We start from the raw sequence: 144,179 nt of genomic DNA, 5'->3' as shown, positions 1-144,179 counted from the left end.
TTTTCTCAAGCATCAAGTTAAAGAAGTCGCACGATAGCGAGTCACCTTGTCTGAAACCTCGTTTGGTATCGAACGGCTCGGAGAGGTCCTTCCCGATCCTGACGGAGCTTTTGGTGTTGCTCAACGTCAACTTACACAGCCGTATTAGTTTTGCGGGGATACCAAATTCAATCATCGCGGCATAAAGGCAGCTCCTTTTCGTGCTGTCGAAAGCAGCTTTAAAGTCGACAAATAGATGGTGTGTGTCGATCCTTTTTTCACGGGTCTTCTCCAAGATTTGGCGCATGGTGAATATCTGGTCAGTTGTTGATTTTCCAGGTCTAAAGCCACACTGATAAGGTCCAATCAGTTTGTTGACGGTGGGCTTTAGACTTTCACACAGTACGCTCGATAGAACCTTATAAGCGATGTTAAGGAGGCTTATCCCACGATAGTTGGCGCAGATTGTGGGGTCTCCCTTTTTGTGGATTGGGCAGAGTACACTGAGATTCTAATCGTCGGGCATGCTTTCTTCCGACCATATTTCGCAAAGAAGCTGATGCATGCACCTTATCAGCTCTTCGCCGCCGTATTTGAATAGCTCGGCCGGCAATCCATCGGCCCCCGCCGCCTTGTTGTTCTTCAAGCGGGTAATTGCTATTCTAATTTCTTCACGGTCGGGCAATGGAACATCTGTTCCATCGTCGTCGATTGGGGAATCGGGTTCGCCATCTCCTGGTGTTGAACTTTCACTGCCATTCAGCAGGCTGGAGAAGTGTACCCTCCACAAACACAGTATACTCTGGTCATTAACCACTAGATCACCGCTGGGGGTCCTACAGGAGTGTGCTCCGGTCTTGAAACCTTCAGTTAGTCGCCGGATCTTTTCGTAAAATTTTCGAGCATTACCCCTGTCGGCCAGCTTGTCAAGCTCTTCATACTCACGCATTTCTGCCTCTTTCTTTCTTTTTCTGCAAATGCGTCTCGCTTCCCTCTTCAGCTCTCGGTATCTTTCCCATCCCGCTCGTGTTGCGGTCGATCGCAACATTGCGAGGTAGGCAGTATGTTTTCTCTCCACTGCGAGACGACAATCCTCATCATACCAGCTGTTTTTTTGGCTTTTCCGAAAGCCAATGGTTTCGGTTGCAGCTGTACGTAAGGAGTTTGATATGCCGTCCCACAGCTCCCTTATACCGAGATGCTGATAAGTGCTCTCAGAGAGCAGGAGTGCAAGTCGAGTAGAAAATCGTTCGGCTGTCGGTTGTGATTGCAGCTTCTCGATGTCGAACCTTCCTTGTGTTTGTTGACGTGTGCGCTTTTCTACACAGAGGCGGGTGCGTATCTTAGCTGCTACAAGATAGTGGTCGAGTCGATGTTGGGACCACGAAGCGTACGCACATCAAAAACACTGGAGACATGTCGTCCATCTATCACAACATGATCGATCTGGTTGCGAGTGATTCGATCCGGGGACAGCCAAGTAGCTTGATGGATTTTCTTATGCTGGAATCTAGTACTACAGATGACCATATTTCGGGCCCCAGCGAAGTCGATCAGCCTCAGACCGTTTGGTGATGTTTCGTCATGGAGGCCGACTGTTGTGCCAAAGACACCTTCTTTATCCACCCCAGTAATCATCGTTGCTAAAATTTTAATGCAGGTAACCATATGTCCCCAAAAACCGATTGGGGCGAAACTTTGACCTCCAAATTTCTCAACCAGTGGAAGACATTCATAACAACCCACATATAAGCACTATCAGGATCTCGCGATGGGTATCTTACACACCGAACTGTCAAGTACAGTTCCATGGATTCTGCGATGCCTCAGAAAAGGCGTACGGCGCAGCGATCTATTTGCGCATGCAGGTGAACGATTACGTGATTAAAACCGGCTTGCTTTTAGCAAACACGGCAAAAACGGTCGAATATCTGCAACCCAAACTAGATATTGTATATCATGGAATATATTTATGGACTGACTCCACCATCGTTCCCGCATGGCTACGCAAGCCGCCATGTTCTTGGTCGACATTCGTTGCGAATCGAATATCAAAAATTTGCGGTCATACACAAATTGAGAACTGGAAGCATGTCAACTCAGAAGATAATCCCGCTGACCTGGCTAGCAGAAGAATCTCTCCTAAGTGGTTAAAACTTCAACCATCCAAGTGGCCAAAACAAAATTCTGCAGAAGACGTTGAGACTACCCTGGAGGTTAAAAGCATTCGTGTCTATCATGCATCAGTTATTGAGACCGAAGACGTTTTGGAACGTTTTTCCGAATTTTCAAGAGCACTCCGTGTAATTTCTCGAATCTTTAGTTTCTACAACAGAATTCATCCAAATTGCAAGACCCCTTCACCGTCTTCAACGCTCACTTCTGATGAAGTTAAATTTGTCAAACACAGACTTATTCAGTTAACTCAGAAGGCACATTTTGCTTCTGAGTACTCAGATTTAACTAAAAATGTACCTATTAATAAAAAATCTTCCATTCTATCACTAAATCCCTTTGTTGATAATAACGGAGTTATAAGAGTAGGAGGACGTTTAACCAACGCTCCCTCCCTCAGCTTCGATGAGCAGCACCCAATTATACTACCTTACAGCGATCAATTTTCAAAATTATTGGTAAAATTTATTCATATTACTTCCCTTCACGGAGGTAATCAACTAGTCCTGCGGCTTCTACGTATGCAATTTTGAATCCTAAAGCCAAAGAATCTAATTCGCACAGTGATACATAATTGTAAGAACAAATCTCACAAGGCCTTTTGAGTCCACCGGAGTAGATTTCACTGGTTTATTCGACATCAAAAACTATACAGGCCGAGCTTATCAGGCAAAGGGATATGTATGCGTTTTTGTTTGCTTTTCAACAAGGGCTATCCATGTTGAAGCCACTAGTAATTTATCTACAGTCGCATTCATCAGTGCTCTCACAAGATTCGTATCACGTCGAAGTTGTCCAAATCACATTTATTCGGACAATGGCACTAATTTCGTTGGAGCATCGAAGGAAATTCAGAAACATTTCAAAGCCTTCTTGAAGACATGCCCTGACGCGATAGCCAACTCCATCAATTTACCCCACCTAAACTGGCATTTCATTCCTGCAGGTGCTCCTCATATGGGGGCTTGTGGGAGGCTGGAGTGAAAAGTTTTAAAATTCACTTCAAAAAATTGTCAGGCTCTATGAAGTACACATTCAAGGAACTTTCTACGCTGTTAGCTCGAATAGAAGCCTGTCTAAACTCTCGGCCTATAAGTTCTATGACGGATGACATCAACGACCTGACTCCATTAACATCAGGTCATTTCCTGGTCGGTGCACCCATACTTGCAACGGTAGTACCAGAAATCACTGAGAACCCGCTATCATTAGTAAACCGATGTCAAAAACTAAAGGCCCTAAGTCAGCACTTTTGTCAGAGATTGAAGACCGAATGCTTAAAGGAATTTCAGAAACGAAAGAAATGTAAATATCTCCAACAGAACGTCCAAGTAAACGACCTAGTGGTAGTTCGTGATGAAAATTTACCTCCAAATGAATGGAGATCACCAAAATATATCCAGGGTTGGACCAACGAGTTCGAGTTGTGGACATCAAAACTCAACGCGGCTTAGTCTGTAGGCCTATCACAAAAGTTGTCATTTTACCCAATCAATGTTAATTTATTCTATACATTCACACCTTAATAATTTTCTTTTTCATTCAAGAAATTATTCAAAATGACGACCATCAATTGCCCGTTATGCATAGACAGTCACCTTCTTCGCTGGTGTCCAAAATTTCGTCAGATGTCCCCAGAAATTAGGCTGAGGACGACCTTAATTCACCGCTATTGCAGCAACTGCCTTGCCTCGAACCACTCAAAGGATGAGTGCGAAAGCGTAATTCGCTGTAAACATTGCGGCAGCCCTCACCATAAAATGCTCCATGGCATTAGTTCAGATGCCGAAGAACTAGACGAGGATGTTGTAGAATTAACATGGGCACAACAAGTCGAGCAAGAGGCAGCGGAAATGGAAGAGAATCAGTTCACCATCGCTACGACGGATTCGCAATGCGTCCCGCCGGCCACCCCGTTCGAAGAGAAGGTGTGGACGAGGTGCTCGACGTCAAGCACGCAACACTACCTTGGCAGCAAAAAATAGCGCTTTCACCGACCGCCTTAATCAAGATACGCATTGCAACCAGGTTCATCACAGTGCATCCACTATCATTCTCACCTCCACTATTTCACGACTGCGACTCCGCACTCAAGCCCGCGAAGACAGCCGAGTGTGCGATCTTATGTTTCGGGACAACCATGGTGGACAGTAAAAAATCTCCGTAACTGGACTAATACAACGTCATCAAGGTCGCCAGTAAGGTCTCTGGAAGACCACACACTTCAACACTTCCAGAACGTAATACCCACAGACAACGACTTCTACAAGTCAGCGCCAGTCGAGGTAATTTTGGGAGAGGACATCTACTCCCGGCTCATACTGCCAGGGTTACAACCAGCGACAGTGGGACAACTCGTCACCCAAACTATATAATATCGACCCTATAAAATGCACTGGCTACCTACGCCTCTGACATTTACCATTTACCCAGGATCGAGTTAGACTCGAATCGTCTCACCGACCTCGGAATGTGGTAATATCTATGCAGTTTGGTGGCATGGCAATGACCGTCTAAGACTCCATTTGTCTCAGCGGCATTTTCCGGACCGAACCAGACTCGATTCGCGTCGTCGTCCACCCCATCTGCAAGAATTCACCGCTTACCAGAGGAAGTGTAAGAGCCAGTCGCATGTTAGTTTTAAGTAATAATTAATTGTAAACTGCATTTGCAGTAATACTGCAAAGCGCGCGGAATGTTGATGATAATAAAATTATAATTATTATAAAGAATATTTGTTTTTTTTTTTTGGATAACTTTGTGTGGAATCATTTGCGCCCTCTATTTCCCCACGCCCAACCGCAACCACAAAACGAAGCACTGTATAATACCATTGAAAGTTGTATAAATACCATTATATAAATACCATTGAAAGTTGGAAAACATAATATTAGGTTAGAAGCACCGAGGTCCTCATGTTCGATTAATGGGGCCTTGAAAACCAATGGTCCGATTTCGGCGATTTTTAGAATGGGGCTGCCACACTTTAAAGGTAGTATTTGTGCAAAGCTCTGCATCGATATCTTCACTGGTGCTTACTTTATATATTGTAAAGTAAACGATTCAGATCGTCTTAAAATTCTGGTATATAGGAAGTAGGCGTGGTTGTAAAGCGATTTGGCATATTTTCACAACATATCATTGGGATGTAAAGAAACTGTTACATACCAAGTTTTATTGAAATCGGTCGAGTAGTTCCTGAGATATATTTTTTGACCCATAAGTGGGCGATGCCACGCCCATTTTCCATTTTGTAAAAAAATCTGAGTGCAGCTTCCGTCTGCCATTTTTGATGTGAAATTTAGTGTTTCTGGCGTTTTTCTTTACTGAGTTAACTCACTTTTAGTAATTTTCAACATAACCTTTGTATGGGAGGTGGGCGTGGTTATTATCCGATTTCAACTAATTTCATGGTGTGTGGTGGGGTACGTAAGAGAATTGACTGCAGAAAGTTTGGTTTATATAGCATTATTGGTTTGCGAGATATATACAAATAACCGATTTAGGGGCGGGGTCACGCTCACTTTCCCAAAAAAAATTACATCCAAATATGCCCCTTCCTAGTGCGATTCTGTGTTCCAAATTTTACTTTTATAACTTTATTTATGGCTTAGTTATGATACTTTTTGTGTTTTCGGTTTTCGCCATTTTGTGGCAGTGGTCCGATTTTGCCCATTTTCGAACGCAACCCTCTCACGGTCCCAAGGAACGTGTGTTCCAAATTTCGTCAAGATTTTGACTCGTCTCGTCACCCTGATCATTTTGATATATATAACCCTATATCTAACTCGTTTAGTTTTATGACTTACAAATAACCGTTATGTGAACGAAACTATAACTGTGTTGATTAGAAGAATAGTTTTTTCAACAATATTATTTGGTGGAATTAACCGGGGAAATTTAAAAGGAAAATGTTTTTTGATGAAATATATTTTAAACCAACTAAGCGGGAAAATCAATTAACCGAGTCCAATTATCCGAGAAAATTTACATGTGCATTCATATGCTATATTTTTTGCCGGATAACATTAAACGGGGAAACCCATTAACCATAGGGTCAATTAAACGAAAAGTACTGTATATTGGAAGAAAATTTTATTAAATTTTTAAATTAAATTAGCATTGAATGCTTCTAATGTATTATTATTTATTATGCGATGAACTATTTGAATATTTTTTATGAGAATTTAATGATGTTTTGTTGTATATACATATATATTAAGGATGGGATCATGTGTAGAAGTTCACGTAAATGAGGAAAGTTTTTGATTACCATTCACTTGGGAGTGGCCAGTAACGATGCTTCCCCACATGGTTCAAGCACCTCACGACTTCCAGTTTTAGACAAAGTATCCTCTGGGTAGCCAACAAACAGCCTTTTGGAGGCGAGCTAAAGTGAGAAGGCGAACCCGCGTCCGCGGTTGTGCGTAGGGTTTGGGACCCACCACATAAAAACCAATTACCAACGAACAGGAAGCAACAGCCTCGGATGAGATCGCTTATAAGGCTCTATCGAGCGTGCTGTGTGAAAGACTAAAGCCCACCGTCAACAAACAGATTGGACCTTATCGGTGTGGCTTTAGACCTGGAAAATCTACGTCAGAAACAGAATCGACACACTCGACATTTTCGTCGATTTTAAAGCTGCAGCACGAAAATATGTTGCCTTTAGGCCGCTATGCCAGAATTTGGTATCCCCGCAAAACTAATACGGCTGTGTAAGCTCACGTTAAGCAACAAAAAATGCTCCGTCAGGATCGAGACCGTTTGTTACCAAAAGAGGTTTCAGACAAGGTGACTGCTGAGCTGCAGAGTTAATAGAGAAGTTACAATCTCCTATAAGATTTAGCTGTTGGCTTACGCCAACTAACAATGTCAGCCTCGAAATCCAGCGCAGAATTACTCTTGCCAACAGGTGCTACTTTGGACTGGGTAGGCAATTGAAAAGTAAAGTCCTCTCTCGACGAACCAAAATCAAATTCTACAATTCGCTTATCATTCCCATCCTGCTTTATGGTGCAGAAGCGTGGACGATGTCAACATCCGATGAGACGACACTAGGAGTTTTCGAGAGTAAATTTTTGTGCAAGTTTTATGGTCCTCAGAACATTGGAAACGGCGAATACCGTAGACGATGGAACGATGAGCTGTACTAGTTATACGACGACGTTGACATAGTTCAGGGAATAGAAAGGCAGCGACTACGCTGGCTAGGTCATGTTGTCCGCTTGGACGAAAACACTACAGCTTTGAAAGTGTTCGATACAGTACCCATATATATTAAATTAAATCAATTATTAAAGTAACCTTTAAAATATTCAGTTGAAATATTTTTGTTAATTCAGTATGTGGCTTTCGTATATTGCAGCAATGTACCTTAACGTAACACACAACGTCGTCTTGGGTCCAATCTAAAGAATAATTACAAATTAAATACAGTGGAACTTCTCTAACTCGAATCACCATAATCCACAAAAAACCCTGGACTTAGATTTTCGTTAAAACATAAAATTTTTCAAAAAACTGTAAAATGAGGGTTTATACCCAGTTTTATTCATTTACTTCGCATAAAGCTTTGTGTACATACGTTAAAACATGTATTCTGTAATTTTGTTTGTTGCAGTTTGCAATTGTTTGGCTCCTAACGTCTGTATGCCTTTGTTATATGACTTTGCAACCTTTAAATGTAAAATCATATTTATTACGATATATAGGAAATATTTTAAAATTCTGCCTCGATAGTAAAATTTTAAATTTTTATTATGCCCTGATCGAAAAGTTCGGTTTATGGAAGTAAATTTGTATGAAATTTAACTTCTATTGCCAATTAAAGAGTTCGAGTTATGGAGAACTTTGAGTTAGGGAAGTTAGAGTTATGGAAGGAAATTTGTATGAAATTTGATTTCTAAACGCTATTGGCAATTTAAAAGTTCGAGTAATGGAATTCCACTGTATAGTGATCCCCGCTTAAGTGACCATATTTTGCGGCATCGTTGGTTTTTCTCTAAATTTACATATAAAATTCCCCGTTTAAGAGCATCCGCTGAAGTGCCTTTCCCGCTTAAATGTCCGTAATATTTAAGCCACAATACAAAATTGTATGCAATTTTCCTCTTTTAAGTGCCTTTTCATATTTTTGATATTTAATACACTGAGAATTGTCAAAAGGAAAACATATACATAAGGGGTATTCGGGATCTGTTGTATTTGCCATTGTATTTTTGTATTCGTGGTTTCTGTGGTTTTTATAGTAAATGTAGTAAAAATCCAACAACAAAATATACGTACCATTCAAATACACCAGTGTGAGAAAATACAATAGTGCGACCCTATTGTAATTGAGGTTTTTGCTTTGTACATTTCTCACAGCTGATCACAATTAAAAAGATGGCTGAACTGATGGACGCTGTAAGTTATTATTGCTAAGATTTTTTTTAAATATTTTAATAAAAAGTCTATTTTACAGAAGTTAAAAAAAGATAAAATAAGGCGGCGGGAAAAACCTAATAAGAAATGGACAGCAGAAGAAGTGGGTCAAGTTCTTAACTATTTGCTGGAGCATCCGTCGTTTGAAGTAATTTGCAGCTATTCCGATTTTGTTTGTTTATATTTATTGGTATGGACGCTTTTATATCTTTTTATACTACAGATGTCTTCCGCACAAATTTTTTACAAAAAAATAACTATTAGAAACAGGTATCTCAGCAGATTGGAATTTAGTACGGTGGAAAGTACGCATCATGCGCACCGCATACAACAAAGCAGAACAGTGGAGAAATGGGACAGGCGCCGGCCTATTAGAGGAACAAGGTATCGAAAGCATTGAACGAAAGTATAATGAATTTCGAAATTTATATTTTATTAGTAATTTATTTTATGCTTTTAGAAAAACTGAGCAAGATGTATCCCCATTATAAGCGATTGCAGAGCATATCTTTTAAGAGCAAATCGGCCGACTCAACATAGTACGTGTTTCAGTCCGAAGATGGTACAAATCATCATGGCAGTTGAATACGCTGAAAAGATGAGGAAATCAGCACCGAAAACAGCAATTACCAAATTATCTGCACTACAATCGGAAAGAAATGAGGAGAAACACAGGGACTACATGGAAAGGGAGAAAAAACGGATAAGTATAGAAAAGGAAAAGTTTGTTTTGAAAAAAAAAATAAAAAAAAGAATAGCATGGAAACTTTCATTGAAACTGCTAGTACCGCTCTCTGGCCGTTTCACCATTCGCCGGTACCTGTCTTGCAGGGTGGATAAATCCGGCAAAGTTATCGATTGCGATTGTCGATTCTAGGTTATTCAAGCATCCATGTTCGTCACAATATTTTGTAAACGAATCTAAAAAATAAAAAAGAAGGATGTTATCCCTTTTTTGCAAAAGGAGTTATATGCGAAAAAATTTATGTTTCTCCTATTTTTGATAATCCCCAGTGTTTGCTCGACTAGGGTTACTTTTTTAAAGGCCGAAGGCCACCAATGAAATAAGTAGTTCTGCTCGAAAGAACTTGTAATTTCCCAAATCATTGATAATCCCCGGTGTTGGCTCGACCAGGGTTAATTTTTTGAAGCGCGGCCGAAGGCCGCCAATACAAAAAGTAGTTTTGCGCGAATGAACTTTGAACATCCTGAGATATTCTTGAGTGTATAATCACTCTTTCTTTATTCGTTTTCAAAATACAGTGGAACTTTCATAACTCGAACTTCTATAACTCGAAGATCTCCATAACTTGAACTTTTGAGTTGGTAATAGCGTTTACAAACCAAATTTCATACAAATTTCCTTCCACAACTCGAACTCTTGAAGGCACTCTTGAAAGGCATTTTACATACAAATTTCCTTCTATAAATCGAACTTTTCGACCAAGGCATAATACAAAATTTAAAATTTTACTATCGAGGCCGAATTTTAAATGAGTACCCCTATATCGTACGGAGGCGAACGAAAAATATAATGTTACACTTATGGATTGCATAAATCATCTAACAAAGGCATGGGATACAAACGTCAAGAGTCAAACAATAGCAAAATGCAACCTACAAAATTTCAAAATAGATGTTGCAACGTGTGAACATAAAACTTTATGCGAAGTAATTAAATAAAACTGTATTTAAATCTATATTTTCCAGTTTTTTGAAAAATTATTTGTGTTAATGAAAATTCCATAACTCGAATTCTCTCCAACTCGAAGTTTTGTGGATTATTGTGATTCGAGTTAGAGAAGTTCCACTGTATGCATAGCTGTCATCGATTGGTCTGCTCGCTCTCATTGGGCGCTGCTCGGCTGTCTAAAATTTTACATGTGAAAGCAACAACAAAGTTACCTAGTTGAATTCGAGCAGGAGAGTATGCGAATACCTCAATAAAAATTCTATCTCCGCTTGCTGAGTGCTACCAAGTTTTGTTTTACACATTTTAGAATCATTTTACTATTGTGAACAGCTCAAAGGACAAATTATTGTCGAAATAATAAAAATTGTTATACACAAATTTGAAATTGAAAATGGCAGGCGAAGATAAATCGTAAGTATTTTTGTATAGAATTTATTGGATAAAAAATTTTAATAAAAATTAAATTTGTTGCAGAAAACGTAAGACATGGACGGTGGTAAAAGAGTTCAGTGCTACCAAGTATAGGCAAGTCGATTTCAGTGCTGCCAGTTCGTATGAAAATTTAGAAAGTTTGTTCGATTGGCTTGTCTATAGCAGTTAGCCACGAATATATATAATTATTGCCGCCGCAAACTTATAGTTTCTGAGATATTTGCAATTAAAGATTTAAAATGAACAATTTTCAACTCGTTATTTCTCACTGCATATTAATTTTTTCACATATATTTTGCACTTTAAATATATTTACGCTTCACTAATTTGTTTGGCAAGAGTGATTCTGCGTTGGATTTCCAGGCTGAAATTGTTATTGCTGTTAATGCTGGTTCCCAGGTAGACGAAATTATCTACAACTTCAAAGTTATGACTGTTAACAGTGACGTGAGAGCCAAGAAGCGAATGCGCTGACTGTTTGTTTGACGACAGGAGATATTTCGTCTTGTCCTCGTTCACCACCAGACCCATACGCTTCACTTCCTTATCCAGTCTGGAAAAAGCAGAACTAACGGCGCGTGTGTTGTTTCCAATGATATCGATATCATCGGCGTACGCCAGTAGCTGTACACTCTTATAGAAGATCGTATTATTTTCTCCAGCATCAGGTTAAAAAAATCACACGAGAGTGAGTCACCTTGTCTGAAACCTCGTCTGGTATCGAACGGCTCGGAGAGGTCCTTCCCGATCCTGACGGAGCTTTTGGTGTTGCTTAACGTCGCCAAGCACGATTTTGACATCGTATCGGGGGCAGCGCTCATAGGTACGTTCTAGGCGCTCATAGAATGTATCTTTGATCACTTCGTCCTTCCCTTCCGTCGGCGCGTGGGCGCAAATCAGCGATATGTTGAAGAACCTCGCTTTGATGCGGATTGTGGCTAGACGTTCATCCACCGGAGTGAATGCCAGGACTCGATGACGGAGTCTCTCTCCCACCACGAATCCCACACCGAATTTGCGCTCCTTTGTATGACTGCTGTAATGGATGTCACAAGGACCCACCTTCTTCCGTCCTTGTCCCGTCCATCGCATTTCTTGGATTGCGGTGATGTCAGCCTTTACTCTTACGAGGACATCAACCAGCTGGGCAGAGGCACCTTCCCAATTAAGGTGCATGACCTTAATTCATAGTCCTTTAAACGTTTGCAGTGGTCGTCATCAAAATTGGGGTCTCTCATCCGAGGCTGTTGCTTCCTTTACATTGGGGGGTGTTTTTATGTGGTGGGTCCCACACCCTACGCACAACCGCATAAGCGGGTTTCGCCTTCTCACTTTAGCTCACCTCCAAACGAATGGATGTACTTAGTCTGAGACCGGAAGTCGTGAGCTGCTTTAGCCACATGTAAAAGAATTGTTCCTGGCCACTCCCAAGTGAATGACAGTAAGAAACTTTCCTCACTTACGTGAACTTCTACATATGACTCCTTCCATTGCATTAACAGCAATAACAATGTCAGCCTGGAAATCCAACGCAGAATCACTCTTGCCAACAGGTGCTACTATGGACTAAGTAGGCAACTGAAAAGTAAAGTCCTCTCTCGACGAACAAAAACCAAACTCTACAAGTCTCTCATCATTCCCGTCCTACTTTACGGTGCAGAAGCCTGGACGATGTCAACATCCGATGAGACGGCATTAGGAGTTTTCGAGAGAAAGGTTTTGCGGAAGATTTATGGTCCCTTAAACATTGGCAACAGCGAATACCGTAGACGATGGAACGATAAGCTGTATGTGTCATTCGACGACATAGACATAGTCCAGCGAATAAAAAGCCTGCGGCTACGCTGGCTAGGTCATGTTGTTCGAATGGTTGAAAGTGCTCCAGCTCTGAAAGCATTCGATGCACTACCCGCTGATGGAAACCGAGGAAGAGGGAGACCTCCACTCCGATGGAAGGACCAGGTGGAGAGGGACCTGGCTTCGCTTGGTACAACCAATTGGCGCCAAACTGCCAGAAGGAGGGATACGTGGCGCGCTGTTGTGGACTCGGCTATAACCGCGTAAGCGGTGTCTACGCCAGTCAAGAAGAAGAAGAATTTGTTTTTATATATTTATTTTTAACAAATTATATCAAAATTTGCTGTAAAAAACATTTAACTTTTTGCACAATTCTGTTTATTTGTACAATAACAAAAGGGTTGCAAGATGACAGAACATAAGTGTTGCCACATGCAATCGAATAAAAATAATCAAAATGAATAAAATCCCCAAAATGAAGGAAACAAATACCTTATGAATAGTTGTTAAGTAAACACCCCCCAACATCGGGGATTGTCAAAGAGGTGGAAATTGTTGTGACTAGTTCTTCTGCGTAGAACTACGTTCTGCAGAGATGGTCTTCGGCCGCGCTTTAAAAAAAATAACCCTGGTCGAGCCAACACCGGGGATTATCAAAGAGGTGGAATAACAAGTTCTTCACGTAGAACTTATACCTGCAGAGGCGGATTTCGGCCGCGCTTCACAAAAATAACCCTGGTCGAGCCAACACCGGGGATTACCAAAGAGGTGGTTAAAGTTCTTCCGCATAGAACTACTTTCTGCAGAGGCGGCCTTTGGACGCGCTTCAAAAAAATATCCCTGGTCGAGCCAACATCGGGGATTATCGAAGTGGTGGAATAACAAGTTCTTCCGCGTAGACCTACTTTGCTTATTGCATTTGGGATATAATCTTTCTTTTTCATTCTTGTGATTCTTATAATTCGTTTACAAAATATGTGATATGGTAACACTTATTTTGTGTCAGAATGCAACCCTTTTTTATTGTACAAATAAAGAGAATTGTGCAAAATCTTAAATGTTTATTTACAGCAAATTTTGATATAATTTGTTAAAAATAAATATGTAAAAACAAATTAGTGAAGCGTAAATATATTTAAAGTGCAAAATATATGTGAAAAATTCCATATACAGTGAGAAATAACGTGTTGAAAAATGTTAATTTTAAATCTTTAATTGGAAATATCTCAGAAACTATAATGCGGCGGCAATAATTATATATATTCGTAATCTGGAGAACACCCTCTATCCGCCCATACCCATTATGGGACAGTATACTAAAGTTACAGCAAATTTCTTAATAATTGATGTAAAGCAATGTAGTGAAGTGTAAGTGTATAATATCAATTTTTCAATTTTTAAATTATAAGTGCAAATACCTCGAAAGCTATAATTTTGCTGAAGCTACTATCTGACTATACCAATTTTATCTCCGAAAACTTGGAATGGTATACTAAAATTTCTCCCTATCTGCATCATGTATATTTACAGAAAAAATAAATTTAGTTTAAAACTATTTATTTCGGGGAGATTTTAGTTACTGGGGCCCCAAAATTTGAGGCCATTTTTATGTTAATTAGACCAGCGCGGCCGAAGGACACTATTCCAGAAAGCTGTAGAAAGAACTTAAAGTAATTGATTGATTAATTCAAATAAAAATGGCCTCAAATCTTGGCGCCCAGTAACTAAAATCGTGCCTTTATTTCTTGTTGTGACTTTCTTTGAGAATATTACGTTTAAATATAGCTCTGTTTAGCAATACGCTAATACGTATTAATTGTATTTAAAATTGTACATTTGAAGTGAATGGTTAACACTGTTTTTAAAATATGTTTGAGTATGTAAACCATTGTATAGAGAAGTAGAGAAACTATCAGCTGATAAAACGTAAACAATCCACAGCTGAGAGACGTTCATGGAGAACTGTCAAGTAGTCCTCGGGGGTAGGTTTCTTTGGGCGTCCAAGATGGCCGACTTTTTACCGGAAAATGGTTGCATTGTAGAATTTTTGCGAAATTTAATGAAAAGTTGTAAAAAAAATACAGATTACTTGAAAGCATTCAATATTTTATCGATATAAAAAGGGTTCCTCTTTACACTGAATATTACAGTAGTCGTTTTTACTTCCAAGTTTAAGAATAATGAAAGCATTTATTTGGGCTTCATTTTATCGAATGTGGTGGCATAATTATTCACCACAGAAATATGGTAGCAAGAATTGAGCAACCATGTAAGTTATTTGACAGTTTCTCTAGTTGTTGTTTTTGCTTTTCATAATTAAAGCTTTATTGGAATAGGGTAGCAAAAGAATAAAACGAACAAGTTATAAAAAGGCAGTACATCCGTATTAATTATGGAAAAGGGCACAATGAACAGAATTTAATTTAATATAGGTAATATATAATGTATTGTACTCATTTGTAAATATAGTGTAAATTTTTTTGATTTATATGATTTAGCGTTAGCTGTTTAAAAGGGACAAATATTTACACAATTTGAAAAAAAACCTTAACTTCGTATATAGGTCTAATGTATTGTCTAATACCTGAGACAGACATGTAGTGTACATTGTAGTATGCTTCAGAAACCATGTTTGAAAGCAAATGGTGTTCCGTACTACAATAGAGTTCTAGAAACCATTGAAATTTTGTGGTGTTGTGAAATGTATGAACAATAATATTTTAAGATTGCTTGAAATTATAACTAAGTCAGGATAAATTTTCCTGCCTGTTATTCATAATTACAATTTGCTTGAATTTATTTGTATCAGCTGATGAATGTAAACTTAGTACAATATACTACATGTGTGTTACTATGCTGGTTCATGGTTTCTAGAGCTTTTATTGTAGTACATGTAATAGTATGAAAACCATATGTCTGTCTTAGGTATAAATATAGACAAATACATAAAATTGATAATGTAACAAATTTATATCATTATTATAAGAAGTGTTATTTTAATAACTGCATGATCTCTCTCATGTTTATTCATTGATGAAAGCGCATAAAATCGATTTGTATTTACAATAAAAATATACACATGCATATTTACTTATGTATAAATTGTATTTTCCATTCCCAATTTTGTCTATAAATACTTTAAAATAATTAAATTAAAATACTATTTAAATTACTGCCAACTTTTCGTACCATACCGCATTACAAATAATTATGTTGGGTATTCATCCCTATCAGAATTAATATAATTTATTTTGGTATTACTAAATAACAACATAATACTACCAAAAATTCGAATGGTAATAAACAATAATACACAAATTTTTGATTATGTGAAACCCTATTTGGGGAATATGAATTAGCTCAACATAGGCGGCCATCTTGGCTTAAATGTCAAAAGTAGTTTCTGGAGGTGGGTTTTTGGAGTTTCTCTACTTCTCTATACAATGATGTAAACCCTGCGGTAGGAATCATAGAATTCATTTTAAGAAGAGTGCTGCGAAAGATAAGATTGTGTTGATATTATGGGCCCGCTTTTTAAAAAACAACCTAAAGGCTTCGCCACGAAAGCAATTCACGCAGGACAAAATCCTTCACAATGGAATAGTAGAAGTGTTGTTCCCCCTATTAGTTTGAGCACCACATTTAAACAACGCGGTCCTGGAGAACACGAGGTTAGTATAATTGAAATGGAAGATTATATATTTTCAATATAGTGCTTTACATTGGTGAACTATTATTGATTTAGAGTAGGAACCGAGTCCCTCTTAAAATGGAAGATTCTAATTTGGGAAATTAGTGTTGTAGTATATAAAAATATATATGAATGTACTTGATGGCTTTCGATATAAGATTGAACACTTATACAAATTTTTAGATCTTCAAGCATAATGTATATCAATAGTTCTTATCCTAAAAAACATATGTATATTTAATTCCTACACTTCCTGCAAATATAATGGCAATATCATTTCCTATAAAGCATTTTTTACTCAAATAAGATAGTATTTTTTTAGCGATAAGTGATAGTAATCATAAATAATATCATTGACATGAAAGGGGCACAAAAAGAAACTAGTTACATATTAAATTGTAGAATTACAGTTCGTGATTATAAAATTGCTATTGTTTTAACATTTTAAATACTATAACTAAAGAACTAAATTCCTTTGCCAACAAAGAGTTGAATTTACAACTTTTTAGGTACAAGATAACATGCTAATTTTTCTTATCTTGTGAGTAGAAACTAAATAATTAAATTTGCACAAATCAATTACCCATAAGAGTATCTGGTAATTCACCAGTTAACTTCAATCTCTACATCTGAAACGCTGAAATTATCATTCCTTATCTAGGTTTATTTGATCATAATTTCTTGCGTATGAAGTACATTATTAGCATATAGACATTGTAAATGGTTTGTTCGATTACGTTTTACAATCACATCATATATAATTTTAATTGATTTTATCGTGAATGTTGATTTATTTATGAAAAGAATTTGCAGAGATAATAAGAACAACCAAATTGACATTAGAAACCCATGAATAAAATTTGTACAAAATTATTTTATTAAAACTTTCTCAAAGCAACAAAAAATCGCTGTAAAAATGTAAACGTGCATGTGATAAGCAAGTTTTAAATTTTTTTATTCCAACTTTATGGAAATGTTTGTCGATAAAAATGTTTAAATAAAATACTTCTACAAATTTATTAATGGATTTATATGTGCACTTTGGTTTTTCTTATTATATCGAATACCTATGTATGTGTACCTAAATATGATTTCTTCTGTAAACGCAAACAAATTACAAAATTTGGCTGTTTTGAAAAAAAAAAAATGCAAAAAATGTAGATTATGTTCATATTTAGGATTTTTAGTAAGCATATCCTGTAATTAACAATTTTTATATATTTTTTTATTAATAATTTTCCGAACGTCGGAGGCAAATAATTTCTATTTATGAGCCTTAGAAAATCGGAGAGTAGACGCTTTTTACTTATGAACCAATCTCCTGTACTAAATTGTGTGTTATTTCTATACAATTACCAGTCGTGGTTCGCAGGGGATCATACAAATATTTTATTCTTAATTGCTTTTATAACAGGGAAAATTAAAAAATAGGAATAATACATACATATGTATATGTATGTGTGTATACATAATTATTTATTCTTATATGTACATACAAATATTTAAGATAAGAATGTGCTCTTTGACACACATATTACGTGCGATAATTTAAGTTCATTAAATTTTTTTTTTAATTTGATTTATGTTCGAGTAAATACTATTTACACAAAAAGATGTATGCAAAATGATACTGATAATTTCGCTGTTTTTATAACATTTGATTTCGATAAGAATAATTGAACGTGAGCTTTTGCTGTTTTGCAATTTTATAATTCTATGTTTATTTATATTTAATTATTTTTGTATTAAGAATGAATGAATGTATTTCAATTATAAATATGGGCATTTCCGTCAGAAGGTCCACCACAGACGAAATAGTAAATATTATTCTAATTACAAAGTTTTTGCATATTTTCACAGAAAAATATTTAGATTTGTTCATATTAAATAGATTTTAAATTTATTCATAACCAATTACGAGATATACTGTACTATGTAAAACCTTTATAAAGGTATAAAGAGCAGAATAAAATGCATGGGAAAGCATGCGATTGCAAATAACTGTAAGTTTTTGTTCTCTTATTATCTTATATTTCAATGTCGCGTGCGACATGAAAAAATAACACTTGTTCCCACTGCATCGGAAATATAAGCAGAAAGTTCGCGAAGTTTTGAGTTAATTTTTATACAATTAAAATAAAAAACTTTTTAAAAATCAGAAGATTGGTGATTTTGGTAACTACTTAAAATTGGTCACGTGCGACATCGTAGGTGTGGAATTTAAAAATTGAAAACTAATTTTTGTCTTATAACATTGACTTAAGTATGTAAATAGATAGTTTTACATTATTTATATACATAGGAACAAAAACCGCACTTTAAATTCCCCTGAACTACCTTTGTCGAAAATTATAGGCTTACAAATCAAATAATAGTGCTCATTTTAACAAGGTTGTCAGGAGAAAATCGTTTGCTGTTATAAGTGATAAGCTAACGCATAAAATATTATTTTCTTGATAAATCTCTTAACTAAAATTAAGCAATCCTTTAGTTGCTTTTCTAGAATATCTATTTTTTCTGATAGTAACTGCTTTCAGATTAAAAAAAAAATGTTTGTTATTAAGCCGGGTTGACTTAACAAAAAAAAAATTAAAATGCTCTTCATTATAATGAATTTTTTTTTGCAAGGAGCCGACAATGCAGTTGTATCAGTTATCAAAAGGAAAATCTGGTACATAACAAATTCCAAAAATTTGTTAATACCCGATACATTTTATCAATGTGCACAAAATAGTACAACTAGGTTAATATAAATTTTATGTTATCAGATTGAAAATCATTCCTTATGGCCAAGAAGTAAAAGCTGCTTAATATTCATAATACTATTTTTATTAAATACTATAGAAAAACTTTCTTGTGTTTCTCGTTTAATGTTATTTAAAAATTAATATATTAACTACTTTTTTACCCGTTTTTATTGGACTTGTTGTTAAATAATTCTGAATTATAACAACAAAATCAACATAAATATTATGATGGGAAAAATTTTCCGGTGCGCATGTGGTTAATATTTAATTAAAAACAAGTAAGGAAGGGCTAAGTCCGGGTGTAACCGAACATTTTATACTATCGCAATTTATTTATTTAACTTTGCGCCCATTTTGCATTTTATAAAAAAATCTGAGTGCAGCTTCCATCTGCCATTTCTTATGTGAAATTTAGTGTTTCTGGCGTTTTTCGTTATTGAGTTAACCCACTTTTAGTAGTTTTCAACGTAACCTTTGTATGGGAGATGGGCGTGGTTACAATCCGATTTCCTCCATTTTTGAACTGTATAAGGTAGTACATTCTAGAAAGTTTCCTTTATATACCTTTAGTAGTTTGCGAGATATGTACAAAAAAACTTAGTGGGGGGCGGGGCTACGCCCACTTCCCCAAAAAAATGACATCCACATATGTCTCTTCATAGTGCGATCCTTCATACCAAATTTTACTTCCACAGCGTTGTTTATAGCTTAGTTATGGCACTTTAAGTGTTTTCGGTTTTCGCCATTTTGTGGGCGTGGCAGTGGTCCGATTACCATTTTCGAACTTAACCTTCTTATGGTGCCAAGAAATACGTCTTCCAAGTTTCATCAAGATATCTCAATTTTTACTCAAGTTACAGCTTGCACGGACGGACGGACAGACAGACATGACCTTTTCTCGTCACCCTGATAATTTTGATATATATAACCCTATATCTAACTCGTTTAGTTTTAGGACTTACAAACAACCGTTATGTGGACAAAACTATTAATTTTTTTTTTATTTAGAGAGTTTCCAAGTAAAGTGTAAGCGAAATAAGAAGTTGTAAACTCGAATAATGTGTAATAAAGAGTTAAGTTGTTCGAATTACAAATAAAGATAATCGTGTAGGCCTTAAATTGTGACTAATTTATTGGTCGAATTCGGAGTTTTAAAACACATGACGGACAATAAAAAATAATACATTTTTATATTAAAAATAATAAAAAATAATACATTTTTATATTAAAAATAATAAATCGATTTATATATGCACATATGCCCATATATTCACGTTTAAATAAAATTGTAATTAGTCTAAACACTAACAATGCTAACGGAAATACCACCAGTAGAACGACGCTGTCTTCTGCTTGTTTTTTGGGTTGAGAAACGCTTTTCCAGCAGATCACTAGCTAGCAATAGAGAAATATTTACTTATTTTACGCTGACGGCCTCTTCTGCTTGTTTTTTGTGTTAAGAAACTCTTTTCCAGCAGAGGAACAAGTATTTCGAAAAATGAGAGCATTAATTTTTTGTCCTTGATTATCGTTTCTAATTAAAAGACAAACTACACATTAAATACATAATATATGTATTTTCATACATTTTTTTTGTTTCTGATTACTTAAATTCAGTTCCTTCCTTTTGTTTTCAGGGATACGAGTATTCTCGAAGCGGCAATCCCACCCGAAACGTGTTGGAAAACTGTTTGGCGGCTTTAGATGGTGCCAAATATGGTTTAACGTTCTCCTCTGGGCTGGGCACAGCAATGGCAGTCTTCTCTATGTTGTCTGCTGGGGATCATATTGTCATTGGAGATGATGTCTATGGAGGGACAGCGCGTTTAGTAAGGTAAAAATTACCAAAGTATTTAACAGACTTACCTTTAAAATTATTTATGATTTAAATGTTTTATTAATTTAACAGTTCCCATTAAGTGTAATATTGCTAGGCTTCGAACCGCCAAGTGTTAGAGAGCGAGACGAACAAAGTATACCAGTTCTAAAACATACTTAGCACTCCCGCTGTAAACATAAGCTAAGCATTTAAAATATTTTGTAAACCGTTTTGTTAGCATACATTAATGAGGTTAGATTAGCGCGCTGAAAGATATCGAGCAAGGAAATGGCAATTCGAAGACAGCTTTTAAAGTAATGATATTATTAAACAGAAGAAATGTTTTGATATGCGTACATTTTCAATAAATATCTGTAGAAACTCGGGATATAATAAACATTTATGAAACGTTTGAAGGCCAAACATCTAGCAATATGTAATAATAAAATGTCGATATTTCTGGCCTTGATCCAAACAATGGAAATTGCTTGGTTACCCCGTAGAAACTTTGAAATTAAATAGTGGTAAACTGCATCAGCATAAGTATTGTAGAACATGAAATGGAATGCCTTCGTTCGAAAGCGATCTCTGTAGTAGGAGATTCCACAAGGAATAGGATTGTATGAGAAATTTAATATTGTACGGGAATATCAAAATCACATTTAAGTGCCAGCATTTAATACTGATTTATTGGTACTACTTATATTTGTTGTTTGAAAGATTTAAAGTAAACAAACGGAAATTTCTCCTCATATAAATCTGTCACAATAAATTTTAAATAAATTTTTTTTATTTCGATCATTTTTCTGTGGGACATACCACAATCTTTAATTATATTATATGTATTTATAATATTATATTATATGGTAGCATCATGTCAGCAAGTCCTACTTTATTCCAGGATTGCTGAAACGAATATAACACAAAGGAGAACTGTCAATATATAAGCAACAGTTAGGCTCAAGTCAGCCTGCTGTTATAAAACATAGCGCGTAAGCTTTGAAAAACCTTTCTCTATCTGGCAGCGACCGCGTCCGCATCACATTGCACATCAAATAAATCATTAGTCTAAATATCTAATGATTTAAAGTTAGGACAATTATCACATTTTTTGTTCGTGACATTGTGTTAAGAATTCGGGAAATGCATTATCATATTAAAAAAAAAATATATATAGATTTTAAATTATTTAACTCCTTTTCTTGTTCTCCCTTTTCGATTGAAATTATACATTTGTTCATTTATTCATATATCATTTAAATACTATAGACTAGTATATTTTTAATCCATATGTCTCTAGTGAAGTATAAATCTTTAAACAGTAAAATATGTAATAAAAAATTTAATTTATCTTTATTCGTTGTATAAAAGACTGTAATGTATATTTTAATTGACTTCATGCTTTCTATAGTATTGTATTATTAATATTCGTTGTATAAAAGACTGTAATGTATATTTTAATTGACTACATGCTTTCTATAGTATTGGGATGCTAATATAATTAGAAGTATATGTCAGTAGAATTATATCTATTGGATTACGATTTCGTAATTTATTTTTAATTATGTGTATTATATTTTTAGGCAAGTGATCTCAAGACTGGGTATTCAATTTAGTTTTGTAGATCCAACTGATCTACTGGCTTTTGATGCAGCAATTGTGTCGAATACAAAGGTGACCATAATTTTATATTTTAATATTACTATACAACTAACAAATTAAATTACAAATTTAACACAATATTTCAGACAAATTGCATTATTCCTCCATTTTAAACCCAATTAAAGAAATTAAATTCGGAAATTTTTTAATCAAGCATGTATCCGTTCCAATTCCCTATACATTAGTGATGAGCGATATTGCTATTTTTGAATCACTGTGAAGTCAGTGATTGCTATTTTTAAATCACTGTGATTTTATATTGCTATTACGATCTCAACAAAAAAAACGAATTTATTAGAGTTTATACTCCACATTTTTTTTTTTAATTTTTTTACATTTACATTTTTATTAATTTTAACAATATCCAAAATTTACCTGCTTTAGTAATCACAATTAATTAATTAATAAATTTTACGTACATTTAACTGCTTTTGTAATCACCGTACCCAAAATTATCAAAATCACAACTAAAATTTCTACTGTGATCACTGAACAGTGATTGCTACTTTCGAACTGATAATGTTACTAAATAGTGATTGCTACTTTCGAACTGATATTGTTACTAAATAGTGATTGCTACTTTCGAACTGATATTGTTACTAAACAGTGATTGCTACTTTCGAACTGATATTGTTACTAAATAGTGATTGCTCCTTTCGAACTGATATTGTTACTGAACAGTGATTGTAACTTTTCGAACTGCTATTGCTACACTGATCGAATTAGAATCACTGAACTGCTATTGTTATAGTGATCGAATTAGAATTACTGAACTCGTATATGTACTGTGATCGAACAAAAACACAGAACTTCTCTATAGCTGCTGTGATCGAACTCAAATTACTGAACTGCAATTGCGATTGTAAATCACTGATATTTACAAAAGCCCTTCATTAGCTCTACATTTAGTATTAAGGTTGATTTTGGAACGGTTTTCATTTTCAAGATAATTGCAAAAAACCAAGGCATTCGCACGGGACAAAAAATGGAAGTCGTTTTTGGGAACAACGATTCAAACGGCGATTTCAGCGAATTGTGAGGCAATATTCAAATGTTTTTGATTGTAAAATGTTGCGCATTGATGGCCTTTAAAGATGATATGAATTTCATCCAAAAATAATTTATGGTTTTTTTTAATTAATTATTAACCACATTCGCACGGGACATTTTTTTCCATCATAATATTTATGTTGATTTTGTTTTATAATACGGAATTATTTAACAACAAGTCCAATAAAATGGCTTAAAAAAGTAGTAAATGTATTTATTTATTTTAACTAATATCCAACGAGAAACACAACAAAAATTCTATAGTATGAAATGAAAATGGTATTATGAATGTGAAATACATTTTTTTTTTTCAGAAAATGCTGTCTTCGGGTATAAAATTTTTTGGATTTCGTTATCTGCCAGACTTTCCTTTTGATAACTGCTCCCACTTCATCGACGGCTCCTTGCAAAAAAATTCTATTCTAATGAAGAGTATTTTTATTATTTTATAAAATCAACAAGGCTTGATAATATAAATTTGTTTTTAAACGGAGTGCAGTTCTCTTAAAAAAAAAATAAATATTTTAGAAAAGCAACTAAAGGATTTCTTAATTTTTGTTAAGAGATTTATCAAGAAAATAATATGTCATGCGTTAACTTGTCACTTTTAAAAGCAAATGATTTTCCCTTACAACCTTGTTAAAATGAGCACTCTTATTTTGATTTGGAAGCCTATAATTTTCGCCAAAATCTATTTGAATAGCTATTTCAGTGGAATTTAAAGTGCGGTTTTTGCTCATATGTAAATAATTAATGTAAATGTATCTATTTACATACTTAAGTAAATTTTATAAGACAAAAAATAAATTTCAATTTTCAAATTCCACACCTACGATGTCGCACGGGACCAATTTTAAGTAGTTACCAAAACCACAAATCTTCTGATTTTTGAACAAGGTTTTTTTTATTTTAATTGTATACAAGTTTACTGTTTATACCCAAAATTTGGCGGGCTTGCTGCTTTTATTTGCGATGCAGTGGGAACAAGTGTTGTTTTTTGATGTCGCACGGGACATTAAAATATAGGATAATAAGAGAGCAAAAACTTACAGTTATTTGCAATCGCATGCTTTCTTCTTTCATTTTATTTTGCTCTTTGTACCCTTATAAAGGTTTTACACAAATCAAAAAATTATACATGATATGTTTCTTTAACAATTTTGACGAAAAAACAAATGCAGTAGAAAAATCGAAATGAGAAAAGTAGCTCCTATTTGACTTGGCTTTGGTATATGTCGTAATTGGTTATGAATTAATTTAAAATTAATTTAATATCAGTAAATTTAGATATTTTCCTATGAAAATATGCGAAAACTTTGTAATTCTAATAATGTTTAATATTTTGTCTGTGGTAGACCTTCTGGCGGAAATGCCCATATTAAGTTTAAGTCATGACTATATGAAGTCTTAAAACCAGATAACCTGATGACATATAAGTGGATTGCCATAGTTAATGAATCTCTTTCAAACTATTTCAAATTTGTATATATTTTTTAGTTTTATAATATATATATGAAAAATGAAAACATACATGTATTAATAATATACGTGTTAATAATTTTTTTCAGCTTGTGTGGATTGAAACACCCACAAATCCATTGATCAAAGTTGCGGATATTGAAGCAATTAGCAAATTTTGTCAAAATAAGAATGTTATCTTTGCTGTTGATAACACATTTTTGACGTCATATTTCCAAAGACCATTAGAACTGGGTGCTGATTTGGTGTGTTACTCTTTAACTAAATATATGAACGGTCATTCTGATGTCGTGATGGGTTGCATAACAACTAATTCGGAAGATTTATACCAAAAATTAAAATTCCTACAAAATGGTAAGTGTTAATTTTTACTAAAGGTATATGTTTAGTACAATTATATTATTTGTTTTATAGCGACCGGTATTGTACCCTCTCCGTTTGATTGTTACCAAGTAAATCGCGGTTTGAAAACTCTTCCTCTACGCATGGAACAGCATCAAAAGAGTTCAATTGCTGTCGCTAAATTTTTGGAAGAGCATCCTTTTGTGGTAAAGGTTTTGCATCCAGCCTTACCGTCTCATCCACAACACCAGCTTGCTCTAAAGCAAACATATGGATACAGTGGAGTGTTTTCATTTTTCCTTAAAGGCAACTTGGAACATTCAAAAGCCTTCCTTCAGAATTTAAACGTGTTTGCCTTGGCCGAAAGCTTGGGTGGATATGAAAGTTTGGCAGAGCTTCCGTAAGATATTCCTTTATAAATTCTTAAATAAATTAATTATTATAGCGAATTTTATAAACTAATAATTTATTTTTTTTTTAGATCAATCATGACTCACGCTTCAGTTCCGGCAGAAGAACGTAAGAAACTGGGTATAAACGATTCCCTTATACGTCTTTCAATTGGATTGGAAGATACGGACGATTTAATTGCAGATTTGGAGAATGCATTCAAAATAGCTATGAGTCTTTAATGTTGTGTACTAATTTGTATAAGACAAATATATGATTTTGATTATGTTTATAGTTTTCTATCTGTAAAAATTCTAGTACAAATAGAGAAAATCGCTGATTCAATTTGAGCGCATGTGATAACTCAAAATATTTGTTTTTACCATTTATCTAAAAATTATATAATTGGATTTTATAAAATAGGAATGAAAAATATGCAATTACAAATTTAAAGATGAGTGAAAAAAGTAAGTATCATGGGAATACAGTTGAACTTCCCTAACTTGAATCACCATAATCCACAAATAAAATTTCGAGTTATAGAAGTATTCATTAAGATATACAATTTTTTTAAAAGCTTAAAAGTATAGATTTATGCACAGTTATATTTATTTACTTCGCATAAAGTTTTATGTACATACGTTAAAACATGTATTTTGTAATTTTGTTTGTTACAGTTTGCTATTGTTTGCTTTTTGACGTCTGTATCCCATGCCTTTGTTACATGATTTATGCAATCCATAAACGTAATATCAAATTTTTCCATACGATTTAGAGACATTTTTAAATTCTGCCTCGATAGAAAATTTTTATATTATGCCCTGGTCAAAAAGTTCGATTTATGGAAGGAAATGTGGATGAAATTTGACTTCTATTTCCAATTCAAGAGTTCGAGTTATGGAAGTTCAACTGTATATAGAAATAATTACGTGCAATAACAAATGCAAATTTTTTCTGCAACTACTTCATCTTCACTGAGTGTATTGCGCTACAAGCGTAGTATTTTTTGGTGCCAAAAATGTGTACATGTAATGGTTTAGACCATTCTTCATCCCCATATAAAATATGAATTCGCATTTAGAAATTCTTGAGTTCGCATCATTTTTCACTTTTATTATCACTGTTTACAAATTACTGTTTGGTACAACAAGTTCTGGGTATAATCTTTGTGAGTTCAACAAGATTTTTAAACCACTACTTTGTCGTAATCTTTTTTCTATAGAGAAAATATAGAATCTAACGTAATTAAATTCATTTTATAAATATATTTTTTCGGAATCAAGAAGTCGAGTTATTTTTTTTTTTTGATGGATTGAATCAGAATCAGAATTAAAACCGACAAAAAATTGGTTTGAAGTTCGAATCAGAGATTCTATTGGTTTTAGGTGTCATGGAAACCAATTTTATCGGTTTAACTATCAGAAACAAACCAAGAGCTTCAGGGCTGAGAGATTTGAGACATTTTGTTCAAATTTATTTTGATTTGCCGTTAAAACGCTTTGAAAAAATATAATTATTATTAAAAAATAAAGTGGCATTGAAAGGCAATTTCATACAAATTTCCTTGAAGTTTTTTTTGTGGATTATGGTGATTCGAGTTAGAGAAGTTCAACTGTATATATACACTTAAATATGTACATTTTTACATAAAAATAATTACTATTTTTGACTTCCTTTGAGCATAAAGCGAATTACTATGAATCCTTAAAACTTTCATTTTTTCGCGCTACTTTCTTAGCCAAATAAAATAAAAGCTGAAATAATTTCTCATTTTAATTATATTTTTTGGGTTTAATGAATATTTTGAACTAATTATATGATTACAATTCCAAAAACATGTCTTGCTAATTTTTCCACATTAATAAATAACAGAACAGCTGATTCGAATATTGGTTTGCTTATATTCGAAAAAACGAAAATCCAATCAGATTCTGTGACACCAATGATCAAATCAGAATTGGTTTGCCATTCTGACATTCAGCAAATCTGTCTTGGATTCCACAACACCCCTAAATAATAACCATTTAAAACTCCAACTGAAATTGCGTGGAATTGCCTATCTTCCTCAGCATTAACATCATAAATAGTGATTTATATTGTTGATGTCGATTTTAAAGAATGAGCCTAACTGAGAACAATACATATAGCATAAGTAAATCCGATACTAAAAACTGATATCGTATATATTTGTATATTACAGTTTTGGAAATGCTTTAAATTTATTTCCACCACCTTTAACTTGTAAATTTCGAGAACAAATAACGTCCATGTCAACATAATTCGTTCTTAATTAGTTTTTATAATTCGAACATATTTTACTTCGTCAATGCCTTGGTAATACGCATTTGATGTATTATCTTAAATCTAATTATTATTTCCTTATTTTTCTGTCATAAATATAATATTCCAATTGTTGTACTTTCCTAGAGCCCTCAGTGAAATTGGACTACGAATTTCGAAGTCAGAATTGACAGTTTCACGAGAATTACAAACACTGTGGTACGTAGAATTCTAATTACTACATTTGTTTTAATAGGTACACAGTGACAACGTCGAAAACATTTTTCGATTAATCTTACAACCATCCAAATGAATACGTCGAAAGTCTTAATACAACAGAACAAGTTCTCGGTTTATACAATGGCTTTTTTTTCAACTTTTATTCACAAAACTTTAAAAACGTCAACACTAAGTAATTCATAAACACATAAATTATTCGTCTTTTTCCCCCAGATTTTTTAAAGACTTTTCGAATTCTACAGGCTCCAAAGCTCTATTTGCGACATCGTAAGCGGGTGGTCCAATCAGAGTAACTACCTCATCATAAGACAATGTTTCTTTCTCAAGCAGAGCTTCAGCCATCTAAAAATAAGTGAGGAGTAAAATAAAGAGGAAATGGGAATATATTTTGTTTATACTTTTTCTAGCTTATCCATGTTCATTTTCAATAGTTCCTCCGTTTTCTGGTATGCGGTGCTTACTAGAGTTTGAGCTTCCTTGTCGATAATCCTGTGTAGGTTTTCCGAAAATGGGTGATTGAAACTTCCACTTTCCTCTGCATCTGTTATATATATCGGTCCTATATTCGCATTCATTCCAAATTTCTTTATCTACACAGATAAAAAGTTCAGTTGTAAAATATCATTTGCTGCGGACTTGTGAATTTTAAATATTATTTTTTTTAACCTGAGCATATGCGATTTTCGTAACTTTCTCCAAATCATTTTGTGCTCCAGTTGTTATTTTGTTGAATATTATATTTTCAGCTGCCCTGCCGCCAAGTGCTACGCACATTTTATCAAAAAGCTCCTCCTTGCTATATAGTTTTTGTTCGCTAGGTGTATATTGTGCAAATCCCAATGCAAGACTTGTTCTGGGCACAATTGTCACTTTTAATAATATATCAGAATTGGGGAGAAGCCAACCAACGAGAGCATGCCCAGATTCGTGATAAGCAACAACTTTTCTTTCCACTGGTGAAAGAGCATGTGAGCGTTTTTCAGTTCCACCTGAATTTAAAAACGAATGATCAATCCATAGTTTACATCATATGTGCATATACTATATATAATAATGTTAGAATTTACTAGCAGGATCAAGCTTAGAGGGCGTCTGAGTTAAGGGTTCGAGATTTCCCACAAAATAACGCAATGAAAGAAAACAACCATTAAAACTTTTACATAATGTTAGAATCGATTATATATCATAATAGGGTTCAATAGGATTTTATCCTGCGTATAGCAAACTCGTCCCATTTTTCACAAACAATTTTCATTACAATATAAACAATGGTTTTAATTTATTATACTATATATTTAATATATTATAACTTACCTACAAGCCGCTCAACGGCATACTCCAAATTTTCTGCGGACACTTTAGTTTGACAATTTCGGGCTGCATGTAATGCAGCTTCGTTGCATACATTAGCTATATCAGCGCCTGAAAAGCCAGGTGTCAATCTAGCAAGTTTTCTTGAGAACTGTGCGGGCTCAGAATCCAGTTTAATATCAGATAAATGTTTTTCAAAAATTTCTTTACGTTCTTGTAGTGTGGGTAAGTCAATAAGTATATGGCGATCAAACCTACCAGGTCGAAGTAATGCCTAAAATACTTGCAATAAGTGCTTGTTTTAATAATTGTAAAGAGTAATTGTAGTTACCTTGTCTAATATGTCAGCACGATTGGTACTTGCAAGCATAAGAACTCCTTCTTTGGATGCCATACCATCCATTTCCACGAGTAGTTGATTTAGTGTTTGTTCTAATTCACCGGAACTGCCTTGGCCCATACTTTCCGTTCCAGATCGCTGACGCCCGATTGCATCGATTTCATCGATATATATTATGCATGGAGCTCGTTTTTTGCCTTCTTGAAAAAGATCACGTACCCTTGCTGCTCCAAGTCCGCCAATCATTTCAATAAATTCCGATCCGTTCATACTTAGGAAAGGCACTTGAGCTTCAGTAGCGACGGCTTTCGCCAACAATGTTTTTCCACAACCAGGAGGTCCCAGTAGCAATGCCCCCTTTGGCACTTTTGCTCCTAATCGTTGATACTTTTCTGGTGCTTTCAAGTAATCGACAAATTCTTTCACTTCTTGCTTGGCCTCCTGCAGGCCTGCTACATCTCTAAAAAGTACACCTCTTCCTCCTTCAAAAGGATCGACCAATGTGAATTTCGCCCTACCCATTTGAGACTGTTTACATAATATTAATTGTATGTTATTTATTTTTGTTTTAAAAAACTCACAAAGGAATCCATGCTTATAGGACTTCTGACTCCCTTCATTCTCGACGCGAGTGACATAAGCAATGCGAAGAACAAAATTAACACCATTATTCGTCCCGTTATATCACTATGTCTATCATAAGTAACAGCAACACCTACAATTGAATATTTAAACAATTATTATAAATGTACTAGGCGTATTAAATACTCTACGAATATGTGTATGCTTATAAACTTCAATTAATTGAGACTATGTTTTAACAACTGTGGTCAAAATGAGACAACCAAATTTATCATTTATTTGGATGATCTTGGCGTGCCTAGCTAATTGGAGAAAACTTTAAATTCCGATTATTTAGCGAGGTGAATTCGAAGTCTGCCGCGAGCAGACATACGAACACTTAGTGCAGTGAAAGGATCTGCAAACACAAAACAGGTTGTTCTAAACATTGATGGTGGTAAAGGAGGTTGATTCACGTTGGTGGGAATGTTGAAAATATCATAAATTATACATATTTTCAAATAAAATTTTAACCCCATTGGTCCCTTCTTATAGAAACGATACGATTGTTAACCTACCTGATATATACGTAGTATGTTTAAGTTGTTTCACAATACGTGAGTCAAGATATTATTGTTTTCATTTGTATACGTATGAGTAGGTGAGACAATTTGAAATTTTGAATTTTAATTAAAAATATAAATTTTCCCGAATTAATACTTACAATCTTCTGTACTATAACTAAATTAAAACGTACTTGCCTTCAGCAATACCAAGCCTTGATTCGATTTCTCGCAATTTTTCTTCAAATTTAGATGCATCAGCTATCGCCATGTGAAATATTGTAGATGTAACCTTTTTTCCTTTAATTATAGCACCATCATGTAAAATAATCGTCACCATCTCCATGTCCGGCCTTATAATGAGTTCTTTCACTTCGCCAGTAGATAACATGTGATGTACGAATTCATTCCAAGAAACATATCTCGTCGAACCCTCAAAAAGCAATAGGCAGAATAAGTTATTTATCCAGATAAAAACTTAAAATTTTATATAATATTTTCCTTTTGATAGAGGTTATAACTAAACTAAAACCAATTAATAACTTCAAAAATAATGGTTTTTCAAAGTTAATGGAAATAAATGTGTAAATTATTTTTCAAAAACTAAAAAATTCTGTTATTAGGAAGAAAGTGTGGTTGCAAACCAATTTCGCCCATTTTTCATTCATAACATCGAGGTATTTTTTTTGGTATTTTTCAACATAATGAGTTTTGGGCGTATTATTCGATTTCTCCCATCCATCCGTAGTGTTGAATGAGCTACTAAAGTGAAATGTATGCAGTATGTTTGGTTGATATAATTTTAGTAGTTTGCGAGATATGTGGAAAAGGTGTCAAGTGCCAAACAATACTTGTTACAAGTTTCATCAACCACAGACATTGATATAACAGACAGACATACAGATTCCAACTCGCTTCGTCTACCTGATTATATGTAACCCTATATCTAACTCATTTAGGTACGTATTAGTTAGCCGTTATGGAAACAAAACTATCATGCAGCATGTTGAAACTTTCAACTTCACACAATTTTATGTTACTAGCTTTTTGTGTGTCAATTTGAAACGGCCCACTAAGGATTATTTTACATAAACAATATTTGATATTCTTACTATACCTCAGGACGCTCTGCTCTAGGTGTTATAATTAACGACAAGAAGACCACTAGCATGTAAATAGCAAACATCCAAAGTAACGCTTTCGAGAGTATTGATTTCATTTTATCTTCGTTTTCGTTTTCATTTTTTTCGTTATTTTCATTTTTATTAGCATCATTCCGGTCATTACCATTTGTTTTATCGGTGTTTTCCTTGTCATTTGGAGGTTTATTGGAAGTAAACAAATTACTACAAGTGTGCAATCTTCGCACCATCAACGGGGATACATCACAAGACCTAGCAAGTAAATTCACTGCAGCTTTGTATTCAATGGCGAAATGGTTTATCTAAAAGTATATAAATGTACACATGACATTTATTACATGTTGTTTATAATAATATTGTCTAACCTTATTTTTTGGCAAGGACTGATTGGCGAGTCTAATGATATTACTATTGTAAAAATCAGTCGTACATTTCTTCACAAGTAAGTCTTTCACATTATATAACTGTTTTGCACATATTAAACTTAATTGACCTTGTATTTTAAACATCTCTTTTCTAATGAATGTTTTATTAACGTTAGTATTTAATCAATTGTGTTTTCTAATCTTTACGAAAAATAAAGAATTGTAAATGTAAATATTCAAACTTTTAGAGGTAGTAAATAGTATTGTTCATTGTTGATAGCTCGATAACTTTTAAGCAGTCGCCGGTAACGATTGTATTAACTACAAAATATCGAAAAATCAGTGTACCAACTAAAATAAACTTTATTTTTAATCCCAGCAGAAAATAATATGGTTATTTTTATAGGTAAAGTTGTTTTCTAATATTTTTAATCTGGTTCACGGTTGGGGGTTTGTAACTAAATTACTGGGGCGCCAAGATTTGAGGCAATTTTTAGGGTCGGCTTTAGTATACCGTCCCACGATTTCGGGGTTAAAATGGATATGGGCGGATAGAGGAGGATCTCCAGATCACGAATATATATAATTATTGCCGCCGCAAACTTATAGTTTCTGAGTTATTTGCAATTTAAGATTTAAAATTAATAATTTTTAACTCGTTATTTCTCCCTGTATATTGAATTTTCCACATATATTTTGCACTTTAAATATATTTACACTTCACACATTTGTTTATAAATATTTATTTTTAACTAATTATATTAAAATATGCTGTAAATGAGCATTTTACTTTTTGCACAATTTTGTTTATTTTACAATAAAAAAGGGTTGCATTCTGACACAAAATAGGTGTTACCATATCACATATTTTGTAAACGAATTATAAGAATCACAATAATGAAAAAGAAAGATTATACCCCAAATACAATAAACATAATGCATGTAATGTGTAATGTAAATTATTTTATTATTTCCCATATTTTGATAATATCCGGTGTTGGTTCGACCAGGGTTATTTTTTTGAAGCGCGGCCGAAGGCCGCCTCTGCAGAAAGTAGTTCTACGCGGAAGAACTTGTTATTCCACCTCTTTGATAACTCCCGGTGTTGGCTTGACCAGGGTTATTTTTTTGAAGCGCGGCCGAAGGCCGCCTCTGCAGAAAGTAGTTCTACGCGGAAGAACTTGTTATTCCACCTCTTTGATAACTCCCGGTATTGGCTCGACCAGGGTTATTTTTTTGAAGTGCGGCCGAAGGCCGCCTCTGCAGAAAGTAGTTCTACGCGGAAGAACTTGTTATTCCACCTCTTTGATAACTCCCGGTGTTGGCTCGACCAGGGTTATTTTTTTGAAGCGCGGCCGAAGGCCGCCTCTGCAGAAAGTAGTTCTACGCAGAAGAACTTGTTATTCCACCTTTTTGATAATCCCCGGTGTTGGCTCGACCAGGGTTATTTTTTTGAAGCACTTATAAATTTTGAAACCTTGGTATTTTTTTGTAGTTAGAATGTTTACTTAAAACCTTGGTATTTTTTTGTAGTTAGAATGTTTACTTAATAACTATTTATTGGGTATTTGTTTTCTTCATTTTGGGAATTTTATTCATTTTGATTATTTTTAATCGATGCATGTGGCAACACTTATGTTCTGTCATCTTGCAACCGTTTTGTTATTTTACAAATAAACAGAATTCTGCATAAAATTAAATGTTTATTTACAGCAAATTTTGATATAATTTGTTAAAAATAAGTATGTAGAAACAAATTAATGAAGTGTAAATATATTTAAAGTGCAAAATATATGTGAACAATTTAATATACAGTGAGAAATAACGTGTTGAAAATTGTTAATTTTAAATCTTAAATTGCAAATAACTCAGAAACTATAAGTTTGCGGCGGCAATAATTATATATATTCGTGATCTGGAGATCCCCCTCTATCCGCCCATATCTATTTTAACCCCGAAATCGTGGGACGGTATACTAAAGTTTTCCCAATTTTTATGTTAAATAACCCAAAATAAACATATTTTAATAAATAAAAAAATTGATATCCCGCACCGCTACGAGATATTCGCACATGAATGTCGGATAATAGCGGTTACTTTTTTGAAGCGAAGCCGGAGGCCCCCAATGCAGAAAGTGGTGACACATAATTTTAACGCTCGATATCTCGTAAACGGTGCGAGATTTATAATAATTTTTATTTCTTAAAGAGTGTTTCTTTTGGAAGGGTTTTATTTTCCGATTACTATGGCGCCACGATCTGAGGGCACCGTTGGAAAGAGGACGTTCTCCCGATTAAAAAATATATAGAATTATAGGTACCGCAGACGCCTTTTAGATTTATGTGTTTACAATTATGCGGAAAACGAGCGCTGCCACATTGTAGATACCATATATAAATTCATCCATAAATTCCTCTTTTTGCGAAAATTCCTCTTTTTTTGCCAAAATTCCTCTTCTTTTATTTAACAAAATAAATGTTAAAAATCATATCGAGGACAGTCTCTTATTTTGCTAACACTTGTATTGGCTTGACCAGAAAAGAGTTCTACGCGAAAAAACTTCGAACACACCTGGTTTTGGCTCCACCAGGGTAATTTTTTTTAAGCGCGGCCGAAGGCCGCCAGTACAGAAAGAGGTTCTACCCGAAAAAAAACTTTGGACATCCCGGTTTTGGCTCGACCAGGGTTATTTTTTTACGCGAAAAAAAACTTTGGACATCCCGGTTTTGGCTCGACCAGGGTTATTTTTTTAAAGCGCGGCCGAAGGCCGCCGGTACAGAAAGGTGTTCTATGCAAAAAAACTTTGGACACCCTGGTTTTGGCTCGACCAGGGTTATTTTTTAAAGCGCGGCCGAAGTCCGCCAGTGCAGAAAGGAGTTCTACACGAAAAAAACTTCGGACATCCATGGAAAGATTTTGTATATACATACTTGATGCAGAAGAAAGTTCTACGACAAAAAACTATGATATGCAAATAAATAAAACACAGTCATTAAAAAATCTATCATCTATGGTTTCTAACATGTGGCAACGCTCGGTTTCCACATAATTGTAAACACAGAAACCTTTTCAACTATTAGTGTGATAAGTGATTTTTAAACTAAGTAATTTCTCCTCTTCTTTCCCCCGATATCCCACTCGGAGGTTGTCAAACCCCGACCGCCAAAGTAATCGGAATCGTGCCTTATTTTGGGCTAATTAATATAAAAATGTCCTCAATTCTTGACGCCCCAGTAACTAAAATCATGCCCATTGTTGATAGCTCGATAACTTTGAATTGATATGTTTATATTTCGAACGCAATTATTTTTAATGCGAACGCTACTCTGCAAAAACAAACGCAAAACCAACGATAGACAAACTATTGTGAAAAATCTGGAGAAAATATAGTTTGAATTTTCTTTCAGTAAACAATTTCAGTAAAGGCTATATTCGCGCAATGTGGGGTCCAAAATCGTCGCCTTGTACGTATGTACATTCAAAAAACGCATAGCACGAAATCAGTACATACGTCCTTTAAACGAAGTTGAAATGATGGTTTATGATTCAACGTCGAAACCATATCCCTATTAGTGATGCCGTTTGAAAGACAAAGGTTAAGAAGTTTCATTCTAGATTCTACGAAAGATGTTTTTTCGAAGGACCCGTATTCTGAAATAATGTTTATGAAAAACTGACATCTAATGTTGATACTGTTCACACTAGCTTCAGCTAGTTATAAAATAGTTATGGCTAAATGCTTGGAAATTGCTGTTCTGAACTGTCAGCAATTTTCTGGCGAACTAAAAGATGGCATGACACGAAACTCTATCATATTTCGCTGAACCGAATTCCCTGAACTATCATTTTAAGTTGGTAGCAATGCGAAATCTGGAAACTTTTGACAGTTCATATCAATTCATAGCAATTTCCGTTGCATCAGGGTGTATAAGATCAGTAATTGATCCAATATATTTTCAATAATTCATTTCACAAATTTAAAGTCGGTCATAATTTGTACTAAAATTGCGAACTGTGGCTGACAAACCCTCCCTTTTTAAAACATTTTTTGTATTGTAAATGCTTTTGAACTGAAGTTAATAAACCTTAAAAATTGCATCGTGCTGATATTCTTGCGACCTGATGATTTCTTGCGACTAGTGTTTACCAATAAAGTGCTGAACACATAGACGACGATAAGCGACGAGCGACATCTGTCAAATATTAATATACACGTGTTCTTATGGGCACAGCTTTTCAGACAACAGCACGACTTCGCGCCAAAGGAGTTGAAGTCTTCGCTGTCCAAAATTAGAAATGTTTTTAATTTTGCAGACGGCAATAGCCGTTGTAGAGCTGTCACTAATATGTGAAATGTAAAATTATTCAAAGTATGACGTTATTTTGCAACAATACAATACCAACTTTTTTTAGTTAAATGGCAAAATTCATTAACCCAAGTTTTTAAATGTATAAGAGAGAGATGCACGTACTACAATGATCCGTTAAAAAATCGACGCCATGGCCGCCATTCATTTAAAAAGAAAATTTGAAGTGAGTGGAATTAAAGTATAAAAGTCCCTTGAAATACCCACGTCAAGCATTGCAAATGTGTGAGTAAAGTTCACCCGTGTTTTGCTCGCAAACGTTCAACACGTCAAGCATCATTTTATATTTGCTCTGAATGAGTTCGGTTGTCATGTAAACATCGGATGATGAAAAAATCGCTTTTATTGGCATCTGAAACATAATCCCTAAAATAAATTCCTATTGCTTACTCTTCTCATCCCGATTACTATATACTTAATTTTTATTGTATCATAATGCTAGCATTGCTGCGTTCAATGTACTACAATATGCAATTTATTTCGCCCGCGCACCCGTCCATGTTAAAAGTCAGAACGCAAATGAGTTTTTTTTTGTCAAGCATGAGTGAAATATCACAATTTTTGGAATTTCATCAAGCAGAACCGACAACAAATCTGTGTAGCGTACGCGTAGCCGACAAAAGCCGTCGAGACCAATACAATTAAAGCTGGTTCTTGGAAAGCAAAGCGATCTGCGACACACATCTGGTGCGTACATACAAACACAAACTTGCAAAACAAAAAAGAGAAGCAGAACAAAGATTATGCCACTTTCGGCAGATAGGTGAGTTGATAATATCAAACCTTACATATGTATATGTATGTATTTGATTGGCGTTCAACCGTTTAGCCGGTTATAGCCGAATCGATGAGAGCGCGCCATTATCTCTCTTTCCTTCGCAGTTCGATACATATGTATATACTAAACATAAAATCTTTTGTTAGAAAATTCTTTCATATAAAGCTTACTTTTATCTTTTTACAACTCTTTTCAGATATTGGCAAGCCTCGGAAGAAAAACTTAAGCTTAAACAGTACTTTTAATAGTAACACAAACGATAGTACAAAAATAGCGCCTCCAGGCAGAGGACTCATAGAAATATATTATATTGCTTTAATATACACCAACATTGCAATAATTACAACATAATGAATGCTTATGGTGATAACAATATACATAATTCGGAACAACAAAGCGGTGTAAAGTATTACTCCCATATATAAAGGTAGTTGGTATGGGTGCGGGTAATCCTACCAGCAGTTCTTCAAGACATACAACGGCAATCGCTCATCAATCGTACAATACAAATTCCAACTAGAATTCGCCTACTGATTGAATTAGCACTCGTTACGTTACGATCTATATACGATTTTTGTTACTCTCTGACACAAAGGACACGAGTGCTTATTCAATCATGCCGCGAATTCTAGTTCGAATTTGTATTGTACGATTTCAAAACTAAAACAAAATAATAATTTTGTATTCATATTATTTAAAAGATCATTATACTTAATACTTCCCATGCTTATAATAATGGTGGATAATAATAATGTAACATTTGTAGCAATCAATCACTACTCAGCAACCACACCGGCAGCAGCAGCAACAAGCAGCACATTCGCAATAGCACTAAATTTATTAATCCAAATGTGAAATATTGTTAAATTAGCATCTATATACAAATGAATGTACGAATATTTGTAACTATCGTGATAGTAGTAATACTTAAAACTTTTGAGAAATTGTAAATTATAAAAATTTAATAATTAATACTGACTTTATATGTATAATATGTAAATTTTGTCAATGTATAAATGATAGCCGCAAAAACGTTTGAAAAAATTAAAGTTTACGTTGTACTGATATACTAATATTTAAAAATAAATTTATAATAATTATTAATAATGTAAAATCCCTTACTAATTTATACATGTAAATATGTCATATTGTTAAATAAACAAAAATAAAAAAATATGAACTTATTTATAGAGCCAGCAAGCTAATCACACCGACGCGTTGTTAAAGAGAAGAAGTGGTAATATTTGCTAGAACAAGAGTGATCACAAAAATAATACGGGCTTTTTTGTACTGGTAATTACCGTTCCATAAGATAAGTAACTGCAATTTGCTATAAATATAAAATAATATCAGTCACAAATTATTAATACGCACTTACATCCACTCACTTCAATTTTGTTTTTTTTTTTTCGTATGAATGCTGGCCATGGCGGAGATTTTGATTCATCATTGTTCATTGTAGTACGTACATCTCTCTCTTATACATACAAAAATTAGGGTTAATGAATGTTGCCACTCTAACTACCGAGATTGCCATTTAACTACAAAAAGTTACTATTGCGTATGCGTTGGTAAAAGCTGAAAAGCTTTGCATGTGTAGTGGTGTATGAGTTAGCTCCGTTTTGTAGGGTGCCTTCCCTAAATAAAAGCGTCAGCGGCAAATGACTGTCAAAAAATTCTCATGTCCATACAATTTGTATGGCGCATACCGAAATAACGCGACGGCGACGCTGAGCGGTTGAAAACTTCTATTTTAACAGAGCGTTTCGAAGTAAAGTTGGCTGCTAAAACAAAGTTTCTCTGTACAATAAAATTTTACAACAACAATTCAAGTAAACATTTTGATATTTGACGTAAAGTTGCCGCTTTTATTTACCCGGACGTTACACGGGAAACAAATTGTTACGGGAAACGGGAAAACAGCGTTAGGGATGGCGCATCGACGTTAACGTTAAGCGGTAAAAAACGTTCCGCCAACGCTTTTATTTAGGAAAGGCAGTTACTCTATCCGTTTTGTAGGGATGCGGGCGAGCAAAAGTACGAATACTGTAACGGATTTCCAAAATCTCGACAATTCTCTTATCAGAACTGTGTCTTGCTGCCAGTCCGACAGCCCTTATATAATCGATTGTTAGCGATACATCGCCACTCGAACATTCTGGCAACTATCGATGTCTTGATACATCTGGCAAGTTATCGATTTCGATAGTCAATTCTAGTTTGTTCTGGTGCCATTTTCGTTACAATACAAATTGATTTTATAAAGTTTTAGCTACTTTTACAACCTGTGGCAACGATAATGATTCCCGCCTTTTTGTGACATTTACAACATTGTGAATTTATATATATAAACCTATGTATATATTTGACACATAGTAGTGAAAAGGATGGTGTCATTGGGAAACAAAATATGTATATTTTTATGGCGGTGAACACAGTAATAAGAGTTTGGTAATGATTTCACAAGATTTAATTGTGTATCCTTTGATTTTGCTTGCATTTTAAATAATATTATTGGAGGAGTGTTGGATCAGAAGAAAATAATACTAAGTGTGTAAATAGCTCTAAAGATGTCGGTTAATAAGGCTGCTAACTTGCGTTCTCAATATGAGGACTTGTGTAGAGAACTCAATATGGATAGGGAGACTGAGGATATGTCGTGGAAAATGTTCGAGGAAGTGTTGCAGCGTTCAACATTGGAGGTACAAAATAAACGATGGAAATTGTTAGACTACAATTATTATTTCACATATTTATTATTTTATAAATAGGGTGAACCTTTACACTGGTTTTGTTGTGCACTGTATGCTGCCTGCAGATTATCTTACACCCCTACAGTGGGTGAATCTAATGCAATAGTTATGGGTAATTGCATCTCCCTTAACAAAATGCTTCGATGTTGTGATATAAGGTAAAATACTTAAGTATAAATTTCAATAAGTTTTCATTAATTATTGATTTGTTTAGTAGTATATCGCAATTCATATTGAAAATAAAAGTTTGGCATGAAATGGCAAATTTACCATGCAGTTTTCTACGCCAAATTGAAAGATTGGAACGAACTCCGGGAATAACATTTCATCTTTACTGTAGATACAATGATATTTTCGAAAAGTTATTCATTTCATCGCGTAACGATAAAAAGAATACAAAATACAGGTATGTAGCAACAAAAAAAAATTACGTGTATGTAACCATTTGAAATATAATAATGAAATTTACTATTAATTTAGAAGAAATATGGCGTATTTTTTGAGTTGTTTAGACAATCAAGTATTTTTTTTATCTACATTTGTTTTACAAAATTTAAAAGTAAAAAAGTTTAATTAAAACTTTATATTAAAAAAAATTTATAATTTTTCCAATAACAATTCAGTTTACATGAGTTTTTTTGGTTTTCTCTCTGCCAGAGCTATAAAAAAATTTTACAATTTTTATTATACATATGTACATAAAAAATATTTATAGTTCTTCCATTTGTTTATAATAATATTGTTAACATTTGTGCTAAGTGTTAGTCAAATCATCTTTTAAATTACGTATTTTATATTTATTTTAAGGTCTGTTGCAAGATGTTCATCCACCAAGTTGTATGACTTATGTTGGTGTCTATATTTATGTGCCAAGAATGAAGACCCCAGTTATAATATGGATATTGTAACATCCTTTCATTTGTTGCTGTGTTGCATAGATCTAATATATTTAAATGTGCTAGGAGAAAATCGTGTAGATCTCGTTAACAGGAATTTTGTGGGCATTCCGGAGAAATGGGGTACATCGTTATATGATCCCCAACAGCTTCACAACCATTGTATTATCGGAGCGCTATGCACTTTAGCTGGAGCTTTGTCCAATGATGCTAAAGACATGAAAGAAAATCACTGTAAAAGGATTTTTACCAAATTTTTCAAAACAAAGGTAAACTATTTTGTTACATCCATATAAAATTTATTTATTACACTATAACACACGACGTGAGTATTGAACTAAACTAATTTTTTTCTGGGAGATTGAGTCATAAGTAAAAAATAGATTCTCCATTTTTTCTCCGAATTTGAAATATTTGCCTTCGAGGCATTGAGAGCTCTTACTAAACGAATTTGTAATTGCAGACAATACATGGAAACGAGGAAACATTTTTAGGAATTATTTCCAATGAAAACTTCGAACGGAATGTAAAATCTTTAAATAGTGCTTATGAGCAGTATGTACTCAGCGTTGGGGAATTCGATGAAAGAATCTTGCTTAACAATCCTAATTGTAGGAAGTTAAGCAGTTCAGGTCAGTTACACACACATTTTCTTATATAAGACAAAACTAATTGAACTATTTTACAGATGCAGGAGTGGAAGGTCATACCGTAAGTCAACCGATATTTGTATTAGTGACGTATTTGACTGTATTATATTTTATTTAACAAGGCGACAAATCCACAGACGCCTTACACTCGTAAACATAGTTTGCCGAACAAAGAAGATGTACCAGAACCAGTAGCCAGTGCAACTAACAATGTAAAAAAGCTTAAAGATATAGCGAAAATTTCCGGACCAACAGAATTTATAAGGTATATATATTATTTAATTACTAAAAATAACTCCGCTTCCCTTATTTGAGTTGTAAAAAAAATTACTTATGAACTACTTGCGACAAATTTAATTGGTTGAATTTAATACAATACATAGATTAAAAATATACATACATATATTTTTCACTCACTCCTAAACAGGCAGCAAAAACTTGCTTATATCGGATTCTTTCTTATACTCAAATTGTTCTTATACAATAAACTCTATTACAAATTTACAAAAATAAAATTTAATATTATATCTGTAATATTCATAATAATATCCTTTCTTTGCAGTCAAGCTGGTGTGGAAACTTTAAATAAAATTTCTGAAAAATTGACTCAAATGCAAAATGAATTCAATTCAGCATTGAATAATGCGGACGTCGGTAATCGATTTAAGACGGCAGAATCGTTATTTTTTTATTTATTGGACAAAATTTTGCGAGTAGAAACCAGAACAAAACCTAATATAAATATCAAAATATTATTGAGCACTGAAACTTTTATAACAACGCTCATCGTCTGCTGTGTGGAAATTGTACTTGATGCATATCAATCGCAAAAGAAATTTCCATGGGTCTTAACGTGCTTCAATATATCTGCTTACCATTTTCATAAGATTATAGAAATAGTTGTAAGGAGCCATGATGAACTGTTGTCGCGGCCGTTGATTAAACATTTAAATTGCATTGAAGAGACTTGCCTTGAATCATTAGCTTGGAAGTGTGAATCGCCCTTGTGGGACATCATTAGAACTTCTGCGTTGCCCACATGGTCTGATGTAGATGTTGATAATTTAGCAAAACGAAATCAACCTCAAAGTAAGATATCAAAACGTATGTGTTATTGGCTTATAATAATGTGTATTAAGTTTAATTTATATTATTCTATTAATCGGAATCCTAAACAAATGCTAATTGTGTAACGATACTAGTGCAAGTGCTATAGGTAACCGTGTACCACAATATATCACTGAGTAGTCAGTCGCCATTTTTACTATTATCCCTTATAATAAATATATATATATATATATATTAGTTTTCCGAAATAACGAATATTCGTTTTAACGAAAACCGCTTATAACGAACAAGCAAATTTGTTACATTGACATTTACGTTAAATAACGAACATCGGGGATTTGTAAGTAATTGGTTTAACAAACAACATGAAGAAGACATATGAAGAAAGAGAAAAAAAATTAAATAACATCGAACCAGAATTAAAAATAAAACTTGAAAAAATTCAAAAGAAATGTGCAGATGGAAAAAATGTTGAATTTTATAAAAAAACTTAAAAATATTGATCAGTGCCAAATAGAAGTATAAGTGTCAGAATTGGTCCATTTTGGAAGAATTTATTGGATTTGGTTTGTTATGGCTTTTCATTTTTTAACAAATAATTAATAAAACAATTTATTAAACTACAATTTAAGGATATTTAACTCATTTTTATTGAAAAACATGCCGTGAGTACTCGAATTAACGAAAAATTCGATGTAACGAACAGGACTGACAATTAATGTGTTCGTTATTTCGGAAAACTACTGTTTATATATAGTACATATATAGTTTTTTTTTATTGAATATAGCAACGAATTAATAGTAATCTAAGTTAATTTTTTTCTTTCAATTTCAGTACAGCAGTCCCCCAATTGTTCAGCTTATGAAACATTTAGTTCTGTAATTGTCAATGAGTCCACACGAAGAGATCTCTTTAATAGTGCACGAGGTGAAATTTACAATTTTAATTTTATTTTCCAGTAATTAAAGTATTACATTTCAGAAAGCTCTAATGCAAGAGAAACACTTGTAAAAAAACCGTTGGAAGGAGCTAAGCCCACAGCGTCATTGACAATATTTTGTAGAAAAGTAAGTTATTGCTAATGGCTATTTTTCATAATTCGATGCATATATTTTTTATTATATTTCAAAATTACAGTTCTATAAACTGGCATGGATTAGATTGAAGGAGTTGTGTCGTGAACTAAAGTTGGCTGAGGAACCACATTTAAATAAATTATGGACCCTTTTTGAATATTCAATAACCCAAAGGACAGAGTTGATGCAAGATCGTCATTTAGATCAAATGCTAATGTGTGGCATTTATTTATATATAAGGGTTCGTATATGCAAATAGTATGTACCATATGTTTTGGTGAAAATTATGCTTTTTTTTATTTTTAGGTGCAGGATATAAAATGTAAGTCTTTTACGGACATAATGAAGTTTTATAGAAAACAACCTCAAGCGCAAAGTCGCACCTATAGGGAGGTTCTAATTGAAACGGCTGACGAAAAGAGTAAGTTAAACTAATTTATATATTTTTATAATTTATCATATTTGGGTGGTCGCTTAAGAAGTATTGAATACTATTTGTTTTTTGCATCTTACAATCAACATATTTATATATGAAGAACGCTATTAGTCTTTGAGTCTTGGAAAAGACCTATGTGCATTGTGCTGCAATCATCAAATATGTGGAAGAATTCAATGACATTTTTAAATAATTTAAAATAATATTAAGCTACCTTCTAATTTTGTACATAGAAAATAATTTAATACATTTTCATGAAATGAAGCAAATATATGAATGTCTTATCCCTTATATCTTTTTTTTAATATCTTATAAAAATGTACAAATTTTGCAGGGTATGCAAGATTTTGTTAAATTTTCAATAATTCATATTATTATTATTTCAACAAAATTTCCCTGCATTAATGTGATGAATATCTTTTATTTTCAGATGGATCGCATGCAAAATATCGGGACATAATATATTTTTATAATAATATATATGTTAAGAATTTAACTCCGTATGCACTTAATTTTAGTGGGAGACAACAAGCGGTATGTTATTAATTTCGTTATATAGACTGTATTAAAATATTAAACATTTCAGCAGCAGAATGTGCCCTTGTCTCCCCATCCGACGGAGAAGCAGTCATATCCGCGAAAATTATCAAATAATCTAATAACAGTATCGAGAATGGAAAAATCCGAGCATTCACATTCGCCTTTTCTAACATATGAATTTTCGAAAAGTCCTGGGAAAGTACGTTGCAGTTACGTTTTAAAATAATTTCAATACTTCTATTGACCATTTCTTATTTTTCCCATTAGAACCTTGAGGAACTGAATTATTTTATACGTAAAGGAAAAAGAAATTTACCTTTTACTGAATTCGATGGCAGTGATGGACATATCATTGAAAGTAAAATTGCGAAGAAAACGCCAGTATTTTTACAAAAATGCAGAGGAGTTTTGCAGGATAGACAAGAAGATATAAAGTGAAATTATTTTTAATTAATAGTACATAACTAATTTAAATTAACTGTTTTAAAACTTCTGATCTTGCAGCTATTTTATGAAATGGCTGTCATTAAAAGTTGCAAATGAAGAATTTAGCTGTAACTCTAATTATAAATAAGCGACAACATAGGTACATATAATATATGTATGTATATACATACATTAATAAATCAAATTCATATTAACATAATTGGGAAAAAACAATTGGTAAGCTGGTTTTCTGATAATAAAATGGCGGAATTAAGATCTTGCAAACTATCCCGAGTCGAAGTTTTGTAAAGGAGAAACATGATATAAATTCCATTTAGAAGTTCCTGCCAATAATTCACTTGCCAAATTCTAATCGAGAAACACATTTATTTATTAATATTGATACTAGCTGCTGAGTTGTCTATATTCTGAAAGAGAGACCGAAAAAAATGGTAAACCACAAAACGGAATTACATACCTGATTCCGTTTTTGATTAGATAATCCTGCTCTTGAAAAGAAAAAAATATATACAAATATGTATTAAACTAGCAGACCCGGCCACACGTTTTTGTGGCTAAGGTATACATTAAATTAAGTTGGTCCAATCTTGGCTTCGGCGACGATATTGATTACTGGAGGTTGATTTATGTTACTCACACTACTTTTAATTGCAAAGTGAATGGTGATAGTACAGGCAATTTTATATAGTTTGGGATAATTGACTACGTCATCCTGGTTTGTAGCTGTGTCAACTCTCTTGGACCGAAATTCTAAATTGTCGCATTAAGATCATCGATATCTTTTTTTACCACCAATATATGAAGGTCATTCAATCAGTCATTTATGGTTATCATATTGAGGTTTCATGTCAGGAAAACTTCTCTTTCGAGTCAATGAAGTGACGGAAATATGTTGGAAATGCTATGCCATCGAGGTGTCAACTGCGACCCTACCATTTCTAACTGATTCTACAATCGCAATTTGATATTGTTGCAAAAACACTCATATGTTAGTTGTTAATTGGCGATTCTTTATGTGTCGCCACAAATTAAATGATTTTAGGCATGCGATTAGCCCGTCAGTAACAGTTGATCCAGGAATAATTGGAAGAGTCTGGCGTAAATCACCCGCTAACAGAATCCTGGCTCCACCAAAAACGTTCATCGACAATCAAGATCTTTTAAAGTCCTGTGCAATACCTCCAGCGACTTCTTGAATATTTGGAAAATCTTCGTTATAGCGCTATTTTTCGGTTTTAACTGGTGTTTCGTTCATTTGCAATTTAGGAGTAATTTCAAGGCCGAATGTGTCGTTTGTTTGCCTACTAACAGGTGCCAAGTTGCCCCTATTCCCGTTAACCTTGTATGGTATGGGATAAAATTTTTTAAAAAATCATTTTTTTTTATTTGTTAAATCGAATGTAACGGGTGATTTTTTTGAGGTTAGGATTTTCATGCATTAGTATTTGACAGATCACGTGGGATTTCAGACATGGTGTCAAAGAGAAAGATGCTCAGTATGCTTTGACATTTCATCATGAATAGACTTACTAACGAGCAACGCTTGCAAATCATTGAATTTTATTACCAAAATCAGTGTTCGGTTCGAAATGTGTTTATCGACAAATTTTGTTCAGCGATGAGGCTCATTTCTGGTTGAATGGCTACGTAAATAAGCAAAATTGCCGCATTTGGGGTGAAGAGCAACCAGAAGCCGTTCAAGAACTGCCCATGCATCCCGAAAAATGCACTGTTTGGTGTGGTTTGTACGCTGGTGGAATCATTGGACCGTATTTTTTCAAAGATGCTGTTGGACGCAACGTTACGGTGAATGGCGATCGCTATCGTTCGATGCTAACAAACTTTTTGTTGCCAAAAATGGAAGAACTGAACTTGGTTGACATGTGGTTTCAACAAGATGGCGCTACATGCCACACAGCTCGCGATTCTATGGCCATTTTGAGGGAAAACTTCGGAGAACAATTCATCTCAAGAAATGGACCCGTAAGTTGGCCACCAAGATCATGCGATTTAACGCCTTTAGACTATTTTTTGTGGGGCTACGTCAAGTCTAAAGTCTACAGAAATAAGCCAGCAACTATTCCAGCTTTGGAAGACAACATTTCCGAAGAAATTCGGGCTATTCCGGCCGAAATGCTCGAAAAAGTTGCCCAAAATTGGACTTTCCGAATGGACCACCTAAGACGCAGCCGCGGTCAACATTTAAATGAAATTATCTTCAAAAAGTAAATGTCATGAACCAATCTAACGTTTCAAATAAAGAACCGATGAGATTTTGCAAATTTTATGCGTTTTTTTTTTTTTTAAAAGTTATCAAGCTCTTAAAAAATCACCCTTTACAACTATTGAAGAATGTTGTCTCAAAATTTCAGCTCATTCGGAGAAAGATGGAAGTCACCACCGGCCCAAGTGCTCACGAATATGTGAAAAGATTTGACGAATCCCAAAACTTTGAACGCGTTTTTCTCGAAACGCCTTTTCTGAAGTCGGTGTCCACGATAACTCAAAAAGTTATGCACCGATCGTATTGAAATTTTGCACACTTGTGCAACATAGAATTGACTTCCAGCCAACGGTCTCATTTTATTTATTTTTTGCTTCTATTCTATTTTACAGCCACAAAATGGCGCATTTTTAGGGCTAAAAACGTACTTTTTACCTTCACCGACCGTTGAAAAAATGAAAAATTTTTTTTTTTAAAAGGGCACCGTTGGCTGGGAGATATACTTCTAAAGAACTAATTTTTTTTTATCCCATGTGTTTCAGATGATTCTACGATCTTATATTCGGGACACCGCAATGTGCGGAATTCCGTTGAGTGCCTACTTCAAGTGGCTGCAACTTCGTTGATTTTCGACATTTTGTAAAACTGATTTTTTGTAAAACATATTTGAAATGTCACTGAATAATATGATAATAAAACTATTCAAAAATATTCAGTAGTTTTCTCAAAAAAAATCTTCAAAAACGCTTTTTTTTTTGGCCCGTTATCCCATAATTCTTTTGAATGGAATGTCAGAATCTAATAATTCAAAAAGTTATATAAAGCGTTATGAAGCGATCTTAAATAATAAATCATTTATTTCGTTAAGGGAATAAAGAGCCTTTTCAAGTAGTGATATTATAATAAATTTTTTTTTATAGAAAATCGCTTATTGTGACACAACTATAATAGTTAGAGATATGATATCGAGATATTTTTTGTAGATAATGATAAGTTCTACAAAATTGTAGTACATCACTTTGTTATATCTTCAATCGTTTTCGAAGCATTCACGATTAAAGAAAGTTTTTTGGTATTAATATATCCCATGTCACTCAGGGATAGTATAGCTTTCCAACGGTGAAACAATTTTTAAAATCGGTTCAGTAGTTTCGGAGCCTATTCGAGACAAACAAATAAAAAAATAAACCTTTCCTCTTTATAATATTAGTATAGATAAGTAGCTGACCAAGATATTTTAAACTTATACAAAGTACTGAAAATAACTAAGGAACTAACTTACACTCTCTGCTTTTTACGCTCTTAACCCTTCTCTTCTGCTACTTTATTTCAGCAGAAAAATTACTGACTATTGAATGTTGGTAGTGAAGAAACAATGTATTGGGTCTAATCATTAAATCTGTTTCGATGGAAGAACATTTCATAAACATCATTCCAACTGTATTAAAAATCCAATCGTCTGGCCTTCGGCAAATAACTTTAAGTTAACTCAATCGATGTTTAAACGGAATTAAAATTTGTTGATGCTCATCAGCAACAAAAAATGTTCCGGATGAGATCTCTATAACGGGTAAAAACTCAGCCAATTTAATTTGTATAACTTGTATAATTTGTAGACAAAGCAGTTTTACTGTTTCACACTGTGGTAAAACAGGTTATCAACGGATTCAATGGGTCATCATCAAAATTACTAATGATATATTTTAAATGGATATTTTAGAGACAAGATACAAAAACACACTAACAAAAATAAATTTAAGGTTTTTAAAAGCTCAGGCGAAGTAAATACTTTATGGGAAGAAATTTCACAATAATTAAATTTAAATGCTTTCCAATTCAGGGCAAAACTATATGAATGAAAATGTGTAAAGGCATCACGTGTATATATTATGGGTTATTATTCTTTTTTTAAACTGATATGTAACCAAAAAAATTACAAGAACAGTTTTAAACAAAAAGCACTAACAATTTAATATGTCAAATTTTTCGATAAAGGTCGATAAAACAGTTTTCTCACTTTGTGGTAAAGCATGGACATTTTCGATGTAAAATTATTTCCGTAAATAAACAAATGGATTGAAAAGCTTTGCAATCGCAACAACAAAATAACAGCGTTAATTCGATGAAATATTATCTTTAGCTTTTCTAAATTGAATAATCTATAATAAACAAAATAGTAAGTCATTTTTTTTTTTAATTTTGTTGTCCCTTTCTTTTGTTTAACGCTTATTGCGAGGGTTGCAGTGGCGTAGCTAGCATAGGAGACACCCGGGGCTGATTTTGAAGGTGTCACCCCAAAACTCAATAAGAACTTTTAAAATAAAAAAGTAATAATCATTTACATTTTATTAAAACACGAGTATTACAAATATTAGTATATTATGTGAAAAAATTAAAATTTCTTCCTTCTCCAAAGGTCAAAGCTTCCTTGCAAACTCCGAAATCACGTCTTCAAAATTTATATTTTGTGTTGCTTCATGTTCTATCGTTAAAATACCAAGATTATTTAATCTGGTTTCAGTCATTGTAGACCGCAAGTAATTTTTAATTAATTTTAATTTGCTGAAACTTCTCTCATATGAAGCGACTGATGCACATCATAAATAACTTTAGTGCGACCGTTAGATTCGGAAGAGATGCTGTAAAATCCCATTCCACAATGAATTTCAAAAAGTCCAGCGTCACCCAATTAGAGACAGTAATATTAGCCGCCTTTAAATGTCTTCTCAATCTTGGTATTTCTAAAAGTAGTTCTGTTTCTGATACTTCATCGAAAAGGTTAGTAAATTTTGATATAGCAAATTTTAACTGTTCAGTGTTTCCCAAAAGCAAGGTCTTTGACTGCACAACCTCAAACAATGAAGATACGTCTTTCAATGGACTTTACTCGTGTTTCGTGTTCAATATTGAATCTCTGCAACAGATTTACTATTTTTTATAGGTAGAACTGATTGTTATAGTCGGGCTCGGGTGTCACCCCTAACCGGGTGGCTGAAACCAGGGAAACCTTATCATCCGATAAATCTCCTTTCTCTAATAATCAAAGACAATAATTAAGACACTGTTAATCCCGACTTTCATGCAACATCTGAGCCTAGTAGAGCACCAAATTATATCAGGAGTCACAACATGTTTGAGGACAATCCTAGTAGCGTTAGGTTCTATAGTAGATAGCTGGCCGTACTTAGGAAACGACTAAAAATGTTGCACTCCAATGTTGGGGATTTTTTCACAGGAACACGCCTCCAGTCACCGGCTTGAAATAGACCCACCTCTCATAGCCATAAGAGTACATTCCTGAAATACGTCGAAGACCTAAACCACAATACCGACGAGAATTCAGACGCGACTAACTCCACACAAGCACTGAACGCTATTCACAGATAAGCTATTTTAACTTTCTTCGACTCCCTACTAGAGAACGGGGACCTTGGAGTCACATCCCTATTCATCGCTAATACTGAGTGAAATTCGAGAAACTAGAGTGAGCCTTGCGCAACAGCATTCTGTATACTGTATCAGATTATATTAATATTAATCATTCCAGTCTAACATCAACTACCAAATAATAATAATACGGTGAAGTTATTGGGAAGCGCTTATCCATATTATACCTCGACATATTCAACATATGTATGTCCTGCATGTAAGCAGTTTCGCATGATACTAATCACCTCTTTGCATGCCCAATTAACCAAACTCTTCTAATATCACTTTCCCTTTGAACGGGTCCTGTTACAATAACAACAACATTGTACAATATTTTAAAATATATTAGATAAATTATCAAAATATTAATCTTCTAAGAAATAATAATGTGTATTTTTTTCAGAGACTGCTGTAAATCCGTTTACTTCCGTTTACATTCGTTTATACATAGTTAGCTTTTTTGGGTTTTTATTTCATGTGATGTGACGTCATAAAGACCCAATCGCACGGTAGTACAAATCAATAAAACAAAGCCAAAATGTGGAAGTGAGCGATAGTTTCAAATTCTAAGTGATAAATATATTAACTTGAAAAAGAAGTGCACAATGACGGAATTTAATAACAATAGTACAAAAAAATCTTATATACAGTTTTTTTGCACTTTTCCAACTAAAAAAAAAAGTTAGCAAAAATGGCGAACTTTTTGTAACAAAACAAACAATTTTAATTATAAATATGAGCTATTATATTGGATCATTTTATAAATGACGATTTCAAGAATTACGTTAATTGTAATATTTTATCTGCACATTGTTCAATTTGGGTCAGTATGTTTTACATTTACGTTTTCGATTTGACAATTATTCTTTATTATGGGTCCTGATTACGTCACTAATGTCGTAATATTTTCTTCTATCATTCTTGAATAAAGCTTATATTTTTACGATATGAGACTGGCGTAAAGTTTATGAGCAGCTTAAAATGGTGAAAACGGATCGATAATATGTCATCGATGGTGACTAGAATTGATATTTATCGTTCCAATCTAACATCAACTAATAAATAATAATGCTAAAGTGAAGTTTGTTGATAAGATATGTTAAAACATTTTTTGGTGGTTATTATAGCGATTGCTGCGTTTGGCTTTCTGTACGGTATATATAATTACAATGTAGAAATCGAGTCCAATGCTTGTCAAATGACGTATATGTTTGCACCACCCCAGTTCTCGGTATGAAATAATAATATTACACTCTTTTCCAGCCTAATATAAAATATGTTTTGCATAAATTGAGATTACTCTGTACTAGGTTTAGAACTAACTATTATAGTGTATACTATTTGTATTGTGCAAACTAGTGTCGTTATGTTGGTTTACAACTCGACTCGGCAGTATTGAATTTAAAGCAATTTTTGAAGTCAACCAAACTAAAATTTGGCATTACGAATTTCAACTCTTTACTTGAAGGGTTCGCTTTGCCAACCTAAAACTGTGTTAATTTGGTAGATTATTAATCAGCTGATAAATTTTAAACGGAAATTTAAAACAATACATTGTATGTAATTATAAGCAATGGCCAAAAAAAGGCTTCTCGGCCAATCGAATACATTGGAACTTCCAAGAACAAAAGATATCAATATTGTAGTGGCATTGTGGCCTTTTGATAACATTGCAGTTTCATAAGTTATTTTCGTTTACGAGAAATCGGAGCGGTTTTTACTAAATGAGATGGAGAAACATTTCCACAATCATGTGTGAGCAACGTTAGTATATTTATATTGAAAATATCCATGATTCTTCGTTTCCTTGGTAGTTCTCACAAATCTTGTGGAATCATTTTAATGTTAAACTAGCGAAAAATGTTTTAAATCGATGGGGGTAGTAGGTCTTATCGGTTCATGATGTTTGCGCTATTCACACTTTATGCTTTCGCATGGGGATCGACAATAAAGTAAAAATATTGTTTATATCCATATGTATATTCATGTATGTATTGTATTATAAATAAGTATGTATACAAGTTTAACATTTTCAGAGAATAAATTTTGATGCGAATGCCAAATTTCCTCATTACGGATTGTATTACTACAATGAGGGACGTATGCCAATTGATGTACACACAACTGAATTTAAAGGAGCGCCCGTTATTTTTGTACCAGGAAATGGAGGGTCATATAAGCAAGTAAATATAATCGGGAGTTATTTGGAGCATAGTTGCTTCAGTAGTATAGAGTTAAAAAGTTTTAGTAATTTGTTAACCTTTTTAGGTACGTTCAATGGCATCGGTAGCATTAACAAAAGCCAGGGACAGTGCAACTGGAATTCATCTGGATTATTATACAAGTAAATATTTATCACACATGCCGCATTCTAATGCTTTCGAGTTTTAAAAGGGGACATCTGACTTGGTGTTTTTTTCATATTATTTACTAAATTCTCACTAAATAAATAAAATGATTAACATCGAATATCTCCTATAACTCTGAAAGCATAATGAATAATTGAGTAAAGACGAGGACTTTAGCTCGGTAATAAATCTTGTCATTTACTTTTAGTCGACTACAAAGAAGAGCTTTCGGCGCTTTATGGCGATTATTTGGAGCGACAAACATTATTTTTAAAGACATGCATGAAGATTGTTTTGAAACTTTACAAAAATACTGAACATGTCGGAAAAATAGTTTTAATAGGTCATTCTATGGGCGCTGTAATATCACAAGCAGTTTTAAGAGATCCGGAATTTGCAGAATACATCAATACAATAATATCTATATCTTCTCCTATAAATAAACCAATTTTAATTCTTGATGAAAAAATAGATACATTTTATAAAAGCATAAACAAAAATGTATCTGTTTGCCGCTCCTCTTTGAAATTGAATAAAAATTCAAATTTTTGTTGTGCTACATGTAATCGCCTTCTACTGAGCAATCACACCAATCACGTTGGTCATTATTTGAAAAATGTGTTATTAATCACTATTGGTGGTGGTAATCGTGACTTACTCGTTCCACCTGCCTTTACGATGTCAAAATTTAGCGACATACATGCAATGGTTAGTAGTGCCAATAAACTATTTCTCTTTTTGTTAATATGATATCTGTATTTTAAAGACTATGTCGATACCGAAAGTGTGGTTGAGCTGTGATCATTTGTCCGTAGTATGGTGCCTTCAGCTGGTGCAGGTTATTAATAGATATATGTTTGACATCTCTGCCAGTGACAAGCAAAATTTTGTATACTTTATAAAGGATAGAAGGCGTCGGGAACAGACTGCACTTAATCACTTCGTGGTTGGTATTAAAGTTTTGTTATAAACATTAATAATATAAATATGTGCTCTTATAGAAATCAAATGAAATGCAGTTAAAAGAAATAGACATTGAACAGGAAGGTAAACATAACAGTGTATGGCGGGAAGACACTCTAAAAGTATTTTCGAAAGCATTCAAAGAAGGATCCAGAAGTAATTTTATACAATTAATTCCGCTGCGAAAACATAAAAAGCACACGGTAAGAATTTAGTAGGTAGTAGGCTACATAGGCAGTGATATGGACACGTGTGCATTTTTAATATATATTTAACATGTTATTTTTAGAAATTATACATAGATGTTACCCAGTTGGAGTTTGGTGACTTTCTTTTTGGATGCACTGTAAAGCCTAATGTAAATGAAAACTTATTCTGGTAAGCATGTATGATATAATATAAAATTACATTTTATGTTAATGATCTACAATTTTTAGCCAAAACAAAGTTTCACTCTCTCATCATTTTCAATTATTGCCATCGATGAAAAACAAAATGCGTTCAGTGGCAATTCTGGATATCAACAATTTGAAGAACACGTACGTAAACTGGACTCATGTAGGTTTATTCGCTCGTGCTTCTCGAAAACCGGTAAAAACTCTTTCTATTATTAAATAATTACATAGTAAAACTTTTTTTTTTTTAAACATATTACAGAAGTTGTATAATATTGATATTCATAATCCAGCAGAGAGAAACATTGTTTTCAAATTACCTCGATGGTCTACGTTTCAAAAAATAATTTTAGTAAATGAAACTAAGCAGGGGACACTTTACTATAAACTCTCAATTCTAGGTGGGTATTGTGTTTACTACTTCTTGTCGATTTCTTTATAACTAAAATTATTTTTGTGTCCTATATCCTTTTTAAATTATCTCATTGATTGAGTTATTACAATTATGTACATATGTGTTGCCATGATTTTCTGACACAAGATTTCATTTGTAGTTCACACGTCCGTTAAAATGCCTAAAATATTATAACATATCGAATTTAAAAGATTTCAAACATATTATTTTGTTTCACAAGTAGAAATTTAATTATATGTTATCAATTAAAAAAGTTATACAATACCTAAGCATTTAATTTCACATTGAAATTGTTTAGGTGTCGAAGAAACTTTTCCAACTATTGAATTGAGAATTGTACCGTTATCTTGTATGGGGGATCTGAATTCAATTATCATTAAAATGTGCATACCATGGGCACCAGGATTTACTAAATATCAAATTATTCGGTACCTTTAAACTATATTAGATAAATACAATAATATTTATTCTAACCAAAATGTTACTTTATACAGAGATCCATCAGCAGAAGTATTTTATGTGAATGTTCCCGTTTCTAGTCCGATTGGCTACAATTCATCAATGAACCCTATTTCTTTAGAAATTTATTTGGATCCACTTTGTCGATATCAAATCAGGTATGCATTATATCTATTAATACTGCCATTATATATTTTTACAGTAGACTGGAAACTTGGATAACTCTGACAGAATCGGGTTAGTAAGTTGCTCTTGAACGGACATATACTTAAAATATGTCTTAAATGGGTGCATCAAAGGAACTCCTGTCTGAAACCAGTATCAGCAACGCGGTAAAATTAATACTACTAGTTAAAAGGAAACTCAGTATTATGTCAGTGGCTGTTACAGGTTATTTACTCCTGAGGTCTCAGTATTAGAAACCCCGTATTCATCATTATGACATAAATATTATCTTTAGCTTTTCTAAATTGAATAATCTATAATAAACAAAATAGTAAGTCATTTTTTTTTTTAATTTTGTTGTCCCTTTCTTTTGTTTAACGCTTATTGCGAGGGTTGCAGTGGCGTAGCTAGCATAGGAGACACCCGGGGCTGATTTTGAAGGTGTCACCCCAAAACTCAATAAGAACTTTTAAAATAAAAAAGTAATAATCATTTACATTTTATTAAAACACGAGTATTACAAATATTAGTATATTATGTGAAAAAATTAAAATTTCTTCCTTCTCCAAAGGTCAAAGCTTCCTTGCAAACTCCGAAATCACGTCTTCAAAATTTATATTTTGTGTTGCTTCATGTTCTATCGTTAAAATACCAAGATTATTTAATCTGGTTTCAGTCATTGTAGACCGCAAGTAATTTTTAATTAATTTTAATTTGCTGAAACTTCTCTCATATGAAGCGACTGATGCACATCATAAATAACTTTAGTGCGACCGTTAGATTCGGAAGAGATGCTGTAAAATCCCATTCCACAATGAATTTCAAAAAGTCCAGCGTCACCCAATTAGAGACAGTAATATTAGCCGCCTTTAAATGTCTTCTCAATCTTGGTATTTCTAAAAGTAGTTCTGTTTCTGATACTTCATCGAAAAGGTTAGTAAATTTTGATATAGCAAATTTTAACTGTTCAGTGTTTCCCAAAAGCAAGGTCTTTGACTGCACAACCTCAAACAATGAAGATACGTCTTTCAATGGACTTTACTCGTGTTTCGTGTTCAATATTGAATCTCTGCAACAGATTTACTATTTTTTATAGGTAGAACTGATTGTTATAGTCGGGCTCGGGTGTCACCCCTAACCGGGTGGCTGAAACCAGGGAAACCTTATCATCCGATAAATCTCCTTTCTCTAATAATCAAAGACAATAATTAAGACACTGTTAATCCCGACTTTCATGCAACATCTGAGCCTAGTAGAGCACCAAATTATATCAGGAGTCACAACATGTTTGAGGACAATCCTAGTAGCGTTAGGTTCTATAGTAGATAGCTGGCCGTACTTAGGAAACGACTAAAAATGTTGCACTCCAATGTTGGGGATTTTTTCACAGGAACACGCCTCCAGTCACCGGCTTGAAATAGACCCACCTCTCATAGCCATAAGAGTACATTCCTGAAATACGTCGAAGACCTAAACCACAATACCGACGAGAATTCAGACGCGACTAACTCCACACAAGCACTGAACGCTATTCACAGATAAGCTATTTTAACTTTCTTCGACTCCCTACTAGAGAACGGGGACCTTGGAGTCACATCCCTATTCATCGCTAATACTGAGTGAAATTCGAGAAACTAGAGTGAGCCTTGCGCAACAGCATTCTGTATACTGTATCAGATTATATTAATATTAATCATTCCAGTCTAACATCAACTACCAAATAATAATAATACGGTGAAGTTATTGGGAAGCGCTTATCCATATTATACCTCGACATATTCAACATATGTATGTCCTGCATGTAAGCAGTTTCGCATGATACTAATCACCTCTTTGCATGCCCAATTAACCAAACTCTTCTAATATCACTTTCCCTTTGAACGGGTCCTGTTACAATAACAACAACATTGTACAATATTTTAAAATATATTAGATAAATTATCAAAATATTAATCTTCTAAGAAATAATAATGTGTATTTTTTTCAGAGACTGCTGTAAATCCGTTTACTTCCGTTTACATTCGTTTATACATAGTTAGCTTTTTTGGGTTTTTATTTCATGTGATGTGACGTCATAAAGACCCAATCGCACGGTAGTACAAATCAATAAAACAAAGCCAAAATGTGGAAGTGAGCGATAGTTTCAAATTCTAAGTGATAAATATATTAACTTGAAAAAGAAGTGCACAATGACGGAATTTAATAACAATAGTACAAAAAAATCTTATATACAGTTTTTTTGCACTTTTCCAACTAAAAAAAAAAGTTAGCAAAAATGGCGAACTTTTTGTAACAAAACAAACAATTTTAATTATAAATATGAGCTATTATATTGGATCATTTTATAAATGACGATTTCAAGAATTACGTTAATTGTAATATTTTATCTGCACATTGTTCAATTTGGGTCAGTATGTTTTACATTTACGTTTTCGATTTGACAATTATTCTTTATTATGGGTCCTGATTACGTCACTAATGTCGTAATATTTTCTTCTATCATTCTTGAATAAAGCTTATATTTTTACGTATTATGTCAGTGGCTGTTACAGGTTATTTACTCCTGAGGTCTCAGTATTAGAAACCCCGTATTCATCATTATGACACTCTTACTCTACTTTTATAACCAATTAATTTTTGTATTTTTTATATTTTTCTTAATATTGCAGTTACAAATTTTCGATTGTGACCACAATGTCGAGAGTAGCTCAGCAGTTTTTACACTGGCTGCCGTCTCATTTGACAGCTGTTATATTAATAATACTGAAGAATCAAATAAGCCAACTTCATGAAGAATCGAGTACAAAAGGTGTTCGACCATATTATGGGTATTTTCAATACGCTTCGTTATATCTTATAACAGGTGAGTTGCAATATAATGCTGAACTGTTTCTGTTTATTTGATTAAATAATTTGCATTTAATACTTGCCTCGACAACACATTTCAATATTGACTTTGCCCATATATATTCCGAAACGTATTGATTTTACTGATCTATTTTTTCAGGTTGTCGTGTATTGAGCAAATTTTTAACACAACGTGATGGTAACGAAAGTGGACGCGGACTTTCAATTTATCCGGCTGTAATTATTCACAGCACTGCCATAGTGTTGTCGATACTACTTGTATTTTCTGTTTGGACTATTGTAATACTGAACGCGTATGGACTTTCAAAATTAATAAATTGGTATGATATGATGAGTTAATATCTTTAGAGTTTTTCTTAAGCAAATTTTTTGCAGGTTCTTACTCAAATCGGTACTACTACCCATAGCTGACACATTCCCAATTTTATTCGCTGCATTCATGATTTCTCTGGCAATAAAGACATGTGGAGCAGTGGCACTTACTGTAACTTGTGTCTTATATTTGTTGTTGGTATGACTGATATTATTCATTACAATGCCACATACATTTCATTAATTGTATTCTTTAATACAAAAAATCTGTGGTTTGTATAATTTTTTTTATTTTAGATATCAAACGCTTATAGCGACTACTTGGAAAATTGGTTATTTAAAACAGCAGTGTCGTTACATGCCAAAGTGTGGAGCATTTATGAGAAACGTAATAGATCAAATACGACCACAGATACGTCAAGCGATATAACTAATCTTATGAGTTTAATTCGTTGTGATGGAATGGATAATTTCTCATTTCACATATCTCTTTTTATCTTGATTACTATTATGGCTGGTTTGAACAGCATGACTTTCGTCGCTTGGGTGAAGGATCGCAGGTGATATACCAAACAATTAAGATTCTCATTTAGTTTGGTGATTTCACAACATATTTTTTTTTTTAATGTACACAAATTAAGCTTTCAAAATTTAGTAAAGTTGAGAATCAATAGAATTGAGGGATTTAAATACATTGGAACTTCTCTAATTCGAATCGCCATAATCCACAACAAACTTCGACAAACTTAAATTTTCATTTAAACATAAATTTTTCAAAAAACTATAAAATATTGATTTATCCACAGTTTTAATTATTTACTTCGCATAACGTTTTATTTAAATACTTTAAAACATGTATTCTTTCATTTTCTTTGTTGCACTTTGCTATTGTTTGGCTCTCGACGTCTGTATCCCAAGCTTTTGTTACATGATTTATGAAATTAATTAGAGTAATATCATATTTTTTATTCTTATCCATACGATATAGAGGGACTCTTTTAAAATTGTGCCTCGATTGTAAAATTTAAAATTTTGTATTACGCCCTGGTCGAAAAGTTCGATTTATGGAAGGAGATTTGTATGAAATTTGACTTCTATTGCCAATTCAAGAGTTCGAGTTATGGAGAACTTCGAGTTAAGGAAGTTTGAGTTATGGAAGGAAATTTGTATGAAATTTGATTTCTAAACGCTATTGCCAATAAAAAAGTTCGAGTTATAGAGATCTTCGAGTTATGGAAGTTCCACTGTAGTATGTTGATGTTTCTCATATACAAACAATATATAGTGTTATATATACCAAAGAGATGAGGCTGAAAAGTTGATTTTAAATCCGGATGCGTGTGTGTCGGCCTGAGCAAACTATAACTAGAGTAGATATCTTAATGAAACTTGGTACACATGTCCCTTGCCACCATAAAAAGGTTGGTATAGTGGATGGGCGAACCATAAAATGCCAATAACTAAAATTGGGTATAGAGGATCACACTGGAGAAGGACATATTTGAATAACATTGGGCCTACTCATTGAATCCGTTTCGATTGCAAAACTGGTTAGATTCGAAAATATAATTTACAATCAAATTGAACTCACTTACCGATTCGTAAAAATACATTCCGCGGCTAATATATGTCGCTAATTACGAAATAATTGAATCCGCAAAATCGAAAATTTTGGTCGAAATCTATCCGTTGGTGAATGAGTTGCGGAAATGTAAAAGAAATAAACCATATGTAAATAATTACTGATGACGGACTAAATTATGTTTTAAATAGGTATTTTAGAGGCAAGAGACAAAAACAGAGTAACATAAATAAATTAAAGATGTTTAAAACGATATAAAGTTGCCCTCTCGAAATAGCGAAAGAATTTTCTCAAAGAGACTCAGGCGAATTATATGGAAGAAATTTCACAATAGTTAAAGGTCAGTTTTAATTTTTTTTTTTGAATAAAGCAAAAAGCACAGACACTATCAAATTTGGCGATAAAGGTCGATAAAACAGTTTACGTTCTCACTTTGTGGTAAAGCAATTTATCGACGGAATCAATGTTTGCATGAACATTTTTGATCGAAAATTTGATTCAATGATTAGGCTCATTATTTTGAAAAAACCGTATCCTCGACCTTTCTCTGAGGTACTCCATTACATAGAATGAAAAAAAAAATCGGATTATAACCACACCCACCTCCAATCCATAATTTATGTTGAATACTGCTAAAAGAAACATACTATAAACCGCAAATTTTATGGTAAACATGGTACAAAGGCTGCACTGTGATTGGTCACAAATTATACCTCAGGAACTGCCCCACCATATTCAACGAAATTCAGTTCGTAACATTTTCTTGGCAACCAAATGGTATACTTTCAAAATTCATTTATTCTAAAGATATTCAGAGGAGGTGTTTTATTTTTAATAGATGTATTTGTTCCCCATATAAACTAAATAGTGACTTTCAAACTTCTGGTGGATTTTATAGTCTTAGTAAAATTAAGTGAATACATAATCTTATATAATATTTTGCTTGATAGCGAAAATGAATGAAATCGGTCCAAGATTTGCATGAGCCTTCATATACTATATATGATGATTTTAGTTATTCTATTGGACTTTATGCCGAATATATGGGCCAAATTGTGTTATATTTAAAAAATGGCATCAATAAATTGCGAGAGTATAAAATGTTCGGTTATGCCAGAACTTAACCCTTCCTTTCTTGTCTTAAATTCAATATTCTAACATGTTTTATTAATTTGAATTTTTATAGCATTATAAGTCGTGGATCGGACCCATCTCTACTTCCAACTGCAGTCGTCATATCTTCCTTAAGTGTTTTATGGCATTTGAAAGCGCCGAAGAAAATGTAAGCAAATAAATACATTTATTTCATTCTAAAAATATTGTTGAACCAGTTAAAATAATTGGAAATTTAAAAACATACTAGCAGACCGCTCCGGCATCGCACGGGTTTTAACAAACATTTCCAAAGTTATAAGTTTTTACACACTTATACACACTTTACCATAAAAGTGTATGTACTTTCCCGTTTCTTGCGTGGGTTCATATAAAAAAAGTAAAATGAGGAAAATTCGAACATGAAATTATATTTTATTTGTAATGAGCTGATTACAACCTCTAGTCTTTGATGTCCGTTGTCTTTCTCTCAGATTATGAAGGGGTTCTTCAAGCCGCTCCATAATTGACCCCCAAGCTCGTACTTGGGAGGTTTTGAAAATTTATTAAGCAAACAGCTGCGAGCCCTTGTTACTCGACTCTCTGGCACGCGATTGCGATGCGAAGAGAATGACTTACAAGACGATTTTCAATTTCAGATTAAGATTCTCCATCACGGAGTCTTTTTGATACCCTTACCTGGGAACTATTTCCAGAAAGTTGAGATTCTAGCAATAAATATAGCCTATGTTTCTCGGGGTGAATGTAACTTTTAAATGGTGAAAGGAAATTTTTGAAATCGGTACAGTAGTGTTTGAGTTTATTCATTACAAACATACATATAAATATTTCCTCTTTATAATAATAGTATGGATTAAAAATGTTAAAACATGTTTGAGTTTTATATCAGCAAATGAAATGAAAAAAAAAAGAAATTATATAAATAATAATAACTATTTAATATTATTATTTTCAGCTTTTCTTTCCGAATTGGCTACAAAATCGCATCGTTACTTATTTATATGGGCGCTGCAGCTTGCATTATTTACTGTCAAGAGGCATTGTATAAACTGAACTATGTAATCGCTGGAACTTTTGTATTAATAACGGCACTAGAATTGCTTGGACAAGCTTATAAGAAATATAGCTAAATTATAGAGATGATAAAAAAAATATGAATCATTTATACCAAATTCAAAATCGTATTTTTCTTTAACATTTTATTTCCCTCAAATATCGTTTGGAATTGGCAATGAATTTAGAGAAAAGGGGAATGGTTTTTGAAAAAAGGTTATACATATTTACAGATAAGTCAAAGTTCGAACGTTTTTGATAACGATGGAAGATTAAAATTTAATATTGTGCTTGATTGGAAGTATTGAAGAATTTTGAAGTATGGTGTCGGTTGCGTAATGGCTTAGTGATCTGTTGCGGCTTCTGGAGTGGGATGACTAATTGGAAACCTTTAATGGATATTTTACCTTGGTTTCGACTGAATCTTCCAACAACTTTACGATCAAAAGCAAATAACTCTAATTGAAGAGGATTGGGTGCTTTATTATGCTTCAACACAATAAGATACAACACCACATAGCACAGGTTTACGTAAAGTTAAAGATATCTGGGAATTTTTGGAGCGAAAAATTAGAAAATAAATAATATGCTCAAAAACCGTATAATAGACACTTTGAATATCATTACATCTATAGATTTGATAAATTTAGTAGTAACAGTGGCTTTAAATGGTAATAGATGTCAACGGTGTCCCAACTAAATACTAAAAACAAGTGATATCTATTAAGTACAAATTTTGCAATAAAATAAGTTGTTTTGTAGGGTATGGTGCTAAAATGTACTCTTAATCGTGCGGAAGTGTTGCACCATTTTCTTAGGTGGAGAAATACTTAAATCTGTGCAAAAATATCTTTTTTATCCCTTTGTTTCAAACTGCGGCTATGCCTTACGTCTAATTTAATCGACATAAATGTATTTCAATGTAAAAACATAAATACAATTTTGTAAAATCGACAACAGGGTGTGTGTGAAGATTCTTGTCGGCCACTGTATTTAAAACATTCTTTTGAGAATAGCTATTTTTTTTCTCTCTATGAGAGTATTATAGTTTTGTTCACATAAAGGTTGTTTGTAACACCCAAAACAAAACGAGTGGAATTCAAATCCGGATGTCTGTTTGTCCGTCCGTCCGTCAGTCCGTCTGTGCAGGATATAACTTGAGTAAAAATTAAGATATCTTGATGGAACATGGCACACTTGTTTCTAGAAAGATTGCTTTCGAAAATGGGCAAACCTGCCACGCCCACAAAATGGCGAAAACCGAAAACACATAAAGTGCCATAACTAAGCCATAAATAAAGCTATGGAAATAAAATTTGGAAATAATAAATACTGCATTAATAGTGTGGCAGGTCCTTTCTAAAAATCGCCGAAATCGGACCATAGGTTTTCAAGGCCTCATATATTGAACATGAGGACATCGGTGCTTCTAACCTAATATTGTGTATTATATAATATTATATAAATAAATTGCGAGTATAAAATGTTCGGTCACAACCGAACTTAGCCCTTCTCTACTTGTTATTATTATAATTTGATGCCTCCAGTTGGCGTACAGGATCCAAAATCTGAAAAAATATAAATTTGGACAAAGTAACACAACTTTTTTTATAAGACTCTTAAAGGAAGCGATTGCCAATGACATGTTATTCATCAGACATCATTTTCGCTTGATTAACCCTTTAAAAAACATAAAAATAATTGTTTTATTTTAAAACAAAGTGAACTGTATAAATAAATATGAATAAGAGAGATATTAAAAAAAATTGTCATAAGAAAATTGTTTAGTTTATTTTTAATACTCTAATTGTTGCTATAAGTAACATCCTGTAACTAATGAATCAGGATACAAAGGACATTGAAATTTTTACCACTTCATATTTGAGTTAAGACTAATTGTTAGCTCCGTCCATTTTAATTCGGGCATGAGAGGGTTAATATATCTTTGCTCTCACTTTATGTACATCCGTTCCGTTTTTTATCATGTTTTAATAAATAATTTAAATATATATATTATATTAATATGATAATCTTCATAAAAATTGGGGCTCTCATCCGAGGCTGTTGCTTCTTTTTCCATGGGGATGTTTTTTTTTGTGGTGGGTCCCAAATCTATGCACATCATTAAACATTGGCAACGGCGAATACCGTAGACGATGGAATGATAAGATGTTTGTTTTATTCGACGATATAAACATAGTTCAGTGAATAAAAAGACAGCGGCTACGCTGGCTAGATCATGTTGTTCGAATGGACGAAAGTGTTCAAGTTCTGAAAGTGTTCCATGCAGTACCCGCTGGTGGAAGCAGAGGAAGGGGAAGACCTTCACTCCGTTGGAAGGACCAAGTGGAGAAGGACCTGGCTTCACTTGGTATTACCAATTGGCGCCAAACTGTCAAAAGCTATAGCCTCGAAAGCGGTGTCTTCTTCTTCTTCTTGCAGCTTCTCGATGTCGAACCTTCCTTGTGTTTGTTGACGTGTGGGCTTTTCTACACAGAGTCGGGTGCGTATCTTAGCTGCTACAAGATAGTGGTCCGAGTGGTCCGATGTTGGGACCACGAAGCGTACGCACATCGAAAACACTGGAGATATGTCGTCCATCTATCACAACATGATCGATCTGGTTGCGAGTGATTCGATCCGGGGACAGCCAAGTAACTTGATGGATTTTCTTATGCTGGAATCTAGTGCTACAGACGACCATATTTCGGTCCCGGCGAAGTCGATCAGCCTCAGACCGTTTGGTGATGTTTCGTCGTGGAGGCTGAATTTTCCGACTATTGTGCCAAAGACACCTTCTTTACCCACCCTAGCGTTGAAATCGCCAAGCACGATTTTGACATCGTGACGGGGGCAGCGCTCATAGGTACGTTCTATCCAAGTGAATGACAGTCAGAAACTTTCATCACTTACGTGAACTTCTACATATGACTCCATCCTCCGGTGTCAGTCAAAAAGAAGAATATCGCCTTTTCTTCAGTTAAAATATATTCATACAACATTAATAAAATATACTTATTAAAATATTTATACAAGTTCTTGCGAATTTTATTTCTTTCAAATCTTGCTATCAAAGTAGAACAGTACAATTATTTGATGTTATGAATGTTCGAAATTAAGAGTTTTAAAGTGTATTCAAAATAAATTTTCATATACATATTTATAATTTAAGTATATATGTAGAATTCTTACATCATTTCCTAATTATTATTAATTATTACCTTAGTTGTATATGCACGTGTGTATCTATATATATTTACAATAACGTTCGACACTTTACAATTTTTTTTATTCAATTTCATGCTACGTAAATACAAAACTACTTATCTATGTACAGCTAATTGTTTGGCAACAACTAAATTCGTTGCATGTATGTATTCTAATAATGAATTACTTTAAAGGAAGCATAAGAACCACGTCAATTATCCACAGGATCTTCAGTTTAGTAAAGTACCGTTCGTAAAATTTACGGGATACATCTCGAAAATATATATTCTAGAAAAATAATTATAGAAAGAATATTGAAATTACATATCGGTTATTTGCTGGAAATTCTCGAATAAATATGTTTATGTTCAAAACTTACCTTCAAAAAAAGAATTTTATTAACCTTGTTCAATTTTGTCATGATTGCTCCAAACTGCGCTCGTTGATTGCAATGTTTTCTCACCAGGAATATGTATCATGGCTGTGTGTTGTGGCAGATCTACAGGTAAAAGTCTCCAGAAAAAAACGACTATCAGTATCCGAACCCCGCTGATCCATGCCCAGTCATTGAGGGAGTAACACTACTAACTATACCTAATTGTGTGGCTGTATTATTTGTTTGTCAGTGTTGTGCTGCAAATTTCATACGTTTTTGTTTTTGCCTTTGATTGCAGAACCAGACACGCACCACATTTTTCTTCAAGTCCAATTTCTCAGCGATAGCAGCAATTTTCTCACCAGAAGGCCTCGGTTGCACGGCAAAGTAAGCTTCCAGGGAACGTTTCTCAGGTGCCGCAATGGAAGTCCTTTTTCTTGAAAAAAGACTCGATATAGATTACTGTTACAAAGTGGTTACTTTCAAGCTTTTCTTGCCAATGTAAGAATGTCGTATACAGGGTGCCCACAGTGGGGTTTGTTAAAATTCCGTGTATCCCCTACTGAAAAGCCCATTTCTCAAGTAAACACATTTTTTATTCACTTAATTGATTACAGGTTTAGATGATAGTTAAAATAAGAGTACAAAAAATAAAAGACTTCCTAACAGATGGGCACCCTATATACATATATTATTAAGCTTGTATATATACTTAATTCTTTTATGTATCGGGTTTTAGAACATTTCGTAATTTACTTTTGGTTTACGTTTCTCGCTGAGTTATCGTAAAGTTGTTCTCTACTAGCCTTACATAAAATTCGGGTCCCAATTATATATATATATATATATATCTATATGTATATATATGCATGTATATATAATACATATTACATTACGTATTATATTTAGAAGTTTTCCGAACAGAGACATGAATTTCTTTCCTACAGCATATTATAAGCTTACCCATATATATCGACATGTAAATCGACCTTTAATATATTTATGTACAACTTATTACACCTAATAATACTAGAGTTATTGTTTGAAACTGGGTCTTTAGGTCAATCTCACTTTGTCGGGTACATATACATATAAGGCTGATTATCAATCGAACTTAGACCGTACTTGATTGTTTTAGTCAGTCAATTTGACTGTCAGGATCAATTTTTAGTCTTAAAAATTTAAATTAATAACCATCTAATTATTACAATTATCAAACTTCACTGAACAATTTAATATACTGACGCTATGAGCTCCGCACCAGGCAAATTATGAATCCAATGCAGTCCAAAAATGGGGCTTTCTGCAAACCTTTAACAACTATTTATGCACTATAGAATAAATACTTAGGTTTTAAAAAAGAAGAGGCTAAATTTCTGTAACGTTATGCTAATCACTAACACAATTAGATACCCATATGGCATTCACGATGCGTGTTGGCATTAAAGCACTAACATAATGTGCAGAGATGTTGATTTACATATATTTCATGTCAGTAAGAATGCAATGTTTCCATTAACCAAAACGTTGTCTACCTTTTCTTTTCACCAGCTGGAAGTACACTGGGCGCGTCTGGATCTCTTCGTTTGTTTTTCGCTTGCGCCTCCGCTTCCTCCAGCCACGCCTGAAGAATTGGTTTCAATGCGATCATATTGTTGTGCGATAATGTGAGACTTTCGAATCGGCAAATTGTACTCTGAGAAAGCGCCCCAACTCCCGGTAATTTTAGATTAGCTAAGGCTTTACCTACATCAGCCTGCGTAACACCTACAGCAAAATAGGGTTGAGTTTAAGTTAGCAGCAGAATTTAACCAGCCATTACCTAACTTTATTCGTCGTTGTTTAAATCTTTCTGCAAATGCTTCCAATTCTCTTGGATCCGTGTCAGTGTCGGGATGAAGGCCAGCCGCAGCCACCGCTGCTGATATGACAGGATGATGTACAGCAGAATGTCCATGATCTGAAAATATATAACATAAAGTTGGCACATCCAGCCTATAAATTAAGGAATTACTCGTAGAATGCCCACTTAAAGCGCCGGGATGATGATGGCTCATCATATGGTTCATACTATGATACGATCCATGTAAATGCTGATGAGTCTGTGTTAATGATGTGTCTGACATGGGCGCTAACGTCGTCATTGGCCCCGTTGGATCCAACATATCCAATTGATCCATCGTATGATGCATCTGAAAATGATAAATCCTTTATTTACATATGTACATATAAGGATTAAATATTTTTTTAGATTTAATGTGTTAAGTTTCTAATTGTGGATATATGTAAGTATCTTTCCGGAATTTTCCGTAATATTTTCTGTCCGTACCAGTTCACCATAATTTTACCTAAATTCCTCAAATATAATCAATATCGGTCGCTAGATCTTTAAGAAATTATATTGGGATAAATTGAACGAGTTGGATTACGCCGAGTAACTGTAAACACTTAACATGCACCTACGGGTTGGTTAGATACTTGACTAGGCTTCTTCTTATATTTATGATAGGGTGCCTGTGTAGTAGAGGCATCGCTACACTTAAAGTGCTAACAAATGTGACAATGGGCATGGAAACGCCCCATATTTAGAGAACTACTCGACCAATTGGTATATAGTATTTTCTTGACGTTACATTTAGGAAATGGGAGAAATCTGTTTTCATATAAACCGATTTTGAATACAACTTTTTAAAGCCCCAGGTATCAAACATGAGGACCTCAGTACCTGTGGATAATTTTTTAACAAAAATATCTGTAAATCCTTCCGTCATAGAGAATCTTTGCCTCTATGCCTCTGTGTCGAAAATGCCTTTTTAAACTTCCGGTGAGATAATATGTGAGATATGTTAACAAAATTATTTTAAAAATATTTATGTACTATGGATAATTTTTCGTTATTCTAGTGGACTTTATATTTTAAATCATATCATTATAATTTTTCTTCATTCCGAGAACTACTTTTTATTGTAAACAGCGGTTGTAGCACTCACAGGAGCGCATAAACATACATAAAAATAAATAATGTGTGTTGTAAAAGAAATAAGCAGTATTCTTAAGGATCAAGGTTGCCACTTTGGAAAAAATATGTATGTTCTTGGCCACCAAAATTTCTATTTCACTCAACTATTTTTTATTTTTGTGGTTAGTAAATATGCTTGGGAATACTTTGTATGAGAGATGATACAAAGTTACATACATTGGGAGGAAATAAAATCAATTCACTTGTTTCGTCGACAGGCACTCGACCATTACCAATAGTCAGTAATTGCTCAGAGAAATCTACAAACTCCATCGTTTAGTAATGCAACTCTCATGTTTGTTGTTAGCTTAAGTTTTATAATTCGATGATTTGAGGCCAACTTCGAAAATCGGAGAATATAATTTGTTTTACTTATGACTCACTCTCCTGGTAAAATAGTTTGGTCCAATAAAAAGTAGATTTTGCCGTAAGTGTAATCATAAAGAATTCATGAATCAAAAATTTAATTGTATTTTCGGAAATTAGTATGAAAATTTTATAATAAATCATCCGATATCTACAAACAGATTGGTCTGGCAGAAGTAGGCCTAAACATTATACTTTCGCTTCAATGAAAGGGCAAGGAATGTTCAACTACAACAGTTTTATTTGGTATTTTTAAACACGATCTTGCAATTCTTTTTTTAATGTTTTCTTCAATCGATCATGTTTGAAATCTATTACGTGAAGTAAAGAGATCTCAATATATGCAACTGAATAAGATAATTAAAGAAATGGTTTATACATAAACGTTTAATTTCTGCAAACTATTTTTATTTATTTATTCATGCAATTATTAATTATAGCCGAGACACACATGTAGTAACAATACTATTGTTGGTACGAATACCAGATGTGTGTCACCAAATACCAGCACTTTACCATGTGAGCAATGCAGTATTTTGCTGGTAACAACATCTATCAATATATTGTTGTGGTATTTCACTGAACACAGTTAAAAATAGGTTTGAAATAAATAAAATGGAAAATAAACAAGTAAGGAAAGGCTAAGTTCGGGTGCAACCGAACATTTTATACTCTCGCAATTCATTGATATATTTTTAATAAGATAACACACAATTTGACCCAATTTGGTATATGAGAGCTAGGGGAAGTTATGACCCGATTTTAACCATTTCTGGTACAGAGACACACTATTAGAAGAAAAATGTTTTCTCTGAAATAAATTAAGAGGGTGTCAAGAAAATGTTATATACCGAATTTCATTCGAATCGGTCGAGTAGTTCCTGAGATATGGTTTTTGACCCATAAGAGGGCCACGCCCATGTTCCATTTTGTAAAAAAATCTGAGTGCAGCTTCCTTCTACAATTTCTTCTGTAAAATTTAGTGTTTCTGACGTTTTTCGTTAGTGAGATAACCCACTTTTAGTAATTTTCAACCTAACTTTTGTATGGGAGGTGGGCGTGGTTATTATCCGATTTCAACTATTTTAATGATGTGTGGTGGGGTACGTAAGAGAACCGACTGCAGAAAGTTTGGTTTATATAGCTTCATTGGTTTGCGAGATATATACAATTAACCTATTTGGGGGCGGGGCCACTTCCCCAAAAAAATTACAACCAAAATAAATAAATGTATTTATGTGTTTTCGGTTTTCGCCATTTTGTGGGCGTGGCAGTGCCCCTTTTCGAAATCAACCCTCTCACGGTCACAAGGAACATGTGTTCCAAGTTTCATTAAGATATCTCAATTTTTACTCAAGTTATCCGTTGCACGGACAGACGGACGGACAGACATTCGGATTTTGACTCGTCTCGTCACCCTTACAAACAACCGTTATGTGAACAAAACTATAATACTTTCTTAGCAACTTTTGTTGCGAGAGTATACAAATTGTTTCACAAGTTTTTTTTTCAACACGCCAGGGTCATGTATCGCCGTATTTTGATGGCCATATGGGTCGGGCTTTTAATAAACATTTTAACTACTGCTCTTTTTTGTGCAGAATATACATATTTTTGCCATTTTTCCGTAATGTTAAAAATTGCTTTCTTCATTCCACATATGTAAATATTTATTGTTTAAATTTTTTTGAAATATTTGATGTCTGTGAAACAAAATTGGTATTTCAGTTTACTACAAAACAATGTGTGTCAATGTACGTAGTGAACACAATACCATAATACTTTTATCATAGTATTTTTACCACATGTGTGTCTCGGGTATTAAAAATTGTAAAATAAACAGATAAAAATTAAGAAAAACTAATACTTATAAAACTTTTTGAAAAGTTTTCTGAATATACTATTTCGAAAAAAATATTAACACACAAAAAGAATAAAAAATGCATATGTTTACTTACCAAACCTTGCATAATTGAATCATGATATATAATCATAGACAACATTCAGGATTTTGTCAATTGCGTTTTTTTTTTTCATTTTATACAAACTTTTTTTTGTTGTTTTTAGGTTTTTTGAATAATAAATTTGTGTTTTATAACACCCACATGTGTATGAACAAAATGTGTTTAAATACGCTGCTCAGGAGTGTGTAAATTCGTACCCTGATAAAATATACAAATATATTTATATTTACATACATATATTTCAATAAATATTAGCCCGAGTTTTTAAAATATGGTATTCTCCTTTTTTTCACTTAATCGAAAAATGTTATACACCATTGAAATAATAGGGAAATGTTTATACCGGGAAATTGAGTCATAAGTAAAAAAAATTGTATTCTGCGATTTTCGAAGCTCCAAAATGGGAATATTTGGATTCGAAGTTCGAATACTGGAGTTAAAGAAAAATTATTATTAATTTTAGGATATGCCTTAAGTACCTTTCCCTCTTAAGTGACCATATTTTGCGGCATCGTTTGTTTTTTCTCTAAATTTACATATAAATTTCCCCCATTAAATGCCTTCGCTTAAGTGCCACAAATACAAAATTGATTGCGATTTTCCTCTTTTAAGTGCCTTTTAATATCTTTGACATTGAATACGCTGAGTATTGTCAAAAGAAAAACATAAATATTGTTTTATAATGTGTTTTTTCCATATTTATTTTTATTAAAAAATTATTTTTGTTAGATATTAATTAGCAGAAACTACATAGGTCGCATTCGCACGCGAGCTTAAGAAACATATGTGACTTGGATGTTACGAAGGGGCACTTAAGCGGGGATTACTGTAGATATAATCTTAATTTTCGTCATAATTCAATGATATATACAACTTTTTCGTCAAGCTTCATTGAATTAAGAGGAAAATGTAGATTATAATCATAGTTTGGATTTTTTAGTAGCTATATCCTGTAATTAATAATATATGTATTTCTTCAAAGTCCTTTTTTCGAACTTCGAATTCGAACATTTCGATTTTGGAGGCTAACTTTGAAAATCGGAGAATACAATTTACATACTTATGTTTGGTCAAATGATCAGAAAAAAAATATATTTTGTCGTTTAGTGTTATATTCTGTAATTAGTAATCTTTTTTAATAAGCCTTTTGAACTTCGCAACTTCGACCTATTACTCAATATCCCGGAAAAAAATAAAATAGTTTATTCCTTTACCCAGCCGACTGTTGTAAAAATAGGAAAGGGTGTCAGTTGAGCGGATAAACGAATATGTAAATATTAGCTTATTTACTAATTGATGAACTTTATATTATTACTTATTACGAAAATAAATGTTATGTAGACGAAAAATGAAGTGCAATGGATTTGTGAATTTAATTCGATAGAATTCTAAATTAATAAAATCGTATAGTTTTTCGCAAAGTAAAACGAAGAAAAATCGAATATGATATTATATTATTTTTGTAAGAGCTAAAACTTGATTATGAAGGCGTTTGGAATGCTCAGAGTTGGACTCCCTAGTGCGAGCTCGTATATTTCTAATAGTTTTTTCTTCAAGCCGCTGCGCGATTGCGATGCGTATTCTCTTCGACTTGTAAGATGATTTTCAGTATCTGATGAAGATTCTCCATTAAGCCGTGTTTTTTATACCCTCGCCTGGGAACTATTTTCAGAAAGTTAAAATCTATATATTTTCGGCATTTTAAAATTAAAAGACCTAAACTGCATTTGTACCAACTTTGTATTAAATTATGTACTTAAGAACTGATGCTTAGTTTCGATCAGTGTTAGTAACAGATAATTTTTCATTTCCACAACATATTCAGAGTGACAACATGTGCGAAATGCTGTCGTCTAATCCATGCGTCTAACATTTTCATGTTTTTTGTGTAAATTGTAATTTAGAGTTGTGAGATTCAAAACAAAAACTCTAATGATATTTAGGTAATCTGGAAAATAATAGGTAAATGCACATGTGTTCATCTTGTATGCATATGTTAATCTTTTAAAGATAATTGTTGGTATATGTACATTAGGGTGGCCCTTATTTTCCAAAGTATTCCGATTCTCGATCGCACCCCCTAGAAATATGCAAATAGCCCAAAAACTAGTATATACAAAATTTTGGGTCAATCAAAAAAGGTTTAGAGGTTGCGCAAGGAGCTTGAAATCCTGAAAAATTAAGAATTTTTGCCATTTTTATGTCTCCATATTTCAAAGCCACACTATCTGGTTTCCATACCGTAATAAGATCTGCATTTTATTACCTTTCCAAAATTACCACAATCTTAAAAATCGGTCGATTGATGATAGAGTTACAGAAATACAAATATGAAAGTAAATTTAATGTGGTGCATTCTCAAGCGTCGCATGCTCGTGATATACCGTTATAACGGTTCTAATGTTATTCTTATTATCTTATTACGGTATGGAAAACCAGTAAGGGATAGTGTGACTTTGAAATATGAAGTCTGAGACATAAAAATGGCAAAAATTCTTATTTTTTCAGGATTTCAAGCTCCTTGCGCAACCTCTAAACCTTTTTTGATTGACCCAAAACTTTGTATATACTAGTTTTTGGGCTATTCGCATATTTCTAGGGGGTGCGATCGAGAATCCAGAAACTTTTTTTATCTTCTATACAACTAAGGGCCACCCTAATGTACATATGTATGTGTGGATATTTTTTACTGAAATTAGCACCCTCAAATAGATAAACTGATAAAATATTTTTGTATTAAAAATTTAGCAGTTCAAATAAACAATAATAAGCAATCGATTTGACAGTTAGTATGCTATAAACTTTTGTCTGTCGAGTTGCATCGTTATAGTGCCGTCTAACCGAGCGGTGTGAAATAACTTACATTTTTAATCATGTGGTATCTTTCGAATGGAATGTCTAAATTGAGTTATTCAAAAAGTTACATATATAATGGTATTAAAGCAGTCTTATATATGAAGTTATTTATTTTGACAAAGATTAATACCAAAGTATAAATAAAAGAGCTTTTATAGAGGTCGTATTTAAACATATTTTTTTAAATGAAAATACACATATTGTGAGATAACTATAATACAATACTTTTCGTTTAATTGACGAAAATAATGGTTAATTGGTTTCCCCGTTTAATAGAACGGTGTTATCGGGCAAAAAATATAGCATATGTAAATTTTCTCGGATAATTGAACTCGGTTAATTGATTTTCCCGCTTAGTTGGTTCAAATTATATGTCATCAAAAATCATTTTCCTTTTAAATTTCCCCGGTTAATTCCACCAAATAATTTTGTTGAAAAAACTAATTTTCTAATCGACACTCTATAATTTTTTTAATAATAAATTTGAATAACAACTACATATATATGTACATAAATAGATTCATAGATACCTATGTTAGTATTATACATTAAATTGTTATTGCTTTTTTTTCCTGTAATGGTAAAAAATATTCAAATATTTGAAAAACTTTATGTGCACATATGTATGTATGCAGTTTCCTTTGAGGGGTTAGGTGGGTTTAAGAGGTTGAAAACATAAGTATATTTACAATTTTGTTTTTAATGTATACAATCATATACAGTGGAACTTCTCTAACTCGCAAAAATTTTGAGGGACATACGTTAAAAGATGTTTTCTGTAATTTTGTTTGTTGCGTTTTGCTATTGTTTGGCTCTTGGCGTCTATATCCCATGCCTTTGTTAGATGATTTATGCAATCCATAAGTGTAATATTATATTTTTTGTTCGCCTCCGTACGATATAGAGGGACTTCTTTAAAATTCTGACTCGATAGTAAATTTTAAAATTTGGTATTATGCCCTGACCAAAAATTTCGATTTATGGAAGGAAATTTGGATGAAAGTTGCGCTCTATTGCCACTTCAAGAGTTCGAGTTATGGAGATCTTCAAGTTATGGAAGGAAATTTGTATGAAATTTGATTTCTAAACGGTATTGCCAATTCAAAAGTTCGAGTTATGGCGATCTTCGACTTATAGAAGTTCGAGTTATGGAAGTTCCACTGCATTTCATTCAGCATACTAAAGATACATATTTAAACAGTATTTTATGAAATTTATATTTACAAATTCCGAAAACTTTGCCCTTGGTACCATATCTTCCATGAAGTGTCCAAAAAAGGTTCTTGCCGTGGACATCATAACTCATTATTGGTTCATCCAAATCAACAAACCAAAAATATTTGTTGTTTATGAACGAAGGAAAAAAAAAAGATTAAAAACTGAATTTTTGATAGATTTTGAACAAAAAAACTTTTGTGGTAAAATTTTCGCATATACTGACTCGAAAAAATAGTTGTAATAAAGATGTGTGGACATTTTTCACCAGAATCTTTTCATAACTTTTCAAGAAATCGTGTCCACTCTAATTTTGAGAGTTTTGAGATGCCGTTTATCCATTCTTGAAATTTCGATGTGCAATTAAGCGAAAAGTACTGTATTGAGTGTTTTGATGTATTTTTTTTATAATTTTTTAAAACTCCGATTTAAATTTTGTCACCAATGGGACGAGGTATACACTGCACAGCTTATCAGGGCGATTTTATAAAAAAACTTATTTCAAAAGGCAAAACGTTGAAAATTTAATTTCACCGACGATGATTCAAAAAGCCTTAAAATAGAAACCGAATCCTGAAACACGTGGCCGTCGTGGCAACTTATAGCCCAAGAAAAGTATCATTGTTATGAAAAAACATGTGGCCCAATAGCTGAAGTTTGCAAATGATCACTTCGATTGGCCCCTAACGAAATGGATAAATATTTTATGAACAGATGAATTCGAAATCATTCTTTACCGTACAAGGGGATCTCGTCAATACGTAAGACGTCCTGAAAAAATCAAAATTCACCTCTAAAACAGCTAATTCAATGCATTGGCGATATGCCGCAGTTATAGCCAATAAAGGGAACGCTACTTAGTATTAGCTGTCATCGATTGGCTAACTGCTATAGACAAGCCAATCGAACAAACTTTCCAAATCTCCATACAAACTGGCAGCCTTGAAATCGAATTGTATATACTTGGTCGCACTGAACTCTTCAACCACCGTCTATGTCTAACGTTTTCTGCAACAAATTTAATTTTTATTAAAGTTTTTTATTCAATAAATTCAATACAAATATACTAACGATTTATCTTCGCCTGCCCTTTTCAATTTCAAATTTGTGTATAACAATTTTTATTATTTTGACAGTAATTTCTTCTTTGAGCCGTTCACAATAGTAAAATGGTTCTAAAATGAGTAAAGCAAAACTTGGTAGCACTCAGCAAGCGACTACTGAAATTTTAATGAGGTATTCGCATACTCTCCGGCACGAATTCAACTAGATATCTTTGTTGTTGCTTTCACATGTAAAATTTTAACAGGCGAGCAGTGCCCGAAGATAGCGAGCAGAGAAGTGACCAATCGATGGCAGCTATTAATTATTTCTCATATACTTAAGTGAATTTTGAAATTAATTTCTTTAAGATTCACAGTATTACCATATACTTTTTATGCAGCCGAAGTATAACTACTATTGTTTTGACCGCCTTTATACGCAAGAACTGTCGAAATTAAGTTTTAATAATATTAAAATGAAATAATTTCTTAAGTTTTTTATGTAAATAAAAAAATTGTTAAAATAAAAAGAAAAGTAAACATTTAGCAAATAATAATTCTACATTTTCTTTATTTCTTTTCTACATTGTGCGCACTGCTATTAATTTGACAGCAGCTGTACAAGATACATACATTTCATTCGAGTTTTTGTTTTGAATCTCATAACTCTAAATTACAATGTACCCAAAAAACATGAAAACATCAGACGCATGGATTAGCCGACAGCATTTCGCACATGTTGTCACTCTGAATATTTTATGGAAATGAAAAATTATCTGTCGCTAAAAATGATCAGGGCTAAACATCAGTTCTTTGCAGAACTAAATCCATCTTATTTTAATTTTTTCAGTAAATAATATATTGTACCTTTTAACTATCCAAACAGTTTAGCCACTCGAGTATTTCTTATAATTTTTCAATTACATTTTTATAGCAATAATTTAGGACAAAATTGGTACAAAAGCAGTTTAATTTTTTTTTTCATTTTAAAATTTCGAAAAGATCTAAATCTCAACTTTCTGAAAATAGTTCCCTGACGAGGGTATCAAAAAAACGCCGTGATGGAAAATCTTCATCAGAAGCTGAAAATCTTCTTGTAAGTCGAAGAGAATATGCATCGCAATTACGTATTAGTTGAGTAACGAGTGTGCAGCGGCTTGAAGAACAAAATATTAGAAATAGACAAGATCGCACCAGCGAGTCGAACTCGTGAGCGTTCCTAACGCCTTCATAATCAGAGAATAATCAGAGAGAAAGACAATGGACATCAAAGGATAGAGGTCCTAATCAAGTTTTAGCTCATTACAAATAAAATTTAGTTTCATCTTCGAATTTTCATCATTTCACTTTTTTTAAATGAACCCAACTTATAACTTTTGAAATTTTTGTTTAAACCCGTGCGAAGCCGGAGCGATCTGCTAGTAGTTAATTTTTTAAAGATAATTGTTGATATTTGTACATATGTGTACATATTTTTTACTGTAATTTTATAAACTGATAAAATAAATAATAATAATTAATCGATTTGACTGTTAGATGCTATAAACTTTTGCTGTCGAGTTGCCCCGTTATGGTGCCGTCTAACCGAGCGGTGTAAGCGACAATTTTCCAATAAACGACGAAAGACGATTTAGTGCACTTTTTTACACCTTGGATTATGTTGGTTAAGTTTTAATAAGGATCCCTTTCTTAATCCTTTCTAGCAACAAATATAGCCTATATTACTCAGGGTGAAGGATGTAGCTTTCCAATGGTGAAATAATTTTTTAAATCGGAGCAGTAGTTTTTGAGTTTATTCTTTACAAACATATATGTTTCCTCTTAATAATAGTAGTACAGGTATATTTATTCCGTTTTGTGTTGACATAAAGAAATATTTGTTTGTGCCAAAGAGATCAAAATATAACAAAATTTTCGTAAGTAATCTAAAATTTTGTATCAATTTATTTTTAAAACAGAGAGGATGATTATTCATAAACTGTCACGGACAATAAAACTATTCTCAAATAGTATATATTTATAATTATATATGTATGTAGATGCATGATATGTACCTCATTAAAATATTTTATACGAAAACTTGTATTACCGTTTAAACGGTTAAAGTTGAATTTAGCTAATTATATAATTATATATTGCTATATATTGCCAACTCATACATTCGCTAAATCAAGTAAAAGCTGTCCATTTCTAAATATACAATATATGTAACAATGTGTAAGTACATTCTTATATTCGTTTCTACACAGAACCACAAAATTGCATTCAAATAAGAATATCAATGTAAATCGAATATGTAGGAGGGGTAATGAAAAAACAACAACGTCAATTGCAGCAATCAACCATAACAAAAGGCACCAAGAATATTTGGCTTATATGCATTGTACGAGTAGCATTGCTGAAAAGGGGAAGCTCTTCAATTATACACCAATCCCAGATGAAAGTTGTTGTTCTTGGAATCAACCTTGTTTCAGCCCTGACTATGGTAGCTGAATTTAGTACGTCGGCGCAGTGCAGCCAGCCACCCCACAAGTAAATACATACAGATTTACGTATTTACTTGCTACATACCATACCCATATATTTGTCTATACATATTTATGTACAGACATATGTTTGTATATGTATTTATATACCAGCAAGTATGTATAAATTTATATGTCGCTTAAAATTCTGCCGAAATCTGTTCTGTGGTTGGCTGGAACCTTTGAATCAATGTGTATATGGGCATGATTTTCATATATTGCACATACATACATACATACTTTTCTATAGTGTGTATTTGATAGTCTCTAAATAAATTCATAAGCATACAAAGATTGAAATTATACACTGCTGATTTGAATAACGATTCAATAATAAGCTTGGAATCATTGGAATTGTTGTCGAATTAGTAAATGTTAAACAAGGATTATTTTAAGAAATATCTATAATTATTATTATAATTATTGTTTATGTCTTTTAATAATTACAAATTTTGTTTGATTATATTTTGTGGCTTGAAAGCCGTGATAGCCGGATCGGTGGGGGGTATTTTGGAAAAAATACCGTTACGTCAAAAAATATATAAATATTTGTTTATAATTTCGTAGAAGCATATTACAATATTTGTATATATATTTTGTTACGTTTCAGTCCGTACTTAGTTTTAGAAATTAAAATTTAGATTTTAGTATTAATCACAAATTTCTTGGAGAGGGCTCCACAAGAGTCGTGTCCAAAAGGCAAGTTGTATCTCATCTTTAAAAGACTTTGTTACCGATAAAAACAAATAAATTCCTGTAAAAGTAATTTTTAAATATCTCACAAACTGTAAAATACAAATACATATATCAACCAAAATACGTGGAAAGATTTTTTAACACCATTTCTCATTTCATAGAGTATGAACGTGGTGGAAATAGGATAATAAACACAAAATAAAACATTGCACAAATAGTGCCATAATAGTAATATAAATTTTAAATACAAATTAAATGCTTCTCTACCAATACCCAATATTTCATACCGTTTACATATCGCTCATTTGCACTTGAATAGTGTCACAACTCAAAAAAGTCGATTTTCAAGTTTTCAATTGTCTCTTATTTAGCAAATATAGAAAAGTGCCATCAGTTTATTGACAAATCTAGTGGCCTTTAATTTACTAAATACAATGTTGAGCATAAATGTAGAGTATACTAATGCTTTTTCTTGGGCATAAATGTGACCCACTTTAAATTATGTCGTTATTTGTGAAAAATATAAATCAATTTCGCCGTCATAAGTCAAATGTGTCGTTTTTGCTGAAAAAAGCAATATGAAAAATTTAATTAATTTTTCACCAATATCGTTGTAATACAAAATGTGCCGTTCTTTCTGAAAAGAAAATCAAATTCACCTTTTCACAATATGTGTTGGAACACAAAATATGTATGTCGTTATTTCGTAAAAAAAATTATAACTAATTCTGGCACAACTGAGAAGTGTCGTTATTATGGTTAAAAACTAATGCAACATAACTAGTTTTAGAACGGCACATTCTTATATCACGCTTTATTTTCCTACGCATCGGAATGAAATTTTTATACAATATGGACGATGAAATTGCACACATTTCTTTTTCATTATGACATACAATCGTTTTTTTGAGTTATGACACTATTCAAGTAAATGAGCGATCTGTATTTCGGACAATATGAGTGATATTTTAACGAAAGTTGTTTTCTTGCCCTAAGGTTTTGCTTTAAATATGAATAAAGTCTTTAGTCTCTTTGTATCAAATTCTTCCGGATTTACATTACTCTGCATATTATTTGTTTCATAATTAGACTCGAAAAATAGTACTTTATGTCATATTTATACAGTCACTTCGAGTGATAAGACTTAGTCAAGCTTAAAATGATATGAACCGCAAATAAAATTTATAAAATACTAGCGGACCTGACAGACATTGTCCTGCATGATATTTCAAGTTATTAGGATATTAAACTAAGTTTTTTTTGTTGGGACAAACTGAAATTAGTATATAAATTGCAATGAATATATGGTAAATCGACAGAAACGACATCCAATTTGAAAACATTTTCAAATCAAAAAGAATTATATGTCCCTTTAAAGTATGTTTATATAATATATAACGAGATTATCTCCATTTACGAGCTTAAACCGATAATCTGTAATTAAGAAACGAGACCACCATACCATACAAATTCTTCTCTTGTTAATCCCAGGTTATAAAATTATCTCTGATTATATAACTATATTTGTGGTGTTATTCCTAGTCCCCGCTTAAGTGCCACTTTTTAACATGCAAGATTTTTAGGACACTTAAGCGGGAAAGGCACTTAAATGAATCCCGTTTAACTGCCTCGAGGTACTTACTAATCCTTTTCTCAAATACTTCGATCTAATATTTTTTCTTTTAGAATGAAAGTCACATTTATTTCTTATTAATATCAAAAATACTTATCACTAACAATAAATATAAAAAACAAAACATTACAAAACTATGTACAGTGTTCCCCGCTTTTCAGCGCATTCAATGTCAGAAATAATAAAAGGCACTTAAAAGAGAAAAATTGCAAACAATTTTGTATTTTTTGCCCAAATATTACAGTAACTTAATGAGGAAAGGCACTCAAGCGGGGAATTTTATATGTAAATTTAGAGAAAAAACAACGATCAAAGCGGGGATCACTGTCTTAATAATTCATTGCAAATTTAATATCAAAATGTAAGGTCTCAATACAAAACTGAAAAAAATTATATTTGAACATTTAAAACTTTTTAAATCATATACTTCTTAATAACGAAAGAACTGACTTACAATCGGACTTAAACAATTTAGTTTCGTGGTGTCACAAATATAATTCGCCACTGAATCTTAAAAAATTTAAAACGATGTGCTTTTCCCGTAGATCGTTTGATCCTTCTCCCTATGTAATAAATAACTTCAGCTTAGAGTAAGTATTTAGCTTTGTTGATTTAGGAATTACTATGGACCCTAAACTAAATTTTAATTCTCATGTAAATTAAATAGTCTTAAAAGTTAAAGGTGTTCTTTCTTAGCTTTGTTAAACGTAGGGAAATGCTAGGCATAATATTTCTAGTAAAACTTCTGAATGGTTCAGTTTGTAGCTCTTTCCTTTTGTCTGATATCAAGTTTAATGTTCCATTTCGTTCATCTAGGCAGTTTAGACTATTACTTTTAAAATCTTTGACGCTTAAACTCGCTTTTCATGACTCGGCAAATTCCCCTCGTATGCGGATTGCGCCCCACGCGTCGGCTGGGCGGGAGGAGGGTAATCGTTTGGGTTTATGTATAGTAAAAAAAATTGACAAATTTAAAATTAATTAAAGCACTATTTAAATTGAACCGATTAATACATTGTAGAGTGAAATAATTATGGAATTTAAAATTGAGTTGTTATATATCAAATAATTTATTACTAGCAGACCACTCCGTCTTCGGACGGGCTTAAAGAAACATTACAAAAGATATACAAAGATATATAAGAAAATATATATTTTACACACTTATACACAGTCTCCCATACATATGTATTTACCTTTTCTTGCGTGGGTTCATTTTAAAAAAGTAAAATGAGAAAAATTCGAACATGAAATTATATTTTATTTGCAATGAGCTAAAACTTGATTACGACGCTCTTGCTGGGAACGCTCAGAGTTCACGCCCTACTGCGAGCTTGTACATTTATAATATTTTGTTCTTCAAGCCGCTGCACACGCTCCGTACTCGACTCTCAAGCGCGTACTTGGCAGATTTTGTTCAGATTTTGATTGCGATGCGAAGAGAATGACTTGCAAGACGATATTCAGTTTCAGATTAAGATTCTCCATCACAGATTTTTTTTGATACCCTTACCTGGGAACTATTTCCAGAAAGTTGAGATTCTAGCAATAAATATAGCCTATGTTACTCGGGGTGAATGTAGCTTTCCAATGGTGAAAGAATTTTTGAAATCGTCAATACATAGATACATACAAATCTTTCATCTTTATAATAGTAGTATAGATTATTTATATGCTATGGATATACAAAATTTTGTTGAAATTAAAACCTGTAAAGTTGGACACCCTTATAATTTGGACACTCGCTCAAATTGGACAAAATGCTCTGTACCAACATAATTTACAAAATATCCATATATTCACTGCTTAATTTGGACACTGTCTAACTTGGAAGTTGGACAAAATTTGTCTAAATTTTTAAACGGCAAGTATTAAAATCCTTTTCTATCTTGGACAATACATTTAATATGTATGCATATTTGTATGCTTTTTACTTATATTACACACAATTGTATTTGTACATATGTATGTATTTTGGCAACAAAGGAATTTTTCAAACGTTATAATACCGTTATTTTTACGAAATTTTGTATGTAACGTACGCGTATTTGATCAGTTGAAAAAGAAAACACGTAGTGGAGATATCTTTGAAAATAAAAAGTGAGATTTCGTTTGAACCGGCTAATAAAAGCTTATCTATAGGGAAATTGGCAGAAAAATATGTAGTTTCCAAATCAACAATCTGTAATATTAAAAATAAAAAGCAACATATTATAAAAGAATTAGAATACAACGTTGGTCTAATAATATTATAAGGCTAAACTATTGGCCTCTAAGTTACTAATAGAGAACTTTAAAGCAAGCAATGGGTGGTTAGAATCTTTCCGCTTGAGATATAACATTCAATTTAAATATTTAAGTGGTCAAGGAGCAAATGTAGATCTTAAAGCTGCCTCAGATTAGAAGGAAAAACTACCCATACTTTTGAAAAATTATTTATCTGAGGATCAGTTGAAACAGGACTGTTTTATCGTCAATTACCTACTCGAAGTTTCGGTGCAAAAGACTCAGTTTGTAAAGGAGACAAACTGGCATAAGAAATACTGAGCGTATTGTTTTGTTGCAGCAGTACTGGAGAAAAGTTAATGCCACTAGTTATAGGTAACGCTGCGAAGCCGCGAGCTTTTCAGCGAAATAAAATCGACACTAAAAATTTAAAAGGCTTGGATGACAACTGTAATTTTTCAGCATTGGCTTATTTCTGTCAATGAGCAAATGAAGAAGCAAAATAGAAAAAATATTTTGTTTATTGACAACGCCACAAGCCACATTTTAAGGAATGAATATTGAAATGTATTTGTAAAATTTCTGCCCATGCACCTAACAGTAGAAATACAACTTCTCGACCAAGGAATTATTCAAAATGTAAAAACAAAATATAGATCAAAAATGATGCTTTCTCTGATAACACATCTTGATGAATGCAACAATGTAAGTGAATTGTCGAAAATAATTTCTGTTTTGGATGCTATTCGGTGGTTAGTTTCTTACTGGGACGAATTAGATTGTGATAAGAAAATGCTTTCAACGTGCTGACGAGATTTCCTTGCTATGATTTCCAAATTCGAAATCGCCCATACTTGTGGAAAATATCGAGCAATCGATAGAAGTACATGAACAGGTGGGTGATTCCCATGAAACTATTTTTAACAAGTAAGGAAAGGCTAAGTTCGGGTGCGAACGAACATTTTATACTCTCGCAATTGATTGATGTAATTTTATTAAGATAAAACACAATTTGACCCATATACATATTCGGCATGAAGTCCAATATAATAACGAAAATCATCATATATTGTACATATATGAGGGCTGATGTAATTCCTAAACCGTTTTCACTACTTTTCCCCACCAAGCTACACTATATACAAGACTATATACTCACTTGATTTTGCTAAGATATCTCACATATTAACCGATACATGCGGAATAAAGCCCACACATTAGGGGCCATCCATAAATTACGTCACACCTTGAAGGGGGAGGGTATCATTCAGAAGTGACATTCTGTGACAAGGGGCAGGGGAGGGTCGAAAGCTTTGTGACATCACATTTCAAAATTTAGGGCAATATCGTTTCCCGCTCTGCTGCGCTCCTGGGTGCTAGACGACTGGCTGCTCTGTACCATGCCGATCACGCAGCAGCATAACTAAGTATCTATTATTTCTTGACTAGTCATTCGTTGTCTCTGTACTTTAATATTTAACTAAATGTAGATTTTATTAAAGATTATTCAATAATCTGTACTAATATTATAAAGCTGAAGAGTTTGTTTGTTTGTTTGTTTGTTTGAACGCGCTAATCTCCGAAACTACTGGTTCGAATTGAATAATTTATTTTGTGTTGGATAGTCCATTTATCGAGGAAGGCTATATAGCATCACGACCAATAGGAGCGAAGAAACAGTAGTAAATGTGTAAAAAACGGGATTTTGGCAACAATTCGATCTCAAAATGGCATTACGTTGGCTCTCGCATCTACTGGAATTGCTGCAACGCTACTTGAAGTTGGAAGAACGGCACATACGACACTGTAGCTTCAGTTAAACATGCAAATCTATGAAACATATATGATATGAGCGCAATTTTCTAGAAGCAGAACAATGACAGAACAATGAAAGATCTGTGGAATAATAATCGTCGCTTTGGTGGCGTAATGATACTGTTATTGACAAACACATTCTGTTATTTCGAAATCAACAGCGGCTGAGGAATTGAACGAATGTCTCAAGTCATCGTACTTGTGGCGAAAACCATATGATTGACCATGAATATGCGTGTGTTCCTGCAACAGGATAGCACCGCAGAAGATCTGCAAAGAACTGGGCAAATTCCGGTTAATACTACAAATACAAATATAAATACAAATTTATCGTAACTACGATTGGTTGGGTGCACGCAGATTTTTAACTGTCAAAAATACCGATGTCGATGACTTAATCTATACGACTTAAAGTCAACTTCCGGGATATTTGTGTTCATACACATCGATCGATCATGTTGAAAATGAAGACGAAGCTATGAATTATCCAGTGAAATTTCTAAATTCTTTGTCATTATAATGCTTTGTCATTTATTATGCTTCGCAATCTTCAAGCAGCTATCGAATAATGTAATAGTTGCAAGAATTTTTTAAAGGGACTTACAAGGGGGCAGAATGCTTGATTCCACGAATTTCTTTGACTTCCAACGATTTTCCATTTCAGTTCAAACGTATTCAGTTTCCAATGAGACTTGCATTTGGGATGACAATCAACAGGTCTCAAAGACAGTCGCTGGAGGTGTGTGGCATAAATTTCAACTGTGACAACTTGTGACAAGGAGGGGGGAGGGGTTAAAAAGTCCTTTAATTTGTGTGATGTAATTTATGGATGACCCCTTATTAGTTAAATGGGAGCTAGAGAAAGTTCTGATCCGATTTTAATAATTTTTGGAACAGAGACACACAATTAGGAGAAAATAATTTTCTCTGAATTAAATTAAAATATCTGAAAAATTTACCGTTATTTTCGGTGAAAAATTATCCATAAATGCTTTGTGTATTTGTGTAAAGTTTTATTCCGCTATCTTCATCCGTTCCTTATGTATATATTATAAAGTGAACGAATCAGATGGAATTTAGAATTGAGTTATATGGGAAGTTGGCGTTTGTGAACCGATTTCACCCATTTTTCATCCGTGTTCTCAGGGTGTTAAGAACATATTATATACCGAATTTCATTGAAATCGGTCGGGTAGTTCCTGAGACATGGTTTCTGTCCCATAAGTGGGTGACGCTACGCCCATTTTCCAATTTGTAAAAAGATCTGAGTGCAGATTTCATCTGCCATTTCTCATGTAAAATTTAGTGTTTCTGACGTTTTTCGTAAGTCACTTTTAGTAATTTTCAACCTAACCTTTGTATGGGGGATGGGCGTGGTTATTATCCGATTTCTTTAATTTTTGGACTGTATAAGGGAATAGCTAAGAGAAACGACTACAGAATTAATTTATATAGCTTAATTGGTTTGCAAGATATATACAAAAACCTATTTGGGGGCGGGGCCACGCCGACTTGAAAAAAAAATACCCCCAAATATGCCCCTTCCTAATGTGATCCTCTGTTCAAAATTTTACTTTCGTAACTTTATTCATGGCTTAGTTATGACACTTTATGTGTTTTCGGTTTTCCCAATTTTGTGGGCGTGTCCTTGGCCGATTTTGCCCATCTTCGAAAGCAACCTCCTTAGTGCGCCAAGGAATATGTGATATGTTGTGAAAATAAGACAAATCGGTTCACAACCACATCTACTTCCTATATACCAGAACTGTGAAGTCAATCTGAATCATTTACTTTACAATACATAAGTTAAGCGCTAGTGAAGAAATGGGAACAGAACTTTGCACAAATACTGAATTTATAGTGTGGGATCGCCCTTCTAAAACTCTTCGCAATCGGATAATAAGATTTCAAGGCCCATATATACAACATGAGGAACCCAGTGCCTCTAATAAAGTTTTTACTGAAAATATAGGTAAGTTTCTCATATATTTTTAAGAAAGTCAAAGGGCATATTTTTCTTCCAATAATATGTCTCCGTACCAAAAATGAGTGAAATCGGGTCATAACTTCACCTAGCTTCCATATACCAAATATTTCCAGCTTTCAAATGACTTTATATCATATATATGACAAATATGTGGGTAAAATTGTGTGTAATATTAATAAAATTAAATAAATAAATTGCGAGAGTATAAAATGTTCGCTTACACCGAACTTAGCCCTTCATTACTTGTTTACAATATTTTCAATAAAATTCACCGCGTCTATCAGTCCCCAGCGATTTAGCGAACTTTAAGTAGTTTTCAACAAACTCTTCATATAGCGTGGCGGAGTCGCTGATTAAGAATTTGACGTTATGAATTTTTTTTTAATGTGTCCGCGTCAATTTTTGAAAAGTAAAGTGAAATTCATAATCAGCGACCCCGAACACCCCCGATTAACGAGTTTCAAGAGTTTATATCGAATCCGAATTTTTTTACAAAAACTGTCTACCATATTGGTTTTTTAGGGTTTTGTCACAACCTTGATCTGATAGTGTTTGCTTCTCAAACTGCTCACTATTATATTGGTTGTGATCTCGGCTAATTCAGTATAACTATTATTGTTTTTCTATTTACTATTATATCATATTTTAATTTTTATTATTATTTACTATTCTGTTTTTTCCTTCAATTTAAATTTTTTTTTTTCATAATGACTTGCAATTTTCCGAATTGTACTATTAAAGGCGATTCTGATCGTTTTGTTTCTTGTTGGCTTTGTGACGGGCTTGCCCATCTTAAATGTGCTGGATTGACAGGTAGAATCTTAGATTCTATTCTCGATGGAAAGGGTCTGCGCTGGTCGTGCTTAAAGTGTAGACCGACAGATATTGAATTATTTAAAGTTTTTAAACAGGCGCGCAATAATTTTAAAGAAATCGGTCGAGAACTTCAAAACCTTACAGAAAAATTTAAGCATTATGAAGTGTTGTTTCAATCATTTAAATGCCTAAATGATCAAGATGATAATGCTAAGCCTTCATCAAAACGTAAACGTCCGTCTAATGAGGAACCTGCCACTTTGTCCGTGAAAAGTATGTCACCGGTGAAATTAGACCTTATTAATCTCTCATCTCCTTGCCCTCAAGGAGAGAAGCCTTCCTCTTCAAAAGTGCTTAATCCTCCGAAAACAATTAACGATAACCTTAAGCGGAAAACTATTCAGGATCCGCCTCCTATTAACTCTGAGTTTGTGGCAAAAAATTTGGTAGTAATACCTCAACGAAAATCTATTTTCGTTTCGAGATTCGCTTCGGATACCACAATCGAAGATATAAAGTTTTACATCTCGTCGAAATTAAAAATTAACGATATTGATATTGATGTCAGAAAATTTAACTTTAAATACGAAAGAAACATATCTTCTTTCAAGATTGGCGTTTCAGCTGTTAATTTTCAATTGCTACTTGATGAATCATTTTGGCCACCTGGAGCTTTCGTGCGCGAATTCGAGCAAAAACAACAAAAACAAACTGTAATTGCTCATACTTTGCGAAAGCTAACTTCAAAAAGATTAATTGTGAACTTTCTAAATTGACTTGGCCTGATTATAGTGGTAATATTGAATTAAATGTATCACATTTTAATGAAACAATTTTTAATATTTTTGAAAGATTTGTTCCGAAATGTTTTATTATCAAAAGAAAAAGTTCAAATTTGTGGTATTCGAATGAGCTATGTAAATTAAAAAATAAAAAAGCTCGTGCTTTTAAACTTTATAAAAGAACTGGAGCTCTTGTTGACTATTTAAAATATTCTAAATTGCGTCGTCAGTTTGAGGAACTTAACAAAAAATGTTATAAAAACTACATAATCAAAGTAAAAAATAATATTATTCGTAATCCGAAATTGTTTTATGGTTTCGTTAACTCCAAACGCAGGATTTCAAATTTTCCGTCCGCGATGAAATATAAATCAACAATGTCATGTGACAATTATATTATTTCTAATATGTTTGCAGAATTCTTCAAATCCAATTATTGCTCAAACTACCCTATGAATGTGCCATATCATCAAGTGTTATGTCCGAGTACTGTAATTAATACACCAATTATTTCTGAAACAGATGTCTTAAATTATTTAGTTACGTTAAAAGATTCGTTTAAATATGGCCCTGATATGATTCCCTCAAGCTTTCTTAAAAATTGCGCAAAATATATCTATCTGCCCTTAACTAAGCTTTTTAACCTATCTCTTAAACAAGGTATTTTTCCGTCAATGTGGAAAAACTCTTTTATATTACCTTTGCATAAAAGTGGAGTTAGATCATCTGTTGAGAACTATAGGGGGATAGCTAAAATGTCAGCTATACCCAAACTTTTTGAAGCTATTGTCACTGACCAAATAACTTTCTTAATCTCTCCTTTAATTTCATTCTCTCAGCATGGATTTTGTACAGGGAAATCTACAGTAACTAACTTGCTTGAATTTGTAAACCATGTGTCAATGGGTTTTAGGGATAATAAGAATACTGATGTTATATATACAGACTTTAGTAAAGCATTCGATAGAGTAAACCACTCAATTCTTTTGCAAAAACTGAATCTTCTTGGTACTAACAGAAAACAACAAGTTTTATTTAATAATACATTATCCGATTCAATTAGTGTCACTTCAGGGGTTCCACAGGGTAATCATCTCGGCCCGATTCTGTTCTTGTTGTTCATCAATGATATACCTTCAGTAATTAAGTTTTCAGAAATTTTATTATATGCGGATGATGTAAAACTTTTTAAATCATATACTTCTCATAATGAAAGGACTGAGTTGCAATCGGATTTAAATAATTTAGTTACTTGGTGTCACAAAAATGATATGCCACTGAATCTTAAAAAATGTAAAACGATGTGCTTTTCCCGTAGAACTGTTGATCTTTCCCCCTATGTAATAAATAACTTCAGTTTAGAGCAAGTTTTTAGCTTTGTTGATTTAGGAGTTAATATGGACCCTAAACTAAATTTTAATTCTCATGTAAATTCAATTGTCTTAAAAGCTAAAGGTGCTCTTAGCTTTGTTAAACGTTGGTCTAAAGAATTTAGTGATCCGTATATTACTAAAATTCTTTTTACAACATTGGTAAGGCCTATATTGGAGTATGGTTCTGTGGTATGGAATCCTAGCTATCAATCCCATTCTGATAAGCTTGAGTCCGTTCAAAAACAATTTTTACTTTTTGCTTTAGGCCACTTACATTGGGATTCAAGATTGAATCTTCCCCCGTATACTAGTCGTTTAAAACTTATAAATCTTCCCACACTCACTAGTCGCAGAGAAATGCTAGGTATAATTTTTCTAGTAAAACTTCTGAATGGTTTAGTTTGTAGTTCATTCCTTTTGTCTGATATTAAGTTTAATGTCCCATTGCGTTCATCCAGGCAGTTTAGACCATTATTTCTAAAATCTTCTAGAACAAATTTTGAGTTAAATGAACCATTCTGCCGAATATGTCATGATTTTAATTCGCATTCCAGCACATTTGATCCATCTGACTCAATATTTAGCATCAAAAAAACTATTTTGTCTTCTCTTAATAAATAATATTCAGAAATTTTTAACTTTTTGTTTTTATAAATTTTTAAATCTCAGCTGTTGAAATGTTTCTTTCTGTAGCTGAGCAGTTTGAGAACCGGACGCTTAAAAATCTCTTGCCTTTCTAGACTCGGCAAATTCCGCTCGTATGCGGACTGCGCCCCACGCGTCGGTTGGGCGGGAGGAGGGTAATCGTTTGGGTTAATAATAATAATAAATGAACCTTGGATTCGGATTCAGAGACCGCAAAAACTTAAAGTACACTGTCAGAAGCAAATTCGTTTTGTGTGTCTGTGTAATTTGTGAGCTAAGCGGCCAGCGGAACGAACAATCAGGCAAATTTATTTTTTATCTGCATTTCTGCATTTCTGCATTTCTTCATTTCGGAATCAACTGAATTTTATAGCTCTTTGGTTTAATTATATCACTTAACTTGTCGCTTAACAGTATATTGTGGGCTTAGCAATCCAATTTCTCATGGTGATAAGAAACACATTGAACAATTTTCATAAAGAAAATTGCTTGCAAAGACATACAAAAGTACAGACAGTAATCAACTCATCTGATTATTTTGATATAGTATAGCATCTGGTTCGTTCACTTCTTCCTTCCAAACATGTGGAATTTGAATTCTTCAGTTAACAGAACTTTTCTCCAAAAGAGTTCATCCATATCTTTGTATTTATTCGCAAATTTAAGTCGAAGTTGATTATTTTTCTCAAATATGAAAAGTTAGTTTTCTTGCGTAGAACTAAACGCAAACTACTAAATTTACTCGTAAAGCTCGTGCTACAGTTTTTTGGGTGTACTCTTTTGCCCAATGCTGCTGTCTTTGGAGCACTAATTTTAGGAACTAAAAATAAATAAATTAACAAACATAACACTGGAAGGTGAGAGAAAGCGACACAAATTCTTAGTTTCTAAAGAAAACACTCTCTAATTCAATGTATCGAATCGACGCAGTAATTTCTTAACAAAAATGCAACATGTTGCACAGACAATAATAGTTGTGTTCAAATGTTCACATAACGCTTCTTCGAAAGTCACCGACCTTGGTTTTGGCATTCACTGGTTGTACTGTAGGCAGCTATGGCAGCTTGGTGATCTTGTGCTGTAACCTACTTATAGAGGATGTTATGAGACTCTCGTACTCATTGGATGATTTAAAGCCAGAAGGTCAATTCGACTGTATTTGAAAGGGGCCTTCCCAACAGGAGCTACCTGGGAAGTAATGACGGCCTCAACACGTCGTGGAACTCTAGTGGAGTATCCCATAGACATATTTGACCGGGAGGCATAAGAAACAGACCATCAAAAACAACAACAACCCGTATAGGGAAGCCCCAGCTCAGGGAGATGGCATCCAAGCAGGAGGTACAAATCCACATCGGAGATTACACAAAAAAAACCTCGAAAGGCAAGAAAAGCAGGTGTTCATAAAGAAAAAATTGTGAGGTTGATGACCCTCCAAGGATCGCTATGAGTGGTGAAATACCACAGTAGAGACATGCCTTTAAAGCTAAACGGTATGGTAACAAGCCATAGGCCAAGGGACCACAAACCTGACTAACACAGAGGAGTTAGACTATAAGACCAGGTTGGAAAGCTCGATGGTAAAGAGGAGCAGCAGTCAGATAACGCCCAAGAGCTGTTAAACTCGAAACGGCGGAGACAAATCAATGCCCAAAAGCCGCCCGAGTAAAAGAAATTCAGGGTAGGTATGCAACCACGCCAACATCACATATCAAATACAGTGGAACTTCTCTAACTCGTATCACCATAATCCACAAAAAATCTTCGAGTTAGAGAGACTTTGAGTTATAGAATTCTCATTAAAAGATATAATTTTTCAAAAAGCAGTAAAATATAGATTTATACCCAGTTTTATTTATTTAATTCGCAAAAAGTTTTATGTTCATACCTTAAAACATGTATTCTGAATTTTGTTTGTTGCAGTTTGCAATTGTTTGTCTCTTAACGTTTGTATTCCATGCTTTTGTTACATGATTTATGAAATTCATTAGAGTAATATCATATTTTTTGTTTTCCTCCATACGATATAGAGGGACTCTTCTAAAATTCTACCTCGATAGAAAAATTTTAAATTTTGTATTTTGCCCTGACCAAATTTTCAAATTTCAAATTCGATTTATGAAAGGAAATTTGCATGAAAGTTGCCTTCTATTGTCACTTCAAAAGTTCGAGTTATGGAGAACTTCGAGTTACAGAAATTCGAGTTAGGGAAGGAAATTTGTATGAAATTTCGCTTCTAAACGCTATTGCTAATTCAAGTATTCGAGTTATGGAGATCTTCGAGTTATAGAAGTTCGAGTTATGGAATTTGAATTTCATTCGATTCGTCCACTTTGCAATATACAACTGAAGCTTCATTTAATATATTGGTATAAAACATTGCATTGAAGGTGTGTAACCGCTCTTATAAAAATTGTCGAAATCATATTATAACTTTTCAATTCCCAGACTATTTTTTAATCGACTAAAACAGGCACATGTATCTTCTTGGGTTGCTTGCAGCAATGGACGTTAGTGAAAAACCTACCGTAAAGTTGGTTTTTGGTATTTTCTGATACCATACTTAAGTATATGCTTATACTTTTAGGAAAGATAGAATAACATTACACATTTGTTGGGGGTCACATTCAGAAACTCAGTAAATTAGGGCCGGCGGAATGAAGAGAATATACGAATGTCCAACTATCAACCGACCTAGAGTATCTACCAATTTAAAAGAAATTGGATAACCTTCTGTGGAAAGAACTCGAAAATTTTAATCGAATGTTGCTTAATTGGAAATTTCCAATGGTGTTCATTTGTATCTGTATATTAAATTTTAAGATGTCCAAAAGTTATAATTCTGTATTCCTTGTTAATAGAGCAAATTGCGAAACAAAGGCTTTTTATACTTTATGCCAAAAAGGAAGAAAATTTCACAGCAAGATTTACTTCTACAGTTCTTGTTCAAACAAATAAAATAATTGGTGTTACACAAATGAGCGGTCTCGAACAATAACGGCAAATATTTATACTATTTTAATTTGGCACGAAATTTCAAGAGCTGAACAAACACTTAGCTTTGTACACAGTATCTATGTATGTATATGTTTAAGCGAGCGATTGGTAATAGTAATGCATAAGATCTCGTTGCGGACTTGCATTAAAGTACTTACAAATGTAAATACATGTATACACATGTATGTATGTATGTATGGACTTGTACTTGCATAGTCATCGTCAACCGTTAATAATTTTTAACAATGAATAATATGTTTTGCCAGCATCTGTTATTATTCCAAACAAATCAAAACAAGTGCACAGGGCAACATAGCTTCTCACAAATCTTTATAAATTGAAATTGTGGCAAGGGGTTCAAATGGGAAAATGATACACTTTACTACACAATCATAAAACAACAAATTGCCACATAAATATGGGGTGGTTTGCCACGTAATAGATTTTATTTTATTGTACTTAAAGTTCCGCATCTTTTGCTTTTATCACATTGTCGCTGTGGCTGTGCATCCGAACGTTTAAGGGTGCATACGGTCTCACTCAAAACACTCACGATTCGATTGTACCAAAAACATTAGCCGCGAGAAAAAGGTGTTTCTGTGCACAAGTCGTGGGGTTAACATATTGTTACCGCAGGGAGGACACAACTGATGCCACCCCGGCAAACAGTTCGCTATAATTTTTTACACATTGCGGTCCCAATTCATAGTTTCCGCTACCGGCTTTGGTACTCTTTTGGGAAACATATCAATATACACATCAGACGGTCGGTCGGCCGACCGAACGGCTACCAGCAACCTGTTCGGCAATAAAAGAACAACGCCCAAAGGTACGACCTGCAGAGATACATACTTACATGTGTAAGTGCATACGTGCCTGTAAGTACAGTAGAAACTCGATAATGAGTAAGCTGTTGTAACGAAATTTACATTAATCTGTTGATCTCTTTAATTCCTAAAATGCCGAAAGAAGTGAATACAAATATAATTCAGTTAAGTGCATTTCACAATTTCCGTATAGCATTTTAATTTTTAGAAGAACCCAGTACGTTTCTAAGACATTTATATTTTTTTGCGAGTTCGAAATATAAGGTTTTTTCTATTACGAGCATATTTGAAAGCTAAAGCTCCCTTGCACCTGATATTAGAACGTGTGGTACTTCACAGGAGCAGTACTAAAATTTTGCGACTTAGCAACCCAACTGAGGAACGCATCAACTACCTCACTGCCACAACACACCACAGGTTGCAGAGCATACCTCTACAGTTTTATATTCTATATTTCTATTATAATACCAATTAACAATAACAATAATTACTCTTAACAAATGCATTAAGAGTTTTTTTCATTTAACGTAACTTTGATATAATATAATATAATATAATATAATATAATACTATAAATAAGGAAATAATATTCCAATTTCTCTTTCGTTATTTTTAAAAAAATTCACGAATACCAGTATGAGCTTTGCTTTTTTGCTCTCCGCATATCTGTTTTGAGCTTTAGATCCAAAAACGAAAGATATTTGGAATTGCAGGGATTAGACAATCATCTAAATAAACTTTTCTGAATTATAACATAATTCATACATAAACATAAAAACATTTACTATTTTTTTAACTGATTCGAATTAAAAAAATATAGAGTCCAAGGTAGAGCTTGTGTCTGTCAAGTGCCTCTTGTTGACGCCTCTATGCCGTATGTCTACTAATTGTAAAGTAGAACATTTAAACGACGATGCTAGGTGGAGATAAGAAGAAGTATACATAAGTGTACTGTGTGTGTGTTGCTGGTTGCATGCCCACAACTAATACCCCCTTTTCAACACCAACAAGCGACGATTACACGCACGTCCATATATTTAAGCTCAATCAGCTTGAAGAATGAAAACTACTGTAGCAAAAGTTTTTTAACGAAAGCAAGAGTATAAAAATACAAACAGTGCTCAGTAAAAAAACAACAAATGTTGGCAGGTTGATGGCAAATAATAGGTGGGGAAGGACGAAGCAGGTTTCAATGATATTAACAAGTAGATGCATTAAGTATTCGGGGTTACAACATCACCGTATGCTTGTAACATTGCCGTTAACTTTAGAGCGCACAAGGCAGGTGGATTAAGGGTGAGTTAGGAATATTATGATTTATTTTTATTATAGCGGGTATAACGGATAAATTCGTACTTATACATGTACCTTTTGTCGGAAAGGCTGGATGAGAGATGAGCATTACAGGAGATAGATGCACAAATGGCGGAGGTTGGGCTGCCACTTGTTAAATGGACGGATGGCTTTGCACTTGCTGTCTTCATTTTTGCTTTCAGTTATATTGCCTGGGAATTCCTGAGGGATTGCCATACAATTTGTACGTACATATACTACACGTAGCTTTGAAACAACAGTGGAGGAAATGAGAATTAAGTATTGCACATCAGGCACATAATGCCCGACCGTACGGTGTACGTATAATACTTACATACATACATACATAACAATGTACGTGTACGTATGTTTGTGTTTGTATAAATCGAAAAGTGATGTTTTTTGAATACCTTTGATATTGCATTAAGTCCAGGACCCCTTCTTTGCTTCGCGTATTCTATGCGGTAATGGAAATCCGCATATAATCTTTGAATTGATAACGGGGGCGGGATAAACTAGTTATTGTCATTAATACGATCAATTTGCTGTTCACTTTTGTGTGAGTAAATAACAACCTTATTGAATAAATTAAAAGTGGCAACATTTAGTTTGTATTGAATAGATGTGCAGCAGATGCTTGTAAAAACTTAACGGATTAAGACCATGTTTATGTAAAACATATGCATATAATGTGTATTCATAAGTACTTTTTGAATACATACATACATAGAAATAAAATACAATAAACATACAACATTTGTCTATGAAATATTATATGAACTTATTTATTTACATTTTATGATAATATCTACTCTATACATATACCATATATTATACAAATTTAACTTTGAAAAATATAAGTCGTTAGTTGACGCTTTTCATTTTAATGTTGTATAATTGCAATACCTTTTTATAGTTTCCAAAGCTCTTTTATTGTTAATACATAAATAGAAGCGCTCTTCTCGAGGATGGATGGCGATCCAAGTGCACCAATCCCGACATTTTATGGAGCGGGGTGGCTTGGCGGCGTCAAAATTCTAAAGTTTAAGGACAACCCGTCGCTGACATGTGTGAAGGAAACAGTGAGAACGCTTCCGAACCTCTGGAAGGGCGCGAAACTCGAGGTGGTGGACCGGATCAGCAATCCGTCGATTCCTAAGGCAAAGGTGGTGATACCTCGCGTTTTGGACCCGTTATATGCACTGTGGCTGTGGTATATGCTACTGAGCGTGGCTAAAAATGCAAACGCAGATGGAGGCTATAGCTACATACTGCAAATCAATAAGGCGAGAAGCTGGGTGGCAGTGGAGAGTGCAGTCAGGAATATGCTGCTAAACTTCTACTGGGTGTCAGGCCACAAGAGCATCGAGAGCAACGAAATCGTTGACGGGATTGCCAAGATCGGTGTACAGCTGTCCCCCGAAAACATGATGGACATTGGCAAACCCATGCACTGTCTGTACAATAATATAAGATGCATGATGAAGAGAATCAAAGCGGAAGAATCTACCGGGATCAGAAATAGATAAGTTTCCTACTAGCACTGTGCAGAAAGGACTGTAGGACCATGGACCATGTAGGACCATTTGCGCTGGCACAAATAATATAAATACTTATAATTCCTTTTAATGTGTTATTCCAAATGTTATCCCCTGTAACGCGCAACAATGGAAGTAAACAGATTCCAAAATATTAAACGAATTTGAAATGGATGATATTTCAAGCAGAGGACTAGCTTCTAACGCACCAACCCGATACTCTAAAATTAACGTCGATCGGAAATATACAAGGTTCATGCTGGCGCTCGATAGAAACGGCTGTAGGATCATGGTTGGCATTCTTACTGGTCACAGCCTAGTAGCTACACACGCCTATAAGATGGGGCTGTCAGATCGGAAGGAATGTAGAAAGTATCAAAAGCAGGGCACTAAGGAAACCGTGGAGCATCTCTTGTGCATTTGTCCGGCTTTAGCGAGACAACGATTCAGGTATTTAGGGTCATCACAATACGATACGCTGGAAGAGATATCGTCAGTGAGGCCTCATAATCTCTTAAAATTCACGTCAAGCGCAGGCATCCTAACGATGACTACTACTCAGGGAATACATGAAGGCACTCCATCTGGTATCACTAAGGACTATAACTGGTCTATGCGTGGCCTGCAGGCATACCGTAAGTGATTTTAAAGAATACCATTATATGGATTTCGCTCATTTTCGCGTCAAAAGAAAAGAGTATGATTTGGGAATTTAATGAGAAGTCTAAACTTTCTCTCTTTATGTTAAAAAATAAACAATTCTATTTATAAACGAATACATATATATTTAAATATGCATTTTGATGTTATTATGAGTTAAATGTTCACTATTGGAGTAATTTAGAGCAGTTATTGGAAAATTTAAAAAGTTTTGAACATATAACTAAACGATAAACTCATGCTCCACAAAAATGTGTGGTTCGTATATTTTTAAATAAGCTCTGAAATTAAGATGGATTGTTGTTGAAGGCCGCAGTCTTTCATCCTCAAGTTAGGTATACATATAATTACTTATAGTTCGAATATTGAAAGTTTTCATATCTTAAAACAAATATGTGGGAATATTTCCTTTCAGCTTATTTGATACAGACACATTTCATGCTCAGACGCTGGATTGTCATACCATGGTAAATATTTTTTTTTCTTATTTTATTATGAAAACATCTTTAGTTTATGAAATAAAGCTTTTTAACCCAGACATTTAAGGAGGACGAAAAGAAAACTTAATAAAATTTTCAATGCAAAAGATTAACGATATATTTTTCGACATGCTAAAACAAATTCGAATTTATACAGTCCAAAGCTAGCTATTGAGCATCAACATGAATTAGGGAAGTCAGGCAGTGCAGATACTAACCGCGAAGTGCCTTGGCATCATGACGACATACATATACTAGGATTCCGACTTCTAAAATACCATAATGTAACATCACATGATGGTAGTGAAATGGTTATGCTTGTATATCTGCAGCCAGTGTGGAAAATCTATTGTTTATTAAGGGAATATTAGGCAAAAGTATCTATGTACCTAAACATACAGAACAACAATGTGCATCAAAGCGCTAAGGGCCTTGTTATTCTTAAGCTGTCCCGTTTCTATAAAGACAATGATATTATTATATGCAAATATTATACAATCCAACCTAATATGGAACTGTCCTTATTTTCTTACGTCACCAGCACAGTTGCCTGATATTTTCACGTCGAATATTATAAATTAAAAATTACATTTTAAGATTCTTCGTTTAAAATTAACTCAACCAGTTCTTGTTTTTAATATTGTCTATTAATAAATAGAATAATAATGCAAACTAAACAGACTAGTATTCAAATGTTCACTTATATTTTAAATAAATTAAATATGTACATTAGGGTGGCCCTTAGTTGTATGGAGGATAAAAAAAGTTTCTGGATTCTCGATCGCACCCCCTAGAAATATGCGAATAGCCCAAAAACTAGTATATACAAAGTTTTGGGTCAATCAAAAAAGGTTTAGGGGTTGCGCAAGGAGCTTGAAATCCTGAAAAATAAAGAATTTTTGCCATTTTTATGTCTCAGTCTTCCATATTTCAAAGCCACACTATCTGGTTTCCATACCGTAATAAGATCTGCATTTTATTACCTTTCCAAAATTTCCACAATCTTAAAAATCGGTCGATTCATAATAGAGTTACAGAAATACAAATATGAAAGTAAATTAAATGTGTTGCACGTGCATTCTCAAGCGTCGCATGCTCGTGATATACCGTTATAACGGTTCTAATGTTATTCTTATTATCTTATTACGGTATCGAAAACCAGTAAGTGATAGTGTGGCTTTGAAATATGGAAGTCTGAGACATAAAAATGGCAAAAATTGTTAATTTTTCAGGATTTCAAGCTCCTTGCGCAACCTCTAAATCTTTTTTGATCGACCTAAAACTTTGTATATACTAGTTTTTTGGCTATTCTCATATTTCTAGAGGGTGCGATCGAGAATCGGAATACTTCGGAAAAGAAGGGCCACCCTAATGTACATATATACATATACCTCTCAAAGGTACTATATCAAATAAACTGTGGACTCTTGTCAGTGACTCTTTGTTTTACATTGCTTTAAAGTTATACTAATTAACAAGTTGCACAAAAATTACTTAAATAACTTGGAAAACAAGAATACAGTTTAAATGGCTTCAGTTTTAGTACATATTGAGGAAAGTGTGTCCATAAACATAAAATATTGAATGAAGTAAACTTTACTTAGTAAAGTATTAATCAATAGTACTTAAAAATAAAAACGTAAACTCAATATCGATCGTATCTTTTAATGTGGGTGTGACTAATAAAATACACCCAACATTGTAGCTGCACAAATAAAAATGTGTGCGGTTAGGTATTGTTACACAACAGTAAGATGGTGAACATCTACCATAACATACATATGTATGTTCCCAACATTTTATAGCACAATATTTAAACATTTTGTTCGAGGTAACTTTCACGCGTGATTGTTTTAACTATGTTTCTGCACTCTATTATAAGAATAGTCCACATTACATTTCAATTCATGTTTTACAGATATTTATAATAAAGAGCTCTATTTTTATTTTCTACGAAAAAACACATTATAATGTTATTTGTGAAGACAGATAATTAGGTACAGTAATCCCCGCCTAAGTACCACGTCTTAACATGCAAGATTTTTAGGATACTTAGGCGGAAAGGCACTTAAATGAATCCCGTTTAAGTGCCTCGAAGTACTTACCACGCTTTTTCTCAAATACTTCGATCCAATATTTTTTTCTTTTAGAATGAAAGTCACATTTATTTCTTATTAATAACAATACAATGTGGAAGAAAAAACATTACAAATCTATGTGTGTGTTTTCCACTTGACAGTTCTCAGCGCATTTAATGTCAAAAATATTAAAAGGAAAATTTGCAAACAATTTTGTATTTGTAACCTAAATATTACAGTCACTTAAGCGGAGGCTATTAAGCGGGTAATTTAATAGGTAAATTTAGAGAAAAAACAACGATGCCGCAAAATATGGTCACTTAAGCGAGAAAGGCACTTAAACGGGGGGCATTTAAGTGGGGATCACTGTACATATTCATCTCATATGTTGTAAGTGAACATTGCCTTATAGTCGGAACTTTTCGTATCATTTCAATGAGAAGCCACCGCAAGAATTTTGTCTATAAAGCCCGGACGTTACACGTTCAAGAAATTGCTTTCAAGTTGCCACTCACTCACACGTTCGCCTGGAAAGCCGTTTTGCTTTAAATTTTTTCAGGCAAAAAGCGGTAAATAATGATGATGATCAAGAAATGATCAGCTGAGTATAGAGTTCTCCAATTTTCAAATAATGAGTATCAAAATTTTAAAAGAAATTTTGTAAGAACACTTTCAAAAGGGTCAACTCCTGTTGCGGCAATTCTAAGTTTATAGGAGAGGGGGTGACGAAGAAAGGAGAATCGCCCAGAGTTTGCTGTGTTCGGCAACACGCTTTGTGTTCTTATTCGTAACAGTTCGCTTGCTACGTAACTAGGGATGGCAACGATTAATCATTTGATTAAATTAATCGATTATTTTCATTTAATTTACGATTTAATTGCATAGAAACACCTTTTCTAATTACTCGACTATTACTCGAGTAATTGCAAAATAATCGCAAACAGCATTTTCAAATTTAATACATTTTAAGTTCATCTAAGTTATCTTACAAGGGTCAAAATTGGTCACATCAGTCAATAATGACTGCAAACGGTGTAAACATAGTTAAATTCTAATATGTCAACGTAGTTTAATATCAAAAAATGAATATCTGGTAACACTGCATTTACAGTTAAGTCAAACGCATTTTACGTTCAGTTGTTTGGAGAGCAATGGCGCCAGTTAAAAGCGAATAATGGAAATTTAAAAAAAAAAAATCAACTTTGACATTAAATTTCTTTAACAAAGGTTTAGTTTTTTATGATTTTTCTTTTACAGTATTATTATAGGATATATCTAGTCATAGAATATGCTAAAAAAATAACAAAAGTAAAAACAAAAACATAAGATAGGACTCAAATAAGCAAAAACAACAAAAAACCAATTGTTAATAAATTCTTTGCAAAATGCAAGCACATGTCGAAGAACGAATTCATGAGAAATGAACGGGACATTTTCAAAAAAAAAAAAGCCAACACGTGTTCTTCTCGGAATATTCTGGCATATATTCATGTTTCGAATTGCACAGATCTAATTGGAACTACCGATCTAGTTGAAAATAAGAATCGTCAAGTAAATGAGTTCATGAGAAATTTAACCAATTGGTATATTTTCATTATTTCAAAGGAAAAAAAAATATGTGTCCAAAATTTTTAATATTAAGCTAAGGACTATATACAACATTATTCAGGTGCAAAAAATAAAATATACTGCATTGGAAGAACTCTGGACGCAAACTTTCAGAGCTTTCATTTTGGGATTTTTCTAAAATAATACAATAAGTAGATAAAAACCCCAAAAATTTGACTGAAAGAGATGGGAAAAATTAAAAATAGTATTACAGCAACAACAGTAACCATGAGGAAGTGAGAAAAGAGTCAGTACTCGTCCCAAGTAGCGTGGAAAAAGCCACCGCTTTCTGTCATTGAAATTAAAAAATATATCACATTCGCTATAGATGATTATAATAGGCCAACGGAGGACTGAAGTCTGTTTCCGCCAAACTTTTCTGGGTCCATCATGATGCTACGTCATTGTCTTCGTCTAGTCACAAAAAATAACGCCATTCCAGTATTCCATTGGCTTAGTAACATCAACTATAGCTAATTTTCAATAGTAATAGATGCTATTGGTATATAACTGTGGCATTTTCCTGGCTACATGGGACGAGTACTGGGGAAGATTCAACACTATTCTCACTTCCTCATGGTTACTGTTGTTGTTGTAATATTTTTTTATATTTTTCTCCAATTATTTCGGGCAAATTTTTGGGGTTTTTATCTACTTATTGTAATACTTTAGAAAAATCCCAAAATTAAAGCTCTGAAAGTTTGCGTCCAGAGTTCTTCCGAGGAAGGGGAAGGCCTCCACTCCGTTGGAGGGACCAGGTGGAGAGCGACCTGGTTACACCTGGAATCTCCAACTGGCGCCGAACTGCTAAGGAAAGAGAGGAGTGGCGCACTCTCATCGATTCGGCTATAACCGGCTAAACGGTTGAACGCCAATCACATACATACATACATATTTTATTGGTTTTATTTTTACGCAAAGTTGCAAAACAAAACTTTAAGATTGCTGTGCATATTTTGAAAAATTTAATGTCATTGTGCTACTTAACTTTAAATGTAGGCCATTTTCTCTTTTTGGATGTGTCTGGGACTCTGAGACATTATAATACAAGATTCGGCGCTGAAACTGGTGGTGGTCTTTATGCAATATAGTATTATTTGAAAACATTGGAATTAATCGATTTTTTTACATTAATTGCAATTAATTGCAATTATTTTTTTATATCTTTCAATTCATCATTTGATTATTTAATCGATTAAAAAAAATTGTTTGCCATCCCTATACGTAACAGTGTTGTATTTGCGCATATTTTAAAATTAATGTATACAATATATTTGAAAATTTGAATTATAATAATATATAATTTATTTTCTGTATACAATTTGCAAATATATATAGAAATATGCATAATGTTATATAATTAAAATATGTTAGAAAATAGAGAATAACGGTAAAAATAGTTAATGAAATATATTTTTTGTTTGGAAACGGTTCGTATAAGAAGTTGAGAAAATGATATGAAAGAGAATGAGAGAAAAACACCAACTGAGTTGTCGATCACAGAATTTGTCCTGGTGTGAACGCATTGGGCGACAGCAAAAGAGAATCTCCCGAGAATTTGCAGGAGGAGAACAGGAGTTGACCCGTGTTATAGTGCACTAAGGGAGAAATGTTAATGGGATTGAAAAAACGACAGATTTCTAGCTTGAAAAGTGAAGGCTTGGGGCTACATACATATATATATGCGATCGCTTCAAAAATTTGACGCAGTCAATATATATAGTATCTAATTTTTCGAGGAATACAAACAACTGTGAAAGTATTAAAACGGGTGAATATGTAAAAGGGGTGACAGCAATTCTAAGCAAAGTTGCACCACACTTTGCCTAACCAGCATAAATGTCTCTCGCCGAACCATATGGAAGACCTTACAAAGCAGTGTAAATAAAATAGCGTTTTTAGACTAAGAGCTAATTGGTCCATTAACCGGCCTCTACTTGATTAAAACGATTATTAAGATAGATTTACCTTACAAAATAAAATATACATTTATTTTTAATTGAATTTTAATCGACTTGAAAATCAAATGCAACTCTGCGACAAAGACGTACGATATACGTGATTTTTTTAATAAAAAATAGCTACCAACTTCTTTTGAGAAGCAAAAACAAAAATGTATAACAACTGATCGGTTATCGAGTAGCCGGCAGTATAAAAGGCTAAAGAGGGTTTCTCAATAAAAATTTTAATTGATCAATTAATTTGGCTGTCTAAAAACGCTATATGACGAGTTATAATGAATCAAGCACTGCATATGGGCATTTCCGCCAGAAGGTCCACCACAGACAAAATATTAAACATTATTAGAATTACAAAGTTTTTGCATATTTTCGCAGGCAAATATTTAAATTTATTTATATTAAATTAATTCATAATGCCGATGTTTTTTCATTTTATCAATGTGCACAAAATAGTACAACTGGAGTTAATATGAATTTTATGTCATCAGATTGAAAATCTTTCCTTATTATAAAATTTAGATAAAAAATTGTTAAATGTATTCCAGGTATATCCTATTTGCATTTCTTTTGCTGCGATGGTCAAGAAGGAAAAGCTGATTCATATTCATACAATGGAACTTCCATAACTCGAACTTCTATAAGTCGAAGATCTCCATAACTCGAACTTATGAATTGGCAATAGCGTTTAGAAATCAAATGTCATACAAATTTGATTCCATAACTCGAACTTCTATAACTCGAAGTTCTCTATAATTCGAACTTTTAAATTGTCATTAGAAGTCAAATTTTATACAAATTTCCTTCTGTTCAAAAATGAACATGTATGTTGGCGTCAAAAGGCCACACTTAGTTTTTATGCAGCAATACATATATATACATTTTTTATTACTCTACATATTAAGAATATTAAATAAGAAAAATATAAGAACACATACAGTCCACTGAACATAAATATGTTTGTTCAAATATATTTAACGAGCATACATACATACATATAATACATACATTTATATATGCAACGCACATACATTTATATGAGGCACGCATGCATCTATATGCAACATGCATGCACTCAACAAACACATTTATATGTATGCACAAGACAACCTATTGGTTATAAAAATACATTTGGGCAATTGCTTGTTTGCATTTGAAATAACTCCTTATCGTGCAACATATAAAATATACATATAGACATACACACATACACACATACATATATAATTAGTTCTTAAGATAATTCTAAAATTTGTATATAAGTAAGTAAAAAACCAAAATAAAATCAGAATGAAATAGTTCTCACTCAAGCTTGGTGTTTCAAATATTTTCCCCGACCCGCGGTAAGAGGTATTTGAAATCAGCTTGTTTTAAACACCTTCCATACATCGAACTGTCCGACCAGGGCATAATACAAAATTTAAAATTTTTCTATCGAGGCAGAATTTGAAAATTCTGTATATGGTATATTGTATGGAGGCGAACAAAAAATAAAGTCTTAGCTAAGCATTGTTGTTGACTGAGTAGTCATTTGCGTTTCACAGTCGATGCTTATTTTCTATACAATTTTATTATGATATATGACAGCACAAAAATATTTGCTTACAAATGCCATCTAAAAATATATGTTTGACAAATTGAAATTATTGTTGATGAAAAATAAATGTGCGACGAAAATAGATTAATTTGGTTATTGGAAATGGATGCAAAAAATAAGAGGATACCGAATTTACCCGAAGCGAGTATTGCAACTCGCAGGAAAGTATATAACCGTCATCGAACGCAAGCAATTCGAAAAATTTTTCAACAGCACAAAAATTTTTTTGTCATTCTTTTGACAAATAATTTAATAATCAAAACAAAAATCAGCTGTTATTTAAGCTACTACTTAACCCTTAATAGCCTCATTTTTTTTTTGAGCTCAAAAAAATATATTTTATAAAACTCACGATTCTGAACAAGCTTTGTTCTACAACTTTATTTGCAAGTGAAATTTACCTCAGCTAGGTAGAAAAACCCTGGTTGGTTCCTAGCGGAACCCCTAGGCACCCGAACTTCAAAAATAAACAAGATGAATTAAAAAAAAACATTTTTATTTCGATGTTGGTCAATGTTTTTGTGTGCTGTTGCATGTCCATTTGTCTTTTTTATTGTAAGACAAGGATATACAGGATACACCACAGAAATATATAATACACCATTATTGGCTTTAGTTCTGGTGAAATACAGCAAAGCAGTTTTTTTCTGGTGTAAAACGCAAATGTACTCCACATTTTCGACATCGTACTTTTGTACGAGATGTGCAATTGGGATTCTTACATCGCGGCTTTCCCTCCTTCACATACTCTGGTAAATGCCCAACGTTATCTAGGCGAATGTCACGTGGTGCTAGCGGACCAGACATGGGGCGTTGACGTTTTGCAGATATTTCTACTTCCAAATTTGTTCGTCGACCTTTTCCAATTCTCATATCAGTACCAGATTTTGTCAGGCACTGGGCAACTTCCGACACAAATTCGTGCAATACCATCTTGGGCTCAGTTTGATTGGTGTCCGCATGATGTCGCTTATATAACATCCAGGCATTGACGATAGCCATATCACACATGTGGTAGAATAATCGGTTTGTCCACTTTCGTGATTTTATGCGAATATGACTACGACCCAGTGACGAATCCAAGAGGTCAACGCCGCCCATGTATTTGTTATACTCGTGGATAACGTTTGGACATTGATTGCTCTCTGTAATATTTTTCTTTTTGTTGTAACGTTCAATGGTAGGTGCATTCGCAGGCGTTTCACCATTGGCCGCAAGATATGGCTTTATTCCAGCCATTGTTGAAGCCATGTTGACTACTTTATTGTCATTCCAAGCCACAGTTGTAACATCAATTCCGTGAAATGAAGCAGCGTATTCTTCGCAATTACCACGATTTTTAAAATCAACGGAATCGAAGTGTAATAATTGTCAAAAAAAATTGCATGGTTTACAAATCGCGGAACCGAGCGGGCTAATCTGACAACAATATTTGCTGACGCACCCAAGTTTGGTTAATTGTCTTGACGGTGGTCGTCTTCGCCGGAATAAATTTCAAATCCGTAGCAAAATCCGGAATCATCGCACAGTAGGAATAATTTATCACCCCATGGGTGTGGCTTATCTGGCATGTATTGTTTCATATAGTGCTTTATTTTCGTCGCACAGATTTGCTCGTCAACTCATAATCTTGCTCGCATTGGAACCTTTTTGAAGTTCCTATTTAGTGCCGTGAGTATTGGGCGTATTTTGTACAACCGATCATATCCCGAATCGTGTTGTGGTATTTGTCCATACATTTCAACTGCCTCAGAGACCCGATTACGTCTGCAACTGCGCGCAGCATCCGATGATGTTGATGGCAGTTGGTGGCATGACGCGGAAGGCTGCCTGCCACGATTAGAGCGTGGCATTTCATCGTTATTATTAAAATGCAAGAATTGGAGAATTTTATCGTAGCGATTCCTTGGCATACAATCCATGATTGGCTTGAAACCATAGTTACCCCAATATGATCGAATACCTGGATATTTATACACCGACATATAATAACTGATTCCCATAAAACGTTTTATTTCATCAGGCGTGGTGTTCAATTGTTTTTCAATGTTTTGTTGAATTGCGTACAAATTGCTCTGTTCCACAATATTTGAAATAATGTCGTCTGACATAAGAAATGTAAAAAACTGAAGCGGCGAATGCAATGCCAATATCTCCGGTGTCAAAGCCTCATCACCTCGAAATCTTATCCAATTAGCGTATAATTGAAGATTTCTTTTTCGCCACAATGGTTTTTTGAATACATCAGACTCTTTGTCAATCCATACGCCTTCAAACATTGTGGCATACTCTAGCCATCGGGCGTGATCACCTACAACAACTGGCTCTTCTGCAACATCCATGCCTAATAAAAATCTTATTTAGAAACAAAAAGCTTTCGTATAAGAGAAAGGGATATTTTACATTGATTTGGTTCCCTATTTTCTTCTATAACTGGATTGACGATATCGACATCTGCAATATCTGCCACATTCTGAACAACAGCGAAGTCAGCAATGTTCTGAACATCTGCAAAAAACTACAAAAAAGCCATAGTATAATCACTTTGTATATAATTTAATATTTGCAAAATTTCGTACTCCGGGTGCCTGACGGTTCCGCAAGGAACCAACCAAAAAATCAAACAAATCTTACAAACAAATAAAATTTACTTACCTATAAAACTTATCTTAGCTTATTTACACTATTATTTAAACTTTTAGATTTTTTTCCCGTTCCGATTTTAACGAATTATTCACAAAAAAATTATTGCAAAAAACGCGATTTCACAAAGTTCACTAAAAATGTGGTAGATGCACTCAACTCAATACAAACATGCCAACTGACGTTTTTTACAAGTGGGGATAGAATTAGCATATGGCGCATGAATCAATTAACGGTCTTATAATGACAAGCAAATTCTAAAATAAAATTCGTTAAACAGAATTTTGTATTTAAGCGGTTGGTTCCTGGCGGTACCAGTGGGTGGGTTAAGTCTCCAATTTTCAGTGCTTAAGAATAACTTAAGTATGAACTATGAAACCCCATATTGCTGTTTTATCTTAAGCAAAACTTACGCACGGACTGTGAAACCGGGCACAAGATTGTTGAGAAAAATTAATTAAAATCGCAACACGAAAAAATAATGAAGTTATATTAAACATTTTCTGGTAACATTATTATTATTTGCAACGTCTCAATTTCATTTGAAAGTGATGGGGCGAATATTGTAGCAGATGTTTTGCACAACCGTTGCGACAATGAAGCTTTGAGTTTTTTCTAGGTACAAGCGCAAGTCCAATCATAATACGACAAACATGCACATTCAAAAATACTTTTAATTTTTAAATTTTTTTCCAGCGCTGGACCGAAAACGGTCCTTCCAGCTGCAGTTGCATAGGAAGTTCCAATGCTGGTCACTGTCAAATAGGCACACATGTGGTGAGATTAGGGATCAAGCCAGACGCTAGTTGCCAAGGAACGCGAATAGGAATCATCCACGCACTTCCTCCTCCAATGTCCAGGATTCGCCAGATTTAGCTTAAAACATCTCGGCAGGCACATTTTCGGCGAATCCAGTGAAGTGACTGGAATAGACATTATATATGTATATATATATATTTGGCGTAGGAACCGCTTTAAGCGATTATAGCCGAATCCACCAGAGCGCGCCACTCATTCCTCCTTTTTGCTTTTTGGCGCCAACTGGAAACACCAAGTGAAGCCAGGTCACTTTGCACTTGGTCTTTCCACCGGAGTGGAGGTCGTCCTCTTCCGCGGCTTCCTCCAGCGGGTACTGCATCGAATACTTTCAGAGCTGGAGTGTTTTCTTCCATCCGTACAACATGACCTAGCCAGCGTAGCCGCTGTCTTTTTATTCGCTGAACTATGTCAATGTCGTCGTATAAATCGTACAGCTCATCGTTCCATCGTCTGCGGTATTCGCCGTTGCCAATGTTTAGAGGACCATAAATCTTGCGCAAAACCTTTCTCTCGAAAACCCCAAGAGTCGTCTCATCGGATGTTGTCATCGTCCACGCATCAGCGTCATACATCAGGACGGGAATAATGAGCGACTTATAGAGTTTGATTTTGGTTCGTCGAGAGAGGACTTTACTTTTCAATTGCCTACTCAGTCCAAAGTAGCACCTGTTGGCAAGAGTGATTCTGCGTTGGATTTCAAGGCTGACATTGTTGGTGTTGTTAATGCTGGTTCCCAGATAAACGAAATTATCTACAACTTCAAAGTTATGACTGTCAACAGTGACGTGGGAGCCAAGACGCGAGTGCGCTGACTGTTTGCTTGATGACAGGAGATATTTCGTCGAATAGACATTAGCTGACTTAAAAACTTTATAACAGAGTCCAAGCACTTTGTCGAACATTGGGGTCTTGGCGATCCGTCAGGAGTATTTGGGTTTCATAAAGATTCGCTGCTATTTAAGTAAGATTATCTATAGATGCGGAGATCTACCCCTTAACCTAACCTAGCCCGTTAGAGTCATGCAGAGGAGATCCTATTTATCAAAAGAATAAAAGATGGTACTTTTAGTGTCAAACTACTTGAAACTTGCAGAAAACGCATTCGGCTAAACGAAATGTACTCACTGTACCAAAAAAGTAGCTTGATGAGTGGCTTCATGCGAAGACGATGAAAGTTGTGTGTGTTACACATTAAAAACTCAATCTACAAACATACTGAAAATATGTAGTGATTAACGAGATACTTAGCTGATACTCTCAAAATATCAAAGGTGTGATTCAATGCAAAATAATTTTTGAATATATGAAAGCTGTGCTCAGTGTGTATGTCACACTTACAATTGATTAATAACACAAAGAATAACAGAGTGATGACTCTGGGCAGTGTTGATTCTTTATCCATCGTGTCTCTCCAAAGTTCAGCATTATAAGTATGACAAACAAGAAGAGTTGTTTCACCATGATAATGCGTTGTATCAGAAATCAATATAAATGATTGATTCAGTTCGACTTCGAATTGCTTCCAAATCTGCCACATTCTTTGAGTCTGACCCCTAAGGACTTATTCTTGTTCTTAAAACTCAATAAATTACTCGCTGAAAATAGATTTAATCTTAAAGACGTCGAGTCTGAAGCCTATTTTAATGCGAAAGAAACACCATATCGCTAAGTTTAAACCAGGCTATAATTGATCTGCATATATATTTGGAATAATAATATAATAATATTGCAATCGAATTTTCGGGAAAAATAAATACATACCAACTTTTCAGACTGTCTGGTGCATAAGTCACATAGGAATAGAATAAAAGCATACATACAAATTTTCCGAGTTGAAAATGGATTTCAAAGTTTAAAAGAAGAACTTAATTGTTCATTTCATATTTGTTAATACCCACCATTCTCAATAATGGTTTGTGCTCTTCTTCAATACTTCAGTGTACTGTATGAAAAATTGGTCTGAAGTAAAACTTAATTTGATTGTCGACCACTGGCCGGGGACCAGTTTAAGAAAAAAACGAAAATCAAACAGGTGCAGTAAATTAGTTACGTGCATGTAAGCAAACTTTTTGTGGTTTCGCTAAGACATCGCTAACCGAAATTGAACCATATGTTGTTAAATATAATTTACCGTTTCATTTCCACACCGGAAGTTCATGTATGCATCACATGTGTACATATCGGCGACTATAAATTAAATAGAACTAATTTTCCACATAAATAGGGGTGGAAAGGACATCACCTACTTCAATTCAGTATAGTAAAAACCTGAGCCACATTAATATATGTCATTAAGTTGATTCAAAAATGCTTTATACATATTTATTTTGGAATTGCTCTTATTATGTATAATGTATCTCTGCCATGTTTACACACTTTTAGCAGATACACAAATATACATCATATAGCTCATGTTGTTGCTACTTATTTCGGAGTGTTTGCAGAAGTTAATGAGCTTTCGAACAATTTTTGTTTTAGCTTTGGTGTCTTATAAAAGAGATCGATCAGTTATTTTGCAAAATGAGAACCGATTACTTAGCGCATTTCCGTTTTGAAGTGACTTTGTTAAAAATAATTTTGTGTTATGTATAAGTACAAACATACATATGTACATACATATATTTATATATTCCATAAACATCGATTACAATATTTTCGAGTCATTGATTGCAATTGAATGCATGACGTACTACTATGCGGTGCCAAATATTTCTTTAATAAAATTATAATTATAACGTGTAAGCCTTTTGGGAAATTGCCACGTGACGGTCGTTTGTCAGGTAAGGACACAGTTCGTGTCGTTAATTATATTAAACCTCATTTCAAGGGTTGGCTACAAATTTCGATTGCTACTTGATTGTAATCAAATTACACAACCTGTTTTGAACAATGGAGCATGACGGCACAACACATACCACTGGTAAAACACCCCTGCATTGTAAATGTACTGGTTTTAGACAAGCAAATTGTTAGCTATGAGTTCGTTTCGCAACTCAAAGTACGTGTACACGTTAAGCAGTATATCTTTTCTCAATATTAGCAACCTGTGCGCTTTACGCTAACGTATTATCATTATTGAGTACAATCTTTATACAAAAAATAAATACACTCTCCAAGTGTATAATATACTTACATATTTTTTCACCAACAATCAAATTGGAAATCTCAAAGAAACTACAATAGCAACAACACTTACTTAAGGGAGCTTCGATATAGGATCTAAAAACGTAATAATCCTAAAACACAAAAAGAGCTTTAACACATTCAGCAACAACAACTACATAAGTTAAATTTTTTTAAATATGGCTAAAGCCTCTAATATACATATACCATGGTTCTTATTGAAATCAAAAACTCCTATATGTATTATACATAGATCCAAAGACGATAATACAGTGGAACTTCTCTAACTCGAATCACCATAATCCACAAAAAAACTTCGAGTTAGAGAAACTTCGAGTTATAGAAATTTGCAACAAAACATAGATTTTTCAAAAAGCTGTATAATATAGATTCATACATAGTTTTAATTATTAACTTCACATAACGTTTTATTTAAATTCATTAAAACATGTATTTTGTAATTTTGTTTGTTGCACTTTACTTTTGTTTGGCTCTTGACGTCTGTATTCCATGCTTTTGTTATATGATTTATGAAATTATTTAGAGTAATATCATATTTTTTATTCTCCTCCATAAATTTTGTATTACGCCCTGGTCGAAAAGTTCGATTTATGGAAGGAGATTTGTATGAAATTTGACTTCTATTGCCAATTCAAAAGTTCGAGTTATGGAGAACTTCGAGTTAAGGAAGTTTGAGTTATGGAAGGAAATTTGATTTGTAAACGCTATTCAGCAATTATATACTAATTACACCTGCCATTATTTACTGAATCAGCACCTTAATATGATTATTTTATATTTCTGCTTCATCCGCAGTAACATACTTACAAACAAATCTATATTTTGATGTATTTAGTTTCTTTAAGTGAGTTTCAAGTTTAATTAAGTACAGATGGAAAAATGTCTTTCTGTTTTATACGGAGAGTTAATTATAATTGAACGACTTTCCAATGTTCCCTGAACACATTCCTGTAGCAATTTTTCGCATAATTATGATTTTATATACAAAAACATCTTCATAAACTAATGCAATATTAACAAAAAATAAAATATATCTGGATTCGGAAGGAAATATTTGACTAGATTCGGTATTTTGGGTATATCTTAAATGGCGTTTATATTGATCAAAATGTTGTTCAAATTGCTGGGGTACTTTCTTAAATTTACGTTTTTTGACGTTATTTTAGATCAAGATCTTTTAGTAGTTGGGGACCATGCCGTAGTGTAGGAAGGTATTTGCCATATTTAAAGCCTTAAATCCATGATTATATTGAGAGTTATAGCGTATTTTGTTTTTGTATTCAAATTTATGCGAAAACTGATTTTGATTTGATTTAAATGAGTTCTAGCATATTAACGAAGGGCAAAATAGACAGACATCTCAAAATCAATTCCTTTCGTTATTCAAATCATTCTAATGTATAAACCTTCTCTATATTATTTTTAGAAACAACTGATAGCTGCTCTAACTATTCTCTCGAAAACTACTAAAAGGACAATAACTTTCTATAATCAATTCAAACTTATCACAGAAAATATGATTAAAAGTTTGCCCATTCATTTCAACTATGGGACTCACAAAACACCATTCCTATCTATACAGTAGTATATATTGGATGTACTTTAGTAGATCAGTTGAATCACAATTAAGTAACCTATCCTAAAATCCATGACCTTATTTAATTTATATATAACAGAACCAAAATAAATCTATACTCGTCTTTTCTTCTAGATTTGAGCTTTTTGACATTTTTCTCTAGTAAGCAACATTTTACTTCCATTAATCAAATGTCATAAATTTTAACTTTCTGAGCCACGAAACCATTACGTCAATAAAAATCTTACCTGTAGTGGTCGTTGTGGTGGTCCGGCCATACTATGATGGTGGTACATAACATCATGTTTGATTTGACCAGGCATTTGACTGTGATGATGTGTGGCTTGATGTTTACCCATATCCACCGCCGCCAGTGCTTCCGCTCTACTAAGGATGCCATCATTGATTCCCGCAAAAATATCACCCTATTTTTAAGTAGGAATTAAGAATGAAGATCTGATATAGTAATTAATTGTTTTTACATGCCATTATACAATAGTTTGAGAAGTCTACGATTATTTATTTAAATATCGTAAATAATTTTACATAACATAGTACGAAAAAATATTCATTATTATACTCTCGCAACAAAAGTTGCTAAGAGAGTATTATAGTTTTGTCCACATAACGGTTGTTTGTAAGTACTAAAACTAAACGAGTTAGATATAGGGTTATATATACCAAAGTGATCAGGGTGACGAGTAAAGTTCAAATCCGGATGTCTGTCTGTCCGTCCGTCCGTCTGTCCGCCCGTGCAAGCTGTAACTTGACCACTGCCACGCCCACAAAATGGCGATAACCAAAAACACATAAAGAGCTATAACTAAGTCATAAATAAAGGTATGAAAATAAAATTTGGAACATAGGATCGAATTAGGGAGGGGCACATTTGAATGTAATTTTTTTGGAAAAGTGGGCGTGACCCCGCCCCTTAATAGGTTTTTTGTATATATCTCGCAAACCAATAAAGCTATATTAACCAAACTTTCTTCAGTCGTTTATTTTAGCCATTTCCTTATACAGTCCAAAAATGAAAGAAATCGGATAATAACCACGAATACCTCCCATACAATGGTTTGGTTGAAACTGACTAAAAGTGCATTAACTCACTAACGAGAAACGTCAGAAACACCAAATTTTACATAAGAAATGGCAGAAGGAAGCTGCGCTGTAATTTTTTTACAAAATGTAAAATGGGCGTGGCACCATATCTCAAGAACTACTCGACAGATCTCAATGAAATTCGGTATATAATATTTTCTTGATACCACTACGCCTACTTCCCATATAACTCAATTTTGAATCCTTCTGATTCGTTCACTTTATAATGTATACATAAGGAACCCATAAAGATAGCGAAATGAAACTTTACACAAATACTGTATTTGAGCTGTGACATCACTTGTGGAAAAATTGTCAAAATTGAACCATGACTTTTCAAGGCCCCTGATATCAGACATGAAGAACTCAGTGCCTAAGGGTAATTTTTCACCGAAAATATAGGTAAATCTCTAAATAAATTGCGAGAGTATAAAATGTTCGGTTGCACCCGAACTTAGCCTTTTCTTACTTGTTTTTATATTAACGCATATACAAATTAAGGCACATTTTTTTCAGAGACGATCCAACACCGGGATGTCTTAAGTTCTTTCACGTCGAACAGGGAGTAGCATTTTTTCTTTATTTTAATTTTAACTTTCATAACCTAACCTAAGGGGTTATTCTGGTGTAATATTATAATTTATTTGTGAACATTTCAAAAATACAGAAAAAAATAGAAAAGCTAATAAGGGTAGCTATCTGAACAAAAAAACACATTATTAATATATAGTAGTAATGTCGCTATTGTTGGAACTACCGAAAATTTTAATTTGGTTTTTTGAATCACTATTTTGGGGATGAGACTAGTTCCTGAGAAATAGACGTCTATAAAAAAGAAATCTTGGTTGTAGTTTGGAAAAGATAGTTTCGATAAAAATTCAATTAAACATTCGCCTCTAGCTGAACTAGACTGCATGCCGCTCGAGGAAAATTCATTTATCTACAAAAATAATTTGAATTTTGAAAATATTATGAAAAGATGATGATGATATTCTATTTATTAAATAGAAAATATAACCAAAAGAAGTAGGGAGGGCTAAGCTCAAGTGTATGTATGTATGTGATTGGCGTTGCAACCGTTTAGCCGGTTATAGCCGAATCGACGATAGTGCGCCACCTCTCTCTCTCCTTCGCAGTTCGGCGCCAGTTGGAGATCCCAAGTGTAACCAGGTCGCTCTCCACCTGGTTTCTCCAACGGAGTGGAGGCCTTCCCCTTCCTCGGCTTCCTCCGGCGGGTACTGCATCGAACACTTTCAGGGCTGGAGTGTTTTCGTCCATTCGGACAACATGACCTAGCCAGCGTAGCCGCTGTCTTTTTATTCGCTGAACTATGTCAATGTCGTCGTATAACTCGTACAGCTCATCGTTCCATCGTCTGCGGTATTCGCCGTTGCCAATGTTCTGAGGACCATAAATCTTGCGCAAAATTTTCCTCTCGAAAACTCCTAGTGTCGTCTCATCTGATGTTGACATCGTCCAAGCTTCTGCACCGTAAAGCAGGACGGGAATGATAAGCGCCTTGTAGAGCTTGATTTTGGTTCGTCGAGAGAGGACTTTACTGTTCAATTGCCTACTCAGTCCAAAGTAGCACCTGTTGGCAAGAGTTATTCTGCGCTGGATTTCGAGGCTGACATTGTTCGTGTTGTTGATGCTGGTTCCCAGGTATACGAAATTATCTACGACCTCGAAGTTATGACTGTCAACAGTGACGTGGGAGCCAAGACGCGAATGCGCCGACTGTTTGTTTGATGACAGGAGATATTTCGTCTTGTCCTCATTCACCTCCAGACCCATTCGCTTCGCCTCCTTATCCATGCGGGAAAAAGCAGAACAAACGGCGCGGTTGTTGCTTCCGATGATATCAAGTGTAACCGAACATTATATACTCTCGCCATGTATTTATTTAATTTTATTAAGATAAGACACAATTCGGCCCACATATTAGGCATAAAGTCCTTTAGAATAGCGAAAATCATTATTTATAGTATATGGCAGATGGAATAGTTCCTGGATTGATTTCAGCTATGTTTGCCACTAAACTATAATACATACAGACGCACACTATTAGAAGAAACACAATTATGCTGTCTACAGTTAAGTGTTATCTAGCGTGTTAAATTGCCGAGGTGGAAATGTCACCATATTTGCCGATGTGGTATATATTTGTCTTTTCTTTTACATGAAAAACAATTTCACCACTATTCCCGCTGTGTTGAGCGTGTTTATTAATTGGGAAATTCTGATCAGCTGACTTTATTTACATAAAATATAAAAAAAAATTTTAGATGTAAAAAAAATAATACAAAATATTTATTTTAAATTCAATATATTTTGCTTGTCATTTAAATGAGACATTTCTATTTAACCCTTTCGGTTTTTTTCGATTATGTAGACCTATGTGTTGTGCGTGGTTACAGTTACTTTTTCTGATATGAGCTGTACAGGTGTTCATTCAGTAGGCGTTCTCAACAGAGTGAAATTGGAAAAAATCGTTTCGCGAAAAAAGTTAAACAAAAGTGGTGATACAAAAAGTGTTCAAAAACATTAAAATAACCGTTTTATTTTAAAACAAAGAGAGCTATATAAATAAATAAAGATAAGAGAGTTATTTACAAAAACTTAAAAAAAAATTTACATCCTGTAACTAACTATTGAACCAGGATACGTAGGACTTTCGAATTTTTATCACTTCATATTTGAGTTGAGACTAATATATATCTGTCCTAAAAAACATGTTAGCTCCGCCCAATTTAATTCAGGCATGAGAGGGTTAAGAATTAAAAGAATAAGTGGACAGGTTTAAAAGTTTGTACAGTGATCTCCGTTTAAGTGCCTTTCCCGCTTAATTGACTATATTTTGCGACATCGTTGGTTTTTTTGTCTAAATTTACATATAAAATTCCCCGCTTTAGAGAGTGTTTGAGAAAAAGCTTGGTAAGTACCTCGAGGCACTTAAGCGCGATTTATTAAAGCGCCTTTCCCGCTTAAGTATATAAATTTGAATGCAGACCTTCTGTTAAATCTTTACCATGAAATTTAAGGTTTCTGCTGTTTTTCTTCACTGATTTAAAGTGTTTTTGTAGTTTTCAACATATCATTTGTATGAGAAGTAGGCGTGGTTCTAATCCGATTTTTCCATTTTTAGACTTTCATTAGTGTGTTTGGTTGATATAGCTTTAGTAGTTTACGATGTACACAAAAAACTTAGTTTTTAAGTACTACACAGAAATAAAATTCAATGACACATTCGAGTTTAACGAGAAAAAGGGAGGACAAAATCAATTCATGATTTGTGGACAGTGTGCAATTCAAATGAAGCACATCTGGGCTATCTATGTACATATTTAAAACTTGACAATCGACAATTCAAAAACTCTAAAGTGTCATATACAACACTTTAAACTTGTTATTATATAAATCTAGCACCATTGAATATATCGGATGAAACTTGTGCACAAATATATTTATAGAAAAATATATTTATATATATTATATATTTATAAAAAAATTAAAAAAAAGATAAGTTATTCGTTTCCTAACATTTCAATTGGAAACCATCAAATCAATCACGTGTATTGTGCAAATTTTTATTCAATTTGAAAAGCAGGCATTTATCTTAAGTAAATTATGTGGATCGTGCATTTGAGGTTAAATTCACCACTCTGTTCATAGTCCAAAATGCCTAGAGGACGACGTGCGAACATCGGCCGCCCCACAAGACATGCAAGCCAGTAACAAGTGTATTCACAAAAGTTAAGCGAAGAAAGAGAAAATATAATAAGAGAAAATGCCCGATTGAGACAACACGTGAGGACACGAAGATCATTTGCACATACAATCGCTTGGCATTGCAATATGATCCCACTGCGAACTACAGTGATGATGAACATTTAGATATTGGACCAATGACGACTATGTGCCGATATTGCAATGCGTTAAAGTTCAAAAGAGAAACGGCTGGATTGTGCCGCGCATGTGGAAAAGTCAAACTGGATCCATTACTTACACCACCACAGCCACTGAAAACATTGTTCGATGGAAGTGATCCCGATTCCAGCCATTTTCTTCAACACATCCTTGAATACAAAACTGCTTTCGCATGACTTCCGTTGGAGCTAATATCATTCGAGAAGGCGGCTTCATGCCGGCTTGCAAGGTAAAAGATACAACACACATAGCCAATCACTCACACTAACACAACGTGAAAACGTGGGTAGATAGAAAGCAAGGTGAAAGTGACTTCTACTTTACACAGTTTTTGACGGGGCATAGTTGTTATAGGGAATATCTATACAAATATGGCCATGAACGAATTGCTTCGGCAGCAGTGGAAAAATGCCTTACATGTCTTTTTTTCGTGCCCGAGATATGAAAATGACGGATCGAGTGAAGCCGGAAAATATCGTACACTACATGATCCAGTCAAAGCTGGTTTGTGACAAAGTTAGAACCTTGGCAGTAGTAGCTATGCAAGAGCTCAGGAGGAAAGAGTGGCAACGCAGCGAAAGCAAAAGGAATAATGTGACGTAGGCCGGAGAGGTAGAATTGACGAGCCAAATGGCAAAGCTTAGCCCCACGAAGTAATGCTTAACGGCAGTTCCGTGGGACGATTTCAAGTAATGACGACGGAGTTAAGGGTTTAGTACGTAGGCGTATTGGCCCGCAAGGGGTCCCAAAGATCCGTAGCGACCAATATGAATCGTGCATACCTGACGTCTGACGGTATCTTTCGAAGATTCCCCCTCCGATAACAAAAAAAAATCACACCAACACAATGAATTGCAACACACAACAACTAGATATACACCACACACTACACCATCACACGATTAGAAGTTACATCGTATTCTTCAACAAATGAACAAATGATTGTTTGCAATTACAGATACAAGGACAAATATATCATGTGCATGGTTCAATGGTGCCAACACCAGATGAACCGCATTTATTTCTGCAAATATATTTCCTTTCGTCGATGGTTGATCAGCTGAATGTGCGGTGCAATATACAGGGAACACAACAGATGAAGAGAAGAATTATTGAACAGTTGCCATTATTTTTTCACGCTAATATGCTGTGGTTAATATGTTCAAAACAACATTGGAACGAATGCCGTCGGATACGCACAAATTTGTCATAAGAGCGGATTGTACCCCAACAGGTGAACATGTGCGAAGATTCAGTGCACCCACCGTTAATGATGTGGCTGCAATTATTGTTGGCGAACCAACTAAATCGCGAGACATTGTCGTTCAGCGAAGAAGCAATATCATGCACCGTGTAAACAAGACACATCGTTTATACGATGCGTTACAATATCCAATCATTTAGTGGCAAGGGCAAGACGGATACGACATCACGTTGAAGATGGTCTATCCAATTACAGGTACAATATTCACACACTAATTGTTGCTATTATTGGTTTCCATTAACAATTCATTTAATTTGGCATTTTCAGGCGTATCAACGAATAAAAAACTAAGCGCAATGAATTACTATGCGTATCGTATGATGATTCGTACTGCTGTACGTGGACCAAAATCATTTGCTTTAAAACTGTGAACGGCCACCAATGCCAAATATATCGAGAAGCATGTAAACTATTGGGTTTGCTGGAGAACGATTCTCATTAGGATTTAACACTTGCGGATTCAGTTGTTTCATCAAATGTGTACCAAATACGAACGATGTTCGCAATTATCATCACCACATGTTTCCTTCACAACCAATTCAGTTATGGAACAAATACAAATACGACATATGTATGTGAAGATATCTTGCATCGCGTTCGCATTCAAACGAATAATCCTGACATCCAAATAACCGATGAAACCTACAATGAAGGATTCGTTCTGATTGAGGATCAATGTTTGACTATTGCAAACAAGCTACTGATTGAAGTAGGAATGATTGCGCCAAATCGATCGATGCACGATGCATTCAACCAAGAATTAAATCGAGAGCTGCAATACAATGTTGATAAATTGCAGGAATTCGAATTATTGTGCCGTTGCTGAATGAACCGCAAAAAGAAGTATACGAGACATTAATGCAAGCGGTGGACAATAATACCGGTGGTCTATTCTTCCTGGACGCATCTGGAGGAACAGGGAAACATTTGTCATTTCATTGATTTTGGCCACTATTCGATCAAGATGTGACATAGCTTTGGCGTTAGCATCATCTGGAATTGCGGCGACTCTTCTAGATGGCGGTCGTACTGCACATTCTGCGCTTAAGTTGCCACTCAATTTAAACACAATTGATACTCCAACATGCAATATTTCCCGATCCAGTGCAATGGGAAAATTGTTGATGCAATACAAGCTCATTGTTTGGAATGAGTGCACAATGACACATAAGAAATCACGTGAAGCACTTAACTTCACACTGAAGGATCTTCGACGAAATAGCAACATCTTTGGCGGCTTTATGATATTGTTCGCAGGCGATTTCAGGCTTGCCTGAAGGCATCACCTTAAAATATTGAAATAACGTAAAAACATTATCGCTAACCACTAGTATGAGAGTTCAACTTCAAAAAGATCAAAGTGCTGCACAATTTTCCAAACAATTGTTAGCTGTTGGAAATGGAAAAGTCCTAGTTGATGCGACATCTGGATTAATTACTCTTACCAACGACTTTTGCCGATTGGTAGACTCTCAATTAATCATATTCTTATGTAAAGCAGTATTGAAAAATATATTAAAACAGTTAAGTAAATGTTCAAGCACAAAATATAACTTTGCACCGATAACACAGAACTTTGTGAGTAAAACTTTTAGAAAGTTACACAATAACGATCAGTAGTAAAACTGATAATAAAAGTTGGCACAGGCCCAGTTTAACAGGAACATTAAATGGCCATGGATAGGATTTCAAGTATATAGCATTTAATGGGCATGAAATGGGGATTTCTATTTGTTATCTCGGTGCCAGATAGTTATTATGTGCTTACGATTGAGTTTGACTGCATGTTTGAGCAAAAAATGGTAGGGTACATTTGACATTTGACATAGAGAAATTTGTGTATTTTTTTAAAACAATTCATTACTTACTAATTAACTTATTTATAAAAAACAACTTACAATCAAAATAAAAAACAGGTATTTGACAGGTATTTTCATTATTGAGCATATTTAATAAAAAGGTACAACTCAAAATTAATTTTTCTTGACATACTTGCTGGTAATGTAAAAAAAACTGTAATAAATTATTTTCATTTAATATATCGGACTTCAAAGTTAACTCTAAATAAATATTTGGTGCGATATCGCGAAGTTGATGCAGGATTGATGGGATCCGGAAGTTTCAATTCGATTCCACTCCTTAAAGCTATGGAAATATCGTTGATTTCGGATTTTACAAATACCCAGCAATATGGAGATTGTCTTCTGACATAGTTAACATTAACTGGAGAGACTTCTGAGATTTTTCCAGTGTAAAAAAAATGTTTCTTGCTGTATTCTTCAAAATTAAAAGTAATGCCTGACTTTATACTCTTCGTCGTCATTTCATTTAAAATTTGAAAAACTAGTATCTTCATGTTCCTCTTCATTAAAAGACCTGTCGTCAGTTTCCTTTTCTCGTAACTTTTGCTATTTGTGGTGATTTTTCTGCTGAATTTGTCGGTATTCGTGAAATTCTGTTTGATGCTTCTCTTGGACAGAAACGGGGCATTGGTTAACAAAACTTGGTCTTAAGTATGTTTTCATATTGCTCACTTACTGATGCGGATGGTGCTGTGTCAGTGATATCCTGAATGTTTTGAAGCTCAGAAAAAGCATCATTTTCTGTAGGTATATCCAATAAAACTTCGTCTGCAAAAATCTGTGTGTTGAGTGGGTAGATAGTATCAACACGTGTACGACACACCCGAAAATATAATAGACACAAAATCCTAGTTTGCTGCTTGAACTTGAAGATAGGAACGTCGTGATTGTTCGTTTGCGTTATTTTCGCTTCGGGTTCCAAACTCGATCGAACACGTGTTTGGAGAGTGTTACGACACACTCGTACCGAATTTAAGCTAGTGTGATTGAACAGACTCGAACATACCCGAAGCTGCTCTCTGGTAGATACCAGTAGATTCAAAGGCCTTTAAAATATTGCGGGACGAAAAAATCATCTGGAAGGGTTGGTTAGTTGATTTGGCCACATCATATATTGTTATTTTTATGTCAGGATTTGTTCCAAGAAAATCATGTTGCCGTTGACATAAGTGAAATCTGCCCTATTGTAAATTGTCAAATGCACCCCATACTGACTTCAGTAGGTTTCTTACTCTACTACACTTTTACTTTTCTTACTTTTTTATCAAATACAGTTGATCTCCTTTTTGCTCGGTTAACTGGGACAGTAAATTACTCGCGTAAAAAAACCGTGCAAAAAAAATTAAATTTTTATATAAAACTCACCATTGGGACCAATTTAAGAAAAAAAATCGTGCAAAAAATAGAACACGTGTAAAAAAGATCTAATTGTACATGAAAATCTATCTATTCGTATAGTGAGAATTTACACTGTTGTTGTTGTTATAGACTTGTCTGGTATTATACAGCTTCATTTATTTGTTTACGTATTGAAATTTGCAACCTTTTCACCGGCTTTTAAATGTAAAATTTGTGTTTTTTAGTTTAAAACTAATTAATAATTTATCAAATTCTATTAACAGCAATGGATTTGTGACGTATGGAATTTGGATTTTATTGCAAAAAAGTATAGATTTAAAATACAAAAGTCGTGTAAGAAACCGTGTAAAAATGGTAACTGAGAAGTGTACAAAACCACCGTGTAAAAAGGAGATCAACTGTTTTAAACTTCTAAAATGTTTAGGTAAGTTTTGCTAAAACAGCCAGACTTGCAAAAATCACAAATTTCGTATTACTTTATAGCGCGTAATAATACAAAAGTCAAACTATATGACGTTTCGCTATCTCATATGAGGTTCTGTCCACCCTTAAAACTTTTTTTAATTTAGAGTCGTTTTCACAGAAAAAAGACAAAGTCAAATGTACCCCGCATTATCCTACCATACAAAAATAAAGTACAATGTTTGATGAAGTAAAGGTACCAGAGTTACGTTTTAAAGAGTATGATACATACATATATGCTATGACGAGGGTTTTACGAAAATTTATTAAACAATCAATATTTTTGATTAGCATTTGAATATTACGACGGAAAAATTAAAAGCAATAACTTTTCAACTTCAAAATGCTGATACTATTTGAATACTAGCGAGTAGAATATCGGGTATCAGATATACTAACGCTGAATTACTCCGTCCGAAAGTCTGTACAACCGACAACTTCAGTATACATACATATGTTTATGAAACTTTGTGTACATTTTTGTCGACACTCTGCGGGTGTTAGTATTACGAAAATACATATCGTGATATAACATTGAGGTCGGAGATTTACATAAAAACGTAGTTCAACCATTTTGGAAAGTGGCGCGCTCAATAAAGTTCGTCAATAAAATATTTTTACAATCTCAAAATTTCTCTTTTTGAATTCAACCACTTTCAACAATGTAAATTTTTGAAGTGAAAACTTCTTATGGCGCGTTAGGCACTTTTGTGGGTGAGCATCTTCAGCCGTTTTCGCGACAGATGAGATTTTACACAGATATACACCAGATTGAATACTAATGAAATTAGTGCACTAACTCATGAGCCAAACAAATTAGTGTAAATGAGTACTAATACTAATATCAAAAATGACTAAGGCTCTTTTCCACGAAACCAAAAAAAACTCATAGTATTTCTACACTTATATGTGCCGTCAATTTATGACTCAAACGAGTGTATAGTAACAATTTGATTTTACTCACTTATTCATTGGTCACGATGAAAATAAACTTGAATGAGTTCGGTACACTGATCGGAACGAGTGGAATTGAGCTGAGCACGAAAGTTAAGATACCCAGTGAGAATTTTGTCACATTAAATTTTTCATTATTTCATTGAATATGCATTTTCGTGCATCTTTATTCATTTTCAATATATTAATATTAAAAGAAATATATTAGAACCTAAAAGTATTAACTTTATTGTCATTAAATAACTTAAAACATTAAATGTAATACACGATATCAACGAACAAAACACATCGTTAGTCAATTCCCACAGGCCACATTTGCCTAGCGGCGGCACAGACTTTGTCAGTTTTATTTTGATCATATTCGTATCACTTTATTTATTCAGCTATACTCTTGGTGTTTTTGGTGGTATGGATCATTTTGGTTTAGCTTGACTGAATTATTGTCTCATGAGACAATTGAGGACTTCAACGAAACGTATCAAGAGAAACTTACTCATTATTTATACTCTCGCTTTGTGTGCTGTGCGTAAATGTGTTTTAGAGGATATTAGTGTTTGATGAGTTTTGACTTATATGCACTAATACTATTTTTTATGTTACTCAACCAATGACTCAAAAAATGGAATAATTGCAGTTCTCTGATATACAGAGATTCTTATAATATATGAATACATATATTATAATATATGTATACTATACGCAGTCTTTGCATGGGAATTCGTTTGTGCCCTCGCGACAGATAAGATTGAGAGTTTTTTATATTTATTTTATAAATGAATATTAAATGGAAAATTTATTTATTTAAAGATTTCATTTGACATTTATTGATTTAATTTCTACAAAAAAAGGGTTATCTATTTTTTCATTTAATTGTCAAAGCTTACGACGACATGTACATGACCTATCAGTTGATGCTCTTGTTGAGAAAATGAATGTGCTAATATTATCAGAAACTCATGTGAGTAACGAAGAAACCATTGACATTCCAAATTTCAACTTTATAGCAAGTTTCAAAAGAGACAATCGTCCAGCAGGTGGGGTGGCTATTTATCATCGGTCCGATGATAGTATGGCCGCATTTTCTACAGATCATATGGAAGTGCATGCGAGATATACCAGTATGTTTAGCACTAATGTTTCGAATATTGGTGATATATGTATTTCCCAATGCCATTCTAATGGACAAACAATAATAATGGCTGCCGTTTATATTTCACCAAAACAGTCTTTACAAGCAATACGAGAGTTCTTGTATTCAAATTTATTAATTTAGTCTAAAGCTGCTTCCGCACTATTTATGAGGAAAATTAATAGAAGATTTGATCATTATCCTATGATTTTGAGTGGAGATTTCAACATAAACTTTGCAGATGTCAAAAATCAATCTTTAATTGAATTTTTATTACTATTGATGCAGTATTCACAAGATATATAAATAGATTTAAATCAAAATTGTTCATTTCATACATTAGTTACCATAGACCTATTGTTTCAGTTTTAGAATTTGATGAAAATCCTGATAATAATGATGAAAATGCTGATAATGATGATGTAAGAGTTGTTGAAATTATGGATGAGAATTGATAAATTTTGTATTTACTATTTACTAATATTTAATCATTTAAATAAAACCCCTTCCTTCGAATATAGTTTTTATATTATTATACTTCATGTCCATTCAAAAAGTGCCCATATTGCTTTGATAAACTTGATTTTTTATGTACAATTTCTCATGTCGCGAGCGCACCTAAAAATGCTCACTCAAAAAAGTGCCCAACGCGCCATAAGTTCAAGTTTTCACTTCTGCCTGCACTCCCGGTGTGCAACCCCACTCGTTTTTTTTTTCAAATTTCGGTTTATGAACATGACACACTGAAAATACTTATGCCCGGTTTCACAGTTCGTACTTAGGAACAGGAAAATAGTGTTTTACAGTTCATACTTAAGTTATGCTTAAGTACTGTAAATGGGAGACTTAAGCTGTGCTTAAGTAACAGCTGATTTTTGTTTTGAAATGCTTAGAATTTTGAATTATTTGTCAAAAGAATAAAATAAGAAATTATTTACTGAAAAAGAAAATATGGAATCGCTTGAATTACATAGTGGTTTTATGATTTCCAACGAGTTGTAATAGGTGCCCCGAATCGCATGCGGTCAATTTCGATGTCCTTTTATTGTTTACCTTCATTTTAAATATTCATTTTAATATTTGTTCAACCCAATTTTATTTCTATTTGTCAAACATAATTTTATACATGGCATTCGTAAAACATATGTTTTCCATTGTGCTACCATATTTAATAATACAATTTTATAGAAAATAAGCATCGACTGTGAAACGCAAAGGACTACTCAGTATACAACAATGCTTAGCCAAGATTTTATTTGGGCAGAACTTAAGCACGAACTGTGAAACCGGGCACTCATTTTTAAAATTCGAATAAAAGGATGACAACTCACTAAACTGTTCTCAAAATCTCAAAAAATTCAACGCGAATTTCTTTCTTTGTATTGAGCTTGTATTTTAAGAATATGACAAATATGTAAAAGTGTGAACAGTTTTGTCCCCTGACTTACATTTGTAAATTTTTTCAATTTTAATATTTAGTAAACGAATTTTTATATTATGAATACCCGTTCGGCTTTGACGCGACATCTATATATGGGCATTTCCGCCATGTCGAACGGGACAATCGTACACCTTTCAACTAAAATAAAATATGAACTAAAATGTTTTTTAATTTTGACAGTAGGATTTTTTAATAGCTCTTCATTAGCTCTACATTTAGTGTTAAGGTTGATTTTGGAACGGTTTTCATTTTCAAGATAATTGCAAAAAACCAAGGCATTCGCATGGGACAAAAAATGGAAGTCGTTTTTGGGGACAACGATTCAAACGGCGATTTCAGCGAATTGTGAGGCAATATTCAAATGTTTTTGATTGAAGAGCGTTGTGAATGGTTAAAGGCATCCATTGGTATGAATTTTACTCAAAAATAATTTATAATTTTTTTTAATTAAATGTTTACCACATTCGCACGGGACATTTTTTTCCATCATAATATTTATGTTCAATTTATTGTTATAATACGAAATTATTTAACAACAAGTCCAATGAAATGGGTTAAAAAATTAGTAAATGTATTTATTTATTTATTTTAACCAACATCTAACGAGAAAATAGTATTATGATTGTGAAATACAGTTTTTTCAGAAAATGCTGTCCTCGGGTATACAAATCTTTGGATTTCGTTATCTGCTAGACTTTCCTTTTGATAACTGCTGCCAGTCCATCGGCTCCTTGCAAAAAAATTATATTCTAATGAAGAGTTAATTATTTTATAAAATCAACCAGGCTTGATAATATAAATTTGATTTTAAACTGAGAGCTGTTACCTTAAAAAAATAAATATTTTAGAAAAACAACTAAAGGATTTCTTAATTTTAGTTAAGAGATTTATCAAGAAAATAATATGTCGTGCGTTTACTTGTCACTTTTAAAGGCAAACGATTTTCTTCTGACAACATTGTTAAAATAAGCACTCTTATTTTGATTTGTAAGCCTATAATTTTTAAATTCCACACCTACGATGTCGCACGGGACCAATTTTAAGTAGTTACCAAAACCACAAATCTTCTGATTTTTAAAAAAGGTTTAACTGTTTATGCCCAAAATTTTAAGAATTTTCTGCTTATATTTGCGATGCAGTGGGAACAAGTGTTGTTTTTTGATGTCGCACGGGACATTAAAATATAGGATAATAAGAGAGCAAAAAGTTACAGTTATTTGCAATCGCATACTTTCTTATGCATTATACTTTGCTCTTTGTACCCTCATAAAGGTTTTACGCAAAGCAAAAAATTATACATGATATGTTTCTTTAACAATTTTGACGAAAACACCAATGTAGTGGAAAAATCGAAATGAGAAAAGTAGCTCCTATGCGACTTGGCTTTCGTATATCTCGTAATTGGTTATGAATTAATTTAAAACTAATTTAATATAAATAAATTTAAATATTTTCCTATGAAAATATGCAAAAACTTTGTAATTCTAATAATGTTTAATATTTTGTCTGTGGTGGACCTTCTGGCGGAAATGCCCATATCTAGATTTACTTTATGTGGGACTATTCTAAAACAAAAATTGGTATTTTCTTAAAAGGTTCATTACTTGTAAATTATTTATTTCATTTTATTTGAATTCAATGTGGTGCAGTAGTAAATTAATTGAGGTACATAGCAGGTTATGACATTTGTTATAAATATCTTAAATACTTATCTTTTTATCGATCATTAATCATCATATTTTTAACCATATGCAAATTTAATTTAACATGTTGGAACCTTAATTTAATCTTATAATATAAGGAATTTGTTAAAATAACAGCTCATTGCTTCTTGTTGTTTGCCTTTATAGCTGTTATTACTAAAAAACATATTTTAATTAAACAATTTTGTTTTTTTCTTTTTTTCGTACTATATACATATATCCTTTGGATTGTAGGAGAAATACAAATATATTGATATGTTTTATTTACGTTAGAATATAAAGTTTTCGAAATACAAAGTTAAAGGATTAAAGTTTCAATAATTTATTGAATTCAAATAAAAAATTGGGATTAATAAAATATCATTCAAATAAATGGTTTTAGTAATCTGTGCCTCGCGATGTAGTAATATGACCAGGTTACGCTATATTGTTTTTTAAAGATAAGATTTTGCTGTAAAAACCCATTTTTTTATTGCTTAATTAAGTATTGTTAGATAAAGCTGGACAGAAAAGTTAAAATACCTATTATTTTACAATTTTTCTTCGATCAAAGTGAAAATGAAAGTCAAACGACTGAAAATGTGAATAATGTTTATAGTCCTGATACCAATTTTAATTTCGTCAATAGCGTTGCGGTGATTTTGATGTTAAAGATTATCCATGGTCTGGAACACCAATACTCGAAAATATCCATAAAATAACGGAAAGCGTCGAGTCCGACTATAAGCTGATCGGCTACAGTTAAATTATGAAATTAAATTGTACCATATGAAAGAAGCAATCGCATAACAGCGAACAGTTTTAGCCGATATTTAGGAGATGAATTGTGTTCTCTCAGGACAACGTCAGACTGCACACATCGACAGCCAGACTCGCCAGAAGTTCTGAGAGCTTGGTTGAGAGATTTTATCGCTGTATATTAAAAGGTTTGAAAAGGTTTCCCATTTAAAATATTATTGAAGAAATCATCAAGAATTTTCTATGAGAAGACATATAGACTTTACAGCAATAACAACAGGTTATCAGAAAGTATTGTTAAAGGTAAAGCCGATCAAATGATTATAAAATATTCATGAATTGGAAAAGTTAGTTAACAGTTTTTTTATATGTACATGGAAGCAAAAAAACACAGTTCATAAATTTCATTTATTTTAAATGAAAGCTTAATTAAAAAGTAAAAGCTTTAGTCACACAACCAATAGAAACCGGCAAAGTGTGCTGCCTAACCTTTTAATGTCATATTTCTATGCTTTTTTATTTATATTACTGTTTTTTTTTTTTGTTTTCAAGTGTCAATTACATTAAGAATCCATGTTATATGTTGATATGAATGATAAATATTTTCAATAAAATGTATTTTATTGCAGATATTTATCTACAATATAAGAAAATGTTTATTTAATTCCTTTAAAAATAAGTACAATAATTGTACAATGAGTAACTTACATTTTGACGAGCTGACCAAGAATTGCATAAAAGGGAAGCGTCTTCTAAAATACGGGTCTGAAAATATGTACAAGCAATATTGATATTTTAATCTCATAGTTATATCAAAAATTATAGTGATATGGGAAAATAATGGGAGAATGCTGCAAAGTTTTTATTTTTTGTATTATTTGTTTATTTATTCTCTACATTCTCTACGGTTTTTGACTGAACACCAACTCGTTGAATGAAACATTGTCGGCTGATGTTGTGACTATAAGAATGTATATGACTAATGTAGATAATTTCAGAATCTTAGAGTCCACAGTTCTCGCGAGCCATCATTTCATCAATCAATCTCGTCAGTTTGTAGCTTCTTAGTGAATGTTCAATTTCAAAGGATGCCAAAACGACATTTGACAATTAAATTGTTAATAAATGAAATGGTTCAGCCCAATCCAAAAATCAGCCTATTGCCGATATAGGATGACTTATTTCTCAAAAAGCAATCTTAAATCCCACGTATTCTTAAATTAAAGTGTACGTATTATTAAATAAAGTACTCAAGTACGCGGTATTTTTAATTCCGTGTTAATATAAAGTATTTGTATTTCATCTGATTTCTTTGTGAAGTTTGGTACACATTTTCCTCTGCATTATGGGAGAGTTTTCATTGATGATGGGCGAAATCGGAAATTGCCCTACCCACAAAATGCCGTTAACCGAAAATCTATAACCTGTTATAACTAAGCCACAAATCATTTTCACCATTGGAAATCTACTTTCACCCTGAGTAACATAAGCAATATTTATTGCTAGAATCACAACTTTCTGGAAATCATTCATAGGTGAGGTTATTGCAGTCATATCGGTATTCAAAAAAACAGTCCCCATATGAGATATGTTCGCTTTAGCACCATCACTTGCCCTAATCTCGACGTTCGATTGATAACAATGGGATGCTTTTCTCGAAATTTCTCTATCATCAGCAATGGAAAACTCTTTACTCTGTTACTGCCTTTATTATTTCAGCCTTATGTATTGCCCAAGAAGATGTATATAACTTTCCGACGTCTGACGTTTATTTTTGATATCGCGATTATTGAAAGCTATAACTTTTCTTTCTTCTCTTCGAAAATTTGGAGTCAATACTTGTTCAAACTCCGAAGATAAATAAAAGACAAATTGCATATGCTAACCTGATGACTAAACATAATGCACACTTTTCGGTTAAAAATAAAATGAAATAGCAAAACCACATAACGGGACACTTTTATCGCAGAGGCTATTCATACAAAGATACAAAAATAGCAAAGTAACTTTAAGTTCACAACAAATATATACACTGCTGCCATCAGATTAGCGCGAACCCTTTCCTTCAGTTTTGACTGCTCTTAACTATTTTTCTGTTGTACGAGAGTGAGTTATTGTTGTTGTTGCTTTTAAGTCGATGGGAAATACCGTTATATATATTTTTATTGGCTTATTTTCTTTTCGATGAAAAGATGTACACTCAGAGAAGTTTCCAATTATCACGACTCCTCCGTTAAAATTAAAGAAATAATATTGGTAAAGCGATCAAATCAACTACTGAAAGGGCAGATAATGAAGCTGTAAACTTTTAAAAAGGCAGAAACTAAAGAAAAATCCACCTCTTAATATTGGGATAACACGTTTAACCTTCTAAAGAGTGGTATTATCTCATATTTTCGGATGAGTATACAGTTATACATATAAATTATAGAATATGATTTGCACCATTTCGGTCAAAGGTGTAACGGTGTAGGGAGCCACATCGTATTATGGTTCCTACGAATTGCAGTTTTTAACGCCAAATAGGCCAAATGCAAATAAATACATATAGTCACATTCTAAACAGTTTATTTCTTTTTTTTTTTTAAATAGTTGTGGCAATTTGGACTGACATTTACAGCACGACAATGCTGAAATTCAGATTTTCCGGCCTGCATAAAAATGGATACTAAATATTATAGACAACGTCTGGATATAGTTGGTTAGAAAGGTGTATGAGAGTAGTAACTAAAGTCAAAACGGAAGTAATCGACGACTTAATACTCGTTTGGTCAACCATTACACTATCTTTTATTAAAAAAAATATATAGGCGAACCCTAATCCCCAATAAAATTTATGAAGTTCACTAATTTATGTTAAAAACACCATAATTATAAGTTAAAAATTTTAAGTTTCAATTTTCATATGAAATAAACGGAAAAAATTAAGCTAGCGTAGGGTTAACGTCACCCATTTTTGGTTGGAATTTTGTGTTCAGTTTTGGTTTTATTTATTAAAATATTGTAATGAATCGTATTGTGTCCTTTCCCAGCTTATTTTCAGGCAAATTGCTTAAAGTATATTGGAAAGTTATACCACTAACCAAAATACTATGGATAATATTTGGTATCAACCAAGCATGCTTGGGAAGGGGCGCTATCCTGATGACGCGCAGTGTAAGTCTCATGAAGGTAAGCTAACCTGGGCAAACTAAAATTTTTGAGGAAAAAAAATTAGCGAATAAGCTAATATAATTAGGCCTTCCATAAGGTCTGTTATAAGTTCAGGCCGTTACAAAAATGAAACTATTTTATTTAATAATGCTTATACATATTAAGTTAGTTATGTACAAAATGGTAGTGACAATATTTGAACCGAATGTTTCTGTGGGATATCCGACAGGACATTTATCCAAACTTTAACAACAAACTGTATTCCAATGGATTCAAACCTGGCCTTCCAGATGGTCTATTATCTGAGGCTATAAACCCAAGAATATTGCTGTGTAGCCATTGTAGGGTGATTTTGGCCTTGTGTCCTGGAGAAGTATCTTATTAGAAGATCCAATGCCCTGCATCGGACAGAGTATTATTTAACAACTTCACAAGGTCTTCTAAAACATTATCTTGGTATACTTTTTCTCCATTTATAACCCTTTTATCACAAAACAGTACCGCTCTTAAAAAAGGCTCCCTACCAAACAAATTCAACAACTGGATGATGACCAAGTTGCAACCTTGAAGTAATATTTTTGTGTCGTTGGAAGTTTTTGTGTGCCATTTGCATCTGTTAAGCCTAATTTGCTTCAAGCGGATTGTTAGAAGGTGATCAGTTGACCTACGGCTTTCATATGGAGATCACCTCGAATAAGTCTTGACATTGATCGATTCTCGAGCGCGAATTTGGAGATTCTGAAATTTTGTTCAGCAAGCTGCTGCGATCGCTCGATAATCGATTCTCGCGCATGTGCTTGAGAAGTCCTTAAAGCGAGCGCTCGTTAAATGGCTCTCTAGCGCCATTGTGATGCGTATTCTCTTCGACTTGCAAGACGATTTTCAGTTTCTGATGAAGATTCTCCATCATGGCATATTTTTGATTCCCCCCCTGGGTATTTCCAGAAAGTTGAGATCTATGTAAATCATTTGAGCTTTTTAAAATGAAAACAAATTTAACTGTCTTGGTACAAAGTACTAAATTATTTGCTTAATAGCTATAATGATGTAATTGAAAAATTATAAGAACTATTCGATTCACTAAGTTATTAGAATAGTTAAACGCTACAATATATTATTTACTGAAAAAAATTAAAATATTATGGATTTAATTCTGAAAAGTCTGATGTTCGTTTTGATCATTTTTCATTTTCCCAAATTATTCAGAGTGGCAGTTCATATTTTAAAGATAATTGTTGACATGTAGATATTTTTTATTGAAATTAGTACCCTCAAATAGATCAATGAATATTCTGAAATCTGTAATCATATAAAATGATAAAATATTTTTGTACAGTAGTTTTCCGAAATAATGAATAGTCGTTTTAAAGAAAACAGCTTATAACGAACAAGCAAATTTGTTACAATGAGTACCTTAAATAACGAACATTGGGGATTTTTAAGTGCTCAGTTTAACGAACAACATGAAGAAGACATATGAAGAAAGAGAAAAAAATCATATAACATCGAACCAAAAGAAAAAATAAAATTTGAAAAAATTAAAATGAAACTAAAAAAATGTTGAATTTTATAAAAAAAAACTTAAAATTATTGATGAGCACGAAATAGAAGTATAATTGTCAGAAGTGGTCCATTTTGAAAGAATTTATTGGATTTAAATTGTTTTCATATGGTTTTTTATTTTTTAACAAATAATTAATAAAACAATTTATTAAACTGCAATTTACGGATATTTAACTCATTTTTATTGATAAAAATGCCTCTAAGTGAGTACTCGAATTAACGAAAAATTCGATATAGCGAACAGGCCTGACAATTATTTAACAATCTATTAAATTCAGATCTAGACTTAATGACGGACAATGAAGTTAGAGAATATTACGTGACTCAAAAAAAGGCTTTAGTATACCCTGCGACGTGGATAAGCACGTTATCCTGCTGGAACACCCAGTTGTCGCTTTGATATTTCTCAGCAAACGTTCTCACTATCCAGCAATTTCATATTTAGCTTTCATACGACTCGGGACAAAGCAAATGGGAGACTTCTCTTTGGCGCTAAGAGCAGCCCACACCCTTAGAGATCCACCGCCATGTTTGCGCTTATAGTAAGTATGGCGAGGGTGCCGTAGATCCCTCCAATACTTATGATCCATCTGAATTTAATGTTTCCTCATCAATAAAAATTTAACCTCTTAGAATTTGTATTTTTCGAGAAAGGATGCATGCGTTTTTGTGGAGATTATAAACGCGGGTTTAGACACTTTGGATTCATATGTAAGATTTAAGTATTTTTTCAAAATTTGGAGCAACTCCTCATGTCCTGAGTTGCCAACTTGCGAATATGCCATTTGGTACGTTCATTTATCGAAGACTTTAGTCCAGTACGCTTATGTTTTTTGTATTCCTCGGGGTTCCTAAAAAATTTCGTATGGTTTTTCGATTCCACATTACTTCAGCAGTATTTACATAATTTTTTAAAACATCTTTGTTCATAATCTCAATCTTGTTCTGTTCTTCAGACGAAATTCGGTTCCAAGTCACATTTTTAACTAAGATGAAAGTTAGTTGTTTTTTTATATACATGGAATTATTTTTCAATTATTACTTACACCCTCGTTAGTTATTTTTTTAATTTGAATAGTCGAGATGTTGACACCGCGACAGTCATAAAACAAAAAAAATATTTTGCATATACATATGTATGTATACCTACAGTGGTGGCCATATCAAATGCAACTAAAACACGATTTTAGAAAAAGTATGTATATCTTACCATTAAACTTGGGAGACTGTTGATTGGTAACGAAATTATTTTAATTTAGTATTTTTACTATTATTTAGCGCTTATAAACCAAAAGACTTGCATTCTTAAAAAAAAATACGAATACCATTTTGATTTCACCTCTTAAATTACGTGGACAAAACAAATGCAACTTTTTGGAAGCAATAGTAAAAAATAAGTTTTACTAATATTTTTTTACAAATCCATTGTTTTTTATCACTTCACGACATCTTCTTGGCATTTAGGCAATTAAGTTCTCAAAGATTTTCATCAGAATCGATTTTCAGGCTCTTTCAAGTCTCTTAAAAGTTATCGGTATTTTCAATGTTAGTCCTATCTATGCGCCTTTTAATCAGCTTTTACAAGTTCTCAAAAGGTTTCAGATCTAGGGCTATTCCAAAACATTGATAATATTTGCTTAAACACAAGATTTGGCATATTTGAACGTGTCCTTTGGGTCGTTTTCCGGGTCGAACACCCAACACAATGGCATTTCCTATTCAAAATAAGGTAAAATTAAACTTTTTTAAATCCATTTGTACTCGGACTGACTCATAATTTCATAAATTGTATATAATAGCCCAACTCCGTTAGCAGAAAAGCAGTCCCACACCATTACATGGCCTCCACCATGCTTAATTGTCGGGATCATATCTCTTATGGAAAGGACATCGCACATAAAACATGCCATCACTGCCTATTAAGTTGAATTTTTACTCATCGCGGAATAGAATCGTTTTCCATTTACTGATTAGCCAATTTAGATGCTCTTTAACGAATTTTAAACACTTGGCTTTTATCTTTAACAAATCCATCGGTTTTTATACGGGACGATAACCTCATAGTGAAGCTTTTAGGGTCATGTATTGGTGTCGGGCTACTTTTCTGCTAACGGAGTTAGACTATTATATAGAAATTATTGAATTATGCATCAGTACGACTACAAATGCATTTTACAAAGTGTAATTTTGGCCTATTCTGAGTGGGAAATGCCATGAAGTTGGGTCTTCGAACCGGAAAACGACCCAAAGGACACGTTTAAATATGCCAAATCTTGTATTTAAGCAAATATTATCAATGTTTTGGAATAGCCCTAGATCTAAAACCTTTCGAGAACTTGTAAAAGCTGATTAAAAGGCGCATAGATAGGACTAACATTGAAAATACCGATAACTTTTAAGAGACTTGAAAGAGCCTGAAAATCGATTCTGATGAAAATCTTTGAGAACTTAATTGCCTAAATGCCAAGAAGATGTCGTGAAGTGATAAAAAAACAATGGATTTGTAAAAAAATATTAGTAAAACTTATTTTTTACTATTGCTTCCAAAAAGTTGCATATGTTTTGTCCACGTAATTTAAGAGGTGAAATCAAAATGGTATTCGTATTTTTTTTTAAGAATGCAAATCTTTTGGTTTATAAGCGCTAAATAATAGTAATAATACCAAATTAAAATAATTTCATTACCAATCAACAGTCTCCCAAGTTTAATGGTAAGATATACATACTTTTTCTAAAATCGTATTTAAGTTGCATATGATATGGCCACCACTGTATTTTCTATGAAGTGACCCGATCTGCATAGTGGACTAATACTAACTGTACTATGAGCATGGTATTGTCGATTTTTTGCCATGAAGTTGGGTCTTCGAACCGGAAAACGACCCAAAGGACACGTTTAAATATGCCAAATCTTGTATTTAAGCAAATATTATCAATGTTTTGGAATAGCCCTAGATCTAAAACCTTTCGAGAACTTGTAAAAGCTGATTAAAAGGCGCATAGATAGGACTAACATTGAAAATACCGATAACTTTTAAGAGACTTGAAAGAGCCTGAAAATCGATTCTGATGAAAATCTTTGAGAACTTAATTGCCTAAATGCCAAGAAGATGTCGTGAAGTGATAAAAAAACAATGGATTTGTAAAAAAATATTAGTAAAACTTATTTTTTACTATTGCTTCCAAAAAGTTGCATATGTTTTGTCCACGTAATTTAAGAGGTGAAATCAAAATGGTATTCGTATTTTTTTTTAAGAATGCAAATCTTTTGGTTTATAAGCGCTAAATAATAGTAATAATACCAAATTAAAATAATTTCATTACCAATCAACAGTCTCCCAAGTTTAATGGTAAGATATACATACTTTTTCTAAAATCGTATTTAAGTTGCATATGATATGGCCACCACTGTATTTTCTATGAAGTGACCCGATCTGCATAGTGGACTAATACTAACTGTACTATGAGCATGGTATTGTCGATTTTTTGTGCGGAAAATAGAAATAAAGCATTAATAAATATAACTGCATACTCAGAATTAAGCTATTGTTTTTTTTTTTTTGAGATTTATATCAATTTTTCTGAATTACAAATTTTACAAATTTAAACATGCGATATCTTTCTAATGGAATATCCAAATTGAATAATTCAAAAAGTTTGTAATGGTATTGACGCACACTTAAACATGAAGTCATTTATTGTGATAAGGATTTTTTCCAAAGTATAAATAATAAAGCTTTTATAGCGGTGACATTTATGTATATCTTTCCTCAATATTAGCATAGATATCTAAACATAAAATCGTATGTTATTGCAATATCCACTATATTCACGGTATATTAATTCAAACAAATGCTGTCATCGATTGGCTAAGTGTTATAGAGAAGCCAATAGAAGGCATATTCTCTTAATTCAAACAGACAGACAGCATTTATGGTGCAAGCATGCGCTAAAATGTCCTCTTAATCCTGCGCAATAGTCTATATATGTAATACAAAATTTGGGAGCACTCAGCAAGCGACGATAGAATTTTTAATGAGGTATCCGTGTACTCTCCTGCACGAATCAACTAGATAACTTTGTTGTTGCTCTCACATGTACACGTTTTACAGGTGAGCAGCGCCCAAAGATAGCGAGCAGAGAAGTGACCAATCGATGACAGCTCAATTATATATATGTATATGTAGTTTCCCCACAGTTTTTTGCATGCACACTTTTCTTTTTTATTACTTACAGAAGGATTCGGCATGCATCTCCTCATCTGATCCGGACCCCGATAGGTCGGGCTGTATCGACCAGGAAAGCAGGTAGGAGCAGACATTTTCATTTTATCCGTCGTTGAATACATCGACATTGTCACACAACTCCCTACAAAATCCTCCTCGAGCTTAAACGCCCGAGAGGCGTCAAAAGTCGTCGGCGAATAAATTTTGAAGCACTGTTTTTGAATCTATATATATCCCGCATATAAATATGCAGGACTACGTATTAGCAAATGGCAATTTGAAGAACTTATTATAATTTTCTTCTTTAACTTTTTAAATACACTTTTCCTTAATATCAAATATTAAACATTTATGTAATTCAACATTCGATTTACTTTGTCACACCGTTGACATGTAAACAATGGCACTTTTCACACGTACGTATGTATGTATTCACACATATTAGCACCGATCCAAAACTAACTATGAATTACAAATTAATGAATTATGAAACGACTAATATAAAAACACGCACATAATTATATCTAAAGTACTTTATTCACAAGAATTCACCATTGTTTAAACTAAACGGACCCGAACAGATTTCACAACTAGACAACCGTATGATAAAGAATTCTATGATGAGTTTCACTAACTCCAGTTTATTTGGGAAGGACAAATTTTCATTATTCATGTGGGGCGTGTCATTTTTCCGACCCACCCTTCAGTGCGGCTGAATTTAGATTTGAAATGCTTCCTTATGAATGCCTGTCATTGGCCAATTGAGGCGACAGTAATTTTATATAATAAGTATCTACCATGCAATATCCTTAACGCTTTTTATGCACAACATGCTATCTATGTGTATACTCGCACACTTATACACACATGAATGTATGTAAATACACACATATGCATGTACTACATGCATATATTGAAGCTGTGTATTTAGTTTGGATGCTCTCATGCTAAATGAGAGAGTTCAGCGCATGCGCCTAACGAGGTTTTGATTTGGGACAAGGCTATTTCAGATAGAAGACAGAGCGACCCAAAGGATAAGCTTTTATATAGCGTCAACTCGCATATTCAAAGGAAAGAATTTTTAAAATAAAACACATGAGAACAAGTGCTTAAAAATATTTTGATTTCGTCACAATCACCTCAATCTACTTATTATAATTAAGCTAAATATTAGTTAATTTTATGTTAAGTTAATTTATTGTAGTATTAGAATATACAGACATGTATGTATGTATATAAAAGTCTTGTAAAACGTTAGTTTTATTTCTTCCTACGTATTTCTCATATAAATCGGAATTTTAAGGAAATGGTAAATTGTGTTTAAATGTTTCGAATATATGAAATATATATATATTTATATTGCATTTATAATTGTACGATTGGATAGAGAACTGATTGAGATATTATCTTAATAAGAGGGCCATGCCATGAGATGGGCTCAAAAAATCGATTATACATATATATGTATGTGTATATATATATCTGATGATCCCCCTAAGAGCATCTTCAACAACTTGTGTAATCATCAGTCATTTAGAAGTTTCGAATCTTAACCATCGTTATATTATGATGAGATCGTTAACATCTTTGTTTATACTACGTTCTGACCGACATTGAAAACATCTTGAAAACACAATTTGTGGATTGTGGAACCAAAGTTGTTCTGACCGACATTTTGTGTTTTCGATGAGTTTTCATTGACAGTTCACAAATTTATTTGTTTGTTTACATTTTGAGCAACGAGAATGGTAAGTTTTAGAATCTTTAATATTTGCTTATCGTGTTACGAAAATAAAATTTTAATAATGAAGGTATTGGTTTTGAAAACCCAGATAAATATCTTGCGCAACGATGATGCTTTAAAATAATTGTTAGCCCACCGTCAACAAACTGATTGGACCTTATCAGTGTGGCTTTAGACCTGGAAAATCAAAAACTTGACAGATATTTACCAGGCGCCAAATCTTGGATAAGACCTCTCTCTTTGTCGATTTTAAAGCTGCTTTCGACAGCACAAAAAAGAGCTTCCTCTATACCCCGATGTCTGAATTTGGTATCCCTGCGAAACTAATACGGCTGTGTAAGTTGACGTTGAGCAATACAAAAAAGCTCCGTCAGGATCGGTAAGAACCTCTCCGAGCCGTTTGATACCAAACGAGGTTTTAGACAGGATGACTCACTATCATGTATGTGTAAGGCGGCTACTTCATTAATCTGATGCTGGATAAACTAATTCGAGCTGCAGAGCTAAACAGAGAAGGTACAATCTTTTATATGAGTGTACAGCTACTGGCGAACGCAGATGATATTGATATCATTGGAAACAACACCCGCGCTGTTAGTTCTGCTTTTTCCAGACTGGATTAGGAAGCGAAGCGTATGGGTCAGGAGGTGAATGAGGACAAGACGAAATATCTCCTGTCATCAAACAAGCATTCGCGACTTGTCTCCCACGTCACTGTTGACAGTCATAACTTTGAAGTTGTTGATAATTTCGTCTATCTGGGAACCAGCATTAACAGCAATAACAATGTCAGCATGGAAATCCAACGCAGAATCACTCTTGCCAACAGGTGCTACTTTGGACTGAGTAGGCAATTGAAAAGTAAAGTCCTCTCTGGACGAACAAAAAACAAACTCTACAAGTCCCTCATCATTCCCGTCCTACTTTATGGTGCAGAAGCGTGGACGATGTCAACATCAGATGAGACGACACTGGGAGTTTTCGAGAGAAAGGTTTTGCGGAAGATTTATGGTCCCTTAAATATTGGCAACGGCGAATACCACAGACGATGGAATGATCAGCCGTACGATTTATACGACGACATTGACATAGTTCAGCGAATAAAAAGAAGGCGGCTACGCTGGCTAGGTCATGTTGTTCGAATGGACGAAAATGCTCCAGTTCTGAAAGTGTTCGATACAGTACCCGCTGGTGGAAGACGAGGAAGAGGGAGGTCTTCCTCCGTTGCAAGGACCAAGTGGAGAAGGACCTGGCTTCACTTAGCATTACCAATTGGCGCCAAACTGCCAAAAGAAGAAATGAATGGCGCGCTGTTGTGGACTCTGCTATAACCGCGTAAGCTGTGTCTACGCCAGTCAAGAAGAAGATGTATCTTACTATAAAAGTTTTCTTTCACTAAGCTATCGGTGGTGTAGCTAACATATGGTGACAGTATGGTGTTCATTTTCTAGTATATGATATTTTTCTATAAACAACACTCTATTTAATCAAATTTGATTACTTATCTATATCTTTCCGACGGATTATGTATCTTAGTTTTAATTTCGTCCGCTGTGAATGGCACTCCTTGTTCCTGCAACTACACTGTCATTTCCTCTAAAATGTGGCTTTTTTTCTAGGCCCTCAAAGAGCACACACCTTATCTTGCCACAATTCCATTCCTCCCTCTCACCCCACGAATTTCATTTTTTGTACTTCTGTTTTTTTTCCATTATTTTGAAAATGTTCACTTATAATTATATCGACATAACTGGTTTTCAATGTGATTTCGTTTGACAGATTTTGTATAGATGAAAACACAAGTTTTAGAACGAAACCCCATTTTTTTCCATGAAAACATGTTTTCAATGCCGGTCCGAACATAGTATTATAGCTAAATCCTTTTCATATATTACAGTCGTTCTTACAAGTAAAAGGTAACAGACCAGTGCAAATATGACAATTAGATTCCCTAAAGACTGACCCAAAGCGACCTATTCCTTTCGATATAAAGTCAACCATAAACATTGGAATAATCAACATCTCTATGTGGAAACTAGAGAACATATAGTCCATTTGGTCCATTTTTATATTTATCAGATTTTCAAATGGTGTCTTATAGGAGGTTTGGTGGTTGTAGTCAATTTTCGTTTATTTTTAAACTGTAACATAACAATGCTGTGGGGATTTCATGTATAAAATTTGGAATTATAAGCAGTTGCCATTGTCTAGTTTTTAATGAATTTTTCTAATGGTTAAATTTAATGTTTTAAAAAGACTTCAACTGGCAAACCATGAGAAATACTTTACAAGGCAAGAACATATGTATGTATATTTTATTCTTATATGTTTACAAGTTCCCAGACGTACCTCGCGTAGAAATCAGAAACTGTAGAATAAGTACAGTTAAACAGGACAACCCTAGACAGAACAGCAGATGATCATTTTATTATTAATGCAAGTTAGAAACTATGAACATGAAACATTAAAAATAAAAATAAATCAAGTCAAAATGTAAAAGTAAAAGAATAAGTATAAAAAATAAAACAATTTAGTTTATAATAATATTGAAAGACCAAACAATGAATAAATTAAACTATTAAAAGAAATACTAGTAAAATTTTAAAAACTTGATTTAAAAATGAATTCAAAATAAAGGGCTATGTTCGGTTGTGAACGAACATTTTATACTCTCGCAATTTATTAATTTAATATTATAGAATAGGCAATTCGACCCACATATTCGTTATATATATGTTATAAAGTACATAAAATTTGGAAACCCTAAAATTAAAAAAATAAAAAAAAGAAGGGCTAAGTTCGGGTGTAACCGAACATTTTATACTCTCGCAATTTATTTATTTAACTTTATTTATATTATATAATACACAATTTGACCCACATATTCGTCATATAACTATATTGTATAAAGTCCATTGAAAGTTGGAAACCATAATATTAGGTTAGAAG

The 144,179-nt window shown here is 33.5% G+C and overlaps 6 protein-coding genes and 2 long non-coding RNA genes across 28 annotated transcripts; 5 read left to right on the top strand and 3 right to left on the bottom strand.

Annotated features, from left to right (window-relative positions):
• The first annotated feature begins 8,473 nt into the window (after positions 1-8,473).
• Positions 8,474-8,986, top strand: LOC105215033 (uncharacterized). Of its 3 annotated transcripts, none has more exons than XM_011188775.3 (3): positions 8,474-8,562; positions 8,621-8,728; positions 8,804-8,986. In XM_011188775.3, the coding sequence occupies exons 1-3, from the start codon at positions 8,542-8,544 to the stop codon at positions 8,978-8,980; spliced, it is 306 nt and encodes a 101-aa protein (XP_011187077.3). In that variant the 5' UTR covers positions 8,474-8,541; the 3' UTR covers positions 8,981-8,986. The 3 variants fall into 3 exon arrangements, with proteins under 3 accessions (XP_011187077.3, XP_054088279.1, XP_054088278.1); XM_054232304.1 differs by having other exon boundaries at positions 8,621-8,770; positions 8,851-8,986; XM_054232303.1 differs by having other exon boundaries at positions 8,621-8,770; positions 8,845-8,986.
• A 6,947-nt stretch (positions 8,987-15,933) lies between these two features.
• On the top strand, positions 15,934-25,976 carry LOC105215032 (cystathionine gamma-lyase). Its single transcript, XM_011188772.3, has 6 exons — positions 15,934-16,173; positions 20,578-20,774; positions 22,343-22,433; positions 25,040-25,304; positions 25,365-25,692; positions 25,774-25,976. Exons 1-6 carry the CDS (start codon positions 16,024-16,026, stop codon positions 25,922-25,924), a joined length of 1,182 nt encoding a protein of 393 aa, XP_011187074.1. The 5' UTR covers positions 15,934-16,023; the 3' UTR covers positions 25,925-25,976.
• Positions 25,977-28,307: 2,331 nt separating this feature from the next.
• On the bottom strand, positions 28,308-38,954 carry LOC105215030 (paraplegin). 4 transcript variants are annotated; one of them, XM_054232301.1, is made up of 9 exons: positions 38,931-38,954; positions 32,095-32,421; positions 31,176-31,410; positions 30,435-30,568; positions 29,845-30,381; positions 29,517-29,787; positions 28,869-29,191; positions 28,601-28,792; positions 28,308-28,544 (listed from the first exon to the last, which is right to left on the bottom strand). In XM_054232301.1, exons 2-9 carry the CDS (start codon positions 32,347-32,349, stop codon positions 28,395-28,397), a joined length of 2,097 nt encoding a protein of 698 aa, XP_054088276.1. In that variant the 5' UTR covers positions 32,350-32,421; positions 38,931-38,954; the 3' UTR covers positions 28,308-28,394. The 4 variants fall into 4 exon arrangements, with proteins under 4 accessions (XP_054088276.1, XP_054088277.1, XP_011187072.1 ...); XM_054232302.1 differs by having other exon boundaries at positions 32,265-32,421; positions 38,931-38,952; XM_011188770.3 differs by lacking the exon at positions 38,931-38,954 and adding an exon at positions 32,485-32,840.
• A 1,158-nt stretch (positions 38,955-40,112) lies between these two features.
• Rbf_1 (retinoblastoma family protein) lies at positions 40,113-45,709 on the top strand. Of its 8 annotated transcripts, none has more exons than XM_011188768.3 (15): positions 40,113-40,331; positions 40,401-40,540; positions 40,600-40,788; positions 41,190-41,547; positions 41,742-41,910; positions 41,967-41,989; positions 42,051-42,193; positions 42,491-43,017; positions 43,832-43,924; positions 43,979-44,064; positions 44,135-44,314; positions 44,380-44,494; positions 44,940-45,043; positions 45,099-45,248; positions 45,317-45,709. In XM_011188768.3, the coding sequence occupies exons 1-15, from the start codon at positions 40,200-40,202 to the stop codon at positions 45,485-45,487; spliced, it is 2,580 nt and encodes an 859-aa protein (XP_011187070.1). In that variant the 5' UTR covers positions 40,113-40,199; the 3' UTR covers positions 45,488-45,709. The 8 variants fall into 8 exon arrangements, with proteins under 8 accessions (XP_011187070.1, XP_028897956.1, XP_028897960.1 ...); XM_029042123.2 differs by having other exon boundaries at positions 42,491-43,032; positions 45,096-45,248; XM_029042127.2 differs by having other exon boundaries at positions 40,597-40,788; positions 41,973-41,989; positions 42,066-42,193; positions 42,491-43,032; positions 45,096-45,248.
• A 6,468-nt stretch (positions 45,710-52,177) lies between these two features.
• On the top strand, positions 52,178-62,948 carry LOC105215028 (GPI inositol-deacylase). Of its 2 annotated transcripts, none has more exons than XM_029042120.2 (17): positions 52,178-52,380; positions 53,186-53,332; positions 53,418-53,493; positions 53,706-54,205; positions 54,264-54,440; positions 54,499-54,663; positions 54,750-54,838; positions 54,898-55,051; positions 55,118-55,256; positions 55,569-55,698; positions 55,765-55,887; positions 58,564-58,757; positions 58,902-59,082; positions 59,138-59,273; positions 59,372-59,634; positions 61,843-61,938; positions 62,725-62,948. In XM_029042120.2, the coding sequence occupies exons 1-17, from the start codon at positions 52,246-52,248 to the stop codon at positions 62,897-62,899; spliced, it is 2,880 nt and encodes a 959-aa protein (XP_028897953.1). In that variant the 5' UTR covers positions 52,178-52,245; the 3' UTR covers positions 62,900-62,948. The 2 variants fall into 2 exon arrangements, with proteins under 2 accessions (XP_028897953.1, XP_011187067.1); XM_011188765.3 differs by having other exon boundaries at positions 54,264-54,443.
• Positions 62,949-64,771: 1,823 nt separating this feature from the next.
• LOC105215026 (inhibitory POU protein) lies at positions 64,772-140,082 on the bottom strand. 8 transcript variants are annotated; one of them, XM_029042133.2, is made up of 9 exons: positions 139,495-140,081; positions 131,253-131,309; positions 114,853-115,029; positions 68,420-68,597; positions 68,228-68,365; positions 67,941-68,172; positions 66,624-66,867; positions 66,409-66,542; positions 65,878-66,317 (listed from the first exon to the last, which is right to left on the bottom strand). In XM_029042133.2, the coding sequence occupies exons 1-7, from the start codon at positions 139,612-139,614 to the stop codon at positions 66,729-66,731; spliced, it is 1,041 nt and encodes a 346-aa protein (XP_028897966.1). In that variant the 5' UTR covers positions 139,615-140,081; the 3' UTR covers positions 65,878-66,317; positions 66,409-66,542; positions 66,624-66,728. The 8 variants fall into 8 exon arrangements, with proteins under 8 accessions (XP_028897963.1, XP_028897966.1, XP_028897962.1 ...); XM_029042129.2 differs by having other exon boundaries at positions 65,881-66,317; positions 66,624-66,841; XM_029042128.2 differs by having other exon boundaries at positions 65,882-66,317; positions 66,409-66,623; positions 66,678-66,841; positions 68,435-68,597; positions 139,495-140,082.
• On the bottom strand, positions 76,166-77,123 carry LOC128922304 (uncharacterized). Its single transcript, XR_008471536.1, has 3 exons — positions 76,897-77,123; positions 76,563-76,833; positions 76,166-76,508 (listed from the first exon to the last, which is right to left on the bottom strand). It is a non-coding gene; the product is annotated as an uncharacterized LOC128922304 (long non-coding RNA).
• Positions 119,224-122,780, top strand: LOC128922305 (uncharacterized). Its single transcript, XR_008471537.1, has 3 exons — positions 119,224-119,861; positions 120,591-121,091; positions 121,164-122,780. It is a non-coding gene; the product is annotated as an uncharacterized LOC128922305 (long non-coding RNA).
• Positions 140,083-144,179: the final 4,097 nt, after the last annotated feature.

Source organism: Zeugodacus cucurbitae, chromosome 5 (genome assembly GCF_028554725.1).
Source record: "Zeugodacus cucurbitae isolate PBARC_wt_2022May chromosome 5, idZeuCucr1.2, whole genome shotgun sequence".
Classification (NCBI taxonomy): Eukaryota; Metazoa; Arthropoda; class Insecta; order Diptera; family Tephritidae; genus Zeugodacus; species Zeugodacus cucurbitae.
Note: the sequence above shows the minus strand (reverse complement) of the source record. Positions and strands in the feature narration are given on the sequence as shown.

Coding starts and splice junctions, on each gene's coding strand:
- LOC105215033 (XM_011188775.3), top strand. CDS start 8,542: ATGGCTGAACTGATGGACGCT. Junction 8,563..8,620: donor TGGCTGAACTGATGGACGCT/GTAAGTTATTAT, acceptor TCTATTTTACAG/AAGTTAAAAAAAGATAAAAT. Junction 8,729..8,803: donor TGGAGCATCCGTCGTTTGAA/GTAATTTGCAGC, acceptor TTTATACTACAG/ATGTCTTCCGCACAAATTTT.
- LOC105215032 (XM_011188772.3), top strand. CDS start 16,024: ATGGGCCCGCTTTTTAAAAAACAACCTAAAGGCTTCGCCACGAAAGCA. Junction 20,775..22,342: donor GGGACAGCGCGTTTAGTAAG/GTAAAAATTACC, acceptor TTATATTTTTAG/GCAAGTGATCTCAAGACTGG. Junction 25,693..25,773: donor GAAAGTTTGGCAGAGCTTCC/GTAAGATATTCC, acceptor TTTTTTTTTTAG/ATCAATCATGACTCACGCTT.
- LOC105215030 (XM_011188770.3), bottom strand. CDS start 32,628: ATGTTTAAAATACAAGGTCAATTAAGTTTAATATGTGCAAAACAGTTA. Junction 32,422..32,484: donor AGTCCTTGCCAAAAAATAAG/GTTAGACAATAT, acceptor ATATACTTTTAG/ATAAACCATTTCGCCATTGA. Junction 30,382..30,434: donor CTATAAGCATGGATTCCTTT/GTGAGTTTTTTA, acceptor TTATGTAAACAG/TCTCAAATGGGTAGGGCGAA.
- Rbf_1 (XM_029042122.2), top strand. CDS start 40,200: ATGTCGGTTAATAAGGCTGCTAACTTGCGTTCTCAATATGAGGACTTG. Junction 41,548..41,741: donor CCAAATTTTTCAAAACAAAG/GTAAACTATTTT, acceptor TTGTAATTGCAG/ACAATACATGGAAACGAGGA. Junction 45,249..45,316: donor TTTCGAAAAGTCCTGGGAAA/GTACGTTGCAGT, acceptor TTTTCCCATTAG/AACCTTGAGGAACTGAATTA.
- LOC105215028 (XM_011188765.3), top strand. CDS start 52,246: ATGTTAAAACATTTTTTGGTGGTTATTATAGCGATTGCTGCGTTTGGC. Junction 54,444..54,498: donor CTGCACTTAATCACTTCGTG/GTTGGTATTAAA, acceptor GTGCTCTTATAG/AAATCAAATGAAATGCAGTT. Junction 54,664..54,749: donor GAAAACATAAAAAGCACACG/GTAAGAATTTAG, acceptor TGTTATTTTTAG/AAATTATACATAGATGTTAC.
- LOC105215026 (XM_011188760.3), bottom strand. CDS start 139,614: ATGTCGATGTATTCAACGACGGATAAAATGAAAATGTCTGCTCCTACC. Junction 131,310..139,494: donor GATGCATGCCGAATCCTTCT/GTAAGTAATAAA, acceptor ACATATTTTCAG/ACCCGTATTTTAGAAGACGC. Junction 66,842..67,940: donor CCAGCTGGTGAAAAGAAAAG/GTAGACAACGTT, acceptor TCTTTTTTCAAG/AAAAAGGACTTCCATTGCGG.